General features: G+C 40.3%; 1 protein-coding gene across 5 annotated transcripts; it reads left to right on the top strand.

Annotated features, from left to right (window-relative positions):
* The first annotated feature begins 48,366 nt into the window (after nucleotides 1-48,366).
* MET (MET proto-oncogene, receptor tyrosine kinase) lies at nucleotides 48,367-138,525 on the top strand. 5 transcript variants are annotated; one of them, XM_032688678.1, is made up of 21 exons: nucleotides 48,367-48,455; nucleotides 68,336-69,550; nucleotides 81,366-81,557; nucleotides 93,320-93,454; nucleotides 94,857-95,030; nucleotides 100,391-100,551; nucleotides 101,731-101,833; nucleotides 102,044-102,180; nucleotides 103,285-103,458; nucleotides 104,350-104,449; nucleotides 116,097-116,315; nucleotides 122,065-122,211; nucleotides 124,178-124,334; nucleotides 125,138-125,278; nucleotides 127,640-127,870; nucleotides 130,448-130,528; nucleotides 131,109-131,290; nucleotides 132,837-132,946; nucleotides 135,529-135,694; nucleotides 136,595-136,731; nucleotides 136,876-138,525. In XM_032688678.1, exons 2-21 carry the CDS (start codon nucleotides 68,351-68,353, stop codon nucleotides 137,084-137,086), a joined length of 4,158 nt encoding a protein of 1,385 aa, XP_032544569.1. In that variant the 5' UTR covers nucleotides 48,367-48,455; nucleotides 68,336-68,350; the 3' UTR covers nucleotides 137,087-138,525. The 5 variants fall into 5 exon arrangements, 4 of the variants coding, with proteins under 4 accessions (XP_032544569.1, XP_032544570.1, XP_032544567.1 ...); XM_032688679.1 differs by lacking the exon at nucleotides 48,367-48,455 and adding an exon at nucleotides 48,536-48,653; XM_032688676.1 differs by lacking the exon at nucleotides 48,367-48,455 and adding an exon at nucleotides 48,827-48,873.
* Nucleotides 138,526-144,179: the final 5,654 nt, after the last annotated feature.

The following is a 144,179-nucleotide window of genomic DNA, read 5'->3' as shown; positions in this document are numbered from 1 at the left end:
ACCTCTAACAAATATCCTTTGAAGGATGCCACTAAAAATACAGATTTACTCCTCTAGGTTGCAAAATTGTCTTACCAAATACCAGTATGCAGCACAGAGAGGTAAAAGCCAGCACTCTCCAGCTCTTCAGTAGAGTGAGGAAAGCCTTTCTGTTGCGGATTTCTCAGAAAAACTTGGACCTCACCATGTATCAGTAGCCATGTATCATAGCTCCTTCCTAGCTGAGAGACTAAAAATTTTACAATTGAAACTACCCTGTTGGTAGATAGTCATTCAAAATGAAATTAAAAAAACCCCAACACCAAACTTTATTTTCAGTGACCTGTTGCATCATGGATTACTGAGGACTGAAACTCAAAGTAACCCTGTTGCTGATAGCAACAAGAACTAGACTGATATGTAGAGGGATTCATCTTAGCACTAGCAAAAGCCTCCAGTTTGAATTCTCAACTTGAGTCTTGAGGTCACTGAACCCTGACTCTCAATAAGCAATATTTGTCATTTAGAACATTAAGCCTGTATAGAGACAAGAGAAAGTAAAATAAACTTGGGAAGAATTAACAATGCTGAATTAATAATATATTTTTATTAGCAACAATTAAAGGCTCATGCTGTATTTCTTTGCACTAAACCTTTTAGTCAGTTTCACAGTGCCCACAGCCATGGTACTTCCTTCAGCTATTGCCCTTTCGTGGTCACTACTGACATTCCAGCAAGCCCTTCTCCCTATTTCACCATCAGTGTTAAACCACCACGACATCCAGGAACATCTTCGTTCACCCAGACATGTCACTAGCTGATAGGAATGCTCAGCCCTACCCCACTTGTTTCAAGACACTTACAGGGAATTCACAAAGCCATGCTACTCTACTCAGCAGCTTCAGCTCAAGGTATTTCTTTCCCTCCAAAGCCACCTCCATATTCACTCATGAGAATCTTGCAGAAGGTCTACAACTTGCAGGAGTCTCAAAGAAAGTCCTTGCTCTGTTTCTGTTTTAATCTCTGTTGTACCCTGCCTCCATTTCAGCATGAGCTTCCAGCAGTTACGTAGATGATTCTCAATAGAAAGCTTATACAAATAGAATCACAGAATCAATTAAGTTGGAAAAGACCTCTGAGATCATCAAATCCAACCTTAGACTGAACACCGCCAAGTTAATTAGACTGTGGCACCAAGTGCCACATCCAGTCATTTCTTAAACACCTCCAAGGACGGTAACTCCACCACCTTCCTGGGCAGCCCATTCCAATGCTTGATCACTCTTTCAGTGGAGAAATTCCTCCTAATGTCCAACCTAAACCTCCCCTGGAGCTGCCTGAGGTCATTTCCTCTTGACCTGTTGGAGAAGAGGCTGACCCCTACCTTGCTACAACCTCCTGTCAGGCAGTTGTAGAGAGCAATAAGGTCCCCCCGGGCCTCCTTTTCTCCAGGCTAAACAACCCCAGCTCCTTCAGCCACTCCTCACATGACTTGCTCTCTAGACTCTTCACCAGCTTTGTTGCCCTTCTCTGGACACGGTCCAGCACCTCAATGTCTTTCTTGTCATGACTGACCCAGAACTGGACACAGTACTCAAGGTGCAGCCTCACCAGTGCCAAGCACAGGGGGAATAAAAGCCCTCTCTAGCTGATCTTCTCCCTGTTCCACAATATTTCATAAGCTTCTCGTAGGTGGAGCTTGCATTCTTTTTGTCTCCATTTACAGACACCGGCTTGAAACAAAAAGACTTTATTCCTTTAAGGAAACCAGATTAAATGTGGCTAAAACCTACTAGCTAACCATTTTATTCCTCGTTGTGGAGTCCTAGTACTGTGTTTCTAAATGCCCATCAGATAATGACTGATGTGATCAGGTAGCAATGATGGATTGGATCCAGTTCTTTCAGTATATGATGCTACTTGCCATGGCTCCAAGGGTCACATCCAATGCAAATTTTAAATTGCTCCCCAAAACTAAGCTGTCCAGGTGGGTTAACAAACACTGCTATGGATGAAAGTCTGTTAAGAAATAATGCTTTTATTTTTAGAAATACCAGTTTATCTGTCAACCAAGGATAGGTGAGTAGTTGAGGCCCAGATGAGCAGTCATGCTGATCTATTTTCACGGCACATACTATCAAATTTCATATGTATAAACACCAAATGATTTTTTGAGGCAGAACATAAGTCCCTTAGGAGCTTTACAGTCAGCGACTTAATTTTGCATAAAGAATGTAACAGGTGCAAATACTTGGCATAATGCATGTCTGAATATTTCTAAAGCCAGTTCAATAATCTTGGAAAAGGGTATGAAATGGAATAGTTCTCACAAAACCAGTTGTCTGTTTCCAGAACAAATATTGGTACACATGACAGAAGTAAAAACACTTTCATATTGCCCTGCAGCATTGTCTATCCCATATCTTTTCAAAGGGCTTGTTCTCATGGTAAAGAAATAAGCTGCAGGATTTTTTTTCCATACCCAGATGTGATCGTGGTGAATCCAATCTCTAGTGTGTGGCACTTCTGGTGGAAATAAGCTCGATTTATCTAATTAAAGTTAGAATCATTTATTTTGCATTTCTTCCACTGGTAATTATTTTGTAGTTAAACACAACAAAATGCAGAAAAGAATAAATGTAATTTTAAATGTTTGGCTGAAAAATTGTATAAGATACTCCTAGTTCAAGGCTGTTAATTCATGTAGTTACCGCAGCTATTGTAAAAAATTGTTTGGTTCGGTTTCTAACAGAAATATTGCAGCCAGCCAAAAGTCCCATGGAGGTTGTACAGGATAAGAGTAAATCATCAGCTAACAAAATATCTCCCAACCAAATGGTAATCCAGCATGACCATAATTCTGTTTTAATCAAGTCATATAATTTGCTGAGGAAACTTATAAATCTGACACTACATAAAAGCTTTGCTGAAAATGGGACTCATTCATAGAAATCTTTGACCACGGTGCTTGTTACCATTTTGTACTGAATTCTGCCTGGATGTTGAAGGTGGAAAGTGGGGCCAGCTCAGACATCAGCTCTCCACTGATGGATGCATTGCAGTTTGTGTCTCCAGGAAGCACAGAATAACTTGGAGATAAATTGAGAACACAGAGCTCTTAAGGAGGTCAAAACTGAGCCCGAAGTATCAGATCAGGCCCTTTGCTACTCCCACCTATAAAGCCCATGAAGGGGGTATTAGGGTTCCTTGTGAGAGCTGATGGGAAGGGAGCCAGTGTACTGAGAGCTGTGTTGCCATGTCAGAGCAGTGCACAGCTGATAGACCCCAGTAACTTGTGTTCACCACTGCTCTTCCGTAGCCACACATATTGACCAGTCTCAAGCAGGGGCTGAACACCCTCACTGTGCCTAAATAGCAACTCTAGAGTGCTAATTACCCTCCGTAGTGAAATGTAGTATAATTTAGCATGTATTTTTCTGTCTCCCATGACATCAGAACCCTTCTCATGTTGTATATAATTATAAAAATGTCCCTCTGACTTCTTGTTGCTGAAAATACATGGATTGTTTTGTTTTCAAAAAAAAACAACATGTTCTCTCCCTCTTGTTTGTCTATTTTTGGCACATTCTACCATGAAAACTATGGCAATTACTACAGCTGTAAGCTCGAGTAATACTTAAGATTACAGTCTCTACCCTGGAGCTTAAAAAAGGTGTTGAGTTTATAGCTTTCCTCCCAGGATTAATACTGGGGGTCTTTATGTAGTGCTCCTAAACAGAAGATGAAACACACTACTTATGTGTAACTGGTGCTAAGATCCTACTAGCTGTATCCACAGAGAAAACTATCACTGCAGAGCAAGATACACAGCAGCAGAAGGGGAGTAGGCACTGAAATACACAATGCAGAAGCCTGAGTAATGGGCAAAAAATGGGAGTGTAACCCTATGACCATATTTAGTTTCCACATGTGAGTCTTGGCTGGCTGAATCCTACCCTGAATGCCAGTGAAGCCTGAGAAGCTGGAAATCTTTTGCTCTGTGCATACAAGTAGTCATGACTCATGCAGAAGAGAAACAGTTTTCTTTTGCAAGAGGAACATTTTTCATTATTGGCTAGGGAGACACCCAAAAATAGCTTTGATTTCTGAGTGATTCTCTCAATTCACAGCAACAATGTGGAGGTATGAAAACCAAGAAAAGCATTTGCAGCTCCAGGAATTTGCTAATAAGAACCAGAAATCTCTGTTCAAAGACAGCCAGCCAAAATCACTATTTTAGTCAACTCCTTAAAGACAATTAATTAAACCAAGAGTAATTCAGATTGTTCAATAAATTTCAAATGTCAGACAAAGAAATTAAATTAAGGAAGAAATAATATTAATGCAAGATATTTAAAATTATGTGCAATTTAATCTCTTTGAGTAGGGAGCTCAGTGTATAATCGCATTTGCACTGGGCTTTATTTCTGATGCAGTACATTTTCAGCATCAAAAATGGTGAAGCATTAAGCTTCTGCAGAAGATAGAGCTCTCTCAATCACAGAAGAATGATGTTTCTCGGAAAGGTGGGACACTTCCGAGAATCCCAGATTACTGGAGTTTATTTCCACCAAAGCCGCTGGAATTTTCCGAGTTACTTCAATGGAAACTGAAGTAAGCCAACAAAAGTCCCATTCCATACTGAGGGAGAACATCATTAAAAGGTGTTAGTAATCAGAGAAAGCAAAGAGTACTGATTTTAATGCTTGCTCTTTTTCTCTCTTGATTTGCTCCAATGACCTTCTGCTTCTTACATTTATGAATGGCAGTGACTTAAACTAGCTGAAAATTAGGTGCTCATCTGCCAAACTGAGCTTCCCAAGCTTAGTGCGTCTCTCATCGTGGCCCCCTCGCTGCCATCCCGCTTTCCCCACGGCCCCACACTTCGCTCTGAAAGTGGCCGCAGGAGCCGCCCGGGCAGCAAGGCAAAGCCTTTCCCTGACAATGCCCCTTCGTCTTTCCCTTAAATCCATGGCAACCCAGTGTTTTATTTTTGTGCTCAACGAGGGGGAATTTCCACTCCGCTCGGAAGCGCCCGGAGCCGAGCTGACTCTGCCGAGCCGAGGCTGCCACCTCCCGGCGCTCCCCCGGCCGCAGCGCGTCTGGGAGGCGCTCCTATGGAACTCCGACAGGAAATCCATGCGGGCCTGCTTAAGCCCTTACTTTATTTATCGAAACACCCCGGTGTACATCTGACAGCAGGGCTCTACTATACTCGCTCGAACTTACAGGGGAGGGTTAAGGATGCATTTAAAATTATTCATCACTCTACAATTCGTCTGTGATAAAAATGCTTCAGTGACTACATGCCCTTGTAAAAAGTCTCTCTCCAGCTCTCCTGAAGATTCCCTTTAAGTACTGGAAGGCTGCTTTAAAGTTTCCCTGAACCCTTCTCTTCTTCAGGCAGAACAACCCCAAGTAGTGACAGAACAAAGGGTAATGGCTTTAAACTGAAAGCGTGTAGGCTTAGATTACATATTAGGAAGAAATTCTTTACTGTGAGGGTGGTGAGGCACAGGAACAGGTTGTCCAGAGAGGCTGTGGATGCCCCATCCTTGGAAGTGTTAATTGGATGGGGCTTTGAGCAACCTGATCTAGTGGAAGTTTTCCCTGCCTCTCGCAAGGGGGTTGGAACTTAATGATCTTTAAGGTCTCTTCCAACACAAAACATTCTGTGATTCTATGATTCTATGAAAAGACTCCCTTGAGGACAGCAAAAATGAATCCAGCAGTGCGAACTATGGATTGACTGAAATCAGTAGCAGGCTTTCCACACCAGGAAAGTGCAGTCAAAAAGAGAACAGAGAAGGCAAAAAATTAGACAAGCAGACCTCTCACCTATTAATCATTCACAGCAGAGAGATAAAGCCAAAGCAAGATTGAAAAGAGCTTTTTTTTTTCTGCCCGTCTTCCCTGGAAATTTTGTTTGGGTTTGAGCTGAGCTACAGGCCCCAGAGATGCCAGGTAGTGCTGTAGTAATGTCAGTGCAATAGATGAACCCTTTATTCCTATGCTATGCTTATGAGGGGGTTGACCCTGTCTGGGTGCCAGATACCCCTCAAAGCCTCCCTATCACTTCCCTCCTCACCTGTACAGGGGAGAGAAAATACAACAAAAGACTCATGGGATTGGGATAAGGACAGGGGGAGATCACTCACCCCTTACCATCATGGACAAAACAGACTCAGCTGGGGGAAAATAACTGAATTTATTACCAATCAATTCAGAGCAGGAGTATGAGAAATAAAACTAAATCTTAAAACACCTTGCTTGCACCCCTTCCTATTCTCAGGCACAACTTTATTCCTGAATTCTCTAGGTCCTACCCTCAAGCAGCACAGGGGGATGGGGAATGGGGGCTGTGGTAAGTTCATCACACATTGTCCCTGTCACTCCTTCCTCCTCTGGTGGGAGGACTGCTCCAGCATGGGCTCCTCTCTCCCCAGGGCCACAGGTCCTGCCAGAACCTGCTGCAGCACAAGATTCCCCTGGGTTCCTATGGAGTAGATAAAATATATTCCCCAGGGGAGATGGTAGTTTTACCTCTAACTGCTCTTTTCTGCAAGAATCTGAGATCCTTTAAGGGAATAACAGTGTTCTGAGAAGACTAGTCCTCTGCATCAGAAGCAGTGGTGCTGCCAGGAGGTAAGCTTAGGCACTCCCATGTTTGCTCAAGTTTTAGAGGCAAAAACTACTTGAGTAGTTGCTGGTTAACATCTAGCTGTTTTGTTCTTCTTCCAATATCATGAAACAGCCCTAGGCCTCAACTCACCAGCTGGGTTCAATCAAGCAGGCAGATCCTCTGTTTTCAGAGCCACACTAGGCACCAGGAGCAGATTGGTGACTCTGGCACAACATCTATTAATAAATAAAAGCATCAGGCTTTGCATTTGAATAGGCCCTTTTCTTTGGCAGATCTCAAAGTAATTTCTAAAGAAGGGCAAGCATTATAATCTCCATTATGGGGCTACGTTATATGACAAGTTCTCAGTTGGGGACTGGGCAGGATCTTGGCTCTCCAAAAAGCAACAGCTGCTCCCTTGGTTAAATGCCACACACCAGCAGCCTGAAAGTTGTCAGGTCCTGGCAAGCACAGAGAGCCTGTCAGCCAGCTGGGCAAGAGCAAGCGCTGGAAAGCTGGTTCCATTACCCAGTCCATACTTGAAGTAAGTAAACTTCACTGAAGTTTCTCCAGAATCCCAGACAAGTAGTGCTAGTTTTTAACATGATTTAACTTTTATTCAGTTTTTTTGCTTCGTCATGCTCAGTTTTTAAAGAGTACTCACTTTTCCCTAGGCAGGAATCCAAACTGACCTGCTGCAGGGAAGGCATATACCTTTTTATTTCAAAATGTTCTGTTAGGGAAAGTTTTAAACCTCTTTCCATTTTCTGGGTTTGTTGTAGACTTTCAAATATTTCTACGATGCTGGAAAACATGGTATCCTTGCAGGAAGACTGCCCTGCAGGGAGCCTGTTTCATTTGCATGCTTCCTATAGAAACACCGTCTATACACATCATAGCTGATGTTGTAGCTATTAGGTCATGTTATATGTTAAACGAAGGAACTTATCACAGTCATTCTGATTTTAAGTGACGATGTCAAGCCAGCATCTCTCCCTTTGCAAAATATAACTGAATGTGTAGAGTCTAGTTAATAGTTCATTAAGTTACTTTAAGACATACACATTAAGTTGGTCTTTAGTAGTGAGCCAGAGCAATGCAAACTATGGTTTGCAAACCATAGCACAGGGTAACTATGTACCTTTACATGAGCCATTCAGTGATTCATTAACAAAGAGAAGAGCTGCTTCCCAGCACAGGGTGGTTCAGAAGCTACACATGCACAACACAACACATACACACAACAAAACAGGCTCCTGCTGTTGGATACTGGCATTCGTTATCATCATGACAGCTGCTCTGAACCAGATGGGAAACAGCCATTCCAGTTCTGCTGTAAGCCAATCCCCAACACCAGCATCACTGCAGACTCCCAGATAGCATCTGAACCAAAGGGCAGCAGGGTAAGTGAGCAAAGAAGCCAAATCCCCCCTCCTCGGTGCCAGTGTATCCCTCCAGGACAGAAATGAGGCATATTTTGTGTGGAGAGGAGAGAAGCAGAGAGCAGTAGGCTTTTAGATACTGCACTTGGAAAGATATGACCACGTTTGTTCTGTACACAGGGAATGTCTGGGTCCAGTGTTGACAATCTGGCAGTGACTGAAAGCTGTCGACTTCATTCAGACATGACAAACAGAAGGAAAAAAAAAGTAACAAGTCATCACTAAAAGCAGTAGTTCCCAACCCATGAGTCAAGCCCTCTTAGTGAGGCATGACAGCATTAAAGATAAGATATAGAAGAGAGAGCAGAGGTACTGCTGCGACTGAAGAACAGAAGAAAGAGAATTGTTTAGGTATGTTTCTTCACCTCCTCTTACACCCTCAGTTCCAAATCTAAGAGAAAAAGAACACACTGCTTGGTGGCAAGGAAATGTAGTGCTATAGATCTCTGAAGGCAGGGACGCCGAGGAGTCATGGGTCATGGGATGATGGAGGAGAGGAGGAAAAAAGAATATAAGGAAAAGCTGCAGCTGTGAGGTGTACCTAAAACCAGTGAGCATTACTGAAAAAAAAGTATTAATCTGAAGCATTTCCATATTTAGAATAGTAAAATCAGGAAAATCCAAAACATTCTTATTAAAACAGGGAGTTGGACTCAGCTCCACCTGAAGTCCAGTGAAACTTTTTTTAAAAAAGATAACATTCTCAGCCTTTAAAATTAAGTGTTGGCAGTTATTTCCCTTCAGATTGTATCATTCTGGGACCCTGCACAAAGATAAGCTGTAAATTGATCATATATTAAAATCCCACTTAACAGAGAGGTTTAGAACATAGAAGGAGTGTAAACTTTTATGTATATCAGCAACTTGATACTCATAAAAAACCTTTTTGTTCTATAAATAAGTGTGCTTCCCTAGATCCATCAAGTTACTGATTATCTCAAGAGTATCAAAGCTAAAAAAGAGAAAGCTCATGTCTTTCCCTTTTGTTCAAATTTGAGCATTCCATTAGACTTCCAAGACACTTTTGATGTTCCAGTTTCACTGCATAATAAACATCTTGTAGTTTTGTTAAGTCCAAATCTGTGTTTGTTTTATGATTTAATAGCTACAAAAGGCATGAGGTTTCACCTTGGATTTCTATCTTTCATGAATACACTGGAAGAAATCAAAAATTGGGTAATAATTGTTTGTTGGTGCTGTAGCAGTGATGTCCTGTTTATTTGACCAGCAGTTCCAGTGCAATGTAAACATTAGCTGTTGGCCTTGCCCTATACTAAAAATCAGATGATTTCTTCATTTGCAAGATAATCATCATTCACCTGTGGGATGATACTCAATCCTATAAATTCAAGGGGATTGTCTTTCATTGGCTTTGGGGTTAGTCTTGCATCCACAGTTCCTCTGTTAAAACTTCCCTTCAGGATCTCAAGTATTAAATGCCTGTTCTGTTTATAGTTCACATATTCTAGTGCACTCCCTTTAATGCCTTTAATCCAGTGTGGGCCATGTCTAGACTTAAAAAACCTGCATGAAAGAAAAACTGTGGTCATGAAACATATAAAGAGAAAAACTGCTACATTCAGTTCAGTTATTTTTGCTTTTCTGGAGACCCAGGACTCACCTCATCAAATAAAGATGTGAGTAAAGCTCTCCTCCTATATAAGCAATGCAAAACCCAGCAAGTTTCAAAGGGCTACTACAAACACTTGTCCCTGGACAGTGGTTCTTTCACTGCCTTAGGCATCTATCATAGGATGGGATGTCTACAGAGGGAGTCTATACACCTGTGGGTTTTTTTCACTGACTACAGAAAGAGCCACAATGATGAGCTTGTAGTCGTCTGACTTTACACGGGCCAACAACAGAGGAGGTTGATCCCACTCACTGGATCCAGATGTTCTTTAGTATGTTGGGAGCATAATATTGCTCCCAATATGAGTAAATACCTTACACAGGTGAATACTTTTTTTTCTTCATAATGGTGGAGAATCATATTAAAATAATTTCTGAAAATGGAAACCTAAAATAAATGTTCTCCACTGGGAAGCAGTGCTGCCTTCCTTACCTAACATATGATTAAATCATCAGGGTGCTGAGAAGTATTACATGCAGCACAGAGAAGTGCTGCATGCAGAAGCGCAAACCACAACATTTGCCATCTTTGTGTAATACAGACAGGAGTATACTGCACATATGAAGAGATACATTAAGCTGCTTGTACAGACCAGACATACACACCTTGTTTGTACAAGGATGAATGATATCACCCTCAATATGCAAACAAATATACACAAAGTTAACACGCAGCCCTGAGGGAATGAACATTTAATATAAATGGCCCAAACGCAAAGTTAACACACAGCCAGATGGGAATGAACATTTATATAAATGGCCTGAACACATACTCTACACTCAGAAGACCATAGATAAGTAATAATCTATAATCATTTTAAATGCTAATAAGTAAAAGTGACCAACTGTACTCAGACAGAGAAAATAGCCAGTGAAATTTTCTGTGCCCTGGTGACTGATGTGGTGCCAGTTTGGGTCCCAGCAGGTGAAATTATAAAGAAGAAATCAACAAATGGTATGGGAAAATGCACTTGTCGAAGGTATCACTTTGATGTGTGATGAGACATGACAACCATGCACTGACCGAAAACCTTGGGAGGCTTCTTCTGCCTCAGAAGCCATAAGAGCAAAAAGGGTGCTGGAATGGCAGCCCTGGCAGGGCAGAGGCACAGAGCAACCTTCCCCAGGCCACAGCCAGGTCACAGGGCTGTGACAGGCAGGAAAATTATTGCTTACACTGCTGGAACTGTCAGGTACACTGACTAGGGACATCAGGCAGAAAAAAATAAATCGAAAAATCATTAGCCATGATATTACACCCACAGCTTCTGGGGCGGGTGTGGATGTTCGGCTCCTCTCTGCTCGGGGGAGCTCAGCTCTTGCAGCACTGGAACAGGAGTAGCAGGGGCGATAAAATCAGGAGTGATAAAATCAGAAAACAAAGCTGTGCACAACAAGCTCTGTTGACAATTTACTTTCTTCTGGAAAACACTGTGCACGCTGTGAGGAGAGGCTGCAGACCTGCTGTGCTCTCGAGAAGGATGCTCACCCTGGGGCAGTACTGCTGCGTGAATGCAATGAGGTTCCTGGGGGGGTCCCCCACAGATGCAGCAAAAGACCATGTAGTTCTGAGAAGATAAGTCAGCACAGTAAGCTGTATTGTACAAAAATATTGTATTCAAAGGTTAGATGTGGAGAAAGTGCTGTGAGCCAGTGTAAATTCAACCATCTGAAGTAGCAAAACACTGGCACAGGTTGCCCGAAGAGGTGGTAGACATGCCATCTGGGGAAACATTCAAGGACAGTTGAACTGGATATGACCTGCTCAGGGTTAGACCAGATGACCTTTGAAGGTCACTTCCAACCAAACTATTCTATGATTCCATATGGAAAAAACATGCATCCCACAAATAACCATGGATGGGATTTCTAGGCCTTGAAGAAAGAAGGACTTAAAGGGATTTGTCAAGGAAAAGTGACAGATGTTTGTGGATCAAAAAGCAGTGGAGAAGTAATATTTTCCACATCAATAATAAAGGACTTTTACTTGGTGCTTTTACCTGAGTGGATCAATAAAGGTTACAAATGTTACGGACAAAGCAATATATTCACTGTTCAAAATGCTGAGAGTTTAGGCAGAGAGCCAGGTTTAATAAAAATGAAATAAAAGCCATGGTTTGACTAAATCATTCTTTTGGATTTCTAGACAACGCTATAAAGTGTTAGGGGCTACAGTAAAGAGCACTTTGAGGGTATGATTCATGGCTATTTTACTATAGTCGTACACTAGCTAAATATCCCTGGACTCAATAAGCACCATAGAGAATCAGACATGAAAGCTGTCAAGAGAAAGGAAACACAGAATGCAATGATCTTTATCACTAATCTGGTTAATATCGTGGTACACTGATCCTGAAGTCATGATGAAGGATCTTTGTGTCAGGCACATTGCTACCAGCCTTGAGCTCTAATTCTGATTATTGTTTTCCTTGTTGTTCTTCCTTAAGCTCCCAGGTTCTCAAGTCATATGATTAAATAAAAGCTGTTGGTTTTGTGGTGGTGTAATTTTTTTTAAAAGGAGCTCTCTAGCCCTCATAGGACTGATGGAAAAACCTGAATAATAAAGTTCAGAAGTGCAAGAGACAAATAAAAAGGAACTGTGTTTTTACTGTCACTATTTTTAAAGGCTTCTGATTTTAAGCTACGGTAGTCCTGGAAGGTCCTGATACATCATTTTGTAGAACCTAGAGCACTCGCTGATTTGGCATATACGTGGTCCAAATTTAATATTTCAGTTAGATATCACTTGTTAGACTCTGAAACAGTTAAGGGAGAATGACCTAAATAAAGGTAGCAAAGGATAACATGGAAAATAACAAGACAAACCAGTAGCACAGATCTACCTTGAAGATTTAAAACCTTGCTTTGTCGGATTTATTGCTGAGGCCATTAACTGCTGTGCCCAACTACAAAAACTAATGAGACCATTAAGGGGAAAACTAAGGAAAGGCAGAGACAACTTGACTTCTTTTGTAACTTGCTGCTTGTAACTAGATTGTTAAATTGTTAGCATTGCCATTTAGTACTGGATTTAGGTAACCTTGTTGCCTGGACTTTGGGGGTATTAATATGAGGTAATGGACTGATCTGCCAATTAACACAGTAGAGAGCTCAGTCTGCTGGGGAGAAACAAGAGCCTGATTCTCTTGATAAGAACTGCACAAAAGGCCATGATTCTCACCTTGAAAGAAATCGTAGGAAACATTTAGCTAAATAAATTCAGATCAGTGAGCTGTCAACAGACAGTTTTGGAAGTTGTTTGCTGTTAAATGTAAAACACATTTGACAAATAGTTGTCATCAGCACTGATTCATGATGCAGCCTGCAGCTTGCAACCAGCCCTTTTGCTCATATTGTCCTCACCTTCCCAAGGTATAAGATTTCTGCAATATCTGGAGCAGTTCAATGCAAATTGTAGTTTCCAGGAGGGATCATGCATAGAGCTTTCAGTGATGTTATCTGTAAGAGGTCTACTTGGGACACCAGCAATCTGTGGCCCTGAAGACTGGTGTTGATTCTAGGGGCTTTAAGAGCCCGGTGATTCTAAAAAGATTGCAAAATGGGTGCCACAGAGGGAAAACACTTTTTATTTTTATTCATTTAATTCAGTTACACAACCAGAGGTCTGTTCAGTGCAAACACTGTATACTCAATGCACACATTTCTAAGTGTGTGTGAATTAGCATTAATATTCTCACACAAGGCTAGATGTCAGTTTTAACGTCTTCTTATATATTTTTTCAATAATTTTTAAAGCCAATCTTCAATCCAAAGCTATGTCTGTAGGCTTTAGATGGGACTTATTTTAGACTTACTAGCAGCAAAAAGTGACATAGTAAGTAGTTCTGTGCTGGGTTTACTCTTTTGTTAGTAGTAGGGTTTAGAAGTGTTACAGTGGAGCTTCCAAATCATCAGGTGTGTAATGACTCTTCTCAACTAAGCAAAAACAGGGCTTATGCTACAGAGACATAATCATCAGAGAAGAACTTAATATGTGGATGTTGAAGAGGGAATGAGTGGATATAGACCTATGGTAAACCTCCTCTAGCACAGCCAGGTGTGCCTGCTGGTTCAGTCTGCAGTTCAGATGGCTGCTCAGAAGCGTAGCCAGCAGCGTACAATTGCAGTGGGTGATGCTGGAAGCTGCACAGTTCTGTGTTCCTCCACACAGCTAAACCCACTGATGCTATTCTGGTTGTTAAAAGAGTACACTGTGTCGAATAAAATCAAAACCTTACAGGTACAAAGTGAGTCCCAAATTCTTGTCTCAGTGACATAGAGCCGTTACTAGTATCCTCTGTGGTGTATGAAGAGAATAGCAATGAAGTGGCCAGGCTCTGTGAGACACTCAGAAGACATCTTTTCCAGATCTTCTGTAGAGTGAGCTTTTTACTTTTGGTCCTTGAGCTGCAAAGATGAGACGTGACAGGAGCGGCTGTCACTTTCGGTTGACAGTGCTTTGCCAGGTCAGCAGCTTCCAGCTCACCGGGGAGCACTCAGACTCTGTGGGTGCCGTGGGCAAAGTCGAGACCCTTCACTGTCTCATTCCATCTCTTCAGTAGAGCAGGGTTCAGTTGCTCTGATGGAGATTTTCCTGCACCTGGATCACTGCATACTCTCAAGGGTACTTCCACCTCTTGGTGTCAGTGAGAACTGTGGACCTCCTGTAGCCAGAGTACATTTCATTGCAATTGTACCATGGCTGTATTACAAGGATCAACAACGTGATCATAGTTTTTGGGACAGGCATATCATATTTTTACTTTCTGTTAAACACAATACAGTGTTGTTTTGTTGTTGATACAATTGGCAGACCTTCAAAAAGTGTTGGGCAAAATGAAAAGCTTGCAAGAAATGCATCTTTCTGTGTTCATAAGACTTGCAAAAGAACATTTTCCCTCTGTGTTTCTTTAAAAGTCAAATATTCAGAAAGTCATCCATATAGATGGGGAAAGCCTAATGTATTTTAGAAACAAGAGAAAGAGAACTTTCTAAAGAAAGGCCCACTCTGTGAGTTACTTACTAGCTGTATCCCCATAGCTGACTGGGAAAGAGTAGGTTGTTTGATCTTTAATGTTCCATGGTCTGTAAGTGTCTGGATCTCCCTTACGTTCAGTTACCTTCTTCTGGTCATTGTAGTAGAAATTCACAGCCTTCAATCTTGCCAGAAAAAAAAAAAAAAAAAGGTTTTAGGCCAGATCTGACCCACATTTTTAAATTTCATAATATTCAGTAGGTCATTAGAAAAGCAAAAGGCCTCCTCAGGACCTCAATACTTTTCATAAAGCAGCAAAATCCATGTTACTTATTACCTTCAGAGCTCTTAAAAGCTGTTTCAGGTTAACAGGTAACAGATTTGTACATTGATAGATATACTATAGATTTTCAGCAGTGCTTCATGTGTGGACTCCTGGAAAATTCTTCAGTCTTCATTCTGGATGGGTAACACTTTATCTGCTCCGTTCCAGGGCATATCAAGCATCTACAATTAAAGCTTATTTTTTGTCTTTCAAGTATGTGGCTACATACACCTGTATGTACAGGTATATGATATATGTGGCTATATACACCTGTATACCCTGTGGCTGTATGGTAGCCCTGTAAATCTGGGCCTGTTTGCCTTTGTAAAGAGCCAAAATTTTTTTCCAAGCAATTGATGAAGGAAACATCACCGGGCAATCACAGTATTCTTTCTGCCACACAGTATCTTCTACTACCTTGCTGATCATCTCCTTCCTAGTGCAAAAACTTGACTATGTGAAGTTAAGGAAAATCCATGCTGAACTGTTTTATTTACGTATAAAGAGGAGCCTTGGAGCATCTAAATCAGGTGCTAGCATTTGCAGGTTGTCTTTCCTAGGCATCCTGCCTGGAGGACAATGCCGTGCACCCAGGCTGAACTTTCCTCCTGCTCTGCTGCATGCACTACCTGCAACCAAAAAAGCCTCCTTAAAAAAGGTATTTTTAAAAAGAGTGGTTCAAAATTAAATAGCCTCACAAATCACCAGCAGGATTCAGTATTCCAATTGCTATTGTATTTTTTCAAATGGAAGCAGAGTTTCAGATAAATCAAAAATATTCAGCAGGCACTTTTTAATTTCATTGGACTTGTAAATTAAAAATCTCGTTGCAAATTGATTTCTACAATGTTGAAACAATTCAGTGTTATCATTTCAGCTTTTCTGCCTCATGTATTCTCAAATGTTTCACTAGGATCAGTCAACTAAGAATATATGAATTCTTACAGAGTAGGACTTCTTTTTTCTAGCCTGCTTTATAGCAGGCTGTAGGAGAGAGGAAATCTGCACAGATCCCTACCTCCAGAAGGCACTTCTTTGGGGAATCTTGTGTAAACAAAGCTAACACCTATTAGGCTGTCCTAGGACTGAAAACAGAATAAAAATACCTGGAAGACAGTATATAATGATATTTTTTCATGTATTTATGAAATCCTGTTTGCCATAATTCCACTGACTTTGGCTAGAGCAGGTTTAAACTTTATCTAAGCATATTGAGTCTGTACTTCATGCCCAGATTTGAAGAACTAAGTATCCTTCACAAGGCACTAAGCACTACCCTCAGGGATCATTTTCAAGAAAAGTTGAGGGTATCCTGGGAAAAAGTATTTGAATCTGTTTGGAAGAGACCTTACCTTTGAAAATGCAGATAGTTCTTTGGAAAACTTAAGTAATGTAGCAAAACTTTTACATCTTCCTGATTCAGAAATGAACAAACTCAAGGTCCTGTCTGTGCCTGTGCATTAGTAATTATACTGGCTTTCCATTGCCTTGTGAGGGAGGTATTGTGCACCTTAGCACACCTGCCCTGCTGCACCCTGCCCTCACACCTTCACTAGAGGCACAGGGTTGCCTGGTGTCCCACACTGCCCCAGTCCCAGCCCAGCCACCCAGAGATGCCCAGGGGACATGAGAACAGGGCCTCATGCTAAATGCTTCTGGTCAACACCTTTCTCATGCACATACACCTGGCCCATTTCAGGAGCCACTGGAGACGGGCAGTAATCTTCTCAACTGAGGGTGAGGACGGCAGAAAACGGTTGTTCTCTCAGAAATCATCAAGTTATTATGTACAGAGAGAGATAAAAATCAGACTCAGAGCTGTGATGTGTTATAAAGAATTTAATTGCAGAATCTCTGTAAGTGTCAGAATTTTGATTGGTTTGTCAATGGAAAAATTAATATTATTGCTGTAGAATTAATGCTGTTTTAATTAGAAATAATACTTTAATTAAAAATTATGATACAATTCTCATTGTAAAGATGCCATGGTTGTTATCCTCTGTCAAAATATTTATGAGTGAATAATATAATAATACTTTTTTTTTACCTTTTATCAGTAGATCTCATTAGTGTGACCCACTATGAATAGGATGATCTTAGAAAAGCATTTGAAAGTGTTTATGAGACATTAATGAGTTCTGTCCACAACCCTTGGAGGGAAAAACATGCACGTATAACAATTTAACAGTTGGATAAACTAAGGCAGGTGGTTTATGCAAATTATTAGAGGTCAACACAGAAAAATAGCACCTCTTGTGTTCTGAATGCTCTTATCCTCAATGAACAGCTTCCGCACTTTTTCTGTTTCTATTTATTTTATTTAATTACAATTTAAAAGACTCTTCTAAAAGGCTGCTGCTATAGCTGCAGGCAAAGTAGTATCTGGAAAAATACACAATATCCTGATTAAATATAAATACATTCAAACAGGGAAAATATGAGACAGGCATCGTGATGCTTTAAATCCATCTTCAGAGCCACTGTAGGTGGTACATAGGTTTTAAAAGGTGAATTAGCTGGTGATAAAAAGAACATTCAGTTCCACATCCTCCTCCTTATTTCATTCCATATTTCATCTTTTGTTGTTTTTATAAAAAAAAAAAATCAACATATTAATGGAAAGAATAGTCTGTCACCTGAGCTTAAATGGGAGTGGGTAAGTGATAATCTGCTGCCCAATCTATTGCATCTGGAATCTGATTATACATCAGAGCCACAGGGCAGTTATACTATTTTGCTGTTGTACAACAATAAGGATAGAAAGGCTTTTCAGATTATTATTTTTTTAATAAATAAGAAGAGACAGAGTGTGTGGATGCCTAGGTATTTACCTTAGTGGAAGAAACCCTCTCCAAGGTGGAGCTCATCAGAATACTGTCACTCATGATAGGGGAGCAGAGGGGCTGCAGTGGGGAATCACATGGGATCCTCTTTTGAGCAGCACCACTGCTCCTCCTCATTTTTCTAAGAGCAACTCTGTGCCTGGTAGCTTGTTTAATGGCTTGTAAAACCACCCTGACAGAAACTTAAAGTCTCTTTTGCTCTGTAAATGAACTTATATCTTTGAAGCCACCATTTAAGCTGAGCTAACAAGCCACGTTGCTATCAGCTGGTTTGTAAATGTGTTGAAGAGCCATTTGACAAGCAGGAGTGATGATATTTCTGAAGATTGTCACAACATCAGTTATTTAATACTGTACTGAACTCGAAGACACTTGCCTGTGCAGGGGCAAGTTTCTGTCATAGATCCAGCATACTAAATAATGAGTATTGGCTAAATTACTAACAGGTGAAAGTAAGAATTAATTTATGCCTCAAGCACTGAAATAGTAATCTAGAAAGAAAATCTTACTGACATTTTGTTGAATATTCAGCCATAGAAGCTAAGCCTGGAACATAACCAACAAGCGATTAAAAAGATAAGTACTGTTCAATTATAGTCTCAGCAGTTATGTTTTCTGGTTATTTTTAAATCTACCTTAGGAGTAAAGATACATGTTGTGATTTTGAAAACACAGTTCAATTAAACCTAAATTGATTAATTTTAATCTTCAAGAAGCTTTAGGTAGTTGTTTGGAAAGGATGAAATAAACATGTAAAATATCTAGAGGTTTGCATTCACTGCAGTCCTCTTCTCTGGGAAGCAAAAATCAGCATTCATATCTATGTTAGACAGAACGGACTAATAAATGAAGATCATCTGAAGTGTTCATTTACTCTCCAAACTGTGTCTGCACAGCAACCAAGTTTTTTTTTCAGAAGGTGCTGTAGTCCTTTTGTAGATGGATACCTGCTTATTTTCTAGTCACAATATGCATTTACCACTCTTTACTCCACATGGCTCTGCAGAACCATTAAAGGCACTTACAGGTATACCCAGCTTCTGCAGCACAGTCAGAGAGGTTACAGGGGCAGAATCTACACAGATGACATGAGTCAGGGAGAAGCAAACTTGACTTGCCCATGCAGATGAAACACCTCTAGGTCATTAAAAAAATAGCATCTCTGACTTTGAGACTTGGTCACATCCCAAAGAGTTGGCAAACATGGGAGCTAATGCTCCAGTTCATTTGCTCACATATCGGAGTAGGACTGCCAGTTTGGTTACCTCCTCTCAGCCAATTCAAGCTCTTTGAATGAAAAGTAGATCTTACATGATATAGTCATGTTTAACAAAGGAAGCCAACTAACTGCATGATAGGTAAACAGGTTTACCTATCAGATTATCAATCAAGATTAATACTGTAGAAGAGCAGCCTCCAGAAATATCCTGAAGGCCCTTTTTTTTCCTGGGCACAATATAATTATAGAATACCACTATGGGAAACACAGTTGTTATATTAAAATTATCTTGGCAGCTGTAGATTTGCTACAGTAGCTTTATTAAGGCAATGAGAAAATAATACACCAAGTCATCTTAAAAGCCTATAGCTCTACGTGGCCGTGACTTTCATCCCATTGACATCAAAGGAATCAGTCAATGAATCGTGTCTGCTCCATCAGTCTCACAGGAGCAGGAGAGGGAGAAGGGAGAGACAAAAGACATAAGGTATCTTGGAAGACACAATAGTTTGTTTTTAGGATAATATCAACTAACATGCCTAAACCCCATCAATTTCCTGTGAATCTGCCATTCCTCAGTGCTTGCTAATTTAAAATAACACAAAAAGTCCTTAATTGGCCTCAAAATTTTCTGCTTGACTCCCATCATCCAAAGAATGCCTGTTTTGCTGCTATGTGGTTAAAAGGTGTGGGGAGAATGGATGAAGAAAGAAATGAACACAGGGAAGCTAGGAAATGAGAATACCTTACCATGAAGTGCACTGACATGAAAAACACAAGTTTAACACAGACCACAAAGGCACAAAGCATTTTAGACAAAGCCATAAGGTCCAGTCAATCATTTTATTATAGGCTGAAAATCATTGATTCTCACAAAGAAAGCAAACTTGGCACCAAGTATACTATAAATCTGTGGATTTTAAATTGAAGGTCTGTAGAGAAACTTCTCCCCAGCTTCTTTTTAGCACTGCAAAACCTGTCCAAGGCAGCCCATTGCAATAAAAAAGAGGGCAAATCCTCAGAGATGAACTCAGGCAATTCAGAGACACAGCGCACATAAGCGTGAGAAAGCCCCAGTTGTGCAAACAGCAACATGAGAGAACTGAAACAGGGAGAGGAAGGTGTCTGAGAATAAAAACTCAAGACCTGCTGCTGCCATAGGAGAGCTCAAACAACAAGGCAGGTTCTGACTTAAAAAAAAATACATTTATTTTAAAAAATATCTAAGATCATATAGTAAGAATGAGAACATAGACAGGAAAAGAGATGACATTCAAGAGGCTGTCATGTAAAGCCTTACAAACCAGTAGCTAAGCAATCAAAAAAACTCCCTTGCAAGACCTTCTGATCCAAATACCTTGAAAATTAGCCTGAAATTGTTTGAAAGCAGTTGTAGCTAATGTAGAATGCTCAGCATTTTTGGGTGCTACATGTTCATTATGCAGCAGGAGAGTTTAATCACTCAAGTGCAGGTGATCAGTTCCTGTTTCCTAGTTTCCATTGTGTTCAGTGCTTTGTGTTAGCATATTTCAAGTGCAGCTATTTGTAATTTCATCAAGCATGTGTCTTATAAACCTTCCTCTGGTGTGGCACAAAGCAGCTCTCTGGCAGAAGTAGGGTTATTCTGTAAAAAAGGAAAACAATGATATGTAAACTCTTTTTATCACACTGGTTTTTTGACAAGCTTTCAGCTAAACTAAATTCTTGGTGAGAACTATCCACTTACCTGATAAAATTTTGTGGTTTTCAAAAAGCAGATGTACTGGGTTTGGATGGCCAGGTTTTGGTAGCAGGAGGCTTTTCAAGAAGCTGCCAGAAGTTTCCCTTATATCTGATGAAGTCAATATCAGCCAGCTCTAGGATGAACCCTCTGCTGGTCAAGGTCAAGCCCATCAGCAATGGTGGTAGCACTTCCAGGACAATGCATTTAAGAAGGGGGAAAAAAAATTGGGCAGTCTGAGATAGGAGTGAGAATATGTGGGAGCAACAGCTCTGCAGATACCCAGCTCATTGAAGAAGGAGGGGGAGGTGGTGCTTCAGGTACTGGAGCAGAGATCCACCTGCAGCCTGGGGAGAACCCCACAGCAGGGCAGGTAGATGCCTGAAGGAAGCTGTGATCCTGTGGGAAGCCCATGCTGGAGCAGGCTCCTGGCAGGGACCTGTGGCCCTGTGGAGAGAGGAGCCCATGCTGGAGCAGGCTCCTGGAAGGACTTATGACCCCGTGTGGGACTCACGCTGGAGCAGACTGTTCCTGAAGGACTGCACCCTGTAGAAGGACACACACTGGAGTAATTAGTGAAGAACTGCAGCCTGTGGGAAAGGCTCATACTGGCAAAGTTCATGGAGCATTGTTTCCCATAGGAGGGACTCCACATGGGAGCAGGGGAAGAGCATGAGGAGTCCTCTCCCTGAGGAGGAAGGAGCATCAGAGTCAACCTGTGATGAACTGACCACAGCCCCCTTTCCCTGTCCCCCTGTGCCACTGGATGAGGAGTTAGAGAAAATCAAGCATGAATTTAAGCCAGGAAGGAGGAAGGGGTGGGGGGAAGGTGTTTTATAAGATTTGGGCTTATTTCTCATTACCCTTCTCTGATTTGCTTGGAAAAAATTCAATTAATTTGCCATAGTCAAGTTTGTTTTGCTTTTGATGGCAAATAGTGAGTGATTTCTCCCTCTTCTCACCTCAACTCACAAGCCTTTCATTTAATTTTCTCTACCCTGTCCAGCTGAGGAGAAGAGTGATTAAAGCAGCTTTGGTGAGTACCTATCATTCAGCCAGGGGCGAACCCTCACAACAGATTACCAGAAATCTAAATTACTTTTTTTTTTAAAGCAGATTACCAGAAATCTAAATAATATTTTTTTTCTGGGGGATTTTTTTGACTTTTTGGTGTTGCTGTTGTGTTGGGGTTTTTTCTTTAAAAACCCAAAACATTTCAGGATTGTCCCTGTGGTAGTTCACCAAAACTGTAGCTGTCTCCAGTCCCCTCTGTTGCCCAGATTTTCAAACTGGACTAGATATCATATGACAAGTCCTACAGCCAGGAACTCACACTGCAGGTCAAGGGAGGAGCAGTTTGTTTAAGAAGCCCCCACAGCTGAAGGCTTTGGAATATGAAGCATGCAGACTACTGCTCCCATGAGACATTTGAGGTATCAAAACAAAGCCATTTTCAATTGAAAACATGATCTTCATTTTTCATCATAAAGCATAATTTTCATTAAGAAAAATAATTTCTGAGCAGCTCCAAAAACAACAGTACAGTGGCATACACAGTTCAATGGCTTATTAAAACCAAAGTGGAGAATTCACATGTTGGAAAATTGAGACATGGCCAGGATATTCTCGGAAAAAAAGAACCAGAGGACTTTTGCTAATCATTAACAGTCATGGATGCCAGTGAAAACACCTCGTCCAAAACCTGTTACCTCCAAAGTCCTGCACCTCCCTAAGACGCTAATCAGGAAGGATTTGGAGGAAACTTAGTAACCAATAAATGCCTATTTTTGCCAAAGCTGAGTAAAACTCTTATCTTTTGCCAACAAGGGAATGATTCAACATGTGTACCTCTTTCTCCATCTATATTAAGATGGAGCGGTCTTTCCTATATTTGATTGCTGGTATTATTAGAAATATCAAATCAACAGTCAGGATGCGTATTACCAAGAAAAGTATCCAACATTTTCAGCACAAACTGATGTAACTTTCCCAAGTGCATGTTCCACAACCTTAGTGCGGCACAGCAAATCCAAGTTCTTTCAGATTACTAAATAGCTCTTGTACTCTCAACATCAGGCAGCTGGGGTTGTTTACCACTGTGGTATTTATTGGCAGCTGTGAACTTGTAAAGACACTCAGAAAGTGGGCACTACCTTGGGGTCATATTGCAACATCTTAATGAAGTTTTTCCAGAAAAATATTTTCTGCCCAATGGCTCTAACACTGAGGACTTTTCTCTTAGTGATAATTCAGGACTCTCAGAGATTATGTGAGAGGCAACATAAAAGGCAACGGCACAGTCCTGAAGCTCATCACCAGAAGGTGTGTGACTGTCTCAACAGCAAGCTCCAGCCCCATAGGCTGGCACCCTTCCCCAGTGCTGCCTTCAGCAGAGGGGTGCAAAGGGCAGGCAACTGGGATGGACAGACAGCCACAAAGCAGCTGCAGAATCTGTCCATAATTGCTACAACAGTCCTAGTGTTTCAGTAGCCCTGGGATGGAGAAAGGCTGACTGAGGTACATTAAAGAAGAGTTAGGTAACAAAGACAGTGGCTTTGCCAAGAGTAGAAGCCCGGTCTGAAAAGGAAAGTCTGTAATAGCTGTTCAAGTCTATATAATAGGTCAAAAATCTGCAGGGAAAATCCCCCATTAAAGGATTATGGTGGCAGAGATGCCTAAAAGAGGTAAATATTTGAGCCTTCCTACGTTGCTCTTCACTACACACTTCTTATTGGCTTTTCTAGACTCATATAAATTTTCAAGACAGAATTTTTTGCAGAATTTCTGTATCTACAGAAGAGAAAAAAATGCAAAAATCATATGAGAAAAGGTGCAAAAAAACGGCTAGAATGATCGGTGGTTCATTACAAGATGTCTATTTTTTGCTGACTAGCATTTTTTAAAGCAGAATTTAGAAAGACATTAATGTATTTATAGTTCATAGTGCTTAGCCATGTCTTTCTATACTTATTCTGTCTTGGACTCTAAAGTATCTGTTGGAGTCAGACTCCTTTCCTAAAAATTTTAATCTTCACTGATTTACATTCCAGTGTTCCTTCAGACAAGGTAAAGTCCTAAAATCAGCCCAGTATTCCCCAAAAGCTACATTTGAAAGTATATCTGCACACTGTTCCCTAAATATGATTTGTAAATGCTCAGTCCTTTAATTATTTGCCAATGCATAGGAAAATCATGAAAGCACACACTATGAATTTGAATATTTATGAATACAGACTGGGGACAGAGTGGTTGGACAGTGGCAAGGCACAAAGGGACCTGGGGGTACTGACTGACAGCAGGCTGAGCATGAGCCAGCAGGCCAATGGCATCCTGGCCTGTATTAGGAACAGTGTGGCCACTAGGACCAGGGAAGTGATTCTTCCCCTGTACTCAGCACTGGTGAGGCCACACCTGGAGTACTGTGTCCAGTTCTGGGCCGCTCAGTTCAGGAAGGATATTGAGGTGCTGGAGCAGGTCCAGAGAAGGGCAACAAAGCTGGTGAAGGGTATGGTACAAGTCCTATGAGGAGAGGGTGAAGGAGCTGGGGTTGTTTAGCCTGGAGCGGAGGAGACTCAGGAGAGACCTCATCACTCTTTACGACTACCCGAAAGGAGGTTGGAGTGAGATGGGGGTCAGTCTCTTCTCCCAGGCAAGTAGTGACAGGACAAGAGGACACGATGTTAAGCTGCACCAGAGGAGGTTTAGGTTGGACATTAGGAAGAAGTTCTTCACCAAAGGGGTGATTGGACATTGGAATGGGCTGCTCCCATTCCACCTGGAACGGGAGGTGGTGGAGTAACCATTCCTGGAGGTGTTTAAGAAGAGATTGGATGTGGCACTTAGTGCCATGGTCTACTTGACAAGGTGGTGTTACGTCATGGGTTGGACTCGATGATCTCAGAGTTCTTTTCCAACCTACTTGATTCTGTCATTCCTAAAACAGTGTTTGGCCTCTGCTTATGCTGTGGGATTAAGACAGACTTGCAGGCAAGCACAAGGACATTGCACATCCATGGGTAGATGCTTTCCATACATACCCCTGCCTAATAGTTTCACTCAAAGCACCTGAGCTTAGGGCAACCCATGAATAAGCTCTGGCTGTAGACTGATCCAGGGAGCCCAACCTCTCCCATGCTCATCTGTTCACGTCACCCAAGAGGGCACAGGTGCCATTATAGTGACCAGACCCAAGCTTTCCTCCCCAGGTGTACACCGAGTATCTGTCTGAGCCCACAGAAAAGCACATACCGGCTCATAAACTACTTAGAGGTTGGGCTTGAGCAAGGACTTGAAAATAAAATATCAGCTTAGACATGTCAAGGGTGCTTCTTCTATACATGGCTGCAGAAGTGTATTGCCTGTCACAAATCCATGCCCACAATTACTTCCTCAGGAAAGAGCAGAACTCTGTAGAATTCACTTTATCTGCAAATGCATATGAAGAAGATCAGTCCAGCACAGTAGAGAAAGGTATTACTTAGATGCAAACTGTGCTGCTTGTATCTGTCAATGACAATAATAATAGAAAATACAACACTTAGGTGGAATAGCTGACTCTCTAGTCTTTTGGTTTTAAAATACAATATTGATATTGATGTTAGATCTTGCCTGATTTACTTTAATTTGAGCCAGGCTTCTTCAGAAATCTGTTGCCTAGGTAACAAATGCTGTGCACCATAATAAGGCAAATTGCTGTTGATATAAATAGTAATTATGGCCCTGGTTTCAAAAGTATTATCTTTCTCTTTGTTTTAAACTATCCTTGGGTACAGCTGTAAGCGCTGGCTCTGTTCACTCTCATTGTCTCTTTGCATAGCAGCCAGGGGAAGAGAGAGTGCCCACTCGTCTCTGCGTCCTCCCTCTGCTCTCTCAGCAGCACTAAGTGTGTTTGTATAGATATTTTCAAATGCTATTTAATACCTCAAGGGTACATCAATACAAAGTGCAAAATTCCTGTCAGGAAAGGGAAGGGGTTGATGTTATTCTTGTTCAACATCTCCTACAAGAATTGCTTACATGTGAGTGCTGTTTCACAGTCTTTTCCACACGACCTACAGAGTCCTGCCCTGACCTGGAGCCTTGCATAGTCATTCATATCAATCAGGTGCTGGATTTGTTCAGCATATATGGCTCTTCATCTAATAGTTTTGTGATTCAGAGACAAGTATGAGCTTGAAGGAATGAATAACGATGTCGTGCCTAACATTGACCTATCTGTACTCTTAAAGTATTTGGACTGCAGAAACAAATGTGGAAGGGAATATGGATGGTTGCTTCTATTTATTGCCTTATTCATCAGTTTTTGGTAGAGTATGGTGGTCTCAGCTTTCATGTACCATGACCTGCTGTAGTGCAGCAGCCTGGTGGCTGCCCTGAATCAGTCATGAGAGCACCAATCATGGGGGACCACTCATTCACCTCTGTCCCGGGGCTCCAGTCCTAGTCAACCACAGCACACAGCTGAGACAAAGTCGCACACTTCACCTCTCTCCATAGTAATCAGGTCCCTGAGCAAGGAACACTATTGCCAAGTAAATATGTGAGGAGCAAAATGCAATAAAATCACATCAGAAACTGTAACCCCACTGTGGGATCCATCAGCCAACATATCCGCAGGAAAGGAACACACAGCCTCCTTGCTTAGTCCTACTGCGCATGCAGTGGAAGAAGGATGTTCAGGTTATCACTCCATACAACAGGTCCTCTGCAGATGGGAACAGGCGCTCTCCACATTTACCCCTGCAAGAAGTGGAGTGCTGAAGACAAACCTTTTCAGCTGTAGAAGACATCTGTCTGTAAAGAGTGACGTCAAGTCAATCGTTGGATATACTTTCCATTGACACCAGAGTTACTGGATTGTAATGAACTAAAAGAACTAAGTGGTGGTCTCTCCAGCTGGCAGTCCTCTGGAGTGGTGGCACTGTCTTTAAAACATTCTTTGTCTTAATGATTTTCTTGTGATTTTTCTGGTGTTTCTACCTCTATCATATGTTTGCTTACCAGAGCCTTCAGGCATTCTCCCTGATAAGCTATCATAGATCCTAATTTAATAACATTGATTAGTAGCTGGAGAAGTGAGAGGATATGAATAACAGAAATGTTCAAAATACCACTTTCTTCTTTCCATTAGGAAAAGTCTTAGGGTGAAGGTGGATTTGGTTTTGGACATAAGGGGTAAGGCTAGTCCTCCTCTTGGCTTCTCCTCACTTCTCAGAAGGAGCTGCAGCCTATGGGGACACGTCTGCATAATCACATCCTTGCATCAGGATTTTTCAGCATGGCTCAAATTTGGTCAAGGCTCCTTTCAAATGGAGTCAGGAGTACATCGTGGGTATCCTTGTACACTTATTCCTGGTAAGGTTTGCATACCTTTCTGAAAATTCAATAGCAGCTGAAGATCAGCAGTCAAGCTTCAAAATCTCCATGGCTGAGCATAAAATGATCAGCCATGGAAAGTGAATTTTCACCTATTTTGGCTACTTTTTGAGATTTCCAAAAATGCACAGAATATGGATTCATTCCTCCATTGAGAAAGAGTGTGACTTTTCAGAGCTATCAGCCTGGATTCTTTAATAAGCCCTGAAACCACTAAAAAAGTGTGTGTGTGTGCATGCATTCATTTATATACTGGGGGGGGAGGAAGACAGAGGGAATCAGAGATACTTTATCAGAAAACATGATCTATTCTTTACAGGATTTGACACACACAATCTTATCTAATTATTCAGAATATTTAACATCACCTAACTCCAGATAAAAATCTCTTCCCTCCTCCCCTGCCCCCTCTTTGCTGAAACTTGATACACAGAGACTAATACGGCACAAAACCGTCTCCCTGAGCTTTAAGATGTAAGACGACAATTCGTGACCCTTGCCTTTGATTGCCAGCCAAGTTACATATGTCTCAGGGGCTCAGTGGGCCACCATTTGTCACCGCGCTGACAGTGAAATACGGCTCCGCCTATTGTTCTGCAGAAACACCCTCAGCCTGGGCTGGTGGCGACAGGGCGTTTGCAGGGATGTCGCCCTGTGTTCCCGGGGCAGACCTGCTTGTGCTGCATTTCCTGGATAATCTGTGAGATTTGGGAGAAGCCACAGCCATCAGGGCACTGAAAGAGTTATTCCTTGGAACAGCTTTGGAAACCAGGGATTACAGCATTGCCCGCCTGGAAAGGGTGAATAAGCATCATGCTTTGGGAAAGATCATTTTATCTTGGATGACAAAAGAAAAAAAATAGCTTTCCTCAACAACACATTGCATTTCTACAGTAAGCTACTGTTTGTGAGCCCTGTGCTCTCCAGACTGAGGGTTGCTGTGTTCCCCTTATGCACATTTCATTTAGGCAAAGGAAAAAACCTCTGAATCAGACTGTTTATTGGGTGTAGCTGCTCTCCCACTGTGCTGGCCAAATTTGCCTTGTAAGCTTAGAAAAATAGCTAAAGGCCAAGCAGGCTGTCAGACAGCTCTTCTTTACCATTCGATGCCAACAACTACACGGGTACAATGGTTAGGCACTTTGCATTATGTGAAACAAGCACGTACAGTGCAAACAACTGGGCACTTAATCTGACTTACACTGTGTGGGAAAACTCTTTGCCTCCAATTACCACCTTCAAAACAGGGACTGGTTTTTCCAGCTGACTTCTGAAGTCCCAAAAATTAACATCCTTCAAACTTCCATTTAATACTAGAGATAAACACAAAAAATCTTCCTGCTTTCTACATTTCTGCAGATGAGTATACCGGAACCTCCTGCATTTTGGCAGCACTGAACTGTTCAAGCATACATTTTCATTTAAATCCTAGCAGCACTGTTCCATACCTAGCACCACAATACCATGGCCTTTGCCCATCCTTTGAGAGCTAACCTGCTAACTCAGAATGTATTTAATCCCCTAGAAACCACGCTGTGATGAAGATGTTGGTATTCTAATTAATATTCTAATTAAGTACCTGTTTTGTATCTATTTGGGATGGCAGGGGCGCTTCACTTCAACAGAAGTAAAACTGTAAGAAAGCCATGTGGAGCAGTGCCACCATATCAGTGGTTCGGTGCCACCAGTATTCTCCCCAGCAGTGGTAGATTCTGTCCTTCCAGCTCTGCCAATTAGACTGCTGGGTCATCTCAATAAAGGTGCTCTCAGTTCCTCCTATCTGAGGATGCTTCTGATCACATGCATAAAATATTCAGAGGGGACAGAGACTGCCTCTCCTGCAGCCTACATGAAAGCTCTAAATGCTGCTTCTACAATGCCAGATATTTATTAATGCCAAACAGAAGCAAAAGCACTGAGAGAAAATGGGTAGAAGCACCTTGGAGATGGGAGATCTGTAGAGGGAGATCTGGGAGGCAGTAGAAGGATCTGAGTGTTCACCCACCCACTCATCTCAGGTAAGCCCCTGTATTGCCAAGAAAACAAACAAAAAGAGAAGGAAAGATGTCCAGACTGGTTACAAGAAATGAGATGTTGGGACCCCAGCTCTTAAGTTAGTCAAGGGTTTCAGACTTCCAGCCCATAGGGTTGGAAGTATCCTGGACATGGTACCTCCCTATCTTCTAGCATCCTAGGTTGCCAGGTTGATCTCATATGTGATTCTATATTTAAAAATGCAGAAGCACATAAACTTTGGTAAAAGAATAAAAACACTAATTCTAAGTGCAAATATTTGTACTGCTGCTTCTAAGCATTATGGTATTTGACACTGCTCAAATTAAAGCCCCAAATGTTAATCCAAGGCTCTAGTAGCAGCATTATGAATACAAGCTTTCTTCTTTACTTGCCCAGTGACCTTAACCATTCTCTCTAGGAACAAAAATTCTTCCCTGGGATGCTTCCACGATTTCTGGCTCACCGAATAAGTACTGCTGTGATAAATCCAGTAGGAACTCACTTGTCACATGTAAAAAGAGTGATCATTTCTCTTTCTTGTATTTAGCCATACATCACTACAGAGTAAGAAGGAAGGAAGTTTGATGGGTTTTTTTCTATTTTGGTCATTAGACTTTGACTATGAAAAGACCCATAATTGTTAATTATGCTGGGTTTTGTTATTCAGGCTGGTATTTTCAAACTTGAAAAGTGAGCTTAATTGGATTAGTCTTCTCAAGAGAGGATTCAAATAATTTAACAATAGAGTAGCAATCAGAAGAATATATCACAGTTTATACCATGTCAGATGGATAGGTCCACTCAGCCCAGTACTCTATCTTAAAGCGAGGTAACCTCAGGGGCCTGTGAAAGGGTGTTTTAACAGGGTCAGGACCCAGTAATACCCCTCCAGCCTTCAACATTTTGCAGATGCTGAGCTTCAGTTTGCATACAATAAACATCAGCAAGTCTTTCTTCCTTTGGCTTTTCAGAAGATGAAAGTCATATTAAGACTGGAAAACATAGTGAGGAAATGAGATAAGTATCAGAACTTGCTGAATTCAATAGATTTACATTTGAATAAAGCTGGTAGTAGAGAAAAAATAAAGGTACATTTTAAAATAGGCTATGGATAGGCAGAGGAAATATCTTGACTAGAATCAACAGGAATATGTCATGGTATTGTTTCATCCATCTTCAAGCTGACTCCCAGTTTTGGAATGTAAGCTCCAAGTACTCTATAACTTTCCCGCACACTGTTGAACATCTGTACTCTTCCATTTGATTTCATTTCAGCACATTTGGAATGGGTTTAATCACATAAATAGTAAGATCTCTAGCAGTACAATTTGCATTTTAATTTCTGTTTGAAATCAGGCTAATACCTCTTAGATGTGATGCACATCCTACAAAAGAATAAATAATACTGCCATTCATGTGCATTGTAGATAGATACTAAGGTAGAATAAGTCAAACCATCTCAAAGAAGGTAGTCAACCGACTTCTGCCTCCCCTATGCACAGAGATGCAACAGCAGTGTGTAACACCCCTAATCAGGTGTGTTGGCCACTTCTGAAGAGAAGGTGGGAGGATCCCATCATGTCCACCCTCCATTCCCTGTTCTGATAAAGTAGGGAAGCAGGCAGGATGCATGGCTTGTCATTCAGTCTTGGGTGCATTGCAGCTGAAAGCAAAAGGCAAGAAGCCTGGCAGCCAGGGGTGGGATAATGTACAAAATGTCTGCAGGGTACTGGCTAGGTCTCTGCCAAATCCTGTGCTAGGAGTCTCTGGAGGATTATTTACAATCTTTCTCCTTCTGATGATATGATTGATTATTTTCTTACCTCTTCTCTTGAGAATTATTCAAAGCAGAACTATACCAGTAAAACCAGAAGATCACATTATGACGGATATGATCCCAGGGAAGTGGTGGAGTCACCATTCCTGGGTATATTTAAAAGAGTAGTAGTGGTACTCAGGAACGTAGTATAGTGGTGGACTTGGTAGTGCTGGCTTAATGGTTGGACTCAATGATCTTACAGGTCTTTTCCAACCTAAATGATTCCATGATTCTATGGTACAGAAATGTTTTTATTGTCACAACACAAAACCAAACTGTATTATCCTCCTAAAACATTTATATGCATGTGATCAAGCTAAAAAAACATCCTGAGAAAGGAGATTTGAATTCTGAATGTCCTGGGGATTCTATAATACTAGAATTTGCCACCACTATACTCACTGTGAGTGTTTCTAGTCCTGGGAGATGTTTCCAGGTTAGTTTTATGTTACTTATGCTGAGTACTGACAACAACAGAGCTAAGGAGGCATGGACTACAACAAGTCAAAATACTTAATGTTCCTGGCAATTTTACAGTTCATAATGAAGCTCATTACAAGAAGGGCAGTTTCTTATTGTCAAGACCCCTGATAATTAACTTGTGTGGTAGAAAATAGGAAGAAGAGGTTCAGTCCTGGCAATGACCATTCATCAACTGCTCTCTTCTGAAACTATTTCAAGAGTCTTAGCCAGTTTCCAGTGAACATGTTCAGACGACAGAGACACTGTCCACCTTGTACCTTCTCACATCTCCCTTGAGCAGAAGGGCCATCCTTTTGTTCTGAGAAATTCCTCTGTCAGAGCACTCTACTTTATTGGCACAGCAGTGTTAGGAAGAATGTAATTATCTTCTTCATAAAGAAAGATGAGTTCATACTTACACTGACATTGCTTCAGGGAGTAAAATTTTAAACAATCCCTCCCTGAATCAAGATTATAAATAACTCAAATTTCTAAACTTCTTAGGCTATGATTGCCTGAAATAATCCATGTTCACTTCTCATCCTTCTTGAAGTAAAAAGAAAAATGCTTCTGTAAAAACCAAGACAGAATAGTCAAGTAGAAAAATTCTTACCCATGAATTTAACTGGATTGCTACAGCTGAAACTTAACCAGAATTTTAGCATTACAAAAAGTCAACAAATAATAGTGCCAGGGTTAGATTACGTATCTGTATAACGTAAGAGGTTCTCTGGTCTTCACATGCAAAGCCAGATTAAGCAGCAATCTAGTGAAATCACTCTTATTCTTATACTCTAATGTTTCTTTCAAGCAGTCAAAGTCAATTAATATTTAGTCTAAATAAAAAGAGGAGCAATGATAAGTTCAAGGTACTCATAGTATTTGAGTAATCCTTGTAGAAGGCAATACTCTCTCTGGAAAATCAGAAAAGTTGACTTGGAAGAATGTATATTTTCCTTCAGAAAATAATTATTTCTATATGAAAAGGTAAGTAAAAAAAAATTGCCAATTTTTTTTTTTGCCAATAAGTTTGCCAAAACTTATTTTTTAAGGATTCTATTTATTCTAATTAAAAAATCTTTCTTTCTAAAAGTAAATATTGCAATGTATAACAAAAACCATGTAGCTGACTTTGTGATTCAAAATGTATCTAATGCACTTCCAAAATGATTTCCAACTCTACAGGTTTCTCCAAAATCCTGTTTAAAGCCCAATAATTGATCACAAACAAACTATTTTTATGTATACCTAATCATATAAGTCCTCCTTTCATAAGAAGCATTGTACCTCTTCAAATGGTTAATTATAGTTGTAAGATTCAAAATATTCTCACAGCTACTGAAGTTTGGTTTGACTTTCACTTTTGCCTGTGGTGTTTTATTTCTTTTCTTAGTTTCCTTCTGTATTTTTGCCCATTAATGTTTTTTGTGGAATTTATGCTATCATCTTACTTCCAAACAGACTTTTATAGTACCTTTCCACTATCTGAAATATTGTAGTAGCCTCTTCAGTTTATGTGAAGAGTTGCATTAACTGGTATATTTCTATTTTGCAGTTCTGGGGATCAGCCTTGAGACACAGGGCCACTGCCCAAAAGAGAAGTCAACCCCACACAGACTATTTCATGTATCATGACACCTCACCTTGCAGCACAGCCACACAGCTTCCTCTCCCTTTACAAAACCTGAACCAGACCGGTAAGGTGTGCCCCTGGGGGAAGGTAATGGAGGCAAAAAGGTGGAGCCTTCTGAGGTTGCTGGTATTGGCACCTCACTTCATCCTGCCTCTGAACTCAGCCACACCAGAGCACAGGTCCATGCATCCACCCACAGAGCTGCTGGAAAGTAAATACATGCCATTCTGAAAAATGCCACAGGACCACTGAAGCTGCAAGACAGCAGAGCCATGAATGCTGTTTGATATCTGCTCTCTGAAGAACATTGACAACTTATCTTTTAAATTAACATCTTTTTGGGAGGTACCTTTTTTAAGACTTTGAATAATGACCATCATTCCGCTCCTAGATTTTTCACATAGACTGAGAAGTGCAGTTACAAGCTGATTCCAGCTGCCTGGAGGAGAATAATGGGACTGGTTAGATTATCCCTCAGGTTTCCCCTTAGGTTCCTTATTTGCTGTTCCCTTTCCAAGTAAGTTTGTTTCCCTTATGAGTATCATTCCATGGTGGCTATCAGGATGGGATTCACCTAGCAACAATGAAAACTTTCTGATGAGGACATACTAAAAGTGGAGTCTGAAGAACGGTCGCTCTCCAGATAGATCCTCCCCTCCTCACTGACTACAGAGAGTATTTGACTAGTTGACATTACATACCAGACTTTCACACTTTCAAAATTAGGTGAGGTGAATTTAATTTTCAGCAATTACAGAAGCTTGAGCTTTATGTTTTGAATTCTGAGGTGATGAGCTCTGTGAAAAGCAGCTCATCAACAAAATCTGGGGGCTTATGTCAGCTTAACAACCCTGGTGGGTATCAACAGGAGCAAGATCCACTTCCTTAGTTCCTTCTGAGCCCCCTGCTCTGTTAAGAGGTGTTGACCAGTGCCTTTTGTCATTATTCAAGGTTTTAATCCAAGCATGCTCTGGGAAATCTTCTCACTATTAACTATTTCAACAAATACCAATCACAGGAAGGGTAATAATAGCAGCATTTTCAGAAGGTTAGCAAAAATGTTCACCAGAATATCCTGTGAAGCCACAGCAGTATAAACCAAAGCTCTTATTCAAATTTTAACCCTCAAGTCCACCTACACACAGAAACAAAAAGAATGCCTTTGGAAGTACCTTGAGAGCAAGCAAATTATCTGACTGAAGACTGCAGTTAGACCTGTTTAGGGTTTTTTTCTAAGCCGGTATTTTGCAGCGAGGATGCTGACTAACTCAGTCAAAATCTGGTAGTCTGCTAGTATTTTCCCATCGTATCCCCTGAGGGATAAACAGCTTTTCCCCAAATTGACTGGGAAAACATAAGGGCTAGGAATTGCACAGTCAAATACATGCAATAAATTTTAAAAATAATGAAGAAATAATTGTGCACATGTGGGTGTGCAGTTCACACCCAGCTTGCATTAATTTGGCTTCTGACACCTGAGTGACCAACTCTCAGGCTAGTTTTAAATGGAAATATATTCCAAAAGAAATTTGTACATTCTCAAAATCTGAACCATCATATTAATATTAAGAAAAGCTTATTGGTTTGGAAAGGATTTGCTTTCATGGGCTTCTGGGACTGACATTAAAACAGTGGAACTAGAAAAAGGTTTTGAATACACTGACAAGGATGATGTTCAAAAAAGACATTAAATTGATTAGGATTTGCCAAATTAGAAAAGTGAAAAAAAGGAGAAAATGTAAATGGTACAAAGAAATTAAAGTATCACAGAGAAAAAAATGTAGGGGAAAAATATTCAGTATTTCTAAAAATACAGGAGAACGAAACAAACAAAACAAAGCAGAGAGGATAAAATGTACAGGAGGAAGTGTTGGAGTTTTTTTTCCACACAAATTCTAGTTAAATGGTGGAACTCATTGGCAGATGACAATGAATGCCAGATGTGTATGCAAGTACAAAATATGGCAGGAGAAACTAATGGCAGAAATGTCCATGAAGATAAATGAAACAAAAGCCTGTGGAATCAGCAACTGGCTCAGGAAAACTTCTAGATGCAGTGTTGGAAACGAGTGGAAAAACATCCTTATATGTTTGCCTTGTGCTTCTTCCCCAAATATAAGTTAAGGGTGACTCTCATAAGTTTGATGGGTTTCTTGGACTTCTGTCCTGTCCAATGTAGCAATTATTATACACTTAATATAGTCAGTGTCTCTCCTTGGATCTTTCCTTCATTCACACGGCTACAAATACTTTATAAAGTTTCCCAGTGTAACCATAACTTCAAAGTGCATTTTGTCAAATATGGTAAATATTCTAATATTTCCCAGGACCATTCTTCTCAAGTTATCTATCAGGCCTTTGTCTCCACAAATTCAGTAACTTTGTCATATTAAGGACTCTGATCTGTATTTCTTGATACAAGCTTTGGATATAATGAGACTTCCTCTTCACATGTGTTTTTACTTACACCTTATAAAAACAAAATGTTGGAGTTTATTTGTAAGACAAATAGAAAAAACATATTCAGTGATATTCTTGCCAATATTAAACAATCAAACTGCAGTAATGAGTATGCCTGTTATGAACAACAAGTAAGGTGAAAGTAGTGATAAAACTAAATAAACAGAAAACTCCTTTCAGCAATTTGAAGACCATATTTGATGCAATGCATTTTTTAATTAGCCAGCAGAAGTGTGAGTATGAGTAAGATGCAAGAGCTAAAGCCAAAACAATAAGCCAGTGTTCAGACTTACAGAAGAAGGAAGTATGAGCAACTTAAAAAGCAACTGAAAACTGGTAAACAGAGAAAATAATAAATGCAAATAAATCACAGCTGCAGAGGGAATTGCAGAAAGTTAAATGTTTGATGATGGGAAATCTAAGTAGTTTAATTCTAAGTGTTAATTATTTCAAGTGCCTTTTGCAGCATGCTGAGTTTAGTGAAACAGCATGAATCACTGTCTAGCCTTAAATATGAACCATAATGGAGTTTATTTCAGCAATGGTGTCTGTTTTCCAGTTTTTCTACTACAGCAGTCTTCAGGCATTGTTTATTTTAGGGGTTTAAGGTCCTGCCCCTAGCTTCTGCTTTGTCTTTGTACAGCACAACAGCTCTTCTTTCACAAATGTCTTCATAGCTGATTTTAAATATGCAGAAGTGCTATTTTTCATTCCCCTAAAGGGAAGAGCTGCCTTGATACAAATATTGATATCACTGGTTATTACAGCTGCCAACAGTTTGGTCTCAGAATGGATTCATGCTGCACATCAAACTGCAGTAATGTTTTACAAAAGCTCTGCTTCAAATATTGGCTCCCACACGTATGGGATTTGGGATCCTGGTGCTGTTCGTGGTAAACTCAAAAAGCAAGGACAGCACTAAAGTTGCCATAATATGTTAGTTTTTTTTCTCTCATACCTCGACTCATTAGGCAGTCACTGATGCTATGCTGAAGGAATGGTTCAAATCCTTCAGGAAAAAAAGAAATTCTTTTGCTTTTTTTCACTTTTTCTTGATTCGTTGGGTCCAACAGAATAGGGTGCTTCAGACCCCACATTATTTATATACCAGAAGACGACAGGTGAAAGGACCTCTCAGATGCACATACCACAGACTTTCTCAGAGATGAATTATGAAATTCAGTTTATATTACAATGAACAATTACATATGGAGAAGTCCTTCCTTCCCTGTAATAGTGGCCTTCAACAACTCAAGAAAAATTAAATTCCAGGCACATTTTGCAAGTATCACTACATCTCAATTCAGCATTAGCTTTTGTGGATGCTATAGAGGAAAGAATTGTCAAGTTTTGACTACTACGCTGCTTATTGTGAGAACGTCTCATAAGTTTCAAAGAGAAAGTAAGTGTTAGGAACTTAATTTATGGAGTTGCTTACATAGTAAGATGCTCGTTTATATCAGTAGAAGTTTAAATGTTTACAAAAATATGGGTTCTATATTTCAAAATTCTGTGGTAAGAAATGAGCTATTATTTGGGCATGAAGTGCAAGATATCTTTATGCCACTATGTAAATAATGATGATAAAATATGATCAAGATATTATCTCAGAATCCACGAGGTGGCAGTATCATAGTTTTCTTAGTATCACACCCTAAAACATTACTATTCTTTTAAAATATTTATGTATCATTTTGATATTTATATTGAGGAATTATTTGAGACATCTCCTTCATTTCCAAAACCTGTCCATGAGAAATTATTTTCCTAAGAAAAGGTAGAAACTGTTGTGTAAAGATATGGAGTTGGCTTCCTGTGAGTCATCTGTCATGGTCTTGGGTGTTCAGTGCTGTGGTGTTTACAGAGGCTTGTGAAGGATGCTGGATTCAGATGTGATCATATACTGCACAGAAATCAGAACACCACACCCTAATATCAGCCAGTCTTCCAACATACTTTCATTTAGGGTGGTAAAAATAAAATACAAAACAAATGGCAATTTCTCCCTATTTCATTTTTATTAAGAAAACACTGATTTTATTATGTAGCCAAAGTACTAAACATTAGGCCTATTTTTGCTTATATCAGATCTCTTTAATAACAAGTTCCTTATCTAGTAGATAAAACATAAAATATATCCCTATGTTCATGGAAAAAAATCTGTATTATGCTTTTAAAAATACTGAGAATGCAGAACTACTAAGAATATCTAAAGGGAGAAATACCCTTGTCCTATTCTAGTCTTCCCCAGGAAACACCACATCCCCATTGTAAATGAAGGAAAAGGTCATGCAGAATTTAGCAAGTGGTTTCCTTTGAATTCCCTGGCTGCCATTGCCTTTACACCCGCTGTGAGGCTGCTTGCCGGCTGGTTTGCTCTGTCCCGAGGGTTGGGGTTGTGGCCATGGCCCCAGCTGCTGGCTCTCTGATGAGTGGAGTCGGGTGGCCCATGCAGAGCTGCCATCACGTTGAGAAGATTAATGTGATTGGATAGATCGCATCCGTCAGGATCTGTCAGATTCCCAGGAGGATGATTAATTAGTATAATCCTATTTAAACTCAGAATGTCAATTTCAATCTTTTCTGCATCCAACATGAGCTTTCCTCCCTTATTCTAGCAAGCCCTTCAATAAACACCAGGAATGTGAGGCCATGAATACACAAATGGAGCTGTTATCAGCAGAGCTGGCACTGGGATTTCCTAGCCACCTAGGAAAGAGCTGCACAGTTGGCCAGCTCAGCCTGTCACTGCCTTCCAAAAAACTGGTTAGGCTCCATATCCATGGCAGCTATGTCCTCTTCTTCAAAACTCATGTTTGTGACCGTACTTCTTCCTTGTCTCCTGACCACTCCTCAGTACGATCTCTGCTTCTCCTTCTCCAGCTCTCCCCATGGTTCTCTCTCTTAATCCCTTTCTCTGGTCTCTCTCCTGGGATAATCTTGCCCACACGTAACATCTCAGCCACGGTCCCAGCTCTTTTGCCATTCCCAACTAAGATGTGTGATGAAGGCAACTGCCTGGAGGTGCCTTCTTGCAGGTGTCCACATGTGAGCTGGTTACTCAGGCCACACTGTGTGGAGGTGTAATTGATACCAGCAGACAGGTCAGGAAACAGGCATCTAAAGTGAGTCTGAGCATATGCAAGACACACTTTACCCCTCTGCTTCAGTCAGTCTTTCAGCATCTCTGTAAACATCTCCCATCTCCAGCAGATCAGGTCAAACCTGGTTAAGACACCTGTGTCCTTTTGCAAGCCCGAGGCATGCCGCCACCTCAGACCTACCTCCAGATGCTCACACCTAGCCTGTCTCTAAAGTACAGGTTCTGAGTGACATCTTTGCGGCCTTTCAAACCCACCTGTAGCTGTTCAGAGCAGTGGCATCAAGCTCTAAGACTGGGCAGGGGAATCAGGCAGAACCCATTCTGATCTCCTCCAAAAGGCACAGAGGTGGCTTCCCACCCAGGACAGAGGCATCTGTGTTTTACACTCAGTCTAGTAAAAATATATCAAGGTTTGATTAGGAAATCCCTTATTGGAAACCTTCAAATTTAAAAATAGCGACCTGTTCCACATAAAGCAAATGTTGATCAGACTAGTGGCACTGCCAGGATATGAACAGCAGAAGAGAAACAAGGTGCTCAATGACCCAAAATGTCTGCAATCTCTTGGTGTCCATTTAAGAACTACTGTGGCAGAAGTAGATCAGGAGTCCAAGGGTACCTCATTAGCCATACATTTAGTGAAACTTTAATGAAACAGTAAATTATCACAACAGTAAAATTATCCCTGTACATTTTGCTGCATCTTTAATCTTAACAAAAAGACAGAACTCGACAGTGGGGTCTAATGTTACCTTTCATAATGAGGAAAAAAAAACAAAAAACCAGAAACCTTGAATCAAGAAGTTCAGGAGCTGGGTAAGTGTTGGGGTTTTATTTTTCTATTTGTGGATTTTATCTGCTTTCTTCCTTGAAAGCAAAACGACCTGCTTCAAAATCTCTTGCACAACACTGGAGATAACTTAAGCAGGAATATTTCCATTGGGACTTGATCTAAATTAATTGGTTTTGAAAATTCCATCTTTTGCATTTGCCTGGGTGCTTCCCTCATAGCACTCCAGACATAAAAAGCTGGGCTCTTCTTGTCTGACTACTTGTCTATAACTGAGATCCAGATAGGAAGCATTAGATGTCCTGCATCTTGAATGTAGCATATGCAGAAAAATAAAGTGACTGATATTTTAGACACATTGATGTAAATTCTCAGAGCTTTTTCTCTGTGCTGCTGTTTACTATAAAAGGAGACCAGACTGAAAAGATCCCTACCTTGGGCATCTCACAAGGCACATGAAGAGAGTTGGGTCTTGCCTGGGTGAGAGGAATGGCTGAGAGAAGAGGCAAGCCTACCTCTGACACAGAGGCCACCCCACAGAGGGGTGGTGGGGCTGGAGATCTTCCTTTGCTTCCTAGAAAGCAGCAGCCTTTCCTTTTTTATCTCCAGTCACACCTCCACCCCAGCCACTCCCCTGACATGTTTGGATTGAGATTAGGTTTGTCCCCTGATTAATGCCAATAGGATGTGTGCAGTGAGACACATCGCAGCCTTCTAAGATAATGTTAACAGTTATTACATCATTATTGTCATTAAAGAGCACTAACACATACCAGCAAAATGTTTGCAATATATTTTAGCTCTCAGAAAAGCATTAGAAGCTACTTTAAGATGTAAAAATCCATCTAGTTTGCACATTCGGAGGAAATTGAAAGCCCCCAACAAATGATCATTCCATCACTGCCCTCAGTATAGCTTCTGAGAGTTTTGCAGCACTGTTCCTCTATTTCTCAGGGCACTGAGAAGACGGGCTGAAGTGACATGGATGCTTCCAAGCGGCCAGGTGACTGCACAAGCTGGCTTGACCAAGGTGACCAAGGTGACCTCCTTCATCTGGTGACCAGGATGCTCAAGGCAAATGATCCAAAAAACTCTGATTTCTTCCCTGTTTCTTAAGAAATGGTCGCAGACAAAAATCGCTGGATTTCACAAACAAGCAGTTACGTGAGCAGCCACACAAGCATGTAAATTACTAGATTAGCAACACAGTATCGGCTAAAGGAATATTTTCAGAATTAGTGTCATAGCTCAGGGTCCCAATTTCAAAGTTGTTATTTTAATTTTGTTTTCACATGAGGCTTACCTCCCTGACCTATTTAGGCATGAAAAATATACCTGTTTCCTTTAGGATTTTTGGACCATCAAAAAGATAATTCTCCGTTAGACTTACTTTCCTCCCTCAGCTTCTCTAGAGGTTTTCTTCCTATCTTACCTTAGACAAGACAGTGCTTTTCTCTGTTCCTCAGTCCCCCATCAGTAAAATGAAGCTAATAGTACTCCTCAACAGTGATTTTTGGGAAGATTAAGACAGCAGCAGTTTGAGATGTTCTTCAGTACGATGGCATGGGAGACAGCGGTAAGAGGGAAGAGCATATGTAAAAAAGAATAAAAACAGGTAAAATCTTTCTTATCTCTTAGTTCGGAGTCAAACTTTGGGAGCAAACGTGGGAGTCAATCAGAGCTGGATTTGTCCTGATGGTAATTGCAGCTTTTATAGGATCATTTAAATCGTCTGTCAAATGAAAATATTTCTGTATAATGAGCATGCTATTAAAAACAACCCTGCTAAATGGAGGGTAGACACAGTCACCATATCTATGAGGGACTGGCAGAGATTCACAGCTACCACTGAGCCCAGTGAACACCAGTGCTTAATGCCTGAGCCTTCCCCAGCTCTCCACAGCAGGTTGGGCAGGTAGGCAGAGTGAGTACCACAACTTAATTTGAAAAAAAGCACCAACTTCCAGTCTCTGACTTCTGATGTACTCATTATATAGCTAAATCTCCTGAGCCAGATGGGTTTTCTCCTACTGGTGCCCTCTTTCCTGCTGCCCAGTTCTCAGTGGGGTGCTTTTGATCCTCCTTAGAGATAAAATGAAATCTATGAAAGTGACCAAAATCATGAAGGTGTTCTTACAAAACCCACATTTTAACTTTGAATTTTGCCTTTGTTAAAAATCTCTCAGCAGACAGAGGAAAGAGGAACATAAAATTACAATGATGAAGTAATCCCTTTTGGTTTGGCTCAGTATTTCCTAGAAATTCCTTGTTTCATTTGATTTGAAAATGTTCCCAAACTCAAAGTTAAACTTTAAACTCACCTGAGTACTTGCTGGTATGTTTAAATATGCCTTCTCCCTGGATGTTACACAGGATTGTTATTAGCTACCAAAGGAGTACAAATGACAAAATGTTAACAGTAGAACAAGGACAGTCTGATATTTTCCTTTTTTCTTGTGAAGAAACATACTGCTATCAGTATAGATGTTAAGGGCACAAATATTTCCTGGCAACACATTATGGGTGTGCTCCTACCTAATTTAAAATAATGGAATTTTAACGTTGACTTCATTCTCCACAGTATTAGATTCATAATCAGCACATGTGTCTAATTATATAGTGAAAGTTATTGAAAGGAATAATCTCCTATCAAGATTCTTATGAGTTGGGCTGTATCCTAAGCCAGCCTTATGAAACACAGCTTTTGGCAAATACCATATGCTTATATCATTTACAGAATCAAATATGTTATTCTAAAGCTAACTTAAAAATGCAGATTCTTTAATGATAATGAACTAAATCCAAGCCTGACCTACAATAAGTTGGCTTGGTCACAGAATAACTTTCTTTATCTTTAAAAATGTATCAGAATAGGTACTGTACATAAAATGTAATGTACATAAATCTAAACTACATCTGAGAAATGTCTCATATTTATTAAGTTAAAAACCTACTATGAGTTTTAGAACTATGGTTTTCTTCCTCAAGGACACGTAGAAGACAAATTTTGCACACTTATATGTGCATAAAGGACCAGGTTTTCCAAATCAACAAATAATTAATTCTGTGTATAAAACCCTAGAGGTGGTGAAAAAATGACGAAACCTAGACACAGTTCTCCAAAACTAAGCATGTCAAGCAAAGTCCCACTATAAACTATAGCAGTCTGAGGTTTTGCCAAAGACCTCCACTTTGGTAGTTACAGAGAGCTAAGACACAAGCTCCCAAGTCTGCAAACACTTGTGTATGCAATTGATTTCATTACCAAACGCATTCCGCAATGCCTTTTCTTTCTTTCCACTTGATGCCTGGTCAACATTGTGCCAAAAAAATATAGATTGATACAGAATCTAATATTTTCTATATTCTCTGGCATTTTATGGAAGTTTTACACAGATAATTTCTGTCTTTAAAGGGCTTTCCTCTCTCAAACATGTTGAAAAAATTATTGAGGAAAAAAATCTTTGAGTTAACCTGAAAACAGGCAAAATGCTATAAATGCAAGTAAGTAAGCAGAAAACAAAGGAGCTTTTTTCCTCAAAGCTATTTCACTCCTTGGAGATAGTGCTTATAGCAGCATTACCTTAAGCAGTAGCATCCTGAGATGCTTTCAGACTAAGGAGAAATCTGAAAGTGATGGTTCTCTTTCAATGCACAGGAGCTCACCAACAGTAATACTTGTGCAAATGGCAACTGTGGAGCTGTGTCATGACCTGCAGTGATGAACACAACTGCAGAAATCAGGTTGCAAATGCCTTTGTCACTCAGCATCATCTAACTTAGGTATGTGCTTAACTTCAGGCATCTGATTATCTCTAGCGAAGCTTATGTCCTCCAAAAGTAGGCTGAATCAGGACTGTTTGTTCACGCATGCTCACATGTGTTAGCACAGTCACACCCTTCCCCTACTCACCAGGTGAACATATAGCTGGAGGCAGGATTGTCCCTGTGCTTTTCAGTAGGCAGATTTTCTATTTTCAAAGATGTGGATGCTATGCCTTTTGTAAATACAAACAGCAAACTGAAGGGGGAAAAAAAAGGTTGCATCTGAATCACAGGAATAGGACTGAAAAGAGTCTTCTGGAAACTTCTAGCCATTGGTCCAAAAATGATCCTAGAAATACCAAAATCTGAGTGATTTTACTACAAAACAAATGCAGTATGTTTGCAGTCAAAGTAAGGGGGCTGGGTGGTGGAATTAATTTAAAATTTACTGGAAAAAAAAGTCAAGAAAGAGTTAACATATTTTAACTGAATGTGCAATACCAGTGAACATATGAATATAATATACAGCAATTTCCTTACTTTGTAAATATTTGATTTTTGAATATCAGCAGGTTCATTTGCAGTTATACAAACAAACCTACCGTGCCAAAGTGGCACGTATATGATACTGGGTTTGGGTTTTGTCACTGTGCTTTGCTTGAAGCAGTTCATGGTGAGTTATGCTAGAAAAGTTCTCTGCAGTGTGTGCTGAAAGCCTTTGCTGCTGCTGTGTGAGCTCAGTGAACGCACCGAGGGCTACTGTACTTCTATCAGTTTTGGGGATATGAACATAAAATCATAAAGACTGTTGAGCTTTTCACTCCTGAAATGATTTCCGGGTTTTGTATGTTCAGAGGGATTTGGATATTTAACATATTTCAACAGCATTAGGAAAGAAGGCGAGGCTAAGATGGGAAGCAGCGCTGCAATCCACACCATCTCATCCCAGTTCCCCCACCGCGTTCCAGAGGGTGAAGTGCCCCCCTCTTTAAGCCAACATAAATCTTGGCTGCTACGAGCCCACCCTCCTCCTTGGTTTCTGACCTCCTCCTTTTGCAGCATGAGCACTCACGTTACTGCATGGCAGATGGATTTGAAGAACTAATCTGTCTGTAAGCTAATCTTTGTTCTTTTGAGAGATAATTTTTGCTGGATTCCCGAACTTCATGTACCAGCTTCCCACGTGATCACCAAGGTTCCGAGGCTGACACAACAGGGACACAGACCCATGGCAATCCAGAGTTCAGATGCACTAACCCCATACATATTTTCCTCCATTTTCAAGTATTACATTTAGTTGATGCTTGTACTATTTGCATTTTGGAATTGCTCAATTGTGGTGTTCATTTACAAGCAAAAAGACAAAAAGGATAAAACCCCCATGAAGTTAAACAAAGGCCTTCCCTTTGCTCAGAAATAACCTATCATCCACAGTTCAGTGGCTGGAAACACCTTTGGTTACAATGTGGTTTTCAATACAAACAGAGAACAGCCTAGGGTAGCCTAGTGGTTAGAGATTAGGACTTCTAACTCTGGACTTCTATTTCTGGCTTTGCAAGGGACTTTTGCAACCTCCAGTCATAGGCTAAAATTTCTTCTGGTGACATTGCTGACCCTCTTGCAAACAAACAGAAAGTGCTTATTTTGTTTGCAGAATCTACGGGCGTAGTTAATAAATGCCTAGATAATGCCATAAAACACAGTGATGATCAAATCTTTGGAATCTACAGATCTAAGTAGCAATTGTGATATTTAGCCTGATTTCGTGAGAGGCAGACAACCACCATGGGCATGCTTTCTCCAGACCCCAATCACCCAGTCAACACAGTCTCTTTGTCCACCACATGCTTTTTGAGCCCATGAAAGACACTGAAAGGTAGATCATGTCAGAGTGACTTGAAGGACAAAGTAAACACAGGGAAATGTGCCTCAGGCACATCCTCTTCCCTGAACTGCCCCTGGCATTTGCAGCCACACTGCCTTCCAGTAAACAAGGGTCTACAGGAAAAAAAGCTACACATTACCCCAGCAGGCTGTTGCACTGTAATTTTCCCTTTGGATCACTGGTCTGTAAGGCAGTTGGGTCGGGTGGCTTCATCTAAGCTCTTTTTTTGTCTATCAACCTCCAGGGAGGCTCAGACTGAGCTACTGTCAGTCTACTGTGGCAGGAGGGTACCTGATACCCACCACTACTAAGCTCAGGTCTGGAGATCTTTGTCTTGTGTGTTCTTAAGCATTAAATTAATTCCTTTTTGCTGTCTTGCTCCTTCTGAAATCATTTACTCATGAGTAAGCCCTGCTAAGCCTGAAGTCTCTGGAGTCTCACAATGACATTTGCATTTTATATTTGCTCCCAAAGGTGTGAATGACTGCAGCAGAAGATAAAGCATAAATCCCTGATGGTACCATATAGCTGTGGTGCCATACAGTAGAGTGTAGTTCTGCAGGAATGCAGTAGATTCATGTTTGATTGTGAACGTTTAAAAAAGGTGGTTAGATCCAGATCTACAGATATATTTAAATATATTCTCCTTACTGAAATTAAGTATAAACTGGGTACCTAGGTGTATGGACTTCATTTTGCTATGTGTAGTTATGATAAATAATTTCCAAGTTTCTCAATACAAGTCACAATGAAACCTATAAGACTGAACTGGGAGCCTTAGTGTGTTGGGGATGCCAATGCACGGAAATAAAAATTGTCCTGTGTTTTCCTTGCTCATGTTTACATTTGAAAGTTTAACTTCAATACAGCCTTGCAATTCATTTTTCTAACTGTATGTTTGTATTCTTGGAAATGTGATAGTGTTTGCTCATCAGCTTCCTATCTCGAAACACGTTAGGGTTGGAAAACATGTGTCAATACACTCCCGGGTGCGTTCCAGTTCTCTTACTGAATAGATCACTCTGACAGACTCTCCTTCACACTTTTGAATTGTTTTTTCCAGTGCCGTCAGCTTTCTAAAATGTGCCACACCATCATACTTATGCCAGAGTGCAGAGAACCAGCTTTCTTTTGGACAGGAGAGAGAAGTGAGGAAAACTTGTGAAAAACTCAGGATGATAAATAAGTAGGTCATAGTTTCTTTTTCATTCACACCTGCACCTTAGAGGTGTTTCAAACCTCTGAGAAGTTGTTCGTGATGCACACATTTCACTACAAGAATGGTGAAAGGAGTATCTGAAGATTATCAAAGCCCCACTGCAGTGTCACTGTCTCATACAGCTAACCTAAAATAACATGGCATCGGCATGGTCAAAATGGAAAGGAAACATCTGTTTCTCCTTTTTATGTTAGTGACAATCTGTTTGTTAGCTTTAGAATAGCACAGGCTGTCCCACTGATAACAGCCGGAGCTCTAGCTGTTCTGCCCAGGCAGGTGCATGGGGAACCCAGGAGCAGACTAAGAACAGGTAACATGAGGGTTTGTCCTTAGGATGAACTCCAGATTGAAACTTTTTCTTTATCACTTTTTTTCAAAACTAATAAGGCAGATTCTTCTAAATCTGGTGTGACTGTGGATGCATGCTGATTGACTGATCACTAAGCCCAGTGAGCAGTACAATCTAACTGCGACCACACTTTTCCCTGGCACTGTGTGTGCTACTTCCCAGTCTTCCTTTTCTAACTATCACTGAGTATTAACTGAAGTAAAGGTCATTGAAGTAAACGGACAGATTTCCAGGGACTTTAAAGAAATGAGATCAGATCAGTCATGATGTTTAACAAAGAGAAGTGCTGGATTCTGCACCTGGGATGGGGCAACCCTGGATGCATGTACAGACTAGGGAACAAAAGGTTGGAGAACAGCACTGCAGAAAAGGACTTGGGGTTCTGGTCAATGGTAATTTGAATATGCAGCCTTACCTCGAGTACTGTGTGCAGTTTTGGGCACCACAATATAAGGAAGATATAAAGCTATTAGGGAGTGTCCAAAGGATGGCTGTGAAGGTGGTGGAGGGCCTAGAGGCGAAGCCATATGAGGAGCATCTGAGGTCACTTGGCCTTTCAGCCTGGAGGAGACTGAGGGGACACCTCATTGCAGTCTACAACTTCCTTGTGAGGGAAAGTGGAGGGGCACGCTGCCCTCAATCACACAGTTGTTTTTGCAAAGAATCAGCTTGTAGCTAGATTGCATGTCTGCATCACTAGTTCCAAAAAGCCCATAGGAAAGAGGAGACTGTGAAAGTGATGTTGCTGAAGATTAGCAGAAGGCTGGCTAACTGCTTTTTAAAAACATTTTTTTCTGATGTACAGCTTTGTCTATATACACATCATGGTGACATCCAAGGCCTAAAGCAAATACAATATTCTATTTAATGTTCCTTTCAAAATGTTTTGTGTAAGGTCTGACATTTTTCCCATGGTTAATCATGAAACTGGGCAGTGTTTCTTACAGTTCCTTGTACTTTACTCATGAAAAACATTCATCCATTTAAATGGTATGATTAAGGGGAGCAGAGTTGGGGCCAAAAAAGGAAGCAAGCAAAGGAAAAAGGGATGTCTCCAATAACTTCTATTGGAATATGGAGCCTTTCACTTAAAATCTGGTTTAAATCAGTAGCTGCTGAAACTTGTTACCAGAAAAAGGATAAATCCTTTTGTGCAGGCCCCAGTGTTGAGACTTGCAGTCCCTCAGTAGCTCCACAAGTGAACATTGCATGGGTTGCGTTGCTCATGACTCAGTTTCTCAGCACCTCCGAAAGATGAAGTCACCATCTGTTTTGCAAACCTTGTGAAGGAGAAACCCCAACCTCTGCAGTTTAGTACCCTGTAGGAAGTATATATGGGGAGAGAGAGCTATTTGACAGCCTGTGTGAACTGAGGTAATTTGCTTCAATGTCTGTGGACAGACATTCAGAGCACAGTCATCACTGACATGATGGAGCAGTATGGGCTAAATTTGTTCACTACTACACAACTTGGGGAGTCCAGAGACAAGTCTGCAGGTACCTATATCTTGACTTCTCGGGGTAAGGCTTTAGCATCAGTCAAGCGCTGACACCTGACGGCGGGTACCCAGCGGCCAGGAGCACAGCAGGAAGCTGTACCTGCACACTACCGGTACCCACTTGGCCCTGGTGCACGATAAGGTTTAGCAAGTGTCCCCTAGCGGTTTTCCCCGTTTGGGGAGCGGCAGCCATCCCTCCTGCCCGCGGGCTAGGGTCGCCTGATCGAGAGGGATGGGGGAAACGAAGGAGGGGAGATGGAGGGAGGGAAGAAGGCGCCCCCTTCCTCCTTTCCCCCGCCGCGCACCCGGGCTCCTGCGATGTGGTGAGTCACAAGCAGGTCAGGACCGCGCCGGAGGGGCGGAGGGAGCGCGGGGACCGGCTGATTTACCGCTGGGAGCCGCCACGAGCGCGGCGGAGGCACCGGAGGGAAAGGCGCGCAGAGCCGCCCCGCAGCCCAGGTGCCGTGCGGGACGGAAGGACGCCGCTGCCCGCCGGGGCGCGTAGCCCCCGCCGCCCCCAGGTAGCGCGGGGCCGGGGGGAGGGTGAGTCTGCGGGGCGGAGGGGAGCGGCAGAGCAGCGCGGGGCTGCGGAGGTGCGCCGGGCTGCGCCCCGCTCTGCCCCGCCCGCCCGGGCTGGGCCGGCTGCCGGTCGAGGACTGCGGAGCCAGCCCAGCCCGCCGGGGTGCAGCGCTCGCCCCTCCGGCGGCGGTGCCGGCGCGCAGCCCGCTCCGCTCTGCTCCGGTAAGGACCGGCAGCCGCGGGGAGGACGGGGCGAGCCGGGCGACGCGGGGAGCGAGATGAGCCGGGAGAGGGGGAAGGACGGGCACGGTGCTGCGCTGTGCCCCGCCCGGGAACTTCGCGGGAGCGCGGCGGCGCCCGCGGCCGCCCGTGCTGCCCTGCCCGGGGCAGGCGGGCTCCGCGCCGGGCCGGGCTCCGCGGGGCAGGTAAGCGCCGTGCGGGGCTGCGGCGCCGGCTCGCCCCTGCCCGGCCGGGCTCCGCGGGGCGCTCGCACCCGGGGACGCCCGCGACGTCGCTGCCGTGGGCAGGGCAGGGCAGGGCGGGCAGCGCTTCCCGGGCTGCGCTCCGCGGGTAGAGCGGGCAGCGGTTCCCGGGATGCCGTCCGCAGCAGCCCCTTGGCCGCGGGCTGAGCCGCTGCCCTTCTTGCCCCTCCCCGCTTCGCGGGCTGGGGCTTGCGGCGGAGCAGCGTCCGGCAGCGCAACCTGGAAGTTCCAGCTCGGTGGCCCCAAGGTGTGGGTTTGTGGTGGCCGATCCGGCCGTCTTCCGTGAGGCGCAGGTCTCGGGGTGAGCCTGCAGGATTCCCCAAGCCGAGCATGTGTACTTTATGGTTATGTGGCGTTCACAGTCTTCCATGCGATTTGGCTGGTTTTTTTCCTTTTTTTTTTTTTTTTCATTTTTTAAAGCAGAATTTGCTGCAAATGATAAACAATTTGCTCCCTATAATAGCATTCCACCACGGTTTCCATGTAAGCATTAAATTAGATGGTCTTTAGTTTTATAAATACTGAATGCACTCCTTAGAAATTAAGTTTTGCACATACATCTTAAAATAGGGGTTAATGATCAAGTACCAGTGTTGTTTAGCAAACTGTGCATGTGTAATCCGTAGGGGGTTATTCAAGCTGCAGTGCATGCTTTTCCCAAAGAACCTGTGCCTTGCGTGGTAGTTCATTTGCTTTCATCCTACAGGTGCTTTTTACATTATCCAACATCAAAAAGAGGACAGTATCTCTTTTTTATTGTCTCTTTTTCTTCTTTTTTTCTTTTTTTTTTTTTTTTTTGAGATCTGAGAGGTTCGGATTCATAATCATGCAAGATAAAGTGTCTCTCATGTTTCTCAGAGAGCTGGTTAAATGTTTACAGATCATACACTGTGAGAGCAAAAAGCTAGCCTTTGGCAGGAGCTGCATGTTGAAAACAAAGTAACTTAGAGAATGACTGTATTGCTTGTTCTTTGTGCCCTAATCCTTCTTCTCACACTGTATGATTCTTCTTCTGTCTTCTAATACAAACTGAATCATTTGGAAAATGGAATATTTTGTAAAAGATTCATTTCTTTATTTATAGAAAAGAGACTCAACTTCTGTGCCTTTTTGGTGGAGAGGGAATGAATTGTCTTTCTTTATTATCATGTAAGGCTTTTCCTTTCTTTTTTTTTTCTCTTCAAAGGGTAACCACTGCATAGGGGTTCTTTATTGGTAAACTAAATTGCACATGTTGTGGCTGGAGAGTGGTTTGTAGAGGTCGTTTGCTCTGGTGGAAATGGATGGGAGCTCACTGAGTCAGGGCAGGGCAGCCAGAAAACCAAAATTCAGCAGAGGTTCAATGAAAGGCTTATGAATGCAAAACAGAGTGGCAAATGTTGTCCTTCCAGAACTGCCTTTCTCAAGCTGATTTTCCTATATTTATGGTTTTCTGGTACCTCAGCTGGTGATCTTTAGCCTCTTCCAGCTGGTCCAATGCAGTTGAGGGGGCCAACCCACCTACTTTTATTCTTGCATGATCTGCAAGTGCCTGCTCTGTATTTTTCAGCTCAGATGAGAAATCCAAAGCCTGCTGCCTCCCAAATCTGGCTTCCAGAACTCCAGAGACTAACTGGCACAGCTGGCTGCAGTACAAGAGCAGCAAGCAGCCTTGCCTTCACCGCCGCAAAGGGAACCTGATGCCGGCAGCATGCTGTGCTGGGATAGCCAGAGAGCCAGAGCTGCAGCAGTGGAGTCCCAGAGCACTGGGTGATCTGCTTTGTGGTGGGGATGTGTCTATACTTTCTTTGCTTTAGGCAGAAAGCAAGGAGAGGTTCTGCATCTCCATCTGTGTGGAATATCCGCATAGGGAAATCCTGCTTGGGCTGTCTCAGTACTACATACCATTTCTTGAACAGGAAGTGATGGGTAGCTGAATAGTTTTCTCTGAAACTACAGAAACCAAAACTCAATAGGAAGTTACAAGGATCTGTTTTGATGCAAAGGAGAAGGAATGGGTTGCAGTGTGTGAAAGGAAACTTCAAATACACCCTCCTAGGATTTTGGGTGGCAATGACACCTTCGTGGTGGGTGTCTGTGAAACCCTTGTGTCCAGGGTTTCCACCTCCCTATTGCTACCCTCGTCTGGCCTTTGAGCTAGTGGCAACAATTTCATGTTTCATTAGGCTGTTACCCTTAGCGGAGCTATCAACCTGTGCATCTTGTCTGCTGTGGCCAGCAGATTTTTGCCTGTGATTTTTGCCTCCTATGCAAAGGTTGTATCTGGAAATTAAGCCCATGCAACATGCCACTGATGGTCACGCTGTGGCCCTGAGCAGCATGCCATCGCCAAGGAGGCAGGGCCACAGCTCCATGCAGGACTCTGTGGAGGGCACATCTTTGCTACAGCCGAGTCGGGAAGGTTTCTGTTTTTCTCTTGAAAAAATGTTGTGGTTTTTTTAGCAATGGTTTTAAAAATCTATATCTCATACATAGCAACTGATGCAAGCATGTTAGCAGAAGCCATTTTTAAATCAGTTTTCTTACCCAGGGGAAATGTAGTATAGACAGGGCCTTCAGGAAACGAATAATTAGGTGACCTTTTTCCCCCCAGAATATCAGGTCTGTTTTATGTAGAGCTGTTTGAAGTCACACAAATTCTCATTACTCTCCAAATCTCTAACCTTGCCTTGTTGAAGATACCTTTTAGGAAATCAAATCAGTGTTTCAATCTAATTTCCAAAGGCATTCAAACACATGGTATGTGTGCTAACTTGTTTCCTCTAGCATTAACAAATCTAGCAAATTGCCAAGCTATTTGCCTTGAGGAAAACTATGATGTTGTACAAGAAGATAAAGTATTTTTTTCCTCCAATTTTAAACGTTAGAAAAAGAAAGGAGAGGTAAAGTTAGTAGACCAAATTAGTCTAGGATATAACTCCTTTGAAGGAGACAGTGTTCATGAGTAGATTGCCATGTTTTTTGATCTGTTCTGAGACTTTTTAGTCACACTGTGATCTTTTTCAGTCACTTGATGTGGCTGGATGGTGACTGAGTCCCCTTGGCTCAGATGGACTTTCCTTGAATAAGTTGCAACAGAGTATACGAAATATGAGAGTAGAAAATGGAAGTGGAGATAAAGAATTTGAGGAATATATAACCCTCAAATTTTAAGGATTTGGTAGTGCTTATATTTTAAGGAGAGGCTGTGTACGTAAGCCAGGGACAGGGTGCATGCAGTGCAAACAGGGAAGCACTGGATGGCCTGAAACTCCTCTCCTCTGCCTTTCCCACCAGCACACCAGTCTCCAGGGAAGCCAGTGCCACAGAACATTTAATTTTTCAAGTAGGTGTCAATAACAGAAGAGTTTCTGTAATGCTTAGATGTTTAATAAGCTGAAAGTACTTACACAAACTGCTTTTTTTGTGCATACTACAGCTCCGTGATAGTCTCTTCTGCTTGTCCCAAGAAAATGAACATGCAATTGTCCTTTTGTTTGGAAGGCACCAGAAGGTTCTTGTTTGAATTCGTGATAAATTTGGTTGCAAATGCATGTGAAAGGAAAATTGCCAAATGCTTTCAGAAGATTTTCATTTTGCTCAAGTGTTCACACTGTGGCCATCACTATGGTATTTGATAGCAATCCATTTTGTTGTGTGCATTGCAGCTTTAACCTTTCTTTGAAGGGTCACACTGGCATCTTTTTTTACTGTAGTCATGGCGAAACAACCATTTTTTATGTAAGTTGCTTTCCTCTACTGTATTTTCTTCATTTTGATGTTTATCCAACTAAACAACATCAGAATCTTTTTGACATGTATGGGTATCATTTTTGCGAAGGATCAGTGACCTAGCTTGATAAATTTAAAAATTCAGCAATAAACCTAAGTGTGTGACATTTATTGAAATTCATTCTTTGCCATGGAGCTACTTTCTTTCAAAAATATTGAGAATAGTAAGGGATTGCAGCTGCAATTTGATTAAATCTACAGTTGTTACCATTTGCCTTCTGAAAATTGATTCCTTCCCCTCCCTGTTCCCCAGCTTGACATGATTATTGATTAAAAACTCTGCACTGGCCTAAGCCAGCATATATTTGTTAGTGTTTGTGTGCTTCCCATGCAAGTTCGGACAGGCTTTCAACTGTGGAAGCCAACTCTGTTCCTAAGCTATTGGAAATGGTAAGGTTCCTTAGCAATTGTTTTAAACTATATGATGACACATCTTTGAACCCCATTGTACGAAGGAAAAATACCTTCTGACTGGAGAGAGATTTCCTGTTTATGTGTGTGTTTGCTGGAATTAAGCCTTCCCCTGTGTGTTGGCTGAGTATTTTTTTGTAATCCAAAATGGCAACATGGCAAGTCACCTCCAGAGTTTATTTCTTGGACAGGATACAGGTCTTTTATTTTCAAAATAGCATGGTTCTGGAGTTGATGATGAAGCACAGGGGCCTCTCAGTTACACTTCTACAGGCAGACTCAGTTAATTGAGGTGGCACAGTTATGAAGACAGCTAGATTTAGGCAATAAGTAATTAATTTTTATTGACAATTTTATACAATGTAAGTTGTTCACTTCCTACACAGGAGAATTTTGGCTTCAGGCAGATTTTCTTTCAGCATAAGGATATGAAATTTGCCAAATGTGTAATTTATTTTGTATAATGGCTAGATTCGTAGCTTTGATTGTGACTGAAGAGAGTCCCATAAAATTTTCTGCTTCTCTTCATAGAGCAAAGAGTGGCCAAACAGGTGGCCTCCAGGCAAGGGCCCAACTGCAGGAGGATGGCATGCAATACCTGAAGGGCTTTCAGCTGTGTAGGTATGGGCAGATGACCAAAAAATAAAGCATATATAATACTCCTACCTCTTGGTATCTGGGGTGTGTAGATTTGTGACCTTGCAGCTTGCCTCTGCACCCTACATGCCATAGCTGAACCCCCTTCAGAGGGGAGAGTTGATGTTATGAGCCTTAGAAAGGCATTTGGCCTGCAAGCGTTAACAGGGGTGGACCACCATGAATTTAGGCAGTAAAGTTACAGTTATTTATGAAATACAGTGTAAAGGTTTCTGGCTTGCTTCAAATGATGCTCATTTTAAACAACTGTCTGGGACTGGGAGAAACCTGGACTAATGGACTGATTACACTGAGCATTTGTTAGGGCTGAGAGCCACATGGCCCGTGTGGGATCTCCACACCCAGGCCCAGCTTTGCCAGCTGTTGCCCCTGCCCACATCTGGCAGAACATCCCCTCAGCTGAATTCCAGTCCTTCTATCGCCCACTGCAAAGACTCAGACCTACAACACATGTGGGTCTTAGGCAACTGGGTTTTTTACCTCCTTTTGTGGTTGTGCTGCTTGTCTGGTAGGAACCCTGAGCAAGACTGTGGCCTCATGGTTATCCCTGGGAGTTTTTGCCACTGACTCTTCATGGACACTGCATTTAGCTCTGCCTTGGTGTGTGTTTGCAGAGTATTTGTATAATGGATTTACTCTTCTTCAACTTTAATAAAAGGTTGATGTATCTTTTTCCACCTAAAATTTAAGTCTTGCAGGAACTACTTATTTTTGTCTAAATTTTGTGGAAACAAATCCTTTCTGAGCATGTTTAATGAGGAGATGAAAACAATTGCCACCTACAGTTAGAATTCCAAACTTACTTATTTTAGGAGATAATATTTATTTAGTTTCTTTGTTTATTTTTTAGTTTGTTTGCACTGGATGCTGAACCTCACGTTTCTTTTACTTTGTTTTGAAACTGTTCCAGCTAGTGTGGTTTTAAGCTTGATAGAGGTTTATTGTGCCACGTGACTGCCTAGAGATATACATGACTTTTTATTGTTTTATCTTTATCTTTATCGTGAATGAGTGCTTTTTGGATTGGTTGACCCAGACTAAATTAACAGAATTTCAGGACCATCAGAGGTATTTTTAGTAAGGCATTGGGGTTTGCTTCTTTCCCACTACACACCAACATCATGGATGATCCCGTGAGGATAAAAGTAGCAAGTTTCCAAGTAAGCCCAGCTTTTGAGAAAAGTCCCAAATCTGTGAGTTGTCCCGAAGCATGACTAGAAAAGAACAAACTGAAATAACTTCACAAGCTTCATCTGTCTTAGGCATATGCTGGGGTAACTCAGGCTTGGATTTCGCTCTATCTTTGAGACTGTTACAGAGTCAAAATGGTGTTAGGACTTCTGTTATGGAAATTACAGATCCTTTTATTTGTTGTTATTTTATATCCCTGTATCTGTTATAGGTATTATTATATCATTTTCATGTGTCTTCATGGCATGTGTCTTCTTATCCAAATATACCAGATTCTGTTAGTTAGGTCTGAGAAAGCAGGATAAAAGCAGAGAGAGGCAGCTTTGCTGAAGACAATGAAAGGTGTTGGTGGTTGAATTCATGTCAAAAGTTGATTAATTGCCCTTTCCGAATGTCATCGAAAATGTTAAATGAATTACTGGACTTACATTCAGTTTTCCTGTCTACTTTTAGAAAGTGGGTACTAATTTTAAATGTTATATGTTACTGTCCTGTAAAACCTTTGCTTAAACTCTTTAGGTTTATTGCTTTTGCTCTTTGGATTAGAGGCCAATATATTTCCTGGGGGAAAACGTTTCTTGTTAATGCTCAGTATTTGATATCATTCTTACAAATACCCACAACTGCAATAAAAAAAATACAATTGCAATATTAATAATATTTTAAAGAGCAGGTAGAATGCAAACAGTATTGGGCTCCAGTGAAGCAGTGAGCCAATGTGGAGCTCCCTGGGTGATAAAGCATTTCTGCATCAGAGAAAATAATCCAAATTTCACCCTGAAAAGTCTATTTACCATCCATTCAAATGAGTGGAAAATACTGTTCATGTTTGAAGATGCAATTTAGCTTGCAGCAGATGACTGAAAACTCTTTTAACTGTTGTTTAACTCTTCTGATGAAGGAAAACTTTAGCATCCACTTTACTGTTGCCTTCCCATAAAGGTTCGAGGACAGAGTGCTGCGTGATAATGAGTTTTATCGTTCTTTGTATTTGCAGCACCTCCAAATAGTAAATGGAAGTGTTCCCTCAGCCAGGATGTGAGTGCCTTTAGTTAAACTCAGGGTGTCCAGATACAAGTAAATTCTCTCACCTTCAGTGGAAACTATGCAAGTGTTGAGAACATGTAGAGGACTCAGATGTGTACTGTCTTTATTTCTATGCTTTGCTTTGTTTTATTCATTTCCTAGTATTTAGTGTTTATTAAGTATAATCTGAAATTTCCAAATGCTTATTTCTCCTGGTATTGCAAACACTGGCCTTACAAACAAATCAACAGAGAACATGGCACGGTGGCAGCATTTGCTGTGTCCTTTTGCCTTCTCAGAGGATTAAATAGCTCCTTGTCTGGGGATGTCCTCTCCTGTGATGTTTTCAAGATCTTGTCAGGTCTCCACCACAACTCATCAGTCAAATTTCCACAGTGGGAAAATCCTATGGAATCTGCCCAGCATGGAAACCTTACTATGAGGTTTTGAATTATCCTATGAAATTTAATATTCATTCTGTTTGTGCTTCAGAACTGCAACATGTTAAAATGCCATTACATTTTATCTTCCATTAAATCCCATAGAATTCAGTTATTCTTTCTATCAGATTCCATTCAGTTTTTTGTCCTTATTTTTCCAACCTTATGTGTACAAAAGAGGTGGATTGCAAGGCATGTCCATTTGTGAGAAAAGGATGATTCTCTCTCCTGGTTATATTCAGAAAGACCTGACCAACAACAGGTATCTTTTTTTTCCCTGGATAACTATGGGAGGCTGCATGAGAGGAGAAGCTCTGAATGCAGAATGTGCTAATAGAAGTTGAGAGAAATGGGAGCCAGACAGGAGGTGAAGGTAGAGTCACCGAAATCGTTAATGACCTTCTAATTGCAGAACTGAATCCTGTGTTTTTCCTGCAGGGCTTAAGAAGAGAAAATTCCCTACATGGTCATTACAAGGACTGTTTGCCAATTCTTTGGAGTTTTCTTTCCTTCTGAAAACACGTTTATGAAAATAAGTATGTGTTTGTTCTTCTTCAGATGTGAGCTGCCATGATAAAATCAGCTGAGGTAGAGCTCAGAGACAACTTTGCTGCTTCCTGAAAATTGCTGTGTGTTGTTTTTTGTTTGTTTGTTTTCAAATTGAGAAGTTTTCATATAACATGGCTTTGAAAGAACTCCTTGTATGCAAATAATACCACGCTTCTTTTGTAAATGAAACACAAGCTGGGCCAACCTCTGCCTGCAGATAAGCAGGAATGGCTTTCAAAGTTCCCTTGACTGCAGTGGGAGAGCTCCCTGCTTATCTGAGGAGAGTAGCGCCCAAAATCCCCGCAGGGGACAAAAATAAGGTAGTGAATTGTTTTCACAGTACAAAAAGCCTTTCAGGAAGCAGCAAGGAGCAATAAGAGGTGGCCAGAGAATCAGAAAATACCTCTTTCTGCTCTGGAGAAGAGAAATCTGAAGGTAGGTTATTTACCGAGACCTCCATCACATGCTATTAATAGGGGTAAAAGCCCATCAGTCAAATATTTGACTAGTCACGGTTTATAGGGATTTCAAAGATATGAAAAGATAATGTCTGCATCCATTAGCTAGTTACTTGGAAATGCAACGTGGGTTAATTTAGTCTTTTAGAGAGTAATGATTATCTTCATTAACAATATATAAGATTTTTAAAGATTTACTCTTCTGCACCTATCATCCCTGTTATGTCTTTTATATTTCAGTATTTACCCTGTATCATCTATTGCTCATTTTAAATGAGGTAATATTGAGATTCTGTCATTGCAACAGATCTTCTGCCTTTCAGGCTGTTTTAAGCACCCTGTTTTCTAGTCCTTAATCAGCTCAACTATCACAGGAATCGATGAGAATATTGTTTGCATAAAGACTGTGGAGTCAAGTCTTGAAAAAGGTGATGGCTTCATATAAGCTAAGATAGCTTATCCTGACAAAGCTTAAGTCTGAAACCAGGCTTTCCGTGGGAAGCTTAGGTGTGTAAGAGTTCAAATCTGTCCCATCATCACTCCAAACATCTGTATCTTGTTCAAATTTAAAATTCTCAAGTGAGTAATTATTAATCACAAGTAGTCCATTTTTTTGTCTGTACACAACATAATGGTGCTAATAAGAAATACAATATAACTTCAATAATTTTAGTAGGAGCAGGGATGTAAAAGAAAATGTTCTTGCAAAATGACAGTGATCTTTATTCAGTGCCCAAAGTATTGAATTAAATCTCAACTACTTAGTAAAACCTCATGCTTGGGAGCAATTGTTGTACTATAAAGTCCTAAATTAAAAACATACATTAACTGACATTTCCAATTTTACTGCTGCCATTTTATTTTCATTTTGGATAAACAGACCAAGCTTAAAGTTATGGGTAAGATCCAGAGAGGCTCCTTTGGCATCTAAAATGGGGTTTAGAGTGAGTTTAGGGCACAAGTCCAACAAAGGGATCCAGAAAGCTAACACTCACTGGCCACAAAGCTCTCAGGTGCTTAGATTAACCAGTGTCTGCAGTTTGTGCTGAACATTCCCCAGATCACACTTGAGCTGCAACTCCGAAGGAGAAGACATCACGTGGAGCAGTAAGAGGCTCTCAGTCCTAGCTGGGTTACAGCTCCAGCTAAAGCTCCTTTGCAGTCCTCAGACAGGATGGAGCCAGGCACAAGTCCTGCTGCTCACAGGCAGCCTCCAGCACCGTGCTTCATCCCCTCTCTTCGTCCCAGATTGCTTGGCTCCAAAGCATCAGGACAGCTTTGCCTAGGAGGACTCATGTCCACTGTCTGCATCTTTCCACAGGGACAGGAGGAGGAGGAAAGCAAGGAATGGCCATGGGGTGGGATGCTGGATCTCATGGCAAAAGGAAAGGAAAGTGCAGGCAGGGGCTGCAGGTACCTGGGAGAGAGCACAGGACAGAGAGCAGCAGAGCCAAGCCCTAGTCCCAGATTTAGACCTGTGGTCAACCTGTTCCTTCAGGGATGAAGACCACAGTTTTGAATCAGCCCCTTTATGGCAGGCTCAGCCTTGCTGTACTATGCCTGTTAAACAACAGCGCTAAGCCTTTTGTGTTTTGAAGGTGTTTTGTAAGAATGAATTCATTTATCCTCATTTCACCCCTATGAGAAAGGTAAATACCCTCTGAAGTTTGGAAACAGCCTTTTTGCTTATCTCACAGACTCCTTGAATCCAGCTCCAGATTCCCAAAGGAGGCATTCCAGGGTCTGAACAAGTCCAAAACCTGGTTCTGGGACCAGTATAAATGAGAGCCCCTGAAGAGCAATAGTTGCACATTTAAGCTCCCCAGGTATCCCCAAAATGAGGGGAGAGGACAGGCTGAAAGAAAGTAATAAAGCAGCTGTAAAATCCTTTCAGAATCAAACAAAAAAATCCCATTAGCATGAAGAAACTCAGACTAATCAGCCATCCCTGAACTCCTTCTTCAAACTATTGAGTTTTTCAGCATCTTCTGAAGGTCAGCACAATATTTCAAAATAAAAGCTGTGGCTGACAGACCCTTGCTGAGGGACATCTGCCAAAAAAAAAAGTGAGCTGAGGCTGCTGCAGATCAGCCACTCTCCTGATTGCAGCTGTGACACTGTTGCCTCTGGTGAGAGCCAGGATGTCAGATAGGCTGGTCCCAGGCCATTTGGGGATTTATGAACACCAATACCGTAAAGTCCTTGGAAGGAGATCATGAATCACAGGTTTGCAGCAAGGCAGCAGTCATGCCAATGAGTCGTCATTAACTCAGTTTCTAAACTGAGTGAAAGTAGGGCATCAGTTAAAGTGCATTGCAGTAACATAAACTTGCGGTGACAAAAGTGAGGTCAGCATTAAAAAGAAAAGGTCATAACCTCCTAATCAAACACAGATGGGAAATGAACACTATCCTTGCCATTGTTCCTGTTTGATTATCAAAAAGCTGCTATGAAGCTAAGTAGACCATCAGGTTATTAGCTCTTGTATCAGATAAAGGATGTGTTCTGTTAAGCTAAGGCATAAATATAGACTTCATTGCTTTCACTAGCCCATTTACAAACCTAACCAGTTCAGTTTTGTTTGTAGCTATTCTGAGTGCACCACATGTTTCACCTGGGGCAAAGACCACCAAGTTAGCTTTGCATAGAGGTGGTTTCTGTTTGGCAGGGCTGGTTTTCTCAAACACAGCATTACACAATCGTGGTTATATCTTGTGGAGCCAGCTTGGGCACGGAAGGATTGTGGTCTGCTTTCCAGCACTAGGTATAATACATGTGGACAAATCACAGAATCAACCGAATGGACTGTGCCAGGCCAGAGCAGTTCGGCAGCCTCATAAAAGCTCCTAGATACAAGGAGAGGCCTTGGAAGCAGCCTGAAGTCCTTTCTACAGTGCTGACAGAGGTCCACAAACAGAGATTTTTCCTAGTTTTTCCTTTTCCTGGATAAGCCACCCCCGGCAGACTGAAGTCTCATTCCAGCCCTTGGGCCAACTCTCCAAATCTGGGGGCCTCAGCTCACTTATACAGATGTGCTGATCTCACTGGGACCCTGCATGGTTTGACCGTGACACCTCAGCTTGATGAGCTGTGTATCAAGCAAGGCGTCAGCAACCTACTGGAAATCCTTGACCCTAGGTTTTGTCACTAATTTGCCTTGTGGCTCTTGGAGACACATTGACTGAGAAGGGGCACACAGTGGCATGCTTTATGTTCACCCGCCAAGCAGAAAGCCGCTTCCTGACACTGTCCTGCCACCTCTTTCAGAGGAAAGAACAGAGCCAGCACAATTTATTTTGCTTGGTATCTAGGTATTCGTACCACACCTTGGAGGAATTCAGAGACTTGTTGGGTTTTAGTTACTGATGTTAAGCTTATTATTTTTATATTTACTGTGACATCAAAAGGAAACTTGATAGTTTGGTGTGCTTGTAGATCCATTGGTATCGTTCTAATATACCTTATCATCTATTTTGGTACAGTTGTCATATAATATACTTTATCATCTGTGTCTACTGACACGTAGAACTTTTTTTTTTAAAAAGAGATTAATATTTGGCTATGAAGAGTTATTGTCTCAGGGACTCCTAAGAACCATTAGCACCAAATGACAATTAAACTGCAGAAAATGTCCTGCATCAAGATCATGCATAATTGCTGTTGGAACATTTAGAGCAAATCTGTATGCTGTCTTGGTTACTCATGAATATCTGCCTTTTAATCTTTTTCATTTTATGACCCATGCCATTCCTTTAATTATCACAGTATGGAGGACTGTTAGCTTTACAAGACAGTAAAGGCTTCCAAAACCTGCTCCGCATTTCAATACAAGAATTCAGGTAGATACATAACCATAAAACATAAAGTAGAAAATTGAAGTGCTGAGAATAGTTAAGGGAATTAAACTAAAACTGTACTTGCAGCCAGGTTTGCCAGCTTGGCTCGTTACGAAAGGAGGAACTACATTCCAAGGAAATTACACTGTCCCTGTTCTGTACAGACAACCACAAAATACTCAGACTCATGCAAAAAGTTGATCAACAGGATTGACTCAGAAATACAAGAAAGTTGCTTTTTCCTACTCTAAGGTTTTTTATCACACACACACAAAAAAGACTTGCATCTTTACCTGAGCTTGTGTGACTTCCTCAGTCTACTTGAGCACGTCTGCATTTATCTCAACTGACTAGAGTTGATAAAGGCCTTTACTATGTGAAAAATTGGGAGTAAAACCCAAGTATCTTCATATTCACTAACTTGAAACAGAAGACCAACATTGTGCTGTGTTATTAGTCCTGACATGTACAGTAACAAGCATAGCATGTTATTCTCCACACACAGAGCTTTTTTCTACTTGTACTGAACACTTGGACTGGATAAGATGTTTGTATGTCAGTTGTCAGGCTGAATTATTTGCTGCAGATACCAAGCAGAAGTCTGTGCTAGAACTGGGTTTATTTTGTTACCAATGTAGTGGTAAAGAGCCACAATAGGCATCACAGATATTTTCTTACTGAAGTTGCACAACTGCTAACCTGCATTTCAGATGAACAGAATGGAACAATAGCATTGTGTTGTTCAGAGTTTGCTTTCTATTTTTCTGTTATCACTAAACACTACAATAGTTTTTAAAAAATCTTTCCATCTTATTGTTCAGGTGTGGAAAGCTGTCCTCTTGTATTTACAGATCCAAATCCATCTGAATATAAGCATGAAGAAACAGTGAAAGACCTACTTTATCGCAGATGGTTCCTCTCTGTTTTTCAGTTATTCTTTGTATATTTTGAACTTCTAGTCTGTGTTCCTTGTGGAATTGATTCCTTAGCCCTTAGAATGAGTACCACTTCCTCACATGAGAAGTTTCCCTGAATTGCAAGAAATGCGGTATACCACCTTTTAAATTAATCTTTTTGAGCAATATATATCTCTTGATCTGTTTCACTCATTTGTAATATATCAGTGAGTGTTTGCTGAGGGCCATTACAAAAGAACCAGTAGTGCCACTGGAGCCCATCACAACAAAAAATATTTAAATAAATTCAGTTGTGGTAGAGACCCATGACATGAGTTGGCTTTAGGATATAAAGTTCTGAAGCACATTTCAAGTAAAACACTCTACACTTTATTGCACTGCAGGACACCTCCAAAAATAGTGACAAATGAGTACAAGAATAGCATTTTCTTCACTGCAAAGGCTAGATTAGTGATCTTGGGGTTTAATGCCTGTTAAAAATAAATATGGTAGACAACAAAAATGCTTCTGTTGATAGCCGCTGTGGCTTACAATGGTATATCGGACCCAGTAATGAACCATGTATATTAAAAAGTGTATTTTATGCAGGGGTAATTTAGATTCTTTTTTACTGTGTTTGAATATTGTAAGAAAAGGCTTGCGTATCAGTTGAACTTGCTAATTAAAGCGATTTCTTCTGACACGTGACTGCACTGGATATGTAGAGGATTTAGTTAATGGTAGATCTTTCAGCAATTGCCTAAGCTGTGCCCTGCCTGCCAGTTCTTCCCCATCAGCTGTCTGCATGCACACACACCTCTTGGAATACCACAGAAACCTCCCAGCTTTGCTATCAATGAATTTATGATGTAAATCACTGTGACTCTATGCGCTGGAAAATTGCATAGTGTTAGTGTACATACACAGGAATGTACACTGCAGGAAAATTATGTCACTACCCTAGTCAGGATGAATAACCTCAACAAGAGCTGAAATAATGCTGAACATGGATTTTAACTCAGATTAGCCATTTGAATTCAACTCAGGGATCATTTGTTTATTTGCTACTGACTTACTGAGTTTCCTTGTCCTTTCTGTTATCTTAACTTAAGGTAACTAGTTCCATTCAGACTTAAGAACATTTTTTACCTGTCAGCATAGAATATAGGTTAAACTGACTAAGATGCAGTTAGTTAATTGAAAAGTATGATGAAGACACGTCCACTGTGGGCTTACTCTGTTGAAGCTGATGCCAGTGCTGTGACCGATTTGCAACAATAGATTAAAGCTGGCTGGCTGGAGCTGTTATCATCACCCTCTCTCATTTACTCTGTCCTCTTAAATGATGATGCTATCTCCATAGCAGGGCCTCTGATCCACAGGGAATCAGGTCCTGAACTGGCACGGATTTTGGTCCAGAAAAGCAAAGCAAACTGAACTCTCAGAAGGAGTCATCACTAGGGTTATCTCATATAAATTTGCTACCATAACTCTGTCAGAGACCAGAGTAACAAGGTGTACTATCCCCCTGGAAAAAGTATAAATTCATACTATAAAACTTTTCCTTAAAGAGGAGAAAAGGCTACCATTTGCTGACAGTAGAGTTTTTGAAACATAAATTGACATGGCTCTGCTGTTACCTAACCTGAAATGACCTATCTGAGGACTAAATGTGTTCTTGTACAAACACAATCTCTGTGTGATATGGAGGACCCTGTAATTTCCTTTTCTATAATAAAGCAAGGAAAAATGAGATGCATCAAACATCCTCTACAAAACACTTTCAGGTCAGCATGTTGTCTGAGCTTTTGCAGACCTATGGAGTGCTTGTGATCAGAGCTAAATGGGACCCAGATTTCTGAAATGAGGACAAGTAAAACAAGCATGGCTGTGTTTTCTGGCTTTCTTTAGTACGACAGCTTGAACATTATTTCACAGTAAGGCCAGGCCTGACATGTCAATACAGTGGCAAACAGTGTGAAGGAGAGCCATGATGTTCAGTATTTAGAGATTATAACCCAGGACACAGTTAGGAGAAATGAAACTTGTAGGAAGAAAATTGCCATTGGGAAACTGTTAGTGGTACACAAACACTGAAGACCAAGCCTAAGGGGAAACACCATCCATAGCACTTGAGGTTGCCAGTCACACTTAATGACACATCATTACCAGCCACTTGCAATGGTTAACCAAAATCCATTTTCTCATACCAGAATCCATTTTCTCATCAGTTATACTGGCTACTGTCTGCTGAGGGATGGAAAAATGAGCACATCATGACACTGGCTTTGAAAATATCTTACAAAAGGATATAATCCATCCTTCTTACAAAGGAATAATCCATCCACAGCTATTGCTCGCTGATAGTTTATCGCAGGCTAAAGCTTACAAGTCTTCTGTAGACACATGAAAGACACACTGACACACAAGTCATGGGAAGGTCACAAAAGATTGAACAGCATCCATCATTCAAACCAAGTAGAGAAACAAAGGGATTACTTGTTTTCCTTCTGTAAATGATAGACAGCAGCTAGTTCTTTGATCTGTACTCAAAAGGTGTATCTATAGCCTAAGTATTTTGCTTTTAATTCAGAAAAAATCTTTTAGTGTTTAAGTTCAGCTGAAATTACATTTGAGTGTGTGCTAAGGAGAACTGGGATTGTTGGACCTTTGAAGAGAGGTGAGACTGAATTTTTAATTCTCCTAAGTTTCCCTGTTTCTTTAGGGTGTATTCAAGTGAACCGTGTTTGTAGTGATCTAGTCTGGATGTTACAAAAGAGCAGCTCTGTGCTAGAGGTTGCAGTGTTGGAATAGAGAAAGACCCTGGGTCAAATGCAGATGAAAAGAGGCACCAAACATCATGGGGGGCTCAGTAAGGAGCAGCACAGTTTTTATGATATGAGGACTGTGAAATACATTGTACTGTTCGCATAACTCCTGTGTTCTCCCTAAGCTTTAATGTCTCACAGTGGACCATGTTACTTCTGATTTTAGGTACCTCGAGGAAAGAGTCACAGTATGCTGGTGACATGCACTGTGGGGAACACCTTCCCTAGAGCTGCCCATAAATCTGAACCTGAGCTTCCCATATGTGGGAATCAGCAGATTTCTGCCTGAGAGGTTGCTTGAAAAAGCATACAAAGGAAAGCACTGTGATGAGGCTCAAATATGAGAGCAAAGATGACTTGGTTTTCATTTATTACTCATATTTTCCTTCTTGTAGTGGTGAAATACAGTACCTGTTATTTGTGGCATCCTTTACATTACAATGAATCCCACCCTTGCTTTTATTGTTAAGTTTTCGGTTCCAATTGCACTTGCTAAAGGAGTCTAAGGAAGAATTTTCAGTCCAAAGCACAGATTGAAAACAGTGCTGTTTCACCAAGTTTAGCCAGAGTAGCCTATCTAAGGATACTGGCCTCACATCCCAAGATGTGGTTTGAGGGAAAGAATAAGTCAGATAGTATTTATGGCTCTAAATACCTCCGCAGTGCACACTGGTACTTACTGTTGGACAGCTATGGATCCTCTTTTTCAGATACTGGAAGAATGGGGATGATTGTAAACTGAAAACTGAGGGGCTTAGTGGGTGGGAAATCTATTTCAGAACATTAAAACAAGAACATAGCAGGGAATATAGTGCAACAAATTGATGCCTGTCGAGTATCCTTGCATCTTTTTTCGTGTGTTGGTGGTCAGTCAGCCTCATCTAATTCTTGTCCCACCCATTGTTTTCTCTCTCCACTGCAGGGCCACCTCTGTTATGTCATTTTAAACTTGTTGCAATAAACAGTATACCTGCCTCTGCGTTGTGTCACAAATAGAGCATTTTTGGAATTTTCTGCTTAATCTAGTATTTGTCAGAACATGTTGACTCGTCAGAAGTGAATCTGCAGGAATGTATGAGTTTTAGCAGTTTCTTGAGTGGAAGTGCTGGTTGAAAAGAGGCAGACAGACCATACGCCCACTCCTCCCAGTGCTGGGACCTTCACTTCGCACTGGCCAGGCAGGAGAGGAACATAGTTGTTCTTGGGTTGGGTGTGACTTTTAGGTGTTTCACACAAAGTTTGAAAGCTCTTGGTTTCATCCCAGCACAGAGCAGGAAAAATTCCATAATAGCAAGGTGTTAAAGGGAATGAGAAAATTGTTTCCTGCCCCATACAATATAGAAGTCAGTACTCTGTGTACTGGGACTATTTTTGAGTTATAGCAATATACCTGCTCTTTTTTTTTCTTTTAAGTGTTAATCCATGCTAGATTTGTTTCCAGGATTCTGTTATCAGGAATTAGTACCAGAAAAATGTTACTGATTTGAAAGATCTTTATCTCAATACTAAAAGTGTGACTTGTTCTTACCAGCTAATTCTTGCAAATAGCCTGTGTTTCTGATTTTTATCCTCAACTATCACTCATAATTCTTATCAAATAACAGTGAGGAAGACCTTTTTTTTTCCCCAAAAACCTATTATTTTGTGTAATTAAGGAGGTAAACCACAGAAAGAATTCAGTGGATGCTGAAATAAAATGTCACAAGAAATGCAGGAGAATTATTGATGGATTGTTTTATCCAAACTGGTGAAAACACTGAATTTATAAACAGCTGAAACAGCTCTGGTCTATAGTCATCTTTTCATTTTGCTTAAAGTCCTAATGAAATAAAAGGTCAATACAGATTCCTATTATTAGTTTGTAATTTTCAGGGTCATCTATTTTAAATTCTTTCGGTGGTCACAAGCATTTCTTGATTAGCAACAATTGCCTAACTATAGTCAAACTAGAAGGATTTTCCCAAAGTATGTGATCATATTGCTGTTAGAATGCATAATTGTTTTCTCCTTGAAGAAGCTAAATCTGGCTTAACAACTGTGTCATGACATTAACAGAAAACGTCTGGTGTGACAGGGCATAATGTGGATACTGCGCTGAAACGCTCATAACCACAGTTCATTTAATTGATCTTTCGAGAGGGTGAAATATCACACTAGTCATCTGCCTTTGGTTCCTCAAGCCACATCAAACAATTGTATGGAGATGTAAAAAAAAAAGAGAAGTGATAGGTTGTTTGATTTCATCAGATAATGGCCGTAGGTCATTTGATAGCCCTTTGTTTACAACACAGTGATCGGCTGTATCTTGTAAAGGTTCACCAGAGTGACTTACTGCTGTGGTACGGGGCCTAAAATAAAGCTTGCACATGCCAGGCACCACATGATGCATAAAGTATTCTAATAATATATTACAAAGCCTTGTCAACACTAGTGAGAATGAGTATTCCAAGAAGTAGAGCTGGCTGAAAAAAAACATTCTTTTTTCCAAACTGGGCCTTTATGAAAGACAGTGATTTGGGGAGCTGGAGGGAGAGAGAGAAGAGTTTCTTCCTTTGGTCTGGTGGAGAGAAGTCTCTTTCTTGGTTAATCAAAAATGTCAATAGACATTTTAAATATCCATGTTATTTCGTATCTTTTCTATTTCTTACATTTGAGCTTGGCTGTGCCAGCTTTCTCAGCTCAGCCCTTTGAGAACTTGACAAATGTCTTATATCCACACACTGAAGGGCTCCAGTTGCTTTGTGTGCTTTGTGACCTGAGTGTCCTGGGCAGTTTTGCTTTTAGCTATGTGTACACCATCCTGTTTTAAACTGTATCAGTCAGCTGATTTAATACCCATGTGGAAGTAGTCATCTCTCTTTTGCTGCTCTATAACATGCCAAATGGTCTCGAGAAAATCATCGTAAGAAAACCCTTCTGTGAATTGTTCTAAAAGCAGTGAAATGGGTACCCACGAAGAACAGTAATCATAGCAGTTTCTAGCACAACTCTTATGACACTAAGCAAAATTATGACCACTTCTTAAACTGAAATACATCAGCTACTATATGCAGCCTAGAAATGGATTTCTGTTGATTAATAAACTGATGTTTTAGTATATGAAATATAAACACTATTTCCTTTAAATGTATTTTGACAGATTAAATCTCTGACAATGAAGCCCTTTACTGCATATCCTTCTGGGTTTATCGTATTCCTGTTTACCTTGCTGCAGAGAAGCCATGGACAATGCAAAGAAGCAGCTAAAAAATCAGAGATGAATTTCAGTGTAAAATATGATCTTCCGAACTTCATCGCAGAAACACCAATTCAGAATGTAGTTTTATACAAGCATCATGTTTATGTTGGAGCAGTCAACAAGATTTATGTACTAAATGAAACTCTCCAGAACATTTCTGTGTACAAGACTGGGCCTGTTTTGGAGAACCCTGACTGTGTGCCATGTGAAGACTGCAGAGATAAAGCCAATTTATCTAACAGCGTATGGAAGGATAATGTCAACATGGCACTGCTCTTAGAAACTTATTATGATGATCAACTCATCAGCTGTGGTAGCGTGTCCGGAGGCATCTGCCACCGTCACATCATTCACCCTGACAACCCTGCTGACATTGAAAGCGAGGTGCACTGCATGTACTCACCCCGGGTGGATGGAGAAGCAGATAATTGTCCTGACTGTGTTGTAAGCACTTTAGGAACCAAAGTTTTGGTGACCGAAAAGGACAGGTTTGTCAACTTCTTTGTTGGAAATACTGTGACATCTACATTTCAACCTCCCCATGTGCTGCATTCTATATCAGTTAGAAGGTTAAAAGAAACACAGGATGGTTTTGAATTTCTCACAGATCAGTCTTATATAGATATCCTTCCTCAGTTTCGTGACTCGTATCCCATTAGGTACGTCCATGCCTTTGAAAATGATCACTTTGTGTATTTTCTGACTGTACAGAGAGAAACTCTTGACTCACAAGCTTTTCACACTAGAATTATCCGCTTCTGCACTTTAGACTCAGAGATGCGTTCTTACATGGAAATGCCTCTTGAGTGCATTTTTACTGAAAAGCGAAGAAAGAGGTCCATCCGAAAGGAGGTATTCAACATTTTGCAAGCTGCCTATGTAAGCAAGCCTGGTGCAGCTTTAGCCCACGAAATGGGCCTTGGGTTGAACGATGATATTCTCTATGGTGTTTTTGCACAAAGCAAACCAGACTCTTCCGAACCAACCAAGAGATCTGCTGTCTGTGCTGTCTCTGTGCGAACCATCAATGAGTTCTTCAACAAGATTGTTGACAAGCAGAACATGAAATGTCTCCAGCACTTTTACGGGAAGGAGAGCAAATACTGCTTGAACAGGGTAAGTGATAATTGATTTGCTATATTTTGGAATTTTTGTTCTCTCTTGGCCTACTCTGTTGCCAGGTATCCGTCCTTTCAGTTTCAGTTACAAAATCTAAGTTCCTGATTATTTCAGGTTACTTAGCATTGCTGATGATTCATCTCTATAAGGATTAGTTCCTGCAAATTGAGTATGAAAATCACTGAGGTCTTTATGGTGCAAAAAATGTAGCAGTGGGACTGGGGAAAAATCTTTTTTTTTCTTTTTTTTTTAGTTTGTAAGGTTTTTTCCTTGGGAAACTGTGATGCAGATAAATGGAACGTTTAGGTGGTTATTTCTTTTCATATTTCAAAAAGGTGTTCATAAACATTCATATCCATGTGCACTGAGGAGTCCCTGAGAACATCACTCATATTTAAAACTATGTTAATGCTGAATCACTGCCCTCCTCAGAAGAAAATGAAAGAGATCGTTTGAAACATGCTACGAAGAGCTAGACTGTAATATGGTTACTCATACTTGGTACAGAAATGGTTCAACTGACATCAGTTTTCTTCATGAAAGAGGTGTCTACGAGAAGTGTATCTGAATGAGGGTACAGCTGGTGTCGGGTGGGAGGGTTGCCTTTCTGTACACTGAGTTCAAGTGATTGCTCCTCTCCATACATCTGAAATACTGTGAACAGAGGAAACATAGAAATTACTCCTTTCCCCTCTGGCCAGTGTTTGTGCTGGTTTCAGCTCTTGTAAAAGGAATACCTAATCTGGGAATCAGGTACTTTTAACAATTACTTTGGGGCATGAAACATTAGAACTTTAAATCACCTGCTTATGCAGCAGGCCCTTAAATATCCTCTGTGGGGAACTTTCTTTTCTCAAATACAAGAAATTTGGAGCTCAGAGGTGGCACGCTGTCCTCTAACAGAGGGCAGGGCCAGAGTCTCTGTGGTGGGCCTCTGCTCAGCCAAGATGAGGCCTGTGTTAGGACAGATCAATGGCTCCACCTGCATTTAGAGGTGGATGGGATCTGTCATGTCCCATTGTTGGGATAGCTCAGAGTGAGGGTGGAAGCCACAGGCCTTCTTAATCCCAAGTACCACCAGAGTCTTCCTCAGCACAGCTGCCCAGCACAGGGCAACCAAACACATGCCCTGGTTGGAGATGGGAGTCTCTTTAATCAAAGAGAAGGGCTACTTCTCACTGCCAGGAGTGAGGCAGGGCTGTCTGGGGAGAAGCACCTGTTACAGAGATGCTGTGGCTTCTCACCAGTAACAGGAATGTGCTCAGAGGAGGGGTCTGACCCAGCCTGAGCATAACCACAACAACCTTGGCATTTGGGAGACATCTGCTTATGGCAAACTCCAGGCATTCAACACAGATGTAGGCATTGCCAGCGGATGCTGATACAGCAACTCCAACAGACATAGCATTTAATTACCTTCATTTGGGGGAGAACAGGCAATTTCCAGGAACTAAAAACAAGTTAGCAAGCATTCAGCATGGTAACTTCTTGTCTTTCTTCACTGTGTTATTGCTGTCCTTATTTTTCATTTCAGGTATTAATATGCCTTTTTCTTTCATAATTCAGTTCATTTATAACAAGGAGCATTGTTCTTCTCTGAAAGTACTTTTTTCTATATTCACGGGGTATATGATTTGTGAATGACTGTCTTTAAAGCTCATGGCCTTTAGCTTATCTTATTCTGTACTTGCCTATACATCCATTTCATAAGGTGATCTTTTCATGGAGAAGTATACCATTAAAATATTGACAGAATAATTCACCACTTTTCACATGCTGGGAAGTACTTTCGTGTTTCAAAAGCTTTTCCAGAGTCTGCTGCTGTTTTGCATATCAAAACTAAATGTCTTATACTGCTGACATGTTTATTATAGTTGCCCGTTTTCAAGAAATGTCATCAGAGCTCTGATTTCTGCTACATTAAATTGATAAAGGGAGAAAATGTTTCTGTAATTTCATGTGGTTCTTTTAAATGGCATAAAGGCAGTCAGAAATTTTTATCCTGATTATTTACTTAACACAGAAATATCAAGACTGTCAAGCTTTGCCATTCCATTTCCTTTCATTTATTCTAGAGGACTCATTAAGGATCCAGTAAAAAGTATCCTGTGAGGTTTTTCGGGTTTCAACTGGCCGAAAAGATTGGCAAGAATTTGCCAAGCATCCTTTATACTCCTGTTTTTCTCTAGTGTGTAAAGTAGACATGCAGGATTGGAATGTGAAGGAAGGGAAGGAGCAGGCAGAAGGAAAGCACATAATTTCTCAGGAATGTCAAATCTGATCTTCCATGATCTTGCTGAAGATTAAATAATAATTTAAAAAAGTCTCAAACCCCTCAACTCTTCTTAGGCCCTTCTTTGTACATTGAGGAAACGTAGATGAGGGCATAAACCATTTTTCTGCTTTTTGTAAGTCACCTTCAGCTTAAAGAAAGCTTTTATTATCTGTGAGAGTTTGTCACAGTTTATTTTGGCAAAATTCAAAACTTGCTTTTTGTAATGTAGCCAAGATGACCTTTCTCTTTGATGTTGAAAGAATAACCACAGACCATTGATGCAAGTGAAAGGCACTGACCACTGTGAGATTAAGTCATAGGACAGTGAAAATAGTCCAGCAGTGAATATAGTATACCACTAACTTCAACATTAAAAAGAAAAATGAGCCTTTAGCACCATTTGCAAGAAAGTGCTCTCTGATAATTTACAGTTAGAGTCTGATTGATGAAGGCCATTTCATGTTATCAAAAAAAGTCCCACAAGACAACTGTACATAATTTTGTTGTACTTCGGGTAGTCCATCTTTTTAAGTGGCTGTCCCTCAGGACTGTTTAATCTGAGGCTTCTAAAGGTAGAATTAGACCAAGATAAACCTAAATAATATATTCAAAACACTTCCTCGACTCGTTTTTCTTATATTTAATGCAAAAAAACCCCCCCCAACTCATCTTGATGTGGTTGATAAATTGGATAGGTTTTAGCTTTGTTTTCTAAAGGAATTAAGTTTCTGTTGTTATGCTACTGTAGGCCTGTCTTTCTTTTAGTTATTCTAACAGCCTCAGCAATAAGAAATCCTAAAGATGTGAGTTCAAGTGTGAATCCAGAGGCAGATCCAATATATGCTCAGTCTGTGGAAACTGGTGAAGTTTAAGGAGCCCCTTTATAAACATCAGAAGGACTCACAGGGATTAAGGAAGGTATTGTTCACCCATGGGAAAAGTCTCCATCGGAGCTTAGTTGGACAGCAAAGTCAACCAACCACAAGATAAAAATCTAGGCACAACTATGCTTCACTTACTCTAGTGCTCAGGAAAACTTCATAAAATGAAAATAAAACGTTTCCAGTTGTATTTTAAGTGTAATACATATGAAGCAAAAACCTGGTCTCACTGAAGTCAGTTAGGGAAAGTGAATCTTATGAAGCATCTGACTGATGTCAGATGTACTTCAGCAGAGCTGTGACCGGTTAGTACTGCCTAATAATTTCCTTCAGTGAAGAGCTGTCTGAGACTTAAATGACAGCAAGGTGGAAACAGAATTGGCTTTGAATTAAAAGAAAAACTGGGAGTTATAATAAAGTAGTTTTAGTGCTTGAGTCAGGACAAAGAGATCTGAGAGGTAGCTGCTGTGGAGGGGTTTGAATCACTGTTCAGGAATCTCCTCACCCACAACAAGGAGAAAACTGGGTGTAGTCTTTAGGCAGAATTACTTTGGTCACAGTTAGTCACTATCAGCCCCAGTGTGGTACTCCTCAGAGCAGAGGTGTGTTTAGATGAGGAGACAAGTGCTGCTTACTTCATTTGCAGACATAGTCCAGCAGTGTGCACCTTTATCATGGATTAAATGTGGTTTTTCAAGTGAGGAAGATTGGGTTGATTTTAGCCTTGACAATCTCAACTATGTGAAAGGAAAACAGAAGATCACCAAAACAAAAGATAAAGTGACAGTAAAATAAACACATGGTGATGCTTCTTTATTACCATTACACACATGATAGATGAGTAAAACTAGGTTATGCTTATATTATAATGGAAGAAAATAATTGCTGCCTTCAATCAGGAAACCGCAAAGGCACTTATTGATCTGTCATTCTAAGGTTGTGTCTAGGAATATTTAATAAAATAAACAGAGACAAATAACTCTTGAGGCCCTGTAACTGTAGTATCCTATACCATTTGGCTTAAAATTTTTGGCAGGTTTAAAAATAGCATCACATCCCTGATTAGAAAGGCTTGATGTGGTTTATTTAGATAATCTCACAGCACGGAGATGTTTTTGTGAGTAGAATGGCACTGAATATTTTCCCTAAAAGTCGAGCACCAGAATCCTTCAGATTGGTTCAGTCACTTATTCGTCTGGAAATGCTGTATCACATGGCATACAGCACTCTGCCTGGGCACAAAATCTGTTGCCATCCATACGCAAGCTCTTCTAAGGGGTTGTGACATCTCAGAAGAATAAATGAAGAGGGACTGAACGATGGGCAGTGTGAACTGACACCCTATAAAACATGCTTAAACCCTGATAATAAGGTGATAAGCTGCATCTGCATTCCTGTTGTGCCCTTGCTGTCTGTCTGCCAAAAGTCCTGGCAGCACCCTGAGGGTCTCCACTGTGCCTACACCAGTGGAGTGCAAGGCAGGGTGTGCTCACCAGCCAGCTCCCCTCCACTCTTGAGTACATGGCCACCTACCCACCTGGCCATGGAAGACCTGACTGGGGCAAGTAGCATCTCGTAAGTGATTGCAGGAAGAGTCTGGACTCCAGTTGCGCTACATGTGAGACAGGCATGGGTAGAGGTACAGGTGTGAGTGTGTAGGGGGTATGGTGAGAGCATGGGTTTGGGTAAAGTTATCTCAGGCTGGACCAGATTCAGTAAACACTGAACTACAGAGGTAAGGGCTGTTCTGTCCCTAGGACTGGCCACAAGGTTATCATCACATGACAGTTCTTGAGAAAAAGACAAGGCAAGGAAAAAGGCAGGGAGTTTTCTTTGGAAAGTACCGCACCACCCCTGGTGGTAGATACCTTTACTCTTCCAAGTCCCAGGAGCTATTGAGTTTGTAGGCCAACCTGTTAATTCCCAAGTGCTGCAAAAACTACAGTTTCCCTTCTGCTTATGTCCTGTTAGGGATCTGTCTGTTTGCCTCCCAGTGCTGCTGTTTGGTGTTTTATCATCTTCTTGATGAAAGCTGGATTTCTCTGTGAAAAAGTGGTATCCATTAAACTACCATTTTCTGCAAAGGGCACAACTTAATCAGCCAGAGTTACTAATAATGTTCCATTTCCAGAGTTTTTAATCAAATTCTTCCACTGAAGGCAGGGTTCCCTATTGGTTATTAGTGTGGGAAAGTGACTCTGCTGCTTTTCTCTGGAATTTCACAGAAATCACTTCATGCAGAAAGTAATTTTTATTTTGTTAAAATGGATGTCTGGTCATGTGTTTTTTTTAGGTCTTAGTTTCTGAAGGCCCTTAAATAGCTCTAAAGACTAGAACTGGACAAAGAATAATTTTCTTATCCTATGTCACCTTGCAAATTTGAAAACTTTTGCAGTTGTGCAAGAGAGATGTCCAAAATGTATACTGGTAGGTATGTAACATTAAGGACACTCCCTAGAGATGTATAATATTCAGATTAAGCTGCTTTTCCTGAGTTCAGACCAAATTCTAAGACTCCTTTGCCCCAGATTAAGTTCCCATCTAGTCTGCCGATGGCTGTTTTGCAATGAGACAGTGTCAACCCTTTCTGAAAGATCTGCTTGGATTTCTTTATGCACAATTTCACGTTCCAAAGAAAGGGAAGCTGACTGTGCAGTGCACTGCATGCAGATTTAAGTCCTGGATTCATCCCACCTGGCTTTGGTAGGTGGTTGACACATGAAAGTGAGCAAAGAATTTTCCTTGGGTTCTGCTGCCAGACAATGGAGAGACACATAAGTCCTGACAAAGCAGACATTTTCCTTTCAGCTTGCTCAGCACCCACCTTACCTCAGCACTTTCCCTACTTACTCTACTTATTCTGAGTCAGGACCACATCTGGCCATCATTATTGCTCACTAAAGCAACAGTAGGTAATTATTATCCAGGAGAGAGTTGTGTTACTTAAACTTTCTAGATGGCATGTGGGTTTCTGATCTCAGACAGCTTTTGCATCAGAGTGGAATTACTCCTTATTTCGAAACACACAAGTAAAGCCAAATTAAATCCCACAGTAAATTAAAAAAAAAAAATGCTGAGGAAGAAGATCCGTGGCATGAATGGTTCAGAAAGCAAGTGTAAGTCATATTGAAATGTTACTTGCACTGTCTACAGGGTATGTGAAAACAAAAAAATACCAGAGGACTGATCTTGTAGGAAGTGATAGTAAGAGCTTCATTTTCTTAAGGCAGATATTACCCTGCTTTTATACAGAGCCTGTGGAAATCAGAGCAAATTGCATGATTTTCACCTAGTTTCTGGACTTCTTTCTGTCCCACACATCTCTTGCACCACTGTTTTGGCTAGATGTGCAGTTGTTGTGCAATGCTATGTTGGAATAAGAGCCTCCACACTCAGCGTTATCTTTGGATAACGCTATTTCTATTTCACCACAGCTTACACGTAACCAAGGACCTCTATGAAAAATGCAACTGATATACACTACAAGTGTACAACAAAACTGCTTTCATTAGCACAACATCTCCGATGCATTACTTTATTTCTTAAAAATATGTAATTAGTCAACACCTCTCCTTTGATAATCTGTATGCTGAGTTAAATGCTAAATTAATATAAGGGAAATCAGCAAAATACAAAGATTACTTAGGTCCATTTTATCTGCTGAATCAATAGGATTTACTTAGTGCTAATGCACTAACCAGATTATGAGAACTAATGCAGTACTGTTCAATGACAAAAGCAAATAACTCTTTGAATGATCTTGACAAAAGAACATGAAATCATCTTAATTTGTATTAACTAATTGCATTTAACATGGATGTTTTTTACCTATTACCTTAAGTGAAGCATCAGTACAGTAACTTCCTTCCCCCATCTCATTTTAGTAGTGAAGTAGATCAGAGCAACCAGTATTAAGAGTTAGTGGAATGATACTATGTAAAATTTGACATTGGTGGAGTTCTTTAAAAAAATATAGTCTCAGAAAGGGATTTACTTTCTCTGTATTTTATAAAAAAAAAAATCTTCAAATTGCTTTCAAATAAATGAGGAATATTGGGAAGAGGAGGAAGGAAGAAGAAGAAAACAATTCTTTGTTTAAAACAAAAAGAGGAAACAACTCCTCTAAGTTTCAGAGTAAAGCTTCAGTGCCTCAGCACAAGTTCTTAGAAACAGAAAACCCAGTCTCCCGTCCCAGATGTGTTCACAGCACTACACACCCTGAAGGTGTCGTTCACTGGTCAAGAAGAAATCAGAAGCATGGTGGATCTTCTTCTGTGGGAATTGTTTACCATATGAATTGGTGTCCACTGGCAAAATTGAACCATTCAATATTATTTGTTTTTTCCTTCCCTAGGGTCACAAGAATCATAATTACCATGATGATGATGATCAAGTCACTATCATCCTCAGGCAACAGTCTGCCTTAGCTGAATTATTGGGGCCAGAATGCCATTCTTGTATTTCTCATGGAGAGAAGCAGTGAGCACATGTACTTCTCACCTGAAGAGAAATACTGCAAATTACTCAGAAAATTCAAGTGTATTACAGAACAGCAAAACTGTATTGGCTAAAAATACACAAGAATATTTAGAGAGGAAAATCTGATAAGGTTCTTCTGTGTTCCTTCTTCTTACTCTTCCTGTTCAGAGTCTGCTGGACCTGTAAATTCTTCACCATTATGTGTTTGATTCCAACAGGACCCAATCCTGAAACCTGTAGTTTTATTATTCATCTTAATTCACCGACTTCCACAACAGAAGGGATGAGTAACTTATACACTCTCTCAGGTTTTAATTGCCTTGGGAACCAATTTATGTAGCATCATCTATTCATTCACTCTGCAACAGTTTCTTTGAAAAAGGGGGTTTGCCATTTGCAGGTATCTGGATCCAGCTCATTTAGCAGTAGCTCATTTTCCCCTACTGTTATGTTGTAGAGATGATCTTAAGGGTCTTTTCCAACCTAAAGTATTTCTTGATTCTATGAAAGGAGAAACACTGTTACCACTTGTCAGTGCCTACTTCTCTTGAGGAAGACTCCCAGAATTTATAGCAGAAAACAAAAGTTAATATTTATAATTTTGAATCCTGACAGCCAACAAGTTAAAAGCTTTCATATAAACAAACCATCAGGGAATAAGACTTATGTATATTCCTACTTTCACTTGAATTGTTCTTCATAACTGTAGTATTTTATGATTGACACTAGGAAATATCACCTAATTACTTTCAGACCATTTCTCCAATTTTTGAAATTAAATTTTATTTTTAATGATGTCCTACAAATGGCTCGCAAGACAGTATAAAATGTTCTGCAGTGATGAAGACATTGATTTCCAGTTTATTCAAGACATGAATCATAACATCAAGACTTTACGTACAATAACACTTTCTAATTGAGCACTGCACTTAACTAAGAGGAGCAGGGTTTGGTCAGCTCTTAGAAGGATGAGCCTGGAGGAGTGTTTCTCCAATTTACAGTCACTGCAAATAACCGAAAAGCTCACAAAAACATCTTTGGATAAAATTTTGATCCTGCCCCCCCCCCCCCCTTAGTGTGGTATTCAGACTAAAATCTAGACTTTGGAATAATTTTTCTGACACTGACCTAACTAGGTATTTTTCTGAGATTTTCATTAACGTCTATAAGAATTCCTCTCCATTTTGCACCTTTGGCTCCAAATGTGCAACTCTGTCTGAAATACTTTATGGTCACTGAATATGAGATATAAACCACTAGTTAATTGCAAAACTGTGACAGCTCCTGATAGCTCTGCTCAGCAATGTCTGCAGACTTTTTTGGCATATCCATCTTCTGTGGACCAAATCAAGGGTAAATTCTGAAACACCTCAACTTCCCCTATGAACAAATATGATAGTGTTAGTTATCTCCTACCCTTCTGGACACGGCTGTAAGGCAGGGCTTGCTCACACCTCGTTGCATTCCAGTGGCACACCTGCGCCAGCTTCACAAAGCCCTCACTATGAATCACACGCACAATTGGCACCTCTTGTCCTACAAGAGAAGCAATATAGCTGAACCCAAGCACTTACCCATGCTCTAATCGTCCATTTCAATAGCTGTGTGATTTCTCACTAGAACTTGGCATAGTATCCAGGGTGCATCATCTGACATCAGTTATTTTTCCACATTGACAGCCAAATGGATAGTTATGTGTACTGAGAGGGAGGGTGAGAGGGTGGGAGGAAGGGAGAGAATCAGGCTTAAAAGTGTTAATTTAAAGCAGCTTCTTTGCTGAAGTTTTCTCTGTTATCAATCTTCCTTTCATTTTCTAAGTAGCCTTTTAATCTCTTCATTGCTGCTCAAAGATCAAAGCCTTCCTATTTCTTGAACAACTAATTGTACATTATGGTTAATCCATGAAGCACTGAGTTTTGTAAGAACCATATGTGTAACAATCTGCAGGTTCTTGAGCCGATACCAAAATTATGGCATCTCTGAGGAAGGCTGAGCTGACTTTATGGCTGAGCTGACTTTGAAGAAGCTAGGAATGGTGTCAGGGCAAGCAGGAAAATCTAACCACTTTTTTCAAAGGGCTTGAACGGGGTTTCAGGAGGCGGCATGTTAAGATGTTTGAATTGTGCTGAAATGACTATGTAGGAGGAGGTAGATTAGCACAGGAACCTCTCTCCCGAAATTCATTCGCTTATGGAAAAAAAAAGAGTTACAGGAAAAAGCAGAGATCCCAAATTGGGGAGTGTAAAATCAGAAATCCGCCTTATTTCAAAAAAGCATGAAAACTGTACATCTTTCTGCACTTGAGCTATTCATACTCATTGTATGAGTAATCTTTGTACAGATGTTTCAGAAATACTTTTAGCCTGGGTAGGACATAAATGCAAAAAGAATACAGCTTTTAGCTTGTTTGGTGGCCAAAACAAAGAAAAGCTAGATTTACCCACTGATGATTTAACCCAGTCGAATACTGGGTTAAAAACCACTTAAAGTGTTTTCAGTGTTTCTAGTTCAAAGTATTAGTTCAGTTTCTGCTGAATAAAACACACTGTATATTAACAGTTAATAACAAGACTAATATAGCAAACCCTTTAGTATGTGGATAGCGCAACTGTTAAGTCACTGCTGTACCAGATCTAATTTAGAAGCCCTCTTTCTGTATCATTAAGACACAGCACAGAGATTTCAATTGCTCATGTGTTCTTATGCAGGTTTTTGCCTAAACGATACAGTAAATTGGCAAGGCACCTTCAGAAAAGCTGGCACTAGCCCTGACTGCAATACCCAGGGATTATAGAAAACTTCACCCACCAGGGCTGTTGCTGCTCTCAGTTCAGAAACATCACAATTCAACAGCAAAGGACTGAGCTATTAGGTTGAACATTTTTGGATAGCATTTTCAATGCCTTGAAACTTGCCTTGGGTTTTATTCCAACAAGAAATTCTTTGTTCATTGCTTGCTTTCTTATAGTACTTTAAGGGAAAGACATCTAAATCTAGAAAACAAAACAAAAAATTTTACTCCGACATACTCTTTAAGGAGATGATGCAAATCTGTTGAATTTAGTGGACTCTTGACTGTCTTGAAAAAGTTTCATTCAAGTTTCTTAATAGATTTTTTTAAAACATGTTTGTGACAAAAAACAAATCAATTAAAAAAAAATAGGAAAAATGAAGTTCACTATTGATCTTAACAGAAGGAACCACCATAAGATCCTTTATAATCTTCCTACATGTTTATTCATAAAGTACGTCACAGTGGAAACATGCTAGATGACTTCCAAATTTAAACTGGTTAGAGATCCTTTGGGGGTTCCTGATTATTATCTGTATGATCTCACCAAAACAGATGATGTAGTATCAATAGTAATGAAATTATGAGTTAATAGATTACTACTGGATTGTCAGGAGGTTATATTCTTCTTGAGAGATAACTTAGAGTGTATTGTTCAAGAATTTTTCCAATGCAGATTAAAACCATGTAATCTCTATTCCCAAAATGAAAGAGAAAATCCTGCAAATGCAGCAGCTATTATAATACACTCAAGACATATAGAGATCAGATGAAAAAGTGCACGAACTATAGATGATCGATACAACAGTCTGAGTAATTAAAAAAATCTGGCTTTCCCATAGTTTCATTTAAACATACAATCAGAAACATCTTTTTCCTGACTTATCTCCCTTTCCTTTCTCTGTCTTTTTCTCCACTTTAATGTCTTATCTCTGAAAAGGGTGGTGAAAATAGAATAGAAGAATATAGGAAATTGTTATTTTAATGCAAAAACTTAGAGAATCTTTTTCTAGGAAACTTTTTCAGAAGCAAGTGTGTCACTGGGCAGACTCTGCAGTACAAAAATTCTGAGACTCTTGGACAAGCAGTATTAAGGAAATCACTAAGAGAAAGGATACCTTGATATATGTGCTTATACTCATATCGTTTAGTTAAATAAAGACCCAATGTCTTATTCCAACAGACATGATAAAAAAAGTTAAACATTCCCTTTAACATTAAGAAGTTGTTGTCTTCTTCATGAACATCATAACCGATGAAGCAATTAAGTTTGAAACATTTTAAAATCCTTTTGGTCAAATGCGTTTATGCTAAATGACTTCATTCTGACAAAGATCTGTTACGACTCGTAAAGACAGTACTCATCTGTACTTCATTTTCAAACAGGCTTTTTCAAGAAATGCTTCATACTGCAGAGCACAAGATGATGAATATCGCTTAGAAGTTACGACTCCTCTGCAGAGGGTTGACTTGTTCATGGGCCAGTTCAACAGTGTCCTGCTGACTTCGATATCTGTCTTCACCAAACAGAACCTTACCATTGCTAATCTGGGAACTTCAGAGGGCCGCTTCATGCAGGTAAATTGTACTACAATAACTTCACAATAAAGAAAACATAGTGGAGTTTAGCAGGATGGTGAAAAGTGAGAAGCATTATTACCCCCAGTTTAACAGGGCATTAGCAAATTGAAATTACCAAATAAAATACAACTTATGGAATATAAACAAATCGCCTAATGGAACACTCAACATTTTAAGTGTTTACCTGGATTTTGTGGTTTGAAGCAATGGTTGTGGAGCAAATTTTACCATGATCTCCACTTAGTCCAGCTGGCTCAGTTCACGGAGCAGTTTTGGTTCATATGAACAAGAGTTCTTTCAAAGAAAACTAAACTGAAAGCTCTGTCTTGGATACATATCAAATGTGCTCCAACCCCAGCTGGGGTAGAAAGGTTCAAACAGCTTCAGAAATACACTTCATATGGGTCCTTTGCTCTAGAGGATCCGATTAAACCTATTCAATATAAAATGCCAAGACAGCTTATACTGTAGAAGCAGGAGCCTCAGCATCAGTTGTTTCTATACACTGATCCACTCCTCTGGCACCAAATTCCTTGCTTTTATACCCATAGCCTATGACTCACAGCTGTAGAATTGAGATTAGCTCCTTTTCCACCTACTTTCAAGTTTCTCTGAATGTGTCTTAGATTTTCAGGCTCTTGCTCACTCCCATCTCACTCTGTTCTTTTGGACAACAGTTCTTCCTGCCCTAAAAGACGTTTTCCATAAAAAGTGGTAAATCACCCTACTGAGTTGTCTATCTCTGTCCACTGAGTACTTAAATAATCTAGACGGGTAAATTATACTACACAACTTCTTTATAGGTGACTAATGAAATAAATGGAACCCATAGAGCCAAGCCATTTAAAAACTTAGCAGTCAAAATTAAACACCAGAAGACAAAGACAAAATGCTTTGAAATCACCAGGGGCTCCCTCTATACACCGATCTTATTTCAAGCACTATCATCCTGCAGTGACCTCCTTGGAGTGTTTGACTTCTCCAGCTGCCACAAAGTCCAGCCTGGATGTGCATCTCAACCTGCATCCTTCCTGCACCCAAGGACCCGTGTTCTTTTAATTTGCCATTATCATTTGTCTTCTTGTGGGCTTCCTGAAGTATTGGCAGTCTTTAGCCCTTCTTGCTCTGTAGGCTACAGAGAGTCATCAAAGTTGGTAGTGTTGTCCCCTAACCATCATTAACTGAAACCTGATGTGAAGGCCATTAGTTGCTATGTCATTCCAGTTTTCCCATTTCCCATAACCTTCCATTAGAAAACACTTGGACACATGTAACCTTTCAGGAAAACAAGCCTCTCCTTTCTTGTCTCTCTTCCCCTCGTTTTCTGTCCTTACCACGTGCAGTAAATAGGGTTACATATTGTCCCCAGTATATACACCCTGTCTGGAGAAAGGGAATCCTGTACCTTCGGTCTTCTGCACAGGCTGGACACAGAACCTGCAGTATAATGCAAATTCTGTAATGCTTCTACAGGGAAGGAGGTCAAAGTGATTTGCCACAAAGAACAGATGAAAAAGTGGGGAAAATCATACTTCTCTCTTCCCCGAAAAGAGAGGGATTTAACAAAACTTTCAGTGACAAATCTGCCAGTTTTTCCTGCACTTCCCGTGATGAGCTTGGTAACTTTAAGCTGCAGTTTGTCTTTTGTGCAGGAAAGGCAAATGCTAAGAGCTACACACTGAGCACAGGACCAAACTATGCTCTGTTCTTAAAAGCAGATACTGATTCACAGAGCAAACATCAGCAATTTGTTTAACCTTTCTGAAGTAATTTCCTTACTACAAAATACAGTTAATAACAACTACTCTCATACTCGCCGCATTTCTTCTGGGCTGTCACAAAGCTTTTAGGAAGGTTTGGTAGAAAGCGCAAGGGAGCATTATTCTTATTTAAAATGTTCTTTAAATTATTCATTCAAGTCCTGCACCACACACTTCATTCAGATGTTTGCGCAACTCAAAGAACAATTAAATATTTCCAGAATACATTTCCCATTCCAGGTTCAGTTACAGATCAAAAGAAAAGGCTATTGTGTAAACTGCATGGCTGTTAGCAGAAATATTCTCATCATTGAATCAGATTGGCTTGAGCTACAGGGGGAAGTCAGCATTGGGCTCATATTGTAGTAAGTAGGAACGCTTTCTTTGAGTGTTGGGTGCAACCAGCAGAGAATAAGCAGACTGACTACCTTTAATGATGCGACCTCCAAATAAAAATGTTAGTATTTGTTTTGCCTTTAAGTGATTTTGGAAGTGATACCAGATCTGTAGGATACAGCAGACACAGATTTTTCCAGAATTTAATGTTCTCTTACATTTTTTTTGTTCATTTTATTTTCCTAATAGTTATCTAGGAAGTGATTTCAAACATGATCATTACTAAATGCCCAACTAAAGCAGATTTGTGGTGTTTCTATGGAAATATAGCTATTAGCTGCAATGAGATGGAGATCGTTAAAAATTGAGCTATTATATGACCATTACTTAAGTGAAATGGGTTTTAAAAAAATCAGGATTATCTGACAATGACTTAATTTATCAAAAAGATATCCCCAAATGCTTCCACAGATTTTTAGCAAAGAAATGTAATTATGTTCTTTTTTGTTTCATTCACAAATCTACTGGAACTTATTGCAAAGAATCCTCAGCTGTTCGCTTATTACACATCTCACTTTTGCACAGTCATTTGCACTCATATTTTTAGCTCTTTGTACAAGGAAATACTGAATTTTCTTGTGCACTCCCGTTGGAACTTGTAGCTGTTCAGAGCTGACTATATCCTTTCCGACACAGGCATGCTTTCAGAGAAAATTAGTTACAGAATTCTACCTATCAGGGAACCTGTTTTAACACTGGTTGTATTGTATTAGTATCTTGAGAACATATTTTCATGCCAACTAGTTAAAAGCAAAAGAAAAAATATTCATATAGGTTTCTAAAATTAGAAAATCAACTCAGCCCTTTCAGTGCACCCAGTTCATCTCATATCTTCTTTGAAATTCCAAACCTTACTGTATTTAGACAATTTAGTTTCTGACATAAGTTTCAGTACTAGCAGCCATTCATGAGATTAAAAGAAATAGTAGTACAGTACCTCTGTCTCTGACAACTGCACCCTGCAGTGCCCAAATATGGAACAGTTTGGTGAAAGTAATGAATGTTTAAATCACATTTTTTCTGTGTTAATTTAGGGTTTCCTTTAGTTAAGAAATGTTTAGTGGGGAGAGAAAAATTCTTAAAATGTAGTAATTATGTCACCTAAATTGAAGTGAAGCTCCTAGTCTGTACTGTGGGAGCCAGGAGGTGCAGCAGCAAGCTACTGATCCTCGACCTGAGAGAAATTTTTTGGAAAATGTTTCTCATATTCCCCCATTATACTTGCTTATACTTGATCAGCAGCCAACCACTTGATTCTGTCTTTTCTTTCTTTCTTCTTTCTTGCCACTTTTCCATCTCCTTTTGCATTTCTTCTGCTCATCACTTTCTGTCTTCCTGCACTCCCCTCATCTCCAACTTTATTTCTGTCTCCATCAATTTTTATCTCTTTGCAACATGACTACAGCACAGCATTCCTGAAAAATTCAGCAGATTTAACATGTATGTTTTTCCTCCTGTAGGTGATGGCTACCAGATTCTGGGGTTTTGATGTATTTTGAAATGTATCAGAATTAATAGTTCCTAACTTTGCAAGTGATTCCACCAAAGCTTATAGTATTACCCATCAAAACTCTGTTAATGACCCGAGAACATAGTCCACATTTCACTTATTTAAAAAAAGTCTTCTAAAGAACCAGTAATATTCAGAATGCAAAAGCGGGTATGTTTTATCCAATCAAGGAATGTTTTATCCTACCTGTTGTTATTCTGCTTGTGGTTTTAGTTTGATAAAATAGAATTATTCACTTGAATTGCTCTGGAAAGCTCTAATATAGGAAAGTAAATACAGCCTCCTTCACTAAATGTTTACTTTTTTTCAGCCAAATGTAGAACTAGAATAAAATCAATATGGATGGTCCAAATACAGAAGATTCATGAGTTCTTTTAAGGAGGATAATTGGGGCCAGGAGGTGAATTCCAAATCTCTCCTGGAGAGTACTGCAGCCCATTCACATACTGAGCATGTTTTGGCTGCATCAGAAATGTTAAATCTGTATTTGGCCATGAATAGCCTAGAGTTTGTAGTTTACCAAATATTGTGGAGTTTCTGTTACAAAACAGAGCAGTAATAATTTTTCTAAGACAGCTGACATGCATGAGACAGAGAAGAAAAATGGCTTTACTTCCTTCCTAAGCTGGAGCCTGAAAACAAACTTTTTTTCTCCCTTCTTTTTTTTTTCTGTTGAGAAGTTGCAGCTGTTTTGGCCTTTCTTATTGTGCTTGTTTTCAGACTGTGACTGGGAACACAGACTGAAACTACAGCTGTTGGGTGCGAAGTGAATCAGGTATTTCACAGTGGTTACTTCATTAGAAAACAGCACCCAGTCACACCGCTGTAGCCGAGGAATAAGATTTTCAGCTGGTGTAAGCAGCCTTACTCTGCTCAAGCCAAAGAAGCTGCGCTGAGAATACAACTCACAACTGATAAAGATGCTTTCATTACCAGCCAGTATTTTGGGAAGTCATAATTTGTAAAAAAAAAAAAAAACAAACCAAAAACCAAAAAAACACCCCATGATATATTGAGATAAAATATCTTTTATTTTTGCTCAGTTGTTTTTTTGGGCTTTTTCCTGCCTGGATCTTAGTATTATTTCAGAGAGTGGCTTATGAGAGAAGAAGAAAAGAGCAAAGTTCTTCAGGAAGGGGAAATCTTTGTGATAGCTCTGGGAAGTGTGAGGTATGGGAATGTTTTACAAGATTTATTCTGAAAAGCTCACGGCTGAAAACCCGTAACCACGAACAAGAGATTGATGTTCCTGATGTATGCAGAGACTGGATTTTGGCCTAACACTATGTTTGGAAGCAGAATACTGCTTGTGCTCCCTATGCTTCAAGCTGGCCTCACCAAGGTAACACCCAACTAAATACACTGCTCATTGGTGACCTTCTTGAGGAAAAGGGCCTAGAGGAGTTTTTACTGTACGATTTACAGCTACAATGGGCAACCACTCTCTATAGATGTAGTTTTGGCAGCAGGGCCATGTCATCCTTCTGACTATATCAGTGAAACTCAGTGTACAGTGAGGCTGCACTGGGCTGCATGTGGAGTGGTGCAGTAGGACATTCATCCTGTTGCTTCTGGAGGTGAGGAAAGGGTCTTCCCATGGGCATACATACTCCCTGAGATGCTGTCAGCCACATGCTGGCTGCAGTCCTGTCCAATCTGACTGGACATGAGCCAGTTCTAGCTGAAAAGCCAAGCATTAGCAAAACATGGTAATGCACTGTCATGTCTGAACAGATTATGAAGAGAAAATGGCTTCGGGCACGAAAACCAAAGCATGATGGCACAGATAGGCATCCTTGGACTACAGCATGTCAGACAACAGGCCACTCATCATCCTCAGGAGCTTTCTGAACTTGTTAGACATGAAATAATACAGATTAATAGTAAGCCTTATTCTGGAGACGTGTTATATGCCAGTATTTTTAACCAGATTTTTTTGCTAAGAAAGGGTGTATGGTGTTATAATAAATGATCAAGGAGCAGAGTTCTGGCAGAGGCTAGGATGAATAAGGGAGAAGTATGAGGCAAGTAAAAGCACACAGTGATACCTTTTCCAGCACCCTCCAGCTGCTGGCACTTAGTGGCCCAGAAATTCCCAGAGCTGGAAAATGCACCCATATTTGACATTTAATAGTCATTTATGGACTTCTTTCTCTTTAGTATTGCTTATTGGGTTTTGAATGTATTTTTGTTTTGTCCTCCATAGTATGCTGTGACATTGAATTCAGTAATTTCATTCCACTTTGAATGATGAAGAGCTTCTTTGGGATTTCCTTAACCTTTTGGTGCCCCTGATTCTGTCCGATGAGGAATAGGAATGGGGCTCTTACAGATCAGTAGTTTGGGAAATTTTCACACACTGAGCACGAATCTGTTGGCTTTCACATCCAAGTGGATAGAACACTTGATAGCCACACTCATTTCCCAGGAATACTTATGATTAAAAGTAAACACCACCACCAAGCTTTAACATAAATCTCATTTCCCCAAAAAGAGAGAAATTGGTATATGTCGTATCTGCTTTCACAGATTACATGCCAGGGAACATAATGCATGCTACAGAAATTAATATAGACAAAAATAATCACATCTGCTTTTTATTTGTAACTGCATTCAGGGATTGGAAAAATTTGTCCCAGAATTCAACAAGAAGAGAGCCAAGCCTTCAGCATTGCTCTCCTCTTGCAAACAGCAAAACAGCAAGACATCACCACTCCAGGAATCAAGGCTGAAAGCCATGGTGCCTGTCAGCAAAATGAGTTGACACAGAGCAAAGAAATACAGAACTTCGCATCTTTCAGTGTGTTCAGTCAAATCCAGTGTATACTGTAGTGTACTAGAAGACTGTGCACCTTTGAATTTATCAAACTCCTTTTGATCTGGTTCCTGTCCCTCTAGGTAAACGTAGCTGTAACAAAACAGTGCAAATGGCAAGCCATATTTGAAACAAGGGTGAGGAGGTCAAGGGATAGATAAGCATGGACGTTAAACCCTACAGAGCTAGGAGGAAGAAAGAGTGATGGGATGCCTATGGAGTCATTGCAAAAGTTGTCCTCAGTGTCCTGCCTCAGTGGCCCAGCAATTCATCTGGTTTTTCGATACTAGCAGTCTGACCTATTTAAGGCCAAGCAGAAACTGTGTGCATGGGCATCTGTAGGAATGTGAATAGCTGCAATTCTTCCGTCTTTATAATTTTTAAGCTAACAGAAACCTGTGGCAAACTCTTGATAAGTAACATTTGATAAGTATATATAGCTCAACTTTTAACATTTATGATAGCAATTCTTTCTGTGGTAAAAAAATATATCTTGATTCTCCCAGGCAAAAAAGTATCAAATATTGAATAATGCAAAATCCATATAGTCAAATTAAAATTAACACCTGGTGCTGAATAATGTTTTGAGAGCACATATGTTTTAATATTCAGTTCAAGTAGAAAAGCTTATAGTCTTCAGAGGAGATCCATTATATTCTCCATGGATTAGAATGATATACAGCATTTAGAGAGCTACATATGTGCCCTTTGCAAGGTTATGCTGCATATCCCAGGGCATTTGAGGCATTGCACAATAAAGTTAACCCTGAGCCTATCTCTGCTGGATAATGACATACACCTGCCAGACATCTAGGGAAAAAATAACAATACAATACTTAGATGGTATTCCTTTAAGAAGGCCTCTCATATTTGCAGAAGATATTTCAACATTTAGACAGTAACATTTGTAATTCAATACTGCTGACTAGCAGAACTGAGCTTCAGAACAATTTGTAAAAGTAGCTGTTGTATCCTGTTTTTCAACTCAAATGATTACAGTCTTAATTTGCCACATTATGCACAGACGAACCAAAGTGATCACTGACTTCCAATATAAAGAATATGTTAATTAATATATTAATTAATTAACTGTTGGCTGTTATCTTCATGGAAATAGTTTGAGCTATGATGAAAGATAAGGTAATTGTTTGGTTTTCTTTCTCTAAATAGAGGGACATACATTTTGTGTTTGCTTTGAGAAGGACGTCTGACACTGTAGTTACTGATATTCAATGTGATTCTCGGAAGAGTTATTTTTAAGGACATCAGAAGAGCCACATGTATATAAACAAAGGGTCCATCTAGTTCAGTGCTCTGTCTCCAGCAGTATTGACAAGTGGATGCCTAGGGAGCCAGGCAACATAGCTAATGCCTTCTGCTTCAAATCTCCAACTGTTCTCCTTTCTGGCAATTTCCTGAGCTATTGAGTTTTGTCTGTTTAGCATTTTCCATGTACCTGTGAAGTTTCCTTTTAAATGTGTATTTCTCTTGCATTCACATCCTTTGGCAAGGAGTCCCATAGGTTATGACGTATTGGTAGGATGTCATACTCTTTTGTTTGCCTTGAACTGAAGTCTCGATTTTGTCTTTTGATGGTATTTAGTACTTTTATTAGAGTAAAGTCATAGAATAAGAGAATTGTTTAGGATTGAAAAGACCTCTAGTATCATTGAGTCCAACCATTAACCTAACACTGCCAAGTCCACAACTAAAAAATGTCTGTAAGTGCTGCTTCTAGATGTCTTTTAAGTACTCCCAGGGATGATGACTCCACCACTTCCTGGGCAGCCTATTCCGATGCTCGGCAACCCTTTTGGTGAAAAGATTTTTCCTAATACATAATCTAAGCCTCCCCTGGTGTAACTTGAGGCCATTTCTTCTTGTCCTATGCCTTAGGAGAAGATACCAACCCCAACCTGGCTGCAACCTCCTTTCAGGTAGTCATAGAAAACGAGTATATGATCAGTCTCTACTCACTCATGATTCTGTATTCCTTTTTCATAGATTCCACGTCTGCCATACTCAGTCATTGTTCATTACAGCCTTCCGATCATCTTTGTTTCCTTTCTCTGAACCTTTTCCCTTTTTAACATGTTCTTTTTGGCAGGAGGCAACCAGAACTGCACAGGGATTTCAAGTTTCGGACAAGCCAAGAACTTCTATGACAGCAGGATGTTTTCTGATTTGTTCTCTAATCCTTTTCTAATAATTCCTAAGTTTTTATCAGTTAGGGATTTTTTTGGCTGCTGCAAAACAGTTAAGATAACTGTCTATCATGTACTGCTTTAAGTTAATTTTCTTTGTTGTATTGTACCTACCATTTTATTGTCTTGACACGCTGTCTTGTAAAGTCCTTCTGCCATCCTTAATAGTCTGTCCTCATCCTTATCAACTTGAATACCTTCAGATCATCAGAAAACTTTGTCACTTGGACTGTTCAGCCACTTGTCTAACTCATTTATGAGTGTATCGAACAGTATGGATCCCAGCACAGACACCTTGTAGAACACTTCTGGTGACTTCTCGCTATTGCAAGCGCTGACTGTTTACTGCTAATGTCTGTTTATTCTCCTTTAGTTAATTACTTATCTGTGTAAGACCTTCCCTTTCTCCTAACTGCTGGAGTGCAGGCACGTAGATATGCTTTTTTTTCCTCTTATGCTCTGAAGAAATGCTTGGTTTATAAATTATAAAAATGTAAAAAAATCCCACAATACAATACCACCACTGCCCCCCGTCAAAAAAAAAGACACCCCAAAAAACCCCAGGACTTCACAGTTTTTGCAAAGAGAGAAGTCCTTCTGTAGTACTGAACCATTTGCCATTCCATGGCAGAAGTAGCCCTGTATGGTGGTGCATCCATGGCACATTAAAGTTACACTGCACACATACACTGCACACATACCAGCCCAGTCCCAAGCCATAAAAATCAGAGGTTTATGAGAGTGACACTGGAGTCCTAAGTAGCCTCTTGTTTCTACTGTAGAAGCTGTCTTCAAATTGCCTTTTTTTTTCAGGATTATGTTGGATAAGGGTAAGATAGAATTTCAAGGATTGGGCTGATGTGTACAAAACCCCCACATTTATATACATAAAAAAGAGCATTTTTGCATCTACTCTCTGTTAAGGCAGTACTGTGGGCTGGTAGATTAGTTCTAAGCAAAATCCAGACTTTTATTCTGTGGTCCCAAATGAGATAGGAAATGTAATTTGAGCTCCCTGTATGTCATGAGGTCAAAGTCTACTCACTTGGGATTTGAACAGGTGATTTGAGTGTCAGCCTCAGTAATAAAATAAGAGTCGGTCAGTACCAAGTAATTTTTCTAAGATTCTACAGATGGAATCCAAATTTTCATGTATTGCTGTGAGGCTGGAATGCAGATGTGTTTAAAGGGTTAACACTGTGGCTCAATCAGAAAGAATGCTTGGCAATAAGAGGAAGCCTGGATTAATGATGGAAAAGAATTCTTAGCATTTTATAGCAGTGGGTATTTGAGATGAGACATGGCTAATGATCAACTAAAAAGGTATTTGCAGCTGTGGTGCTACCTTTCCCCATAATGCCAACATTAATCAAGCTTTTTCATGCAGCTTTTCAGTCAATTCTATTTTTCATTGTCCTGAATAAAAACCAGAGCTCATGCCCTGTTACACTGAGTCAGAGACCATACTTCTGTGTCACCAAAAATGATCATACCTTATTGATTTCTAAAAGCTGCACTTTCTGTGCTGTGAAACAAATCCATAGGAAAGTCTGTAACAAAGCCAGTTTAAAGGAAAAAAAGCCTCTTGTAACCCCAAACTATAAATACCTCTGGGATGTGGAGCACTTATCGCCATGAATTAACTGCTCATATATTTTATTTGAGTCTTGAATTACCAAAAAAATCAGCTATAATTACAGCATCTCTAAGTCTAGTTTTGGAGTCAGCCATCTTGGTGAAAGACCTTGGCAGTGCGAAAAGCCAGTGAAATCGTGTAAGTCAATGTCCTGGCTGTTCTGATCCTGCCTTTGGAGTCAGAAGAAAAGATTCATTATAGTGAAAAATGAAACATTTGACATACAAGTTATTTCCAAAATGGCTTCAATCTTTTTAAATAATGAACCCCATTGAATCCTAACTTCTCAGCAAATGTTCATTATCTAAATTCCTTAAGTAAACTACACGTGATGAGCTTTTGAAACATGAACATGATCTTCCCTCATGTAAACAATCCTCTGCCTTTGTTGCCTGATGCTATCACATTTGGGTGCACATCCTTCTGGCTTGCAGGCCCAAGCCTATAAAATCTCACTATCAAATATCTACACTGATCTGCAGATGCTTTATGCCTCTGCTTAACAGCCATGACTCATCCCGTTAAAGTCAACAAAGTTACAGTAGTAAAGTTAGGCGTGTGTTTGCAGAAATAGATCCAGATTCTCAGAAGTATTTAGGTAATTCAAGATGCAGAGAGATGACCGGTGGGGAAATTTCATACTGGTGTGACTAATCTCCCTAAGATCTCCTAGAATCTAGAGAGAGGGAGAGAGAGGAAAGGCTTTTGCAAAGGGTCTTCAGAACGACAAAGTTAGGCTCCTGTTTTGGAGCATCTCCTAAAGGACCCTCCAGCATTCCCTGTCATTTAAGAAGTGCTTTGAATGCTCTGTCCTGGACACCTGGCAGGAGCCAAGGTGCCCAGTCACATCTTACAAGGAGCTTGTCTGAGCAATAGCCGTGTCGCCAGCTCTGGGAATCAAGCTCTGTGTACTTGTGGCTCTGCCCACAGCGACAGTCTGCAACTGCCATAGCTTTGCATTCTAATGCCCCCACATGCAGCAAGACCGTTGACACAGGTTAAAGTTTGCTTTTCAAGCTGAAGAACCAAAATGAGAATAAATGGAAATATATCGGACTTCCGAAGACCTGGAGTTTTAAGATTCTTTTAAATAGATGTTGTAGATAAAATTCTTCATTCTTAAATGTACAGGACTGATTAAATGACCCATCTTCGTTTTTTATGGTGACTGAAATTAAAGGACTAGGAAACATGCAATGACTCCTTCACATTTTAATAAATATGGTGTATTTGGAGGATCCTCCAACAGCCATGATTTTGCTGTATTAAATAAAGTAGATTTTATAGCGCTTTAATCAGATCATGATGGAACATTATGCAAAATATTATGCAATGTAATGCAAAGTAATTAATGCAAGCAGAGAACGTGAGACTGCTGAGCAGCATGCATTTGTGTCACACACTGCCTGCTGATTTTCAGAATTTCTCTCTTTCTTAGATAGTGGTTTCCCGTTCAGAACCCACAGCTCCACATGTCAGCTTTCAGCTAGACTCCCACCCTGTCTCTCCCCAAGTTGTTGTCAAGAATTCATTAGCAGATGATGGCTATACCCTGGTAGTGACTGGGGAAAAGGTGAGTGGTTCATACTCTAATCCTTCTGTGTGCACTGCGTAAACCTGCCTTCACAGCAGCAACATTCAGTAAGAGCAGCTGTTCACACCACTGCCTTATGTGCTGCATCCTCACGGCCTTGCTATTCCCTTGGGAACGCTGTGGGGAGGGGGGCAAGTTTCCTCCAAGATATTTTTTCCCTCTTCTGAACAAACCAACAGGCTAATATTGAGAAATGTTTAAATAACGTAAAAGCTGTGATATAAACCAACAAAAGCCAGGAAATGCAAATTTAAGGCTGAAACCCTGTCCCTAATTCAAGTGCTTGCAAAGACAAAACATACAATGGCTTAAGAAAAGAATGGCAGTCACAGTTTCCTGGCTTTTGTTGATTTGTGTCATAGCTTTTTAAGGAGGGTTTTGTGTGCAAAAGTTACATGGGTGTGTTTAAAACTCGGAGTCAGTGTTCACAGTAATGTTTGAAAATTATTTTAGCATATGGTCTACAAAGAGTTAATAAAAGATGAAGAGCTATCATAAATATGCTATTGTCATAAGTAGATGTGCATTGAATAGGTTTAAGACATCAGCAGATAATATTACAGATAATCCTAAAACATAATCGTAAGCAATAATTTGACTCCTTGAGTTCTATAAAAATTTAAAGAAATAGATCAGCCATTAGTAAAGATAGTTATTAATCATTTACTAGAAATATGTGAGATATTTATAAGAGCAATCTTCAGAAAATGTCCAAAATAAGTTTAAGGAAGGTACGCAAATATAAAGAAGTATGAGGTACTTATACAGTAATGTAATTATATACTCATTTCAATATTTTGTCCAAAAATAATTCTTACATATTTGAAGTGACTATTATCATAATTATCCTGCTATTTTAGGTAATATACGTTTTAACTTATATTTTAGGTACAGTGTAAGTTTTTTGACGCTAGGTGTTAAAAAACAAGTACATGGGCAGTCACATGCCATAAGTGTGCCACAGGCATTAAAACAGCCTCACCAAAGTTGAAATAGCCATCATGCCTATTTTTACGAATGTATGAACTAAGGCATACTGAGATACACTGCTTTTTTCAAGAACTAGTGCAGAACTGGGAGGAGCACACTGCTGTTTTCTTTCTCCATCAGCAAAAAATTCTATCTTGCTGTAAACACCAGATGCTGGTAGTAACTGTATATAACATTAAGATGCCTTTAGGGTTTCTCCCAAGCGAATTTAAAATCATGTCAGTTAAATTACTTATAAGATCCTATAATTACTGAGCTAAAGAGAAGTCGAACTGAGGCTTGCACATCTGAAATCTGAGTAGCACCACTGCGCTATGCATAAATAGAGACTCTCCTTGCCACTTAGTGTATGTATTAAAATGATCTGTGCATTATGTCTCTCCATCGACAGATAACAAAGATCCCACTGAAGGGGCCAGGCTGCCATCACTTCAGGTCCTGCAGCCAGTGCCTGCTGGCACCTGCCTTCATGCAGTGTGGCTGGTGCAGTCAGCAGTGCCTCAGGTCTCCTGAATGCCCCAACAGCACCTGGACCCAGGACACCTGCTTGCCTAGGGTTTATGAGGTAAAATGGTGGATTTCTCCCATTTCTCTCTTGAGGGAAGAACACGGTCTGTGTTCTGTGGACATTTTCTGTTTATGTAATTGTGATAAATTAAGTGTCTGCTCTCTTCAACTTCCCCTCAGCCTTGGCGTCCATAAATCCTCTGGCTGGATGCACATGCTCTCCATGAGTACTGTGGGCTAAGGCGCTCATGGTAGATAGGTCTGTCTGAGTATCCTGACCAGCCATAGGAGAGCCTTGGCCCTACAAAGCGCTTCTGGTGGGGAAACAACATGGATCTGAGCTAGTCTGGCAGGGGTCTTATGGGAAAGGTCAGTCACAGAAAGGAGTAACCCTCCTCTCAGACTCCTCTCAAAGGGGAAAATGGAGAAAAGCACTTCCTGCCCACAGCTGCCACAGCCTGGCCCCGTGCAGGAGGTCTGTGACTCTCACTCTTCATCTGTCCCTGTGCTGGCTCCAGCACGGAAGGAAAGTGTGGTGTTTATGAGAAAAATTCCCTTTCTCCCCTACCCAAGCTCCTGGAGGAGATGCTTTTTTCATAATGTCCCTCCCTGGCTCCTTGTTCCCATGGGTCCGCTTGCCACCAATGGGGGACAAGTGTGTAGCTGCACACCCTGTGGCCTGGGAAAGGGGACAGTCAGAGGCTACTGCCAGCTGGCCAGAGATCATCAAGGTTTGTGCAAGCTTGAGATGAGCAGAGAGCTGCACTGGTGTGGTCCAGTTTTAATTTAATTGTGGTTAATGCAGGATTCATGCTGTACGTGTAACCAAATCTTCTCAGGTAAAGTGTGACATAACTGTGAAGGCAGAGGTTTGTAAGGAACTTGATGGACTAGAAATCTGAGGGAAGGACAACCATAAAACTTCCTGGTAGCATTTATACCCATTTACTTGTGTTAGTGCATTTAAACTACATTGTGTAGTTAAAAGTACAGTTTCCTTTATGGGAATACAGCTTATAAACAGGGATGAAAATTTGATGTGCTAAACTCCTAGAGAGAAAGGAAGACAAAAGTGGGTTTTAAATTAATAATGTATTTCTTTCAACCAGGCAGATGATTTTATGTACAACAACTTTTTAAAGAGCGGACAGGCAAAACTGCTGTTAATCCAGAAAGAAATCCAGAAACACATGTTGGTTTTTTTATCATGTTCACCTTTCAGATACTAAATTTAGGATTAACACAGGCAAAATTCAGTGAACAAACAATGGAGAGTTACAGGAAACCCAAAATGGATGGAAAGGGTGGGGGGTGTTTGCCTTGCCTTCTATTGCCATTTACCTTTGGGCAAAGGAGAGGTACAAAAATTGCTAACACATAATGTGAGTAGTTTACTTCCCTTTTATATAAGAAGCCATTTATTTCAAAAAGGTTATATTAGATGATGAAATAATGCTTTCTGGCCTTAGTTTGTATGAGACTATGAATCACCAATTCAAAGGTGTACCCTGAGAGTTACCCTGATACATTTTTCTGTGCTTCTGCAGGCCTGAGGTACTCACCTGTCTTGCACAGCTTGTTTCGTCTTTCCTAGAGTTCAAACACAAGTAGCATCCCTTAAAGTTTTTTTATTCACAAAACTTTCCAGCAGTGGCAGTATATTTCCATGACTCAAAAAGGATTTCTCAGGCTCTGAACTGCTTGGTTTCTGATTTTCAGAGGTGCTGAGCTCATATAGCCCTCTTTAATTTTAATTTTGAGTGTATGCACTCAGCAATTTTAAGAATCAAGAGCCTGGAGCCCATGCACAAGGCTCCAAGAGGTACATCCAAGAGGTGCTCCAAGACCAAGAGGTGCATCCCCAAGGCCACCTCTACAGTCCCTATGAAGGCGCTGGAAGGTCTCATCCCGGGGAGCATGCTTTGGACAGGGGGCAGCGGGAGCACGTGTGAGGCTGACTAGGTGCTTGCTCCCCTTCCCCATGTGGCTCAACCCTTCCTGCTCAGCACAAACCCAGTCTACCCCTGTCATGAATATGGATCTGTGGCACCGATGGATCTCAAAGTGAATCTCAAATTACAGTGTGCCCATGTTGGTAGAAGTTGCTTCGAGAAGGCTTGCAAGGAAAAAAATGCAGCTGGGTACTTAAGTCCTTTTGGATTGTTAGCTGTTAAGACAGATTTCATGCTCTACTGGACCATGACATTTAACATGGTTACTGAAAAAAAATATGAAACAGATTATTCATCATCTTCTGATCTGTCTTTAAACCCATATGCATAAAATGTAAGAAACAAGCTTGTTTTGTTCCTAACAAACAGAGGATGACCTGCTCTGCATAGTATCTGAAATTCAGTCTGAATCTCTGCCTAATATTTTGCAGCTTCCAGAGGGACAGATTGTTTGAGACATGTCATATGATCATTTTAACCTGAAGGGAACAGATTGCTCTATGAGGGTCTGGTCCAGTGGATGTTAGCTAATGAAGTTGTCAATAAAGTTTTTCCAGGTTATTACACACAGTGGTGGGCAATGAAAAAGATATTTTCTTCTCAGGAGGGTTGACAGAGTCTTCCCATGGAGTCCTGCAGATCCTTTGTTTCTTTACCCTGCTTTAAGCACTTTCCCTTGGAGCTGTGGGTGGTGGGGAGCAGCCAACTCTGCCCAGGCATCCCCCCTGCTACAGACAGCGTAGTAGGGCAGGCACTGGAACACATCCCCTCCACAGCCCAGCTCCCACTCTACTCCCATCCACTGCCTCTGCCAGCCACGGGGCGTGTTTTGTCAGCCTGGATGAGCAGTGCTAGAGGGAAGCCAGAGGACTCGAGGGAGTCTCCTCAGAGACCACTTGGTGCTGGAACAAATTGCAAGCATCTGTGTGTGGTGTTCAGGTCACGCTGAAAGGTGAAGGGTGTAAAAGAAGAAATAAATTGGTATCCCTTCTGATTCTTTGTTGTGGTTAAAAATCTGACATGGTTTGTTGTTGTTTTTAAAGTGAGTCATTTTAGCTGGCTTTTGTATCAGATGTATCAAGGACATCAGGCCTTCCGCTGCCTGTTGAGGTTGGAGTTTTTGCTGGAAATTTCACATATGGTCTGTACATGTTCTTGTCTCTTAATTGAAATGAACGGGCTATTGAAACTAATAAATATATACTTTCTTCCAAAAATTTATAAAGTGTATGAGTGGATATTGGCATAATGACTGTCAACATAAGCAAAAGGAAAACACAAAAGGTGACTTCCTCCCTTAACCCAAAGTCCAGAAAGCAGCAGAATGGCAGGCCTTGCAGCAGGACTTGCTCCATGTTATCAGTGGGGTTTTCATACTGTAGAGAACTTTTGAATCCCAAATTTCATAGCGTTTATATCTGATTTGGGTTTTGCTTACTTTGTGTTACTACCTGCGCAACGTAAGCACAGAGAAGATACCTACATATACCTCAGTTCAAAGCCCAGGAGGTTCACTACTCGTTCCTGTCAGCTCTCACAAGAACAAGTCTGAAAAAACACATTTGACTTTCAGATATTTCATCATACAGAACAAATGGAACAAAAATACAGACTTGAATAAAAACAGTCTAGGGGAATTTCTGCAGAACTTAAAACCAGAAGTTTAAGATTTGGTTTATTTTTTGCTCTCTGCTTAGAGGTCTTGCCTCCTAAATTTGTTGGCAGAATGTAGTAAATACTCTCCCTCAATTAAGGTACATGGGCTGCTATTACAAGTTTCTTTTGGCAGATAAGATCACTAAAAACCAGTTCGGTACTTTCAGTTTTTATTCTGTATGGCTTTGTGCAATCTGATTTTAACACCCTTATTTTGCTAACTTATGGATTACCTTTCAAACTCTTCAAATGCCACGTCAGTGCATTATTGTACAAAACATAGGGACATCCTGTATCCGACAGAGCAATGTCACTTTCTGCTGGGGTTTTATTACTCCAAAAATAGGTAAGTGCACTGAGATATTAAGCAGAATGGAAAACTAGGATCAGAAGTCAAATCTCGATTTTGAAGGAAAAAACCCAAAGAAATAAGAGAAAGTTAAACTTGGGAATAACACAGACTCCATGGGGTACAGTACTGCTCCACACTCTTAGCTGCAGTTTTGTGTGTCAAGGGGCTGTGGGGGTATCACTCCTTTTTTACAGATTTGTGCAAAAGTACTGTTCCTGCATAGGTTCCCTCTTCTTTGCTTGTTGAGAGCTGTTTCAAAGCTCTTTAAAACAGAAAAGATTCCTTCTGGCTTCAGTGAATTTTAGATCAGACTCTTTGTCTGGTTTCTAATGGGGGCAGTAAATTTCCCCATATATAGTATATGGTATAATTCTTTTGAAGTATTCTTCAGCTGCCTTTCTATATACAACAGTTCATTTGTGAGAGTCCTGAAGTATAGCTACAAGAGAGTTGAACAGAAATGTGCTGTCTTACTGGATTTCCAGATGAAATAATAGCCAAGTATCAGTCAAACGCTTTCAGCTTGAAAATTAAGTCAGGTCCTTTGAAGGGCACAGCTGTATTGCATTTTAGGGGCCAAATTATTATCACTAAAGCATTAAGACATTTAGGCACTATGATCACAAGTATAAATTCAGTCTTTCATTCTTTGTTGCGTCCAGCAGTACTGGTATGTTTGCTAAATTATGCAGTATTGTTAAAAGTCCTCATAATCCCTGAACCAATGTTGGGGGGTTTTGTTGGTTGGGTTTGTTGTTTTTTTTTTTTACTGGCAGTACTGACCAGTACTTTTACTGAGTTTTGTAAGACTTCTATAGTGTTCCTACGTTTTTCCCACCATTGTTATATTTTACAGGACAATTTAAAATATATATATAAAAAAAGGCATTTCCTTTGTAGATTGTCTCTGTGTTTCTGAGGGGTAATTTATTTTTAACTCAGAATTAGAGGTGACCAAATGTAAAAAGATTTAAGGAAAGAATAGCAGAAGTCACGTTAACTTTATCACAGTCAACGCGATACCAGATTATGGTGTCTTTGAAGCTACTTCACTCTGAACCCAACTTTCATCAAGCTGACAAAAAATGGTCATTTTGGGGCTCTTTTGTGTTCAGCATTCAGCTTCTAACAAAATAAGTATATTGTATGTTTAACATGCCAGAAATAAGATGTGAAAGACAAGAACGGCAGGATTTAAAAGACTGTTACAATGCACAGCTTGTTCAGTGCCCCTAAACACTAACTTTCAAAGCTTTCTAGTATAGGTTTTGTTATTTATTGCTACTGCCAGAGAAAGCTCATAATGTGACAAATGAAAGATGAAGAACAATTAAGATGAATGCTAGGACATAGTCTACCAAAAGAAATGCTTTTCTAAAATTAATTCTTTGCACATTCTTTAGCTCCATTTGAAGTTCAAGAAAACCTGATTCAACTAACACAATATTTTTTTGACAGATTCTCCCAAGCAGTGCTCCCATAGAAGGTGGGACAAAGCTGACACTGTGCGGATGGGACTTTGGATTCAGCAAAAATAATAGATTTGAATTAAAAAATACAGTAGTCCATATTGGAGGAAAAATTTGTGCTCTGGAAGCAAAATCTAGCAACAAAAACAAGTAAGAAACCTAAAATGTGAATGTCCTTTTATATGGAATTTTTTTACAAATATGTATCATCTCAGATTCTGAAATTTGAAGTTGAAAAAAATCCCTAGGTTTGATAAGCTCCCCAAGAAAAAAGTGCTCAAAATGGAGAACAATAAATCAAGTTTATGCCAGTAGCCCCTGCAGCAGCTTTTTCTGGTTTGTCTGTGAAATGGTCTTCAACATCTGTGGGAGCTGGCAAGAATGAAGCTATTCAAAGTTCTGAAAAGCGGGGCAGGTTCCTTTGGCCAGGATCCTGCTGGACTCAGTTATGTCACCTCTGTCGTCTTGGTCTGTGAAGCTGCTGGAGAGAAATGTGAGAAGATGCAGATATTTTGTCATCCAGAGGCTTATGACCCCCAGCTGCACCTCTCCTCCTCTTCCTCAGAAATAAGTATTTGAGATAGTGGGATAATGACTTAAGACAGAGGTTATTACAATTGTTATCTGGAAGAAATAGGAAGTTCAGTGAATATCCTCTCTAGGTTCAAAGCGTATGACTATCTACCACCCAAGCAATGTGCAAATCATGGCACAGCTTCTCTGTTCACATATATAGCAGCAAGTATATTCCAGCAAGTACTCCAGAAGTATTGAGCACTCTCCTAACTGCTGTTCTCAACAGTCTTAATGGAAACAAACTGATTTAAGGAGATTATGTCACATATGAGACTGTGTGAATGTAATATAATACATTGACATATGCTGCCACAAAGCTTCAAGTTTAATTTTTTGGTAATATTTAAATTTATACAACAAATGTGTGTATATAATGCATTTTTTCTAATCCTGTTATCTGCCAAAATTTGATACTAAAAGAAAAGTAAAAAAAAAAAGACCCTCAGCTGTTGAATGGGAGGTATTTTTTTTTCTCTAGCATGCTTCTTTTTTCTGAAATATATTTGATATACTATTGTTATTATTACTATTTTCTGGCCAAGTATAAAGACCACAGTGTGTGTATTTAGTATTAAAGAGGAGGAGCAGAGTTCTTTTAGCTGTTACTTCTGAAATGTCCTTGATGCTCATACATTGATGATCTGTTTAGTATGTATTCTCCATTATTATGAGTTTGAAGTGGTTCTATTTTAATACAAAAAAAATCAAGCAGAAACTAAATGTAATCCCTTTTTTCCCCCTTGTTTTCTAAAGGCTTGAATGCACAGTTCCTGCTGCAAAAAGTCCAGGTTTTAATATATCCAGTAGTGTTTCTGTTGGACATGGCAAAACACTGTTCAATACATTTTCGTATGTGGTAAGCACTATGATATTAAACCTTTATAGTCAAAATTAGCTTCAGTATTAACTGGAAGGAACTTCTCATGAGTCCAATCCAGTATGGTAATTCCATATTCCTGTTGGCTTTATTATTACTTCATGGAAATGCTAATAAATGTTTTAAGATTCTTCTTCATATTTTGAAATAATTTTATAATCCACTGTTCTTATTTTTACCATCCCTTAGAATCCTGTAATAACAAGTATATCCCCCACTTATGGCCCCAAATCTGGAGGAACATTGCTAACTGTAGCTGGAAAATACCTAAGGAGTGGAAAATCCATAAGGATTTTTGTTGGTGAGCAACCATGCACTTTGAAAAGGTAATATATTTATTAAAAAGTTATGCCTTTAATATTGAAATGGCTTGATTAAAATGTCTTGGAGCTAAAAAAAGCAAATGCAAAAATGCATTAGCTTTCCTCTCCTTGTGTCACTTATCGGGGAATTTATACCACAATGAGCATTCAGTTCTGGATTATATCCTGAGTTCAGGATGTCTGAAAGATTTCTAGAAGGGACTGTGGTTCCCTAGAAGACTTGTTTATTCTGTCATGTCTTCATTAACCTCATTAAAAGGTTGCACAGAGAAGTAGCAAATCAACTTGTAATGGACTAGAAGCTGCCTATTTCCCATAATTTTTTTCACCCCGACTCCCACACGCTCAGCCTTCTCCCTTGTATTACCAAGAGCTATTGTTCATGCAGCAGCTGCCAGTGAGATCCAGTGGGTGCAGGTTACCATTTCCTACTGCTTTGTTTGGTAGAGACCTGACCGGTGTGGAAATGTGTATCCCATGCAGAGGAGCAGCTACTTCTGCACTGCTGTCAGTGAACAGCCAGAGGCAGCATCACATTGGGACTGCCTTTGGTATATATAAAACTGTTTTGAGGATTAAGCCAGAATTTCTCATGTCTCTGTACTGGATCCAGTAGGAGCTCAGTCACAAATCTTTGATGTGCCCTGTGTGGAAATGCCTTCAATCACAGCTGTATATAAATGTTAAATACTAAGCACAGATTCTCTGCAGTGGGTACATCCCACACTAGCACCTTTACTTGAGATTTTTAACACAGGATAAGTCCTGTGGATTTGAAAGAGGCATTATCCCTTGGTTACAGCAGATCAGGTCATTCTCCTTAAACCTGGAGTGTGGTGGTGTTTTCCAGCTGAAAGCTGTCTTTGCAGGGTGCAAGGGCTGATGTGGTTGCCAGCAGTGCTAGGGAAACACCTTCCAGTAGCAAGTCAACTAAATTAAGATGAATCTTGAGCCTAGGCAGTGGTGCTTGTTGCCATATGATTATCCAGTGGGAAAATCAATGACTTTTTTTACAAGCAGATCCCTAGGCGATGTTGGGGCTTACTAAAGGACAGTGTTTTAAACCAAGTACATGCTTTATAATGCTGACAAGCAATCCCTTTGCAGTCCTCCCAGCATACTGGCGAGCACTGTGGAGTGCTACACTCCAGCACAGCAAATTCCCCAGGAATATCGTGTGAGAATGGAAATCGATGGAGCTATTCGAGATGCGAGCAACCATTTCACATACAGAGAAGACCCTGTTGTTTTAAAAATTCATCCGTCCAAATCTTTTCTTAGGTGAGTAAAAGTTTCTCATAGAAACAAGAAAAGTGACGAATGAACAAAGAATGGCTATGCTGCGCAGCAATCCATCAAAAGAAATTGCATTTTTATCTTCATCTGCCATGCCAATTGCTTCCATTATGGTGCAGTTGCAGAGGGCAGATCATTTCCTTTCAGAGGTGAAGGAGAGGGGGGAAGGGTGGCTCTTTTCTTTATGTGATTTCACTCCTAGCTGTTGCTGAGCCTACCTGTGGTGTCTTGCTGAGATACCTACCGTACAGCTGTGTGTGTCTCCTGTACTGTGTCTGGACATTACACTGATTAGTGAGGAAAATAATTTAATATGACAAGTCAGGGGTACTCAGGAGAGCAAATGGATTTTAAAATAGTCTAAATCCAGCGCTATATAAATATTATGAATATATATGTATGGTAGTGTATGTGTGTTTTCAAGTGGCATATTTATGGTCTCAGTAGCAATAATCCAAGCCATCTGCCTTTGCCAAAATAATGTCAGCAGTAAAACAGACACCTTTTTCAGCACCACTGAAAGCAATAAGTTAAAAAGCAAATGTGAAGTACAAGTATGCACCCTCTTTTAAAATGTACACATTTGTTTTGTACCCTGGCATACCTTACGATACAGTTTTAAAAATTATTTTTCTTTTCTTTTTTGATTAGTTGCTATAGTAAGTGTAAAATTTATTTCCCAGAAAAATAATCTCACTGCACAAAGCTATTTGCACTCACCCCATATATCCCTAATTCTGGTTTTATGTTGCCATTCACTTTAAAATATAATTTGTAATTAACATTATCACAGCAGATGTATTGTTATCCTACTCATCTTCTTTTTTTTTTTTTCTTTTTCTTCTTCCTTTTTTTTTTTTTTAAATTTTTTCCTAGTGGTGGAAGTACTATCACAGCTCAGGGAATCAACTTGAACTCAGTGTGCTTTCCTCAGATGGTGATTACTGTACCTAAACTAGGAATGAACTTCTCTGTGGTGAGTCAGTCTTAGAGAAGACAATCTGTTATCTTTTCATCTTGGTGTGATGAATGTTTAAGAATTTTCAGTCAAAATACTTTGACTTTTGTCTTGAAACTTTGGGGCTTCCACTGATATTTTGGTGTTTTCTGCACAGGCTGTTTTCACTGTATAGGCAGAATTCAACAATAAATTTGAAATTAGGCTGAAGGTATAACAGCAGTTTCCAAGGAACCTTTTCCAAAGAAATAAGACTTTTACAGTATCTGATAATAAGATTTTTATATTGCAGTTTAGTAATGCAAATTCAAGTGACTAAACATAGAGCAATGCAATACAGGTATGTCAGATTACATGGCAGGTTCAAGCTACTGTCATATTCAAGTGGTGACTGTGGATATGCGACAAAGAGGAAGAGTAACTATCTAAAATCAAAAGTAAGTATTATTTTGAAGAATTTCTGTTTGCAAAATTCCCTATTGGGGCAAATCTTTCCTAATTTACCAAAGTTCAACAACTAAGGTTTGGGGCTTTGCAATTGGGTACCTCTGCATGAACAGAGGGTCGGTTAGGGATCCAAGCCTTCTGATTTTTGTTCCTGAGTTGACACTACACAATGTCTAAATCTAAATAAGGTGTACAGATATGACCATGTGATCCACTTTAATTTTTGTAAAGCAAAGATTGCATTTAATGGCTAGTTGTACTGCAACTGTTTTCTGTAAGCGTTTGCCTACACATTTGTGTTGTGCCTCCAGTATTTTCTTATCCTGTAAGGTCTGTTTAGCCTAACTGAAGCTAAATTGACCTACACTCTTTATGACATGCTATGTTACTCTTCATATTCTCAGGTTATTTCTAATGATCATTATACACTATTTCCTGAATTGAATTCTAAGTATTAGACCTAGGTTTGCTCAATGCATTTTAAATGGTATGTCTGCAAATTTGCAGTCTTTTATAGCTTCAAGGTCATCATATTCTTCATGATCCTAATTTGTATAATATTATGAGTGTCGGGACCTGAATTTCCACAGCATGTAGTCATGGCTTGTAATTTAATGGGTTCAGATTTTAATCTGAAAATCAGTGCCTTTGCAATGAAACACAGTGTTCAGTGTTTTCAAAATGTCACTTTGTCCGTCAGTTGAAAAACAAAACATTTCAGTGAAATCAACTAAACTCAAAATTTATTAGGCTTTGAGTAATGTAGGCATGATTATTTTTAGACACAAAGGATTTCCAAAGAAAAGATCGTTGCTGAAACCATGTCTTGAGATTTTGCTTTGTGTGGGTTTGAGCAGTCTTTTTTTTTAAAGTAAAGATCACTCATATGCTTTCTCTGTTCCCCTGTGAGAATATGCGATATTGCTTCTCTTCAGGCCCTGATACTGCATTCCTTGCTTGTCAAATATTTGGGACTTCACAGAATCACCGAATATGCCAAGTTGGAAGGGACCCACAAGGATCATCAGGTCCCACTCCCAGCTCTGCACAGGACCATCCCTCAGAGTCACACCGAGTGCCTCAAAGTATCATTGAAATGCTGCTTGAACTCTGTCAGGCTTGGTGCTGTGACCACTTCCCTGGGGAGCCTGTTCCAGTGCCCAGCCATCCTCTGGGTGAAGAAACTTTTTCTAATATCCAACCTAAACCTCTCCTGACACAACTTCAGGCCATTCCCTTGGGTTCTGTCACTGGTCACCACAGAGAAAACATCAGTGTCTGCCCCTCCTATCAGGTTTCAGGAAATCGGGTTTGATAAGCAAGACCTTGCTCTCACGAAGCTGTACTGGTTGTAACCAAAGACTGTGTTGTCTTTCAGATGTTCCTCAATACTTGCCATAACAATCTTCTCCATAACTTCACCAGGCACTGAAATGAGACTGACAGGCCTGTAGTTTCTGGGGTCCTCCTTCTTGCCCTTCTTAAAAATTGGGACAACACTCACCAGTTTCCAGTCAGCTGAGACCTCTATGAATTCCCAAGACTGCTCAGGAATCACTGAGAGAGGTTTTGAAATGACATTATCTAGCTCTTTGAGGATTCTGGGATGAATCTCATTAGCCCCATAGATTTTTAGGAATCCAGCTGGAGTAGCAGATCCCGCACAATTTCAGAGTCGACTGGGAGTTGATCATTCTCTGTCGTGGTCCTCCAGCTGAGGGCATTTAGACACCCTTGGTCCCTCATCTGTGTTGAAGGCAGAGGCAAAGAAAGTGTTAAACACCTCTGCCTTGTCTGTGTTCCTGTTTGTGAGGTGACCATCCACATCCTGTAATGGGTCAATGATATTTCTATACTGCCTATTGCAGTATATTGATGTATTTGAAAAAACTCTTTTTATTGATCCTCACATTTCTGGCCAGTTTCAACTCCAGCTGAGCTTTGGCCACATGATTTTTTTCCCTAAAGCAGGAAGGAACATCTCTGTATTCTTCCCATATCACTTGACCTTGCGTCCACTGAGCATACGCCTTCCTTTTGTGCCTTATTTCCAAGAGAAGATCCCTGCTCAGCCAAGCTAGTCTTCTACCTCCCCTGCTTGACTTCCAACACTTGGGAATTGCTGCTTCTGTTCCCTTAGGGGGTGATGTTTGAAAAGTGACCAGCAGTGATGGACTGCAGCACCTGCAAAAACCTTTCCCAAGGGACCTTACTTACTCATTCCCTGAGCAGCCCAAAGTCTGCTCTCCTCATGTCCAGAGCTGAGGTTTTGCTGGCACTTTTCCTCCTGTCAGCATAGATTTTAAACTTGATCCCTTTGTGGTTGCTGTGGCCAAGATGGCCACCAATCTCCACTTTGCTCACAGGACCCACTCTGTTGACAAGCAGCAGATCAAGGAGAGCGTCTTTCTGAGTCAACTCCCTTAGGACCTGTTCCATAAAGTTGTCATCCAGGTTTTTAGGAATCTTCTGGCCCTGGTTCTACCAGCTGTGTGATGCTCTCAGTCAATTTCTGGAAAGTTGAAGTCACTCATAAGGACAAGGACAGTTGACTTTAGTTCCTTAAAGAATAAGTCATCAGTGTCATCGTCCTGGCTGGGAGGTCTGTAGCAGTCTCCCGTGTTGATATCTGCATTATTTGTTTGCCCCCAGAGGCGCTCTCTGCCATTGCCAACTGTGCGCTCCATACATTCTAACCCTTCTGTTACATACAGTGCCACCTCTCCATGTCTTCTGCCCTGTCTATCCCTCCCAAAGATCCTGTAACCATCCAGCAGGGCACTCCAGTCACAGGTCTCATCCCACCAGGTTTCACTTACGCCAGTGATGTCAAATCTCTGGGACTGGGCCAAAGCTTCATACTCCTCTTGTTTGTTCCTCATGCTGCGTGCATTAGTGTAGAAATATTTCAGGTGTGGTACATTGTAGCCAATACCTCTTGAGGCAGATTGAGGGATCCCACGAGTGCTCATTTCCTCAAATTTTGGCACATCATCCCTTTGCTCATCACTGGTGAGCCTGGTTTTGCCCCTTTCCCCCTTCCAAGCTAGTCTAAAGCCCTGTCAACAAGCCCCACTGGCTCCTGCACTAAAATTCTTTTTCCCCTCTGAGAAAGCTGCATCCTGTCGGGTGTTAGTAGACCAGGTGTTGAGTAAATCATGGCATGGTCAAAAAACCCAAAATTTTTCTGATTACACCAACCTTGGAGCCACTTGTTGACCTGATGAGTCTTTATATTCCTATTAATATTATTCCTTGTTACTGGAAACATAAAGGAGATTACTACCTGTGCTCCTGATCCCTCTACCAATCGTCTCAGGGCCTTGAAGCCTCTTTTGATTGCCCTGTTTGTTATTTCATTGCTGCCAGTTTGAACAACCAATAGTGGATAGTAATCAGAGTGCCTTATTAGACTGGAGAGTTTTCCAGTAATGTCCCTTACCCAAGCCTATGTAAGATAGCAGACTTCCCTGTGAGCTGGGTCTGATCTGCATATCGGGCCCTCCGTTGCCCTTAGAAGGGAGTCTGCTATTACAACTACCCTTCTTTTCCTCTTGACAGAGGCGGTCTGGATGTGGGTACAGGTGGTGTTGTTTTAAGGGACCCCACTATCCTAGAAGGACTCTCACTCATCTCCTCAGTTGTCCGGCCTTCTAATTCCAGAGCCTCATACCTCTTGTAGAATGTGCCAGTCCTACCTGTCATATTTTGAGAAGGAGGAGGAATCTTCCTCCTGGTACGTGCAGTGACCAGCTTCCAGCCTTCATCTTTACCAGACTAACATTCCTTTGACTAATTTCCCTGTTGAGTTCTGAGTCCACCTCTTTCTTCGCTATAACAGAGGTTCAAGACTCCTGAGAGTCTTGCTGTCTCTTGCTCTTTTGCTCAAATACTGTGAAACCTGTTCACTTCTTCCCATAGCTCCTTCACCTGGTGACACAGCTCTTCAACCACAGCACATCTTCTGCAAAATAACTGTTTGTCTGCCCCAGCATCGTGAAGAGGCATCAGGCGCTCCTGGCAACCTGTGACCTGGAGAGCTGCATCTGCCGTCAGCAGCTCTGGCTGGTTGGAGGCCTCTGGCACGGCTGGTACAGTGAGTCCTGCAGCAACAAGGAATTGAGCTTTATGGCATGTCAACCATAACTGAGGAAGCTTAAGCTCTGCCTTACCAGTTTCTGAGCCTGTTTGCTCTGTTGGCTGCTCCATTGGCTGCTCCCAGCTGGTCAGAGAGGAGCCTTTCCTGCTCTCCCTGCCTGTTGAAATTGCTGTGCCACGTGCCACACCCTATTCACCACACTCCAGGTCGATGGCGCTCCCTGGAAGCATTGAAATTCCCCCTTGGTCACTCCCAGCACCACCCCTCCTCCACTCCTTGGCTGCCGAGGGTCCCCAGGTCCACATGAGGCTGCACTTAGGTGTTCGTGGTCACGGGAACCCCTGCACAGCCCAGTCTCACCCCAGAACCGTCTTTCAGCTGCCTCTGGTGCTGCCTCACTTCCTTAGAATCTGAACAGATTTGAAAGGATCTGAAATTTTAAAGAACTAAATCCACTGTCCAAAAGTGACTGGCAACTCCAGGCAATGGACGCCATAGAATTTACTCTCTCCCCCAAATATTGGGGAGCAACCTTGCCTTTGAGCAGTGTTTTGCTTTCATCCTGCCTTTTAACCTGCTGTTGAAAAAAGACATAGACATAGGCAGTGAGAATTATCTCATTTATCTTTTTCTTTTCCTACCTTGCAGTGTGTGTGATATTTGCCAACACACCAATCCCCTCCCCCTGCTGATCTCTAAGAAATTTGCCCCAGTATATGAGCACCTGCACACAAGTTCATTCTCCCTGCACAAAAGATGGAATATAACCTCAAACAGATTATAATCCAGAGTGTTTTATACTTTGACACAGCCCAAGCAATATATTTTTGCTCTATTGAAATTAAAGGCTTCTGGCACTCAGTGGCCTTCCCTGCCTCTGTGGCAGCCATTTGTTCTGCCACTATTCTCTACCTCAAGCATATTTCTCAAGGAAGGATATTAGAAAGGGAAGATTTATAGCTAACAAAACTTGCTATAGATTGCACTGTGTAACTGAGGAAATTGCTGATGGCAGATGCCAGTGGCTGCAGTCTGACCCATCCTGCACTGGAGATTCTGGGCTCTATGCATGAGGGATATACAAAAAAACCAAAATTTCATCCAGTCATTACAAAAAATAAACAACAATGAGGATCTGTTTCCAGCAGGGATCCAGACTAGCTGTCTGACTTATAAAGAAGACAGGTGGTGTTCCTGAACAGACCAAACCCAGACAAACAGTACAATACAACCCAAAATGCTCAAGAAGTGCTATAGCTGAGGTTGTATGTCTTTTTGCTTCCTTAGTTTGGGAGAGGATAACTATATGAGTTATTTTTTTAATTGTTATGTAAGACCTTTTTCTCTTCAGTTTTCTCTCTAGTCTCTTCCAAGAAGCTGCTTTTGTCAGCATTCAGAAACTCTGGCTCTTGGGAAAACCAAAGCCAGCACTGAAACACATCCCGAAGCATCAAAGGAGAGTATGGCTGGGAGGGACCACAAAGACCTAGTTTGGCCCGCTTCCCTGCGCCAGGAGCAAATGTATGCAGACCACTGCCTGATGGATATTTGTCTAGGCTGTTATTAAAGCTCCTTGTGAAAGAAATTTCACAACCTTGCTTAAACAAGCTTTAGAGAGAGCTGCTCTACCTGCTTACCTAGTGGTTTGGAAAGATTTCTTGCTAATAATTAACTCAAATCCTGCTGCTAATTACCTATCTACTTGTTTAACCCTCTGTGGACACAAGCAACAGATAATCAGTCTCTCCTGCTAATTTTACATATTTGCATTACAGTATGATTCAGCCTTTCTCTTTTTCGGTTGAAATAAACCAAACTGATCCAAATTCTCCTGATAAATGTTGTTTCCTAGAGCTCTTCTTCTTTCTGCCACCTCCCAGACCCTAAACCATTTGCCTCAAACTAATGGTGCCCAACTTAAAACAGGTCTCACCTTTTCCTGTGAGCTCTCTGTCTTCGCTGTCTTCAGGTTTAATTGTGGCCTAGAGTCCTGATAGTCACAGTGTAAGTGGAGAATCACTTCTGTAAACAGCAGGAGCTGTTGGGGATGCTGTGCATCCATAAGTCTCAGGGAGCAGAGCCAGCTGAAATGCCCTGGGGCATTTGCTCTTCTCTGCCTCTTTTTTTCCATCCCTGTGAAAAAGGTGAGCGGTACAACTAATAAAAGAGTTTTTCTGGAACAGTTTCCTATAAGTGCAGTTTCACTGAGACTGAGAAGTTTTGGAGGCAATATGCCAGCCCCCTATAGAAGAAATATTATGTTGAGCTTTTTGGCTTTCATGTTTGTAGTTTAATATTTCTGAAAATTTTTCTTCTATATGGCAAAAATGCCTTTATAATGTTCATTTCATATTTATTTAAATTTCCTTAAAATTGTTCAGTACTGTGTTCACACTAGTTGTGTTTATATTACATTCTATGTTAACACTCAAAATAATACATTTTGCCTTCTTTGAATTTATTTCAATGAGTGAAAAAGATGTTCTAGTTTTTGAACCATATGTTTCAATACTTGCAATGTGTTTCTTTTTAATTTCTATTTCATGAGTTCTTTTTATCACTTGTTCTGACTCGGAACAAAAATTAAAAATTTAGGAAGTGCTGCAAAAATTCCCAACAACTATAGAGAATGCATAAGGATACAGAAACTCTCTCACTTCTGCTCACACAACCAGTTCCTCTGTGAGGTGCACCAGCAGGGAAGCAGTTCGTTCCTTCCTTTCACTTTGCATTGTGCCTGTAAAAAAACCTATGCAGTTTGGCATGGTGTTTGATCAGGAGCCTGTTTACAAAATAAGTGTCTTCTAACCTCTGCTGTAAGTCATGCTAGATGATTTTTCTGTTCCTGAAGCACTTGGAGCCAATGTTTCCTCTTTGAAAGCCTGTACTTGGCATTGATTCCCCCATAGTGAACAAGTGGTCATTTAGGGATCCTTTTTTTTTGTACCATTTTTAATATTCCATCTGTAAACTAATTTGGCTGTACATTCCCACTGCTTAATCTCTTCTAACCATGAATGTCCCATGATATGCAAGGTTACAAAACTAAGTAACACCTTCTAATACATGACCTTGAACAACTGACCCTGTAGCTATGCAAGATCTTCTCTTTCCACAGACTTTTAATTATTTCTTCAGTAAGTAGTCTTTTGAATGATCTTTAGTATTTCTTAATATCTCTCTGCTAGGTGCCATTTCGTGCTGTTTTACAGGAGAATTTTAAAATGCCCTGAAGTTCCTTCAATGTTGTGGATGTTGAGTGTGTGATTATTGAAGATATTCCTGACTACTTATCTAAAGACACTCAGAGTTTGATCCTCTGTCTGCCTTGACTCTGTGGCATACAGCTACCACAGAAGCCCAGCAAAGAGTTTCCCTCAAAAAGGGGAACCATTTGTATTTTTCTATGCCAGATCTTCATCTTATGCACATCTCCTGCCAAGGAAAGAGTATAGCAGGGGATGTCAGGGAAAAGCCACAGTGTGAAATCACCGAGTGCCAGTGATGTGCTACAAGGTACATTGACCATCCCAAGCCCAGACTTTAGACTCCCAGTCAGTATTGGTCATGTTGTGCGAAGGGCTGGCTCTCAGACCCAGCAGCAAGAGAGGTTTTACTCTACCTTCTGGTCCAATGATCTGATAGACTAGAAATATCATCTCCCATGCCTTCATCCAAGAAGACAACTAGAATAAAAATGCTACTGATCCATTAGGGCCATTTATTATACTACCTGAAATGGCAGCAAAAGCCAATGAGTTCTCTGGAAAACACTCAAGATACACTGCTTTACACAGAAAAGTCTTCTGAATGTGCTTTTCCTCAGGTTGGACGTGTATTCTCATCTCTTTCTACTGAGAAATCATCCTTTGGCAAAGACAGTTGGAGAGTCTCCCAGTCTGTCTTTAACTTCATTCATCTTTCATTCCTCACTGGAACTCCAAAAGTTTACTTTTTATGAAAGGAAAAATTGGATCTTTTCTCCCTTCTGACAACTACAGATCCTGTAATACACATCCAATTGCCCCTCTCTTATCTGGGTCAGCTGCTGGGAGACCTCTGGAACTCAGAGATCCTCCCTCATAATTTTTCCTGTTGTTCTATCAGATGAAAAAAAATTGAATTGGGCACTGAAGTTCAGATTCTGTAGGTCAGGTTTGAATTAATTGCCTCAGGGGTCATATTTTACAAATGAAACAAGAATACATACCTTAAGTGATGAGTCATATGCATTGTGCAATGGATTATTATTCCCTTTGGAATTTATTTATGCTTGTGAAATGTACCATAATTTTTATCTTTTCTTCCTCACGGTCTTCAGATGTAGATTATAGTCACAAGAAGAATGTAGGCTTAGCTTTTAAAGTGAATGTACTTTAAAGCCTAATTAAATAAAAGTTAAAGGTGCTGGGTGATAGGCAGTATTTTAATTGAGAAGGCAATAGATTGAATTAGGTTTTTTTTCTTAGAGATCCTCAATCCAATATTTCATGAAAACCAAACTGTCATATTCTTCAATTGCTAAAACCAATTTCAAGGTAAAAATGTCATGTCAAACCATGTACCAATAAGGGCATTGCAAATAAGATTTTTCTTGACCTTACCAATCAGTCACATTGCATCCCTTCCAAAGAGTATTATTAGATTTTTATCATTTTCTGAAAGCTTCTGCTTCAGAGACCAGCCTGATAAAGTAAAGTACTGATTCTAATAGATAGCCACAAACAAAGTTATGAATACCACTGCTATTAATTTAAGGGACATCACTACTCTACAGTAGATAAAAAGTCTTATGAATTTACATTAATCAAATAAATATAATGATTATTTGGGACATACTTAGTTTCATAATTATATATATTTTAGTAATCCTGTTTTAGAATCGACACAATATGATAGGTAACCTTACAAACATTCATATATCATGGAAAAGTATGGCTTGATCATCCATTATACTAATGACACATCTTATTATTACCATACTAATTCAAATTAATTTCTAGATCCATGTAATAGAACAAAGCTTGGTGTATAACAAGGTATTCAAAAGAAGAACAGTCTAATACTGTAAGCAAATGGAGCAAAAATCTGCCTTTGTCTTGTGTCCCACAGTTTACCATACTGTCATGGGGCTTGCACAACTGTTTCTGAATTTCTGCTAGGAATCTAAATGGGCAGGTAGATACACAGGTGCAAGTCCCATTAGCATCACTAAGAACTGCACCAAGTTATTTAACTGAGTGCCGAACTCGCAGCTCTCAGACACGTAAGAGCTCTAGAACTGAAATGCTCAGAACATTGAAAATTTTTCCCTTGGCAGATTCAAGATTTAACAATAATACTTATAGAAACATAAGTACCTGTGGTGATAACAAAAAGTGCTGATTTGTAGACAGCTGATTTAATATAACTGATATAGCCTGAACAGTTATGTCACTGATTTGAAACAGCAAAATAACATTGCATTAATTTAAACTAATTTCATAGCTCCTTCAGGCAGCATTATATATTAAGAACCAATTTAATTTGAAAAACAAAACAGAAAAATACACATTTTGACCTTCTCTGGATGCACACAGGTATTCAACAGGATTGTTGATTTTCCAGGAAAGTCTCTTGTAGAACAAATGTAAGATTTATGATGACTAGGAGCTTAGCCCCATTCTTACTGTGGCACATGTCAATCCCAGTATTTATATTTTTTTAAAAAAGAAAAAGTTTAATCTGTTCTCAAGGCACAGTGTACAGGGAACTACTTACAGAAGGTTCGGAAGAGAAATACATCTGTGGAGTTGAAGTAACTCTGTTTGTGCCAGAAGTTCTTCAACCATATCCATGGTAGGCAGCATGAAAGGGAGGCACAGAGAAGGGAGTACACGATACAATCACAAACAAACCACTCTGCAGTTCGTGTGATGCTGCCCAGCACCCACTATGCCTCCCGCTGATGCTTGTAGATGTGCTGTTGATTTTATAAGCAGAGTAGTCCTGTAGAAACCCTCACATTCAAGAGAGAGTTGACTCTTCTAGAGCACTGTTAATCTAATTAAAGCTGTTGTCTAAAATGGATCAGATGAAACCCCTTCTAGGTGAGCTTTTGTCCCTCTGTTAACTGTAAATGTGATTTAGACAAGTCCTGTGTCAAGGCAGTATGGAATAGAGAGAAGCGCCGTGGCCAGACATTTTACACTGGATCATATCCCCGTGGCACAAAGCATCCTCTGGCAGGTCTTCTGATCATGAGGTGCACCAGCAGCTTTCCCTCAGAGAAGGCCCTCACAAGGAATAGTGGCAGGGTGAGGGGCAAGTGTGTCTTCATGCCTGTTGTCAGGCAGCTCCTGCGCGGCAGTGAGGGGCAAACATCTCATCCCTGCTGGTCCGAGATACAGTGCAAAGCATGTCCCACAGTCAACACTCTCAGCAGGGACTTGCCGAGAACCTAAGCAACAAGTGACACACACCTGGGGCCTTACATATACATTTTTAGAAAGAAGATACACTTTGCTGAGTTTTTGTGGCCCAGGATCCACAGTGGCTTTGGCTCTAAAGCGCTTTCTCACAGAGTCCATAGTGCCTTTCTGGAAACATAGCGAATTAGCTATGCCATGGGTAAACACTGCTTTACTTCTGTTTTCCACTGTTTCAGTCAAATTTATTAGCTTTTACCTTGTCCTCTGGTCTCTTACTATTGCTCTGGTAGTGAAAAAGGAAGAGAAATGCATGTGGCAGTCACTGTGACATAGGCTGGGTAAGCTGAACTATGCCTGCTCAGTACATCAGTCTAGCCTCCTGATGGTCCTTGGCTTTGGAAATCATTTTCCATTAATTATCTGCAAAATATTTACTTTAAAGTGCTGTGAACAATCAGGCCAGGAAGCTTGTTTATTTGAACATTTCCTCAACAAGAGTGCAAACACCATTGACATGAAGTTTTTATACTTTTCTCCCAGCTCTACATAAATGCTGTGTTGCGCTGATGAGGATTTTGCTTTGGTTAAAGAAGAACAAGACCCTTGGTGTTTATTTTTTCAATATTTGTGTATTGTTAAAGAAAGTTACGTTAATCACTGACTTCCTATGCATGTACGTACTACAATTACCTCTTTTTTTTTCTTATAGGCATGTAGCCACCGCTCTAGCTCAGAGATAATCTGCTGTACAACGCCTTCACTGAAAGTTTTCAATCTCCAACCACCCTTTGTAACCAAAGTGTTCTTTATTTTTGATGGTGTCAGCTCCCTGTACTTTGATTTTGATTATGTAAATAATCCAGTATTTAAGCATTTTGAAAAGCCAGTGTTCATCTCAAGAGGCAACCAAAATGTTCTGGAAATTAAGGTAAGAAATGCTGAAATAAGTTTTTCAATTATTCACAAGTGCACATCAGCAGCACAGTGTGGAACAGACATTTTGATGACATAAGCCCCAAGGAAGCAAGGGCAGAGAGAGCACTGTGTTTGGTACTGCATTCACCCAAGCCCCCAGTTGTCACAATTTAAAAGATGCAGAGCTAAAAACAAAGATATATATACCAGGGTGGTTGGCATCAGGTGGAGTTGGAGAGGGGCTTTCCTCGTCCTCGTGGGAGGACCACGCTGCATCAGCTTCTGATTGCAATGAGCTGCGTCACCAGTTCAGGATTAAACATGGCCAGCAGCCCAGAGCCTGAAGTATGTGGCCTGTGCCCGAGTCCCAGCTCATACTGTCACATGGTTTTGTGTCCTTCCTCACAGAAGATGTGGCCTAGCAGCTTTGGCTCTCTTGAGCTGAGGGAAACTCTGGCCTGTGCACAAAGTCACTCATGAGGATCAGTCACTGCTGTAGCCTAAATATTTATGGACCCGTGAAAAATGCAAAGTTGGTGATGAATGCCTCTTCAAAGAGCATTGAGAATAGCCTACATGGCACTGAGAAACATCTCTTAGGAATTTGGGGCCCTTACAAGCACAGGCCGCTCTCTACTACAGTACTGCAAAGAAAATTAAATCAATTTTGTGTGAGTGCAATTTTTTGAAATCTAATGCTTTTCTGAGTTTAGATTAATCAAATAGAAAAGGTATAAATATGGGTGTTTCTAGTTTACAATGAATGCTTATGAAAATCTGTTGTAAAGTACACATTATTTATATAAATTTATATAATTTATATAGAATATAATTGATAAAAAATGCTTTATGGAAGAGAAACAGTCTTAATGCTTGGGTCATCTCTTTGTGTAGCTCCTGCATAGCTCTGTAAGCCAAAACTCTTTTCCCCTATCACAATGAAGAAATCTTGATACCCTGAGGTCTTTGACTCCCAAGATGGTCCAGTGGGCCAGCTTCTGGGCTGCCAGACATCAGAAGGATCACTGCAGAGCTCCTGTCAGCCATGCTGACTTCCAGTCAAACTCTGAATATTAATCTGCCTCTGCAAAGTGTTTTGGGTAAATACCAAAGAATAATTGGTCTGATTTTTATTTTTTAATTTTGTTTTTCTACTTCGAGCTCTTGGCCATACAATCACTCCTTCCTCAATGCAGAACAGTTCTCATGTTTAGTTTTGGAGGAATGCTGGATAGAGTTCTGGTGTGTAGGTCAGCAGAGATCTGGGAATATAGAGCTGCTGCATGGCTCAGTGCCTCTGTGCAATGACAGCAGTGTTTTCCAGTATTTTCCAGGTCATGCATATCAACCAGTTGGAAAGAGTACTAATTTGAGAAGAATCATAGAATAACATAGATTGGAAGGAACCTCTGGAGATCTTCATAGTCTAACCCTGTTGCTCAAAACAGGGCTAAGTTAAAAATCAGGTCAGGTTGCCTATGGCCTTATCTAGATGAGTTTTGAAACTCTCCAAGAATGGAGATTTTACAGCTTTAAAAAACCCAGCTCCACTAGCCTTGCATTGTGTATCCTGTGCTTCAGCTCCCCTTCTAGCTCAGTGGCCCTCTGCTGTACTTCATCCAGTTTGTCAGTATCTCTCTTATTCGATGGGGTTAAAAACTTGACACAATTCTCCAGGTGTGGCCTTACAAGTGCTGACCAAAGCAGAACAATCACCTTCAATCTACTGGCTTTGCTGCTGCTAAAATGTGTGCTGAGCCTTCATCACTACAGTGGCATACTGCTGCCTTATTTCACGTTATGACCCAGTATATCAGTGATTTTCCTAAACTTGTTGTCATCTGAAAGCTCAAAGAAGTGCATTCTATCCCTTTGTTCAGGTTGTCAATAAAGATTCAATTAGTGTTGGTCCCAGTATCAGCCATTGACAAATGCCACATGTTAGACTTTTAAGGTTTGATCTATGTCAAGTAGGTTTTTCATTCACCTTATAGACCGTCTATCCAGTTCCTACCATCCTAATTTGTTTTCATTGCTAGGAGAGATTGTGTTGCAAAACTTGCTAAAGTGAGGGTCTTCTTGTCCAGTGCTCATCTTTCATCTACAGAACCAGTCATCTCTGCATAGAAGGCTGGTCAGACAAAATCCACTCTCGGGAAACCTATGCTGGTGGTTCCCAATTACTTTTTTGTCCTTACTCTGCCTGGAAGGGCTTCCCTGAGGACTTGCTCCATAATCTTCACAGAGACTGAGAGTTAAAAACTAGTTGGGTTTTTTAACTTCCTTCTCTTTTATTTGTGAACTTTGTATTCTCCCTGAGGAAAAGGTCTCTGGTACTGTTTTATTGCTGGGAAGAAGCCATTTAGATTGGAAAGGCTAGCTGAGGACTGTCCTAGTGACCAAACTCACAATTTTGTAGCATCGACCTGTAGTCATGGCACCCAAGACAGATGTCTCCCTAAGCCTAATGTCCTGGTTATTTCCTAGCAACCATCTGGAGAATAGCATTAGTGAAAACTGGTCTCCTGGAATGAAGCATGGACAAGCACCAATTTAACATCTTCCTCTAAATAGAATTAGTTATAGTGGGGTGCTTCTATCAAAACAGTGAGGCAACTTTCATAAATTATAGTCAGGAGCCAAAAGATCATTACAAGCCATATTGGCAACACTTTTCCCTCACCCCGTACCCACATTCAAAAATACACACAAGTTGACATGCCTCATGATTGTATTTTGTGCAGTAATTAAGCAAGCTCAGCATGAAATTAAATGGCAGCTTGCTTCAGCGAACAGTCTGTTCTACCAAACCAAAGTTCTTTTATCTCTTTCTTAATTAGTTTCAGGGGGGCGGAGGGAGCTTTTATCACAAGTTTTTCAATCTAACTAATCTAGTGTGACATATTTGGCTTTCATCAAATGACAGTGGGTACCGATTGAAAGGTTCTGTTTGGTTTCCCCTGATGACCACAAGATGTTTTTGTAAGAAAATGTTACACACAAGAAAACTTTAGGTCTTCTATTTAAAACACAGGGCACTGTGTGCCACAAATACCAAACCTCCTTGTCTTCAGTGCCAGCTACTCAAGGTCCTACATCATCACTCTCTTCCTCTGCCAAGTATGTGGGTCTTTGAAGTTGCTTGGTGCCCACCATCCCCCAGTCAGAGGGATCGTGACAGAGTGGCTTGAGACACTTCTCTGATTCAACACCATGAAGACACCACTTCAGAAGTGCTCCCATCTCCTGCCAACATGGGAAGCTGTCAGGGAGGGAGAAATTCTGGTGTTTCACTGCTGGGGACAGTGGAACACCTGAGTCTGCTGAAGAGGACAGAGTATACTTGCTGCCTCTGGCAGAAGCCACTGACGCGGACCTGCAAGCTGGGCTGCTGCAAACCCAGTGCATCCTGGCTGTGAAAAAAACCCAATAAGAAAAGAAACTCTGTCTTTCCTCAGTCTGCCCAAAGCCTGTCCTGTTCTAGGGTGTGCTTATGCACTAAGCTGGTGCAGGGACTTTGTGCATTATTCCAGAGGACACCTAGGCATAGACCACCGATAAGTAAAGTGTATTTATAAATATAAATCTTCCATTAGAGAAATACGTAACAACTGGCATGTTACACAGCACATCTGAGATCTTTGCTGTCCTCTGGCCCTTTTGTATTAAAACTCCAAGGAGGACAAGATTTACTAAATTGCCCACTCTATTCCTAAGCCAGTGCAACACATTCTTTATAAGACAATCTTAAGAAACTCTTCTTGCCTATTTACAGGTCACTGTATTGTCAGTCTTCTTCCATCACATAGGAAATTATGTTACTCTCAATATCTGGTCCAAAAGAGAACAGTATGGAAACCATGGTATTTTTGAGCAAGCTGAAGAGGAACCTCTGCAGCTGCAGTCACTCCTCATTCTTCCCAAGTAAACCCTTTCTCTCTGCTTAGGAACCTGAAAAATTCTTCTGACACGAATCTGAAAATTTCCACACCTTAGTTTACGGTTCTTCTACTGCTTCTAGACTTCTACCCAATTATTCCCAACTCTCTAAAGTTGTGAGGTGATTGAGCTATCAGATTGGTTTGCAACAGCTACTCAGCCCAGTAATGAACTTCTCCAGCTTGCATGCAAGGGCATTGCTCACCAAGAAGGGGGCAGTGCACATTTTAAAAGAGGACATATTTTCCCAGTTTCCACCTTCTCTTAAAATTTTAGGCAAATTCTGTTGTCCTGGAAGAGCAAAACCACTGCTGAGTTTTGAAACTCCTAATATATTGAGTTATCATAAATGAAACTATAATATACTATAATATACTAATGGTAACATAATGGTAATAGTATTAAGTAAAAACTACCATCATCTTTATAACTGGCTAAGGATCACCTTAGGAAACGTCAGTAGGATTTCTTGTCCATTTGGGTAAGTATCAGTTTTGATGGTGCAAAAAATTCTAAGCTGTGGTGTAGAAGAATCATAGAATCACTCTCCAAGACAATATATTTATCCTGAAGATGAAAAACTTAAATTCAAGTCTTTTGAGGAACATCATTCAAAGGAAAGATTTGAACATGAATGGCTCACAATCTGCAGCAAGTCTCCATACTACTAAGCAATAAGCAGTCAGTCACATGCTCTTTGGCCCATTGAATATTTACTTAACATCAAACAGAATGTTTCCAAGTAGACAGAAGATAGAATGCAAAATGGACTTCTATGGACAGCAATTAAAAAGCATTTACCTGGGGTGTGGCTTTGCCAGTCAAAATAGGACATTAAGCTGGCTCTCCTCTATGTTTATTACAATTTCCCCAGGGTTGAATCTCATTCTGCAGTAAATCTAAAATGCCAAAGTAAGATTTTTTTGCCCCTCAGAATGGAATTCTTGTTTCTTTTCCAATATACAAGGTCCCATAGCCGTGTCAGCTGCAGTGCCTTCTCTCCCTTCTCATGGAAAACTCCCAGATCCAGTTCACGTAAATAGCCTGTATTAGTCCCACACTCCCTTCTCCCCTTCTAATCCTTCTTAATATACCTCTTTGTTCATCTTAAGTCAGGTTGTACATGGGGTAGGGCAGCTTCTTAAATTCTGATGCACTCTTGAGCACAGAAGATGCTGAACTTGGCCTTTGAGTGCCACTATCACAATACTGGAATAATACAATGAATAATTTTTCATCCAAGTGTGGGATATGAAAGCAGGTTTTCTGAGTAGGGACTGCACCTTTCATGCTCTTGTCTTTACCAAGGTTTATTCCTTTTTGGTCTGTGGAACGTGATTTTAACAGATTAGTGTATTATTACAATTAATGACTTCTTTTTGAAAGCTTCACTACTGCTACCATAACCACTTGCAAAACAAAATGTTTGAGATGCCTTTAGCTTGTGGATAATATAATGCCAGTTTTGTGTAAACAACAGTGTTACATAATACGTCCTTTCTTGAGCAAATTATGCAAAAATCTAAACAGGACCAACAGGATTAATCCGTCAGACATTTATATTTTTAGAGGCCTGTATGGGCTGTATGAGTATTAGTGACAGCAGAATTTATCTGTAAATTTTATCATCCCTCTCTGGCCTGTCTGTCAAAGAGCCGTTTGCATGAAAAAAGCGTTATACATGCCTGTTGACAGGACAGTGTAAATTTGCATTGGTCTTTTATTTCTCAATTGTTTTTCCATTAAAAACATTTTCCAAGCTTGTAACTCCTTAACTTTTATGAGATGGTTATGTAATATGAAATTGATTTTTTTTTTCCAAGGGAAATTATATTGATTCAGAAGCTGTTAAAGGAGAGGTGCTAAAAGTTGGAAATAAAAGCTGCGAAAACCTCCTTCTGCAGTCAGAATCAATTCTGTGTACGGTTCCCAGTGATCTCCTGAAATCCAACAGTGAGCTAAATATAGAGGTGAGGCAACTACACCACACATGAGATATTAATGCCATTTTTATTATCATTCACAGTGTCACTATTGAACCAAGAAACTTTAAGTTTAAGCCTAAGCCTGTGCTTACAGAGATATCTCTATCCATGTTTGTTTGGGATGGAAATTCAAATAATATCAGCTGTTTTAAAATAAATATTGTCTTCATTGTAGTTATTACCTGTTTGTAGAGAGAATTTCTGAAGGCTTCAGCACAAAGTAAAACTTGAACTAATCACGGAAATAAAATTATAGCTATTAATCCAAACACAAGAGGAAACATATGGGGAAGAATGGGAAGCTATAAAGGAGTAGGTTTAGTTTGGAACTCATAAGCCCTTTTTTCAACAAAAAATTTTGCTGCAGTCAAGAGGATCACATCCTTCCTGAAAGATTTTTTTTTTGTCTGCATTTTATAATTTCAATTCTTTTCGTAAGAAGAAAACACTTTGGACAAAAGTTTGAGTTGACCATTTTTCTAAAGGTGATCATACAGTGTGCTATTGCAAATTTAAATTGTAGACATACTGATTCATAGAATAAGACAGATCTTTCAGTATCTTTGTATTTTTTAAATATATAAAAAAAGGAAAATCCCAGTGGAATAGGAATACCTTTAAACTATGAAACTGAACTGTGATTCACTGAAAACAGTGAATGTAAGTCTGATTAGGATCAAAGTCTAGGTAAGCTCTTTGGAGCAGGGACTATCTATTTTTTCTATATCTTTATGGCATTCATCTCAACAGGATCCTGAGCTGTGAATTATATTCCTATTTGCTACTGCAGTGTAAGTAAATAGTAATAACTCATTTATTAATATAGTAACTATTAATTTATTTTAATATTAATTTATTTTTAAAGTAATTATTAAATTTCTTGAATACATCACTCAAACTATAAAATTAGATGCAGCTCTTCTTTTGGTGTATGTTTCCCAGAACTGTAAGTGCCTAGTTTCATATGATACTTTTGCACAGGTTGCATGTGGTTTGTATTTTCACATATGCAACCAGAGCTGACACTACATTTCACCAGTTCTACTATGTGATATTTCATTAAACTCTAAGAAATAGATATGCGTGACAGGTTTCATACATAGAAAAGAACAAAATATAAAGGGGTTAAGTAAGGTTTTTGCTTGTTTACTGGCAAGGAGACACAGAAATTGCAGTCTGCCCAGTGAAGAAGAAAATTTGCTCTTTTGACGGGCAAATCCATCATTACAGTACCCAGAGGAATGAATTCCACAGGAGGAAGAGAAAAGATGGCCAAATGCATTCCAACTGACTGAGCTAGTGCTGTGTGACCTAAAACAGTTTTTCCCTGTTAGCTGCTTGATGTTTGTTTGGTGGTTGATTTTTGGGGTTGGTGGTTTTTTTGGTTTGTTTTGTTTCTTTAAACTGTCAACAAGCTAGAAGCTGGCTAGGGACAGGCTCACATGACCTTGGGAACTAAAATGTAGGCACGCTGTCAACAAAAGAGTGAGTTTGATGTTACAGCATATTTATGCCAGAAGGACACATATTAAATACAGTTGGGCTGGTTTTTCTAATGTACATCTCAGCCCATATATCCATAGGCCCATACATTTCCATGTACCATTTGAGTAAGAGTATGAATTTAAAATTTTGAATTAACATCTGGTAACAGTGGGACCCTGTTACCCAGAGTGTGCGCGAGTGCATGCCACGTGTGTGGTGTATCAAATACACAGCTGTATCACTACCAGAGCTCTTGAAGGTGAGTAATGAAGTGAGAAACATGTAGATCTGCTTTCATGTACAGCACTATAACAATTTCTTCACTCCCAGTGTCTTATCACAGTACAGCATCACAAAATCAAGATTTAGTTAGATGGGACATATCAGCTCATACTTTAGTACTAATAATCTAGTTCTTCCTTGTCTGTGGAAATCATCACACTATTTTCTTTCTTTGTTATTTCAGTGGAAGCAAGAAGTTTTATCAACAGTTATCGGAAAAGTGCTGATCCAGCAAGATCAGAATTTCACAGGACTAATTGCTGGAGTACTTTCAACATCAGTTTTACTTTTTATCTTTTTGGTGTTTTTTCTCTGGAGAAGGAAGAAGAAACAAATTAAAGGTCCGTCATAGTCAATCTCATCAAATAAGTCCATTATTACATCTTAGATTTTTAAAAATGACGTAATTTTGTGCTTTGCTTAACTACCATGCAATGCCCTGTTGTAATGCGTCAGCAGACGTTTCACAATCAAGTCACAATGTTTAGTTGCATGTCAGTGCTTGGCTCTTGCCTGAGCTGGGTGAAGGGGCATATTATGCCTTAAGGAGAAGGATTTCGGAGGAACTCTAAGCTATTAGGAAAACTTAGTAACTTCTGTTCCCCAATCAGCTTTGGAAGAGAGGACGAGTAAATGATACGTATGGAATCACGAGTACTTCAGCTTCGTCCGGTTGTCTTGTAGTCCTCCGGGCTGTGCCTGAGTTGTGCAAGACACAGGGCACTGCAGCGTCCTGGTCTCTTGTTCACCCAAATCAGGAACTTGGTCAGACCCTGGATCCTCTCTGGCCCCTGTGTCTGGGTTTACTTCCACTGGGAGCTGCCACACTGTGCAAGGCAGGAGGAGCAGGGGAGGTAGTATATAACCAAGTTTTGTTCTGATGCAGTATCACAGTCAGACCATGAAGGTGGCCCTAGAGGCTTCAAAACTTCCAGTATGGCTAAGAGTGGGTCTTCAAAACAAGTTGCAGCAAATCTTGTGCTGTACAAATAGCTCAAGTTCAGGTCCTGAATATGTCTACCACAGCAACACCCTACCTTCTTCCCAGCAGAGCAGAACATCTAGGTTTAAATAAATAGCTAAATGAATGTTGGCATACCAAAACCATGAGGGTTTTCTAGTGTTTCTTTCTTCTCCCCCTCAGATCTGGGAAGCGACCTCGTGCGTTATGATGGCAGAGTGCACACTCCTCACCTGGACAGGCTGGTGAGCGCAAGGAGTGTAAGTCCAACAACAGAAATGGTTTCAAGTGAATCTGTAGACTACAGATCAACTTTTCTAGAAGGTACACCTCTATTAGGAATCTGTACAGATGATATTTTATACATTTTGGTTTTCATATGTCTTCAGATGATAGCTCTTTCAATCAGTATCTTAATTTCAATTTGTCATCTAGTTTGTCTGCGTCTGCATTAGTGGAACTCCTGTGTTCACAGGCTTGCTATTTTAACTGAACTTCTCAGGTGCTTCCCAAAACTAAGGTGCAAAGGATTTTTACTTTTACTCAGGTTGGAGGAATATATAAAATGCTATTAGTGGAAATGCTCTATACTCCACAATTTGTTAGGAGCCAGTGGGTATGATGATTTTGTGTTATCATGAGTCCATCATGCCATGTGCAAATTCACTCTGAAAAAAATTATTTTAAGGATAACATCAAGTGGCTGTAGGTTTAGTGTGTCTCATTGACTTCATACAGTCATGGTAAAGCAGTTCTGTTGGCCCAACATGGGACATGGAGCTTTGTAAACTGATAATCTTTTGTTTGTTAATGCCCCTTCTGTAAAATGGGACATTGTATAATGCAGAAATGTTAGGTTTAAAAATTAAGCTAAAAGGATATGAAGACTTACAAATTGAGTGGAGGTCCATGTGTGCTGTGATGCTGGTCTCAGGGAGCAATAATCCTATGCCGTACACGTTTTTGTCCTGTATAACACCATTTTAAAGTGGGTATTCTTCAGAAGAGAGTCTGCTACACTTATCATACCACCTTAGGCTGAACACGTCCTTTAAGACACGGAGACCATGTCCTGTGATTACCATTACTGAGCCTTTAGCTATTAGAAGCTACCACATTATGGTACGTAAGATATCACACTTGTTCGTTAGTCTTGGTATATACATAGTCTTGTATTATTTAAGGTGCTGCCATATACAGCTCAATAGAAATCACTCCAAATCCTTATTTCACCTCTGTAAGCCCCAATCGCGGAGCTGTTTGAGAGACAGGTCAGTTCCCAGCTTCCCTTATTATTCTTTAATTGCTGCCACCAGCTCATACAGAAATTTCTTGATTGAAAAATTCCCGAAGAAACAGGAAAGCCTGTGCCACTGGTTAGAAGGGAAAGTGGTACACAAGAGAAAACTGTGCAAAGATCCTTGGTGGAATGTAAATCAACAGTGGTCCTGGGGCCACTGTATACTGGCAAAGCACAGAGGGGAGATACGTTCACTTAATGTCTCTAGCAGTGTTTATGTCAATTCCTATCAAAGAATAAAAGAACAGGAACATTAGAAAACATGCAGATATACATGTAGAAGCTGCAAAAATTATTTTGCAGCCATGTCTGGATTATTTTACTGGCATTATTAAATAGATATTTGCTGTTAGTGACAAACTCATTTGTAAATGTAAGAGTTGGTATTTTTGCTTCTAGATAGAGGAGCACAGAGTTTTTCTCAGCAACTAGAATGACAACAGCACTATATGAAAATTTTCCAAGTTTTGTACAGAAATATATAAAGCATGTCTGTACAACATATTTTACTTGTTGTGATACAGTACCTGATAATTTTTCTTCTTAAATTTATTCACTTTTTTGGTTTTGACCCTAGACTAAATTCTGCTCATTGACTCCACTGGAATCATTCCAGACTGAAATTGCTGTAAATTAAACCTAGTTCTTTCATTCAGTCATGAAAAAATACGAGAAAAAATTTTTTAAACAAAAACTATTTGAAGTACCTGAACAACATACTGTTGATAAAAAAAATTCTCAAATAAATACTCCTGGCTCTACTGAAATATTTTAATTTCTGCTATATCAGATGAGTCATGTTATTTTCATGAGTAGCACCAACTGTATTATCTTCAGCAGTTACAGGATATGAATCACCTCTAGGCATTTCCCTGGTTGAATATTTACCATTGGATAAATATAGCTAGTCACCAGCAGTTTGGAAACCTTCATGAAATGTAAAGTTCCCTACCAAATTAGAACATGACAATAATAAAAGGTTTCATGTTCTTAATTGTTTACTACCTGCTCCTCCCATATTGCTGTCATTTTTCCATTTTACTCTTGTTACTCCCAATTACTAGAAATGCTGTAACCTCTACTTGGCAGGAAGTGACAAGTCTTCATTGCATCCCCTCAGAAAAGTGGAAGTTTTGCCATTTACTTTCATAAAAGCAGAGCTGATTCTAGCTAGCTGTCACTATTGTAAGTTTCTAGTGACATAGTTTTCCTGGAGTTTGGCAGATTACCGATGCATATTTTCATTTTCCCTTTGTGACCAAAACTTCCACAAAGCCAAGCCACTTCCAAACTGTTAAAATCAAACCTTGCTTTCCAATGCAATAAAACTTCATTTTTCAAGGAGCAATTTGAAAGGATTATAACAGTTTCTGTTCATCTTGCAGATCAGTTTCCAAGCATGTCTCAGAATGGATCGTGCAGACCTGCCCAGTATCCTCACTCTGACCTCTCCCCGATTCTGTCTAGCGGAGACTCAGATTTAGCCAGTCCACTTCTCCAAACTAACGTCCACATTGACATCAGCGCCTTAAATCCTGACCTGGTCAAAGAGGTGCAGCATGTGGTTATTGGTGCTGACAGCCTGATAGTGCACTTCAGCGAAGTAATAGGAAGAGGTGGGTACTGCAACTCTTACCTTGCAAACTGCTCTTCTTTTTGCACACCCATTCATTATAAACCATTTTGAATAAGGTGTCTGCATAGAGGTTTTTCAAGCTTTTTATGTCTTATAGCACTGCATCCCACACACTGAAATAAGGGGGAACCAAGGGGCTCTCCTTTAAAGTCAGATGAGGAGTGTGCATTTTATCAGTTGGAGAAGACATCATGAGGAGGAAGGAGTCTGCCAATTAATGGGGCTCCTTTGAACTCAGAAACTTGCTGGTTCCCCCTCAGCAGTCTCTCTCTCACCCTTTTCCAGGCTATAGAAAAGCTCAGCCAGAGCTCCTGATCCATGAGGCTGCAGTGCAGGAGTGAATCTGCCACAGGATATTGCACAAAGCATAAGGCACACACCTAAATGGCAGGGGATGCCAAGGCAGGGACACAAGTGACCTTAAACTTGGAGTCTGTGATCTGTTGCGATTGCTACATAACACAGGAAACTCTTGTAGTCACTAATGCATTCAGTAAAAGCCCCCATGGGCCAGGTGAAATGGCCACACCCCTTTCCCTCCACAAGTTTTCCCCAGCTCTGAGGAAGTTGCCGTTTGTTTCCTCCCAGCAAAGGCTCTCCCTTCCCCCTCATTCCTCTCTCATGCCAGCTGCAGGCATGAGATCCCCGTTAGGATCCCCCCGAAGGATCCCCGTTAGTCGTTCTTCCATACATGAAACATGGAGATCTTCGAAACTTCATCAGGAATGAGACTCATGTAAGTACACGGTGAGGTCTACCAAACATTAGTGCAAGTCTTGCCACACCCTGCTCCAACACCACAGGTTATAGGTTCTCATTCACTTGCCCTTAGTTTTTTTCCTGATACAGCAAGTCCCCTATTCTTCTAAATTTTTCTCATCACTCCTATTCCTCTGCATCTCTGTAAGCAAGTTCCCTTCACCTTTCATAGCCCAAGCCATAATTTCTGTTAGGGACATTTATTAATCTCTGTACGATTGAATACTTATTAGTAACCAAAGTACAAACTGCATTTTCCATACTTCTACAGATCATGCATCACAGATCTCATGTTGAGTATAAGAATACTGATAAAAAATTGGCTATAAAGTATATTTTTAATCCCTCTTCTGCAGGAAAAGAGCCACAAATCAGTCAGTCAGTGCGTTTCCCTTCCATGTATTACACTTCATCATCCCCAAAGCAAGGGTGGGCCTTTTTCTTTTTTTTCTTGTTTTGGAAAACTCCAAGTAATTTCCCATTTTTTAATGTTGAAAAATATCAGGAATGACGCCGATATAATTAATGATTTTAAATTTTCTCCTCCATAACTAGAAATGGGCCAAACCCAAAAATATTGTAGACACACCCAATCCAAGCTTTAGGATTTGTGCCCAGACTCCAAGCAATCTGTGGTTTAATGAGATTTTAGTTGCTTCTATAAAACAAACTTTGTATTAATTTTACCTCAAGCCAAAAGCAAAGCCAGCTGAGCTCTGACCAGCACTTATGACTGGAACGTAGTAGAATTAATCAGGTAGTCTTGTTCTCTGTAGAACTCACACTTAAGCAAAAGAACTATTTTGCCTTCTAACTGCAAATATTAGTATTTTAAAAGTTTCCAGTAAATAGTACATCTGTGAAAGAAAGCCACAATTATGTGTGCATAATTTGATTTGGATAAATTTATGCTCAAGCCTAGAGCTTAAACTTCATTGTTTCCTGAACATGTCAACCTGACTTCTCAGTGGGTTTCTGTAGACTACCCTATTTGCTTCACAGGAAAGCACAGGATCAGAAGGGATTTCTGTGTCCCTGGCAGTTCATTTCTATGCTCAGACCATGAGAAAGAAGGCAGATTTTGCTTACTACCTTTTAGTGACACTTTATGGTTGAAACTAGGCCATAGAAGAGACCACAGACTGCTGCTGAGTGATGTCATCAGTCTGTGATTAGTAGAGCAACTCCCAAACCATCCACAGCCAACACATCACTTTTAATACTCAACATTTTCCATGGAATAGCAGACCTGAGAGACTGTAAGCCCACAGCGACCATCCTTTTCACTGAAGAGGCATCAAGTTTGTACAGTCCAGTGGACCACTGGATCTACATAGGCTCGCAGATCACTGGAAACCACCAATCCAGTGGTCATGTCACCTCCCTCCTGTCTGCTCCCTGTCCCTTCCAAGTGCCCTCCTTTGACATCTGTCTCACAGGAGATTATGGTGGGAATTGGCTCACGTGGTATTTGTGTGCATACTCATTAGAAGAACATGAAACAAGAACATGAAGTATAAATAATGCCAGCCTTGGCATTATTTATACTCTCTGTTTAGGTCAAGAAATACCAATTATATTGCAAATAGAGTTTTCATTTTACATAATGGTGGTTTTATGCAATGATGGGTTTTTGTAATGGTTTTATATGTTAGTTAGGAAATACATATTACAAGTGTTGGGAATTGGCCAGAAATGACGTGTGATCACTTTCTTAAAGCATAATTGCTACCCAGTGGAAAATACCAGAAAGCTAATTTTACTACTTAAATCTAATATTGCTTATTTTTTTACACAGGACATTTTGGGTGTGTGTACCATGGGACATTGCTGGATAACGATAGCAGGAAAATTCATTGTGCTGTGAAGTCACTGAATAGTGAGTTACATGTTTAATAGTGAGACATTACTATTAATTACAAAGATAACTGGGGTGAACTGATAAATTACAGTGAAGTATACTTTCACAAACAAAGATTCTTAGTTGCAGCCGAATCAGATTTATCTTTGGAGCAATTCCAATTACTTCAGATTAACACGAGGCATTGGCATATGTTTTTGTATCAAATGAAATGTCCATATATTTCTGCTACAAAGAAAAGAACACTGGAAAATGAGGGAAAGGCAGTGTAATTTTTTTATTCTACTGTCTACTGAAGATTTGGATTTGGAAGTTAAATTGCTAAAGAGTAGGCAAAGCTGCTGGAAGAACAGGAAGAGACTACAACAACATTATTAAGGGATTTACTGAAGTGTTGTTATTGAATTTTAAATAATTCATAATAAAAAAAGGAGAAACAGAATTAAAATCACCAGCATAACCTGGTTGTATTGTGGGATGTGGGGAGCACACTTGAAGTCTCTCATTATGGCTTTGTTGTGCAATGACATGCTGTACAGAAATGAACTCTATAGTTCGTTTCCATTTCTTTTAATTAACTCATTACTGGATTTCTCAGGGATTACAGATCTGGAAGAAGTAGCTCAGTTTCTGAAAGAAGGAATAATCATGAAAGATTTCACTCATCCCAATGTGCTGTCACTCCTGGGAATCTGTTTGCCCAACGAAGGATCTCCGTTAGTCGTTCTTCCGTACATGAAACATGGAGATCTTCGAAACTTCATCAGGAATGAGACTCATGTAAGTACATGGTGAGGTCTACCAAACATTAGTGCAAGTCTCACCACGCCCTGCTCCAACACCACAGGTTATAAATTCTCCTAATTACATTACGTCTGTAACTTGCTGCTGTTTTTACACCTTAACCTTTAGCACTTGCTTAGGCTGGCATCGAGCCCAGCTACAGCACTGCTACTTCTTCCCTTCCCCCTCAAATTCCTCTCTAGAATGTTTCCCAGAAATTATAAGCAATAAATATTTCTCGTTTCCCATCCATAAGCCTCTTTATAAACAAATGTGTTTATGAGAGCCAAGTCAAGGGGCCCAATCATCTGCTGGTTTAAACTGGCATATCTCTGTTGACTTCAGCACAGCCGTACCAGTCATCACCATCTGCTCTTCCAACTCCTAGGTAAGGGATCTCCATGTCCAACTAGCGTCACAGTCTGTTTATTATCGATATTTTATATTCTTATATTAAGAAAGAGAAACAGGAATTTTTATACAAACTATGAGTACTCTCTTATCAGAGCTCTTCCCCATTTCCGTTGAAAAACTGCAGATTCCTCAAATGTGCCTCACTGCTTTTTCACAAGTATGAGACCACAGGTCTTGCCTCAGGTAGTGTAAGCCCACGTTATACTGTAGTATTTCACCTATTTCACAGTGCTAGGACAACATAAAGTGACTTCTGAGACAATAGGATTTTGCCTTGCTCTATGGCAATCAACAATAGCCAGTACAATTAAAAAAAAAAAAAGGCATTTTGTCTAATTTTTGGAGGAGTTAAGCTTTCTGAGACAGGGACCTTTTTGAGCTTCTTTCATTCTGCAAAGACCAGGGTCCTTATCTGTGAATAGTGTCATGGTCCTTCTGGAAATAAATAGAATGATTACCACAGTTGAACAAGATTGTTCCACAGAAGAAAATTATAAGGAGCAATGTCAACAACAGAAAAATCTGTGGGAACTTTACTATTACATAACAAGTCATATGGTTGGATAAAAGATTTACAGGTTTGTGTTTATACTTATTTTGATATTTAACATTTTCAGAATTGTCTTACCATGTAGACCAGCAGAAAGAGTTAACAATCATTGTGGAAAATCTTCCTCTGCTAATTGCTGAGTTCCCATTTGCCTTATTTTGTCCTAGACAGGACTCTCTCATTTCTTGGTCATCTCTAGCTGATGAGCTCCAAGTTCATAGTTAGTACCTTCTACTGAGTTACATGCTATTGCTCTTAAGTTCACACATGTGAATTCTGTGTGTCAGCTGTGATGCTGTTTCAGCATACTGTTCCACTTCCCAGCCCGGGTTATGCTGCTTATGCTGCAAAATCCACTCTTCTGGAGACTGTCAGCTTTTTTGTTTTCTTATAGTGTGTCTTCTCACTGGAGGTAAGAACCTGACCTAAACTTAAACCAGTTTCATTACAAGCACCAACCTGTCTTGATCATTCTGGTGGCAGGATAGGTGGGATATAAAACCTGAAAAGTCACAGCAAAAAGCAGTCTGCTCCTTAAGCTTATGCAATCACTGTATCACAAATGTTTGTATTTTACAGAATCCAACAGTAAAAGATTTAATTGGATTCGGCCTTCAGGTCGCAAAAGGAATGAAATACCTTGCAAGCAAAAAGTTTGTCCATAGAGATTTGGCAGCAAGAAACTGTATGTAAGTACAAACATCTACTTCCAGTCACATTATCACACTCTTCTGTGTAAGACAGTGAGATAAGATAAATAAAAGTTTCCAAGATTCTGCTTTTTTTTAGTCAGAATAGGGTGTTTTTTTCATTGCTCTGTAATTATACTGATGTTTGTCTTGCATACTGATGAGCTACTCATCTTGCTACAGGCTCATTTCTTACACATATGGGTTTTTTGAGTGTGAGAAATAAGAAAGCTGAGGTGAAAGTGTAGCATCTCAAAATCATTGGTTAGCAAGTTTAAAAGGGATCTCCTAAGGGAAGTTAAAACTGCTGTTGCCTCAACTTGCTGTGCTTCCACCCAACCTCTTCAGAAGCAGCATGTCTCTGCTGCCACACCTAACAGGAGGGAGAGGAACACACAGAACTTTGTGAGAAAAACAGGAACACAAAGAAACACCAGTGAGACCTCTTGACAGTAGTCTTTTATTACATGAGTATGAGCTTACTTTGACTCAACTACACACACAAATTAACATTCAAAGAATCTTACTAGTGTCTGGGTAGCCAGACAGTTCAGTTCGCACAAAGACTAACTGATACAGGAGCTGCCGATACGATTATGCTGATTTATCACCAATGCTGTGAATTAATGAGGTACAGGATTAAACATTAGAGTTTATTTTTAGTATGTCATAAACTGGAACTCTGGCTGCAAAAAGGTCATTAACCTGCGACATCAGATTTTTTATTCTTTTTTCAAAGCGTGCACACTTGTGCAGCTGAACAGCCTCTGAAAAAGAACATTTTCTTACAAGTGCTGTTTTTTTTAAGGGAGGAAAAAAGCCACAAGCAACATAATTTTCAGGTTTCCTAAGAAGAAATTATTTGTATTACTGGATGAAAGTCCTAGTTCATCTAATCAAATATCTCTTCCTTGGGTGATGAGGGAACAGGTATCAGGGTATCTCACATGACCACTGAATGGCGCTTCTGTACTTCTATGTGGCTTGGCACTTCAGAGCCTGGAAAGCTGCTGCCACAAGAGAACACCCCCTTTCCCCAGTGGTCATGTGCAATCCAGCTCTCAGAAGCACAGGCCCTGCCACAGTAGTGATGTCTATCAGAAAGGAAGCCAGGATTCAAATATAGTCCCCGGGGACTCTTAACTCTATTCCACTATCCTGGAAGAAGTGCAGGAACCTGCTGTGGCATAAACTGTGTCCTGTTGCCTCATCAAAGTTCCATCCCACTCTCTTTACTGGATTTAGTTATAACATCAATAAATGCAGCAGACGGTTATGTTCCACTCAGAGGGACTTCAACAGACTAGAGTTGTCCAGACAGAAACCTCATAAATTCAAGACAGGAGAATGTCTTCTGTAGACACTGAGAGAGATGGGAACATTTAGCATAGAGAAAATTCAGAGGGATCTTGTCCATATGTATAAATACGTGATATGGTAGACTGAAAAAGATCTAAGTGGTGCCCAGGGACAGGCCAAGAGGCAGCAGGCACAAATCAAAATAGAGAAAATTGCATTTAAACATAGGAAGAAATGCCTTTATTGCAAGGATGCCTGAACACAGGCACAGGTTGCCCAGAGAGGCTGTGGAGTCTCAATCTGTGCTGATATTCAAAACTCACCTGGTCGTGATCCTGAGCAACCTGCAGTCCCTGACCCTGTTTTGAGCACGGGAGGTCATGGTGAACTAGAGGCTCTTCAGAGATCCGTTCCAACCTCACCCATTCTTTGATTATGGGATTCTGTAAAGAAGCCCAAAAGCAAGTGTTTGCTGTGGCTAGGTCTGCACATGTAATAAAGGATAGGTTTAAGCATGCAAACACCCATGCTCTATCCATTTTTTGACAACGATACTCATCATCATCATCATCATCATCATGGCTAGGCTTCGCGAACAAAGATTTGAGGAGGGCTCTACCCACGTTTGTTACAAGCGTGACAATGATACTACTTATCAGGACAAACACCAACCTTAGGAGAAGCAAAACTAAGGATGTCTTCTGGTAGGGTTGAGGTGTAACCCCAGCAGAACTTTTGTTATGCCATCATTTTCTCCCAATACAGGCACCAAACACATCTTTAGTTACAGGACTACATTATTGTATAGAGGCAGTCGCTAAGATAATGATGGACCCCTCCTTATCAAAACTGAGAGTAAGTAGGAAAGGACATGCCTTGACTTGGAAATAAAAATGAGCTGTTTTTAAGGATACAGAAGAAGAAACAGCAGTGGAAGAAATGATGTAGCACTCAATTAGGATGTATAGGCTATTAGCCAAAATCTTTTTATACAAAGCAATTGTTTTAAAGTAACTGTAAGTCAAATTGTATTATCAAAACAGTGTCAGTAATTTCCCAGGTTCATTCACTGTGTTAAATGGGTGTCAAATATACTTTGCTGCACTTTTTGTTTCACTGTTACATTGGTTAATAGATCCAAAATAAAGTACTGCCTTTCAAAGTCAATGCAAGTCACTCATTATAATCCACCATTTCAAAAATGCAAGTCACTCATTATAATCCACCATCACTGTAAATCTTGCCTGCTTAGTTGCAAATAATACCTTTTGTCATTTCTCTAGGTTGGATGAAAAATTCACTGTCAAGGTTGCTGATTTTGGTCTTGCTAGAGATGTCTATGATAAAGAATACTACAGTGTGCACAATAAAACAGGAGCTAAACTGCCAGTGAAATGGATGGCTTTAGAAAGTTTACAAACTCAAAAGTTCACAACAAAGTCAGATGTGGTAATGTACAAACATATTTGTATCACCTATTTGTTTCTTTTATATTGCCTGAGACATCTTTCTAGTATTTAATAAACGGACTAACTCCAAATCAAAACTTATATTTGAATCTAACTTTAGTTCACATAATAATAAAAGACTGTGTACCTCCAGAAAGTGTATTTGTCCCAGTCACAAAACAACAAGTTGTTGACCTGATTATTTTTTACTGCTCAGGAAAGAATTAGTTTAACCCCGTTCCAAGGGAAACTAAGGACATTCCAAGAAGCCAAGTTGGAACTGAACCCTGCTATAGGAGGGGCTCTGGAAAGCTTGACAAAACACATTAACTTTCAGACTCATAAATTTACTAGTTCTCAAAAATACTTTATTTGCTTTATAAATATTTGCTGACTGCCAACAGCAATCTCAAGTATTACCTGTCCATTTATGAAGAAAAAATTGTTAAGATTAAGTCATTAGTTGGCAGGATCGCTTTTTATTTTAGCTCTCCTTGAAATCCAGATTCAGCTTAGCTTGTGATGCATAGAATTTTCACCACATATATTGTCTTCAGTATGTATTTACGCAGAGTTAGTCAGATCATCAGCTCATGTTAACTGGCAGAGCTCCATTAACCTCAAAAGAAGCCTGCCAATTTATATCAGCAAAGTAGCAGGCCTATAGGCTTTTATTTTCTTTCATTTACTTAGTTGAGATTCTCTAGTTCTTATTTAAGTGGCTCCTCAAGTCCTTACAGTGTTTATTAGTGCACTTAAAAGAAAGCTGAATGCAGTAAAATAACTTTTCAAATGAAAAATCCATGCATTTGAATGCTTAAATCTGTCAAACCATCTTCTAAAACTGGAATGTAAAGCACTCCAACCCTATAACTTACTATTTATTTCTTTGTTTTCTTAGTGGTCCTTTGGTGTGTTGTTATGGGAACTTATGACACGAGGGGCACCACCTTATCCTGATGTAAATTCTTTTGATATAACTGTTTACTTATTACAAGGCAGAAGGCTGCTACAACCTGAATACTGCCCTGATCCACTGTAAGTAAATAGTTTGCAAAGCCTTCTGCAAATTCTGCTGATTCTGATATTGTAGTAATTGAGGCTGTGGGAGGAAAGAGAGGGCTGGGCTTTTTCCTTTTTACATGATTTCGTAATTGCACACTTCTTTTATTTGAATGGCAGGTACGAAGTCATGCTGAAGTGCTGGCATCCAAAACCTGAGATGCGTCCAGCATTTTCTGAACTTGTTTCAAATATATCAACAATCTTCTCCACTTTTGTTGGAGAACACTACGTTCATGTCAATGCTACTTACGTCAATGTGAAGTGCATTGCTCCCTATCCTTCTCTTTTATCATCACAAGACAACATAGATATGGATGTTGACACATGACGGGAATGTCTGAAATAGAGGAAAATCCATTCTTAGTTGTATGAACAAAAAAGCAAAACATTTTGTCCACTAGTTTTTACTGCCTGGTCTTTGTGAGAACACTGTTGCACATGTTTATGTTGTTGCCCAAGTTGCACTAGTACAAGGACACAGTATCATATTGTTTAAGGCTATGGGATTCTATAAACCATCACAGTAATTTCCAAGTATTTGGACAACTGCATCAATTTACCAAATGGAAATGTGGTGTGCTACCATACAGAGCTAGTTCCCACAAACTGTCATTAATGTGTGCTCAGACCCAAGAACAAAAATTCATCATTAATGCCATGAAGGAGAAAGTAGAATATCAATCATTATGGCTGGAAGGATTATTACTGTGCATGTCTTTTAGGATGATGAGCAGTGCAGAAATGGTTTTCACACAAAAGGCTAAGGCAAACAATGAAAGTTACAAGATTTTAAAATGTATTTTCCTCCTACATGGTGCAAACTTTGGATTTTTACACTACATCAACAAAGTTTGTAAGAACCTAGGCAGCCAAGAGAGCCAGCCTCATGGTAAGTGTCTTAACAGAAATCAAAATCAAGAAATGGTGTGCAGTAAAATGAGTATAGAAAAGTACGATTGTGTAGGGAGTGGGTGAGGAAGGCCAAGGCAAAACTGGAACTAAATGTGGCAAGGGAGGCAAAGAATAACAGGAAGGGTTTCTACAGGTATGTTAATTAGAAACAGAAGGTCAAAGAAGGTGTAACCCTCCTGATAAACAACAGTGGCAAACAGGTAACAACGGATGAGGAGAAGGCTGAGGTACTTAACTTTTTTGCCTCTATCTTCAATGGCAACCTCTCTTTCCACACCTCTTGAGCAGATGGACAATGGAATGAGGACAGGGAGAGCAAAGGCACTCCCACTGTAACTGAATATCAGGTTCATGACCAGCTGGGGAATCTAAATGTGGACAAGTCTATGGGACCTGATGACATGCATCTCAGAGTACTGAAGGAATTGGCTGATATAGTTGCCAAGCCACTCTCCACAATATTCAAAAAATCATGGTAGTCAGGTGAAGTCCCAGGTGCCTGCAAAAAGGGAAACACTCTACCCATCTTTAAAAAGGAAAGAAAGGACAACCCTGGGAACTACCAACCTATCAGCCTCCCCTCTGTGCCTGGGAAGATCATGGAACAGATCCTCCTAGAAGCTGTGTTAAGGCACATGAGGGACAGAGAGGTGATTTGAGACAGCCAGCATGGCTTCATCAAGGGAAAATCCTGCCTGACCAACCTCGTGGCCTTCTAAGATGGAGTGACTGCATCAGTGGACAAGGGCTACAGATATCATTTACCTGTAATTCTGGAAAGCCTTTGACACAGTTCCCTACAACATCCTTCTCTCCAAACTGGAGAGAGACAGATTCGATGTGTGGACTGTTAGATGGATAGTGATCAATGGCTCAGAGTCCTGAGGGACATCAGTGCCAAGTGGTGTCCCTCAGGGGTCTGAATTGGGACCAGTGTTACTTAATATCTTCACTAATGATACAGACGAAGGCATCAAGTGCACCCTCAGCAAATTTGCAGCTGACACCAAGCTGAGGGGTGTGGTTGACACACCTGATGCCATCCAGAGGGACCTGGACAAACTCGAGAAGTGGGCCCATGGCAATCTCATGATGGTTTAACAAGAGTGAGTGCAAGATGCTGCACGTGGCTCAGGGCAGCCCCCTGTATCAATACAGGCTGGGGGATGAACAGAGGGAGAGCAGCCCTGCCCAGGAGCACTTGGGGTGGCTGAGAGGCTGAACATGACCCGGTGATGTGCGCTCACAGCCCAGAAACCCAATTGTGTCCTGGGCTGCATCAAAGGCAGCGTGGCCAGTGGGTCGAGGGAGAGCATTCTGCCTCTCTACTCTGCCCTTGTGAGACCCCACCTGGAGTGCTGCATCCAGCTCTGGGGTCCTCAGCAAAGCAAAGACATCAACCAAGTCTAGAGAAGGCCACCAAGATGATTAGAGGGATGAACCACCTCTCCTGTGAGGAAAGGCTGAGAGAATTGGGATTGTTTAGCCTGGAAAAGAGAAGGGTGACCTAATTGTAGTGTGCCACTACCTGAAGGGAACTTATAGGAAAGATGGGGCAAGACTATTTACCAGGGCATGTACTGACAGGACAAGGGGTTTAAATTGAAAGAGAGTAGGTTTAGATTTTATATTAGGAAAAAATCCTTTACTGTGAGGGTGGTGAGGCACTGGAGCAGGTTGTCCAGGGAAGTTGTGAATGCCCTGTGGCATTCAATGCCAGGTTGAATGAGGCTCTGAGGAACTTGGTCTAGGTGAAGATGCCCCCAGCAGGGAGTTTGGAACTAGGTGATCTTCAACAGCCCTTTCCAACCCAAACCATTCTATGATTTTATATCAGTCTTACCAGTCCTCTGGTGTAGTCAGACGGTACATAAAACAAAGGGACCACCATGTAGCTTAAAGCATTCCTAGTGTCAATATTACTCCAATGTTCAACTATTTCATTGAGTCGAACAGCGTGTATCAGCAGATCCCTTCCTGAAAAATGCAAAGCCTCCATTTCTTTCCATAAAGAATGAATCACTCTGAGACTAAAAACTTGAAGGCTGCTGTTTGATGAGTCACTTGACGAGCAGATGAAGCTCTGCCACCTAACCTTGGGTGGAGCTGCTGCCACAGGTAAGTAAAGAGTGGAGGTGTTGCCACAGCCCTGACCTAAAAAGACACTGCCATAGCAGGCATATTGATAACTTCTTCATGCCATCCCTGAAGAGCAGAGATGACTGATCAAAAGAAATAACTTTAGGCCCCCTTTACCCTCTTCTTGAATCACACAACCCAGTGAATTATGATACCTACTTTTAATTCTAAATTTTGACCAGAGAAACAATTTTGAAAAGAGACAGTAAATAAAACTTTCATTCATTAGGGAAGAGTACTATAGCTTTAGGGCAAACATCACATGTCATTTCTGTTCCTGTGGAATTCTGTGCATACTACTGTATAGCTTGTTTAGAATAGGATAGAACTGGGTTTGTTGGTGTAAACACATAAAGTAATCTATTTTTATATTAAAAAAAAGTTTATTTTTAATGACATTTACAAAGTTTGGTTAGGCCACAAAATACTGCACTGTGAACATTTCAGAAAATGTAAGTCAATGTACATGATTCATAAATTGTAGCAACCTTAAAAAAATACTATGTAAATATTAAAAAGGAAAAGAACTGACTGTAAACACACTCCACCCTAAGTACAATATCTCCATTGCTGCAAGGCAACCATTTTAAGATCTTCAAAGAGAAGTAGTGCAGATAAAGAACAGATAAGGGGGATATATTCTTCTTGGGAGCCAGTGTTATAACTGAAGGATTTATAATGAGGGCAGAGTGTGTAGGCAACCTATGAGCAGATAATATTGTATTGTGTTTCATCACCACTTTCATTTCAGAAATGAACTTTTATTCTGCTGAGAAAGATACTAATTGTAGATTGCTCAAGGACAAAGGCTTTGCTGCAGGCAAAAAAAATCATCTCTATGGTTGTTGAAACAGCTAAGGAAGTTTATGACACATAGATTTGGAGAAGTTACTCCAAACTTGTTATGTACATGCTTGAGGAACGCTGCAATGTGAAACAGAGGACATTTTTACTATTTATGAACTTTTGATTAATAAAGTTAATGTTGTGTCTGGGACACCTGTAAGAATATGTGATTCTGGTAAAGATTTGATGTTAGTAAGTTCATATATCTGCAAAGAGCTGAATGGTACTTATGTTTATAGTTGTTGTTACGACCTAATAAATGTTATTAAAATGAATTATTGTAATACTTTATGCTCTGAGTGCTGAAATTACTGTTCATGTTTACTGTTAAGCTTACATGTTTGTATGCTTTTTCTGACTAACATGGGAAGAGCAACCTGTGGAACTGTGGGGTAGACGGGAAACAACTCAGAAACAAAAATACAGAGTGCACCAATAAATCAAACACACAGTTCATGAGCCTCCTACCCGTTGATAGGTCAGAGAAAGGTGCAGAGTATTTGTCATCAACAACTATGGCACAGTCTGTTTGATTAGGAAGGCTCTTGCCTAACCACAGGCTGCACCCATGCAGAGCTTTAAAATTCTTGATGCACTTAAGAGTTGGGGTGACATTTGAAACTCAGAATTTAGGTATCATAAGGAGTACTTGTGTGGCCCAGCAAGGATGCCAGCGCTTGTGTTTAGCATCCAAGTCCCTAATCAGTCATGATCCACAAGAAATTTCAAGGACCTGAACTTATGTCCCTCGTGGTCATCCATCTTGTGTTTCATCTCTGCAAGGTGCTTTGTATCTGTGACTCCTGGAGAGAAAAGGCATTGTAGTTCCCAGGGACCTTGGTTCTTCTGGGATAAGAGGAGCTAGCCCCACCTTTCTCCCATGCATTTCCTCCCACTTACCTTAGGTGTCTCCTGCTGAATTCACAAATTCACTTTTGTGAAGAGTATTTTAAGTGGGTACCCCACAAACACTGCAACACACACTGTCCTGTGCTACTCTTAACTCAGATGATACTACAAGCTCATTTCTCCAGCATCTTATCTCAGGGGAACTTTCGTACTTAACTCACTCAGAAATACTTTATTGCACAATGTCTCAGCTGATTAAAAACCAGCATTTATATGCTGCTGTCATTTCAAAATATCATGCGAACTCAACATCAAAACACATTTTCTCCAGGCATGTTTACTTCTTAACAAAAAATGTATATGCTCAGTTTCAACTCAAAGTATATTTTGGGGAAAAAGTTTGCACTAGATGATTTCCAGAGGTCCCTTCCAAGTCTAACTATTCTGTGATTCTGTGAAAAAAGGCATTGAAAATAGCAGTTCAGGATGGAAACATTCTGCTGTGTCACAATCCTAATCCATTTTTTATTCTATTATTTACATCTAATTTACTTTCCAATACATTTTCAGGATTTCCCTGAAAAGTCAGTAAAAAATTTCCAAGGTTTTACCACAGACCGCTATTAATACCAGGGTCTTCAGTCTAAACCAGCATAACACAGTCAAATGATGGTCTGAACTTAAATACCAGATTTGTAACACATTCCTCTGATTACTTCTCGTGATTTCTCAGGGATGGTATATATTGCATTTTTGAAAGGGTCAACAGAATCACAAGCTTCCCATGCTCAATTTTTCATCCTAGTAATTTTGTTTATATCAGGTACACACTGCAGCAGATCTGCAGCTGACTTAAACTGGTAGCCTTCCCCCCACAGGAATATTAACAGTGGATGTGGCCAATGCTCAAAACCTTGCATAACAGGTACCCTACACAAAAGCCAAGAGATTAAAAAAATAAGGAAGGATATCCTCACCCCACAGAAATTTTCCTACTGAATTCACACCTACTTTTTTTAGTGCACTATAACCCACTGAGAGTAATTTGCCTCTATTAAGGAAGATTTTTTTATACAACAAACAATATTAAAGGTTTCTAAAATCAAGAAAAATGGTACACTGTACCTCTGGATTGCTAAGTCTTTGCATATTGCTAATTTTCTGTCTCTGTTAAATTCAGTCATGAAGAAGAGACCTACGTGCTTTATATAAATAAGCGATGAGGTTGTAATTTGGGTTACAGTGGCAGAGGCAGTACAGGTGAGCAACTGCAAAAGCACATAAAAATAAATTTTAATCCTAAACATGAAACTCTTCCTTCAGAAATTTCATTTCTGGGATTCAGCTATAACACTGTATCACAGGAAAAGGTCACAGTGGATAAATGAAATAGAGATCCTAATGGGTTTTTTACTCACTAAGCCAAACATCTATTCCTGAAAATTCCAATTTCCATTATTTTTACCAAACAGGTCATGAACTGAGTATTCCGAGCATTGAAGAAAGACACAGGAAATCTTAGGATTATGCCAGACCGATTAGGAAAAACATTTACAAGAAATTGTGATCTCACAGACAGCAGGGAGAATTCAGAGCAACTTTATTGACTCAAAGGACACCAACCCAGTGGAAATCAGTCTCTCATCTTGAAACTGTGTGCTCTGACACTGAACCTGAATTTGCCTTTTGTAATCCCCATCCTGCTAACGCTCCAGGTGTAATCACTTCCAATGAGGATGCCAAAAGACTCTTCTGAGTCCTAATCTTAAGCACTTGCAGCCACTCCATGACCTCCAGGGGACAGAAGAGAAAAGATTTCTGTTTTGTAAGGAATGCTGTTTCCCTGGCTGCTGTTACTATTAATTTTGGTGCTTTCCTTTCCAGAGTCAGCAGCCTCCTCCCTACACACCATGCCCAGAGAGAGACCCTCAGTAGAAGGTGAATCCTTGCCATAGTCAGCTGGAGGAGACCTCTGGTTTCCATGTGCTTTTCTGTTTCAGTAATAAGTACTTTGCTGCAGCCTAGTGCCATTAGGAGGTTCATTAGTATCTGCCGATGTTTTCTCACATTCACTGTGACAATTTAACAGGGAAATCATCCTTGCTCGGGCCTCTCAGGCTCTCTGCATTTCTACAAACACTATGAATTAACACTTGCCAGAGTTCTAATTATCAAGCACACATGGAGACCCTCTCTGGCACAAATGACAGCTGAATATCCTCCTTTAGGATGTGAAAAGTTTTGCCAAAAACTTTAGGGTGCATGACCAAACATGGACACCTCAGCTGCCACGAGGTTGCAGCTCACTGGGGCAGTTGGCATGCTTTGCAAGTGTGATAAAACTGAAAACAAATGCTTAAAATAGAGTTTGAGATTTAATTAGGAAGGAAAAAAGGCCCTCAGATGACAGTGGTATATTCTCTATCATTTGTGTGACTCAATAAAAAATAAAGGCAATTTAAGAAAGACAGTGGAGCTGCAGCTTGTTGGAGCTCATGGTACAGAATTGATGGCAAACACATGGAAGATGTGACAATACACACACCCTAGTAAGCAAGTAGGACATAACAAGGATCGAGTCACATCCAACTCCAATTGCATGTTATTGGTTTCCTTAAGCAAACCATAGAAGAGGTTACTGCTTCAAGAAGGACAACCATCACTAAATGTTAAAA

The sequence above is a fragment of the Chiroxiphia lanceolata genome, chromosome 5, assembly GCF_009829145.1.
Source record: "Chiroxiphia lanceolata isolate bChiLan1 chromosome 5, bChiLan1.pri, whole genome shotgun sequence".
Lineage (NCBI taxonomy): Eukaryota > Metazoa > Chordata > Aves > Passeriformes > Pipridae > Chiroxiphia > Chiroxiphia lanceolata.
This window is presented reverse-complemented; position numbering and strand designations above follow the sequence as displayed.

Bases quoted from the DNA above. Each gene is read 5' to 3' on its own strand.
- MET (XM_032688675.1), top strand. The intron at 103,459-104,349 runs GTGAGTAAAAGT...ATTTTTTCCTAG, and splicing joins CCGTCCAAATCTTTTCTTAG to TGGTGGAAGTACTATCACAG. The intron at 127,871-130,447 runs GTGGGTACTGCA...TTTTTTACACAG, and splicing joins CAGCGAAGTAATAGGAAGAG to GACATTTTGGGTGTGTGTAC.